The sequence below is a fragment of the Ahaetulla prasina genome, chromosome 6, assembly GCF_028640845.1.
Source record: "Ahaetulla prasina isolate Xishuangbanna chromosome 6, ASM2864084v1, whole genome shotgun sequence".
Classification (NCBI taxonomy): Eukaryota; Metazoa; Chordata; class Lepidosauria; order Squamata; family Colubridae; genus Ahaetulla; species Ahaetulla prasina.
The window spans coordinates 54,875,894-55,020,072 of NC_080544.1; the positions used below are offsets into that span (position 1 = coordinate 54,875,894).

Here is a 144,179-nt window from a genome sequence, read left to right on the forward strand (position 1 = left end):
CTTGTTAATTTATATTTACGAATGAAAACAAAGAGAATTTCTTGAAAAATAACAAAATTTTGGAGAATGAAAGTGTAGGAAAGTAATTGTGGCTGGGGATTTTAATTTAATCAGAGATAAAATAGACAGTACTAACCCCAATCGCTGTGGAGGAGCAAATAAAATGGGGATTTTAAATACGTGGATGCTTCGAAACGGCGTGGTGGGTGTGTGGAGAGAGGTTAAAGGAATTGAAAGAGTATATACTTTTTTCTCTAAGATATATAATACATATTCTAGAATTGATTATATTTTTCTTTCTAAAGGCTTATTGAATTATGTGGATAAGGTAAATGTGGGAATTTAAAGATTCTGATCATGCAGAAGTTATGGTGGACTTAGATTTTAATTTTGAGAAAAAGAAGCTATTGGAGATATGAGGAGAAATTGTATAAAATGAAAAGGATAAAAATGGATACTTAAAAATTGGAGGAAAGTTGGAGATTAAATGATAACGGGGAGGTTAAATTTGAAATTGTTTGGGATACGATGAAAGCGGTGTTTAGAGGGGAGAGTATTAAATTATCAAGTAGGAAATATAAAAATTATAAAATTAAAATGGAAAGAGATAAAATCAGATTAAAGAATTGGAAAATCAATTTTGCTTACTAAAGAAAAAAATTCTTCAGGAGCTTAATATGTTAAGAAATAAAATGATAGAAGAAGATACAGAGTTGGTAAAAGAAATTTGAGATATTTAAATAGGAATTTTTGAATGTAGTAATAGAAATTCTAAGTTATTGCCAAAGATGGCGAAAGATAAAAGAGAGAAGAGAGAAATTGGAGTTTTGATAGATGATAGAGGTATAAGATGTTATAAAAAATTAGAGAAATGTGAAGTGGTTAGAAATTTTTTTCAGAATCTATATTCAAAGAAACCAATTAATCGGGGAAAATTGCAAAGCTATTTAGAAAAATATGTGGTGAAAATTGATCAAACATATAAGGAATTGATGGAAGAAGATATAACACAAGATGAGATTAATGGAATAATACAAAAATTAAAATTAGGGAAAGCTCCAGGTGAGGATGGATTACCTGTTGAGTTTTATAAAGAATTTAAAGAATTAATAATACCAAGATTGCAAAAATTATTCAATGGAATATTACATGGTGGAGAAGTACCTTCGTCATGGAATAGAACGGTGATATCCCTAATTCCTAAACCAGATAAAGATTTAGAAAGGATTGAGTCCTATCGGCCCATTTCTTTAATTAATCAGGATGCAAAGATATTTACTGCTATTATAAGTAATAGATTAAATAGATTTATAGATAGATATATAAGTTACTAAGAAGTAGGTTTTGTGAAGGGCAGATACATGAGTGACTTCGTCAGAAGAGTATTAAATTTTATTGATGTAGCTGAATATAACGGTGATAAAATTGGTATAGTATCATTGGATATTTTAAAGCTTTTGATTCTGTACAATGGGAAACTATTAAAGTAATTGTGGAGGCTTTAGGCTTTGGTAATAAGTTTATACATGTTATTTCAAAATTGTATCAAAAAAGCAGTGCAAGAGTGAAGGTGAATGGAATATTAACTGAAGAGATAAAATTAGAAGCTGGTACGAGACAAGGATGTCCCTTGTCCCCAACATTATTTTTATTGGCTATGGAAATTTTGACAAAAATGATAGAAAAAGATGAAGAATTAGAAGGATATAAGGGGTATAAGATAAATTTGTATGTGGATGATACTTTAATTATTTTGAAAAATGTAGAGAAAGACCTGAAAAAGATATATAAGCATTTGAAAGAATTTGAGGAAATGACAGGTCTGAAAGTAAATTGGTCAAAGTCAGAATTATTGATGGATAGTAATGGAAATGAGTGTGAGAATATGCAAGAGCAATTTGGGATAAGGATTAAAAATACATTGAAATATTTGGGTATAGTGCTTTCACTCAAGGTTAAAGAATTGAAAAAACTTAATTATGATGTGGTGATTAATGAAATTGAGAAGAAGATAGACAAATATAAAATGTTAAAGTTGTCTTGGTTCGGTAGAATTGCAATGTGTAAGATGATGTTGCTGCCCAAGTTTAACTTTTTATTCGAGATGCTTCCGTTAAATCTGACAGAGAAAGATATTGAAGGATATCAGAAAAAATTGGATAAATTTTGTAATGGTGGGAAGAGACCTAGATTAGTGAAGAAAATGTGGTATCAAAATCAAAAGGAAGGTGGATTGGGAATCCCCAAATTATTTAATTATTACTGTGCGTATGGTATCCGGATAGTGGTAAAAATATTTAAAGGTGAAGACAACTATTGGAGAGACTTAGAGTTAAGGGATATAGAGAAATTTGGATCAAGGTGGTTTTTAGATAAAGCAAATTCAAAATGTGTAATTAGAAGTTATTGGTTAAAGGGATTAAGTAAAATGTGGAATAAATTTGTATATAAAGAAGATATTTTCTGGAAGACTTGGAAACCATTTGTGGACTATGCGCTTGGAAAATTGGACGCTTCAGTACCTGTACCTCAAGAACGTGGATTTTGGCAATCATGAGGATATATCCGAAGACCCAAATCTTCCTTTTATGTATAGCACAAGGGTGTAATAATGTATTTTCTTTTTTGTTTGTTGAAATTTTTTTAAAAAAATAATAATAAAAAAAAAAAAAGAATTAATTTTATTGAATGGGTAAGACTGATTTATAATTTGCAGCAGAAGTAATTGTCAATGGAGAGCTAACAAAGCCTTATGAAATATGAAAAGAAATGACAAGGATTTCCACTGTTCCCTTCCTTGTTTATATTGGTTCCTGAAGTACTAAACAGAAATATGAGATAAGACGATTGTAGGGGTAAAGATTAAAAAAGAAAATTAAAAGGTAAGGGCTTTTGGTTTGGTGTTTGTTTTAGAAGATAATTTAAAGGGAATTTGAGCATTAATGGGAAAATTAAAAAGAATTTTATCGTTTTTTTAGGATGAACAAACAGAAGATGAAAACGTTAACCAAAAACACAAGAAAGAGAATTTTTTTTTTATTTGAATTTATATCCCGCCCTTCTCCGAAGTCAGGGCGGCTTACACTGTGTTAAGCAATAGTCTTCATCCATTTGTATATTATATACAAAGTCAACTTAATTGGCCCCAACAATCTGGGTCCTCATTTTACCTACCTTATAAAGGATGGAAGGCTGAGTCAACCTTGGGCCTGGTGGGACTTGAACTTGCAGTAATTGCAAGCAGCTGTGTTAATAACAGACAGACTTAGTCCGTTGAGCCACCAATTGATACATAAAACAAATTTTAAGATAGAGAAGTAAAACAAAGCTGGGTATTACTATGACAAACAGAAATTGTTAAGTTATCTCAAAATAATTACATTGAGACATGAAGTTAAAAAACATATGTTAAGAAGCTACAATTGTCATTGCTGGGAAAAATTTGTGTAATAAAAATATCTTGCCTAGAATTATGTTTTTGTTTCAGACAATACCTATTTTGATAACTGATGCACCACTTAAACAGTGGCAAAAGGATATATTTAAATTTGTGTGGCAGAGAAAAAAACTCATGAGTTGAAAACACTACCAACAATGCTGCTACCCTTCAAAAAGACCTTGACTTTGTGTTGGAATGGTCAAAAAACTGGCAACTCCAAATCTCAACCAACAAATGCTCTGTCTTACACATTGGGAAAAAGAATCAGAACACAAAATACAAGCTAAGTGGACATGACCTCGTAGATGACCCTCACTCTATCAAGGACCTTGGAGTACTCATATCAAATGATCTAAGTGCCAAAGCCCACTGTAACAACATTGCCAAAAAGACACTAAGGGTTGTTAACCTAATCTTACGTAGCTTCTTCTCCGGTAATATTACACTACTAATTAGAGCATACAAAACATTTGCTAGACCAATTCTCGAATACAGCTCATCTGTCTGGAACCCACACTGCATATCGGATATTAATACAATTGAATGCATCCAGAAATATTTTACAAGAAGAGTCCTCCACTCCTCTGCTCGCAACAAAATACCTTATGCCACCAGACTTGAAATTCTGGGTTTAGAAAATTTAGAACTACGCCGCCTTCAGTATGACCTAAGCATAGCTCATAACATCATCTGCTACAATGTCCTACCTGTCAATGACTACTTCAGCCTCAACCACAACAATACACAAACACACAATAGATACAAACTTAAAGTGAACTGCTCCAAACTCGACTGCAAAAAATATGACTTCAGTAACAGAGTTGTTAATGCCTGGAATGTACTACCAGACTCTTTGGTCTCATCTCCAAATCCCAAAAACTTTAACCTAAGACTGTCTACTGTTGATCTCACCCCATTCCTAATAGGTCTGTAAGGGACGTGCATAAGAGCACCAGTGTGCCTACCGTCCCTGTCCTAACGTTCCCTTTAATTGTATTCACTTTATGTATTCAATTCATGCTTATACTTATATATATTATCTAAAATGTACTTGACAAAATAAATAAATAAATAAAAATAAAAATGTAGAGTCATCTGCAACATACAGGGTAAGGACTGTAACAATCACAGTGTAGGATAGACAGGCAGAAAACTAGCAGAGTGCATCTCTGAATACCAACCAGCAGTTAGAAGACATGATGAATAAACTCACAAGACTTGGACAGACACAACAGTTTCATTTGGGAAACCGTATGCATTCTAGACCAAACCAAACCCCAAATGCCAGGGAATTCCTAGACGCTTGGCATTCAGACAAATCAATGATCAATAAATACATAGAAATAAATCATATTTGTACACCATTCAAAAGAAACAATAAAACCCTAAGAAGGAAACAAAAAGACCAGAACACATCCTTTCCAGCAACCAACACCCCAATAAACAGAGATTAACACAGATCAAGCAGTAAAAATATCCAAATCAAGAAACTACCAAGGAGAAAATCACACTACCACCAACATTGGTAGGGGAAGCTACTGTATATAAACAAGCAGCAAACCTCACACTAACTCGCAGATAGTGTTATTTTGTTGGATGATAAAATGTCTGCTTGTATGTTTGTCTTAGCTTTTTAAAATGTTTAATATAATTTAGAGTTCTCTTTTAGGTTATTGCTCAGGATAATGCTAAACAAGCTTTTTAGCTTGAATCCTATTTCAAATATCATAATCTAAAAGGATTCTATGCTCTGCACATTATAGTAAAACAACAGATGTTTTGTCACACTTCAAATATTCCTGAACTATAACTCCCAACCAACATGCTTAATGGTCAGAGATACTGGGAACTGTAATTCGACATGTTTAATATCCAGAGAAAGTCACAGACAACTAAATTAAGGTTTCTTCCAGAAAAATATTCAATATTATTGTATGTTACTGGCCTAAAATATGAATCATCCAAAAACTAAGGGAATTTTCAAATTATGTAATAATGCATAAAATGTACCACTTAAAAGGAGCAAAATGCAGCCTGAACAAAAAAAAATTAAAAATCTTTGAATCAATGTTGACTCTTGGTGACCACTTAGACAAGTCCCTTACAGTTTTCTTGGCAAGATTTCAGAAGTGATTTGCCATTGCCTCCTTCCTAGGGCTGAGAGGAATGACTGGTCTATGGTCATCCAGCTAGTTTTGTGGCAGAAGTAGAATTCACAGCCCTCCAGTTTGTAGCCTGATGCTTTAACCATTATACCAGATTCACTCTAAACTTGGCATTATAACAAATAGTGTGATTTGAATGGTTATTTCTTCCTTTCTATTATTTGGGTATCCATAGGTAGGTGTTTTTTTTTCTAGCTCATCTTTTCTCTACAATCTGGACTTTACTGAAGTAACAAACATGATGAAGTGCTTCTCCATTGTATCTTACAGATCCTTTTAAGGTTTTCTTCACCCAGAAAGAAATGCTTGATCAAAAAATATAGTTTTTATAATTGGTATAAAATCTATATTAAATCTTAGTCAATGTTTGACCCAATTTATCTACGAACTTGATTTCAAAGCTGTTTTTAATTGTATGTGTCAAAGCACACATAAAAATGCTTTTACAAAACATACATAGCAATTTTAACTAATAATTTTGCAGATGTATTTCACAAGTATGTACATGCATTCTGCATTAGAACTGCAATGCATTTTTCAGTTTGTTCCATGCCAGTATTATGAATACAGACCTAAAATGGAGGCTTATTTAGCATGTTAACTATATCAGTTCTATCATCTTATAAGAGGCTAATATTCTATTCAGGTACCTAGTTAGTAAAGTTAGTAAAACCAGCTTAATAATCTTTTTAAAAATCAAGCAAAATATCTCTATGGGTGTAGGAAGAGAGAGAACTCTGAGAAGAACATTCCATTTCTGGGTTCCTAACTGAGTCGACAAACAGAGACATTCAAAAAAAGCCAGCTGTTCTCTTTCATCTATTTGCAGTGTAGCTGGAATGATGCCCACAGAACTTCCCTCAACATACTTTCTTTGAAAGCAGCTTGCTAATTGTCTTTCAAGGGATTAATTCCATATAAATCAAAATTACAAACAGGAACCACTGCCATCCTATGGTCATGGTCTGCATAGCTCTGAATTGTACAACTGCATTTGTGTGATAATAACATCACAATTATTACACTAATAGGGTACTCTGTAATTTACATGAAAGCAGATATGGCAGGGATTGCACTAAAAGTACAAAAAGTATTTTTCCCTTTTTCTGGCTTTAACAAACACAAAAATCCTGTTGTAACTAAAATTCAAAATGTGTAATCTGATAGGTTTATTTATTATATGATTTTATTCTAAAGAAGTTATAATTTATTAATAAATATCTCTATGCATAATAGGGTTGTGAAAGTTTTGCTAGTTATTTGGAATGTTTCTAACTACCTATAAGTATAGCATTTCTCAATTATTCATTAAAGCAGCCTAATCTTTTTCCATATGAGAAACTTTAAAGAATGCACTCATTAACATTAATGCAGTATTTAAAATAACAGGTTTTTTTCAGGCTCACATAGAAAACCTTTTCTGAAATTCAAAAAAGTACTGTACTTGGGCAAGATCTGAAGCAATTCTTCTGAATAATTTTCTAAATTTCCACTTAAAAATAAACTGATTACAATTATATATTTTAAGAGCTGCATACTATATACTTCTCTGTTGAAGAATACCATGAAAAAGATATCATTCACACTCATCTACTTAAAATACTGTTTATTTGTGATTTAACATTAATTAGCATTACATCTATAAGCAATTTCCAACAACATTTATATATCTTTTTCCACAGGACACAGTTGGCTGGCTCATTCATATGCCAAAGCAAGTAAATAGAGGCATTAGCGAAAAAAGGTGCAAATAGTTCACGGTTGCATTTTTAAAAAATATTTATGCACATTGCATTCATTTAGATATAGATTTTAAAGTTATGAAAAGCATAGTTCACAGGTTACTGTTTCTACATATGTTGTAACACAACACAAAAAATGTAGAACATAAAAAATTAAGTAACTTAGATAGTCCCACTATTTTTTAAGAGAACACACCGATTCCAGTATTTTGAGATATTTAAAATATCATTTCCAGATTCACTTCTGCACTGCATTGCCACACTTACACAGTCAAAGCTCACCAGCCCTGTAACATGCTATACTCAGTTTTTGCATGCCAAATCACATCCCGGCCATATTCAACCATCTATATATGGTAATATATTTCAACCGGCAATCTGGAAGTAACATTCACATTTAAGATGTACTTCCGCTTGTGCCTATGGATGTAAAAAGGCTATAGTTCGTTTTCATGTTTAGTGTGTATTTACAGATTTGTTTTCTTTTTCTGTTTAACTCAAAACAAAATAAAACTACCAGCAAGAAGAACAAATGGCAGGATCAGCACTTACAAATCAGCACTAATTTGCTCTAAGATTCATTGAGAAGGCAAAATTTAGATTAAAATGACCCTATCCTCTATTGTAATTTTAAAATATAAAACAGATGTTCCATCAATTTAATAAAAATACCCCCAATTCCATGACATATATTTTATGAAAAATAATCCACAAACTACCCCTCATTTTTTTCTCCATGCCCTTATTCTTTCCATCTCACTTTCCCTTTTCCAGTTTTGTCTCTTTTATTTGGTTATGGTCTTTTCCAGATGATCAGTTTATAGTGCAACATAAATGCAGCTGCATCCAAGTCATTTCATGGGATCCACATATCCTTGTACTCAAATGGCAATACAGCCTCATTCCAGTAACATAAGCTCCTCCCAGTTATTGGGCTTACTGCTTTTCAGAAGGCAATCCAAAAAGTGACTACAGGAGTGTCAGAAGTACTACATATACTAATAGTGACATTTTGCTCGCTAGTGATCTAACTTTTCATCCCTGGTTTTGTCATTCTGTAGCCTTGCCACCTGTACTCTTATCTCATACTTTGAGATTTCAACAGAAATTTCTGCAGAAATAATTCAGAAAGGCTAAAGAAACTAGGACACACTTTGAACTGATCTTCTGGAAGATCATAGGTTATCAAGATTATTTTTCTTCATTCAATAATATTATGAGAAAAAAATATAGTAAGATTTAGAATTGAATCCAGTAAATTTTTACGCTCTTTATATCTGATGTCAGACGTTCTGGATTCATGAATTATATTTAAGTATACTCTACACCAAGCATTGTTGAATACATTCTACTGTTAAATGCTTGGTTTACATGCCTATAATACTTTATATTGAATGGTATACAAAATTTTCAACATATAAAATTCTTTTTCTGTTTTGCCGTAGTTAAACGAAGTTATCAATGTTAAGTGTATAAAATCCCCTTTATTGAAAAATAAGGGCTTTCTCCCTGCCCCCAACTGATAGAATAAAAAAAGTTTTCAAAAATTCTATCTTACTAAAATGAATATTTGGCAAAAGTTATTATTGATGAATGCAACCTTCACAGAGTCTGTAAAATTCCAAATGCAATTCCTTTTACAGTTTCCCCTTCTAAAATTATGTGCCACTATATAATTAAATGACCAAGGTTTGTGAGGGTGTGATTAGAGAGACACCACCCTTTGAGGCAGGGACAAAATCAAGATCATCCAAAAAAACATCACCCAATTACATAATGTGGCAGTAGGTTAAAAACAAACACTATCTGATCATTCAATAGTGAAATTGCTGAAGACATTTTAATCAACAAAAATCTTCATGTGTAACTTGCTAGATAAGGATATCTGAAATTACTGTGGCATTATAGTGGACCAACTGCCAGTGTTAGTTTGTGGTGGAACTACTAAATACTTAAAATTCTCATAATAATTTTATTTGTACTAATTAAGAGATGAATTCTTCATTTAATTAATTAAAACCCAGTTTCTATGTAATTGTTTCCAGTTCTGTACTTAGGTTAAGGCCCAGTTTCTTGCATAACCCTACTTGACCATTTTAACGACTGATTAGATGTATGACTAAAGTGTCAATGAAACCTCAGGCCTCCACCTTTTCCTTCTTTTTGTTTTTTTTCAGGAAGGATGGAGTACGGAATTTCTTCTTCTTCTTTGATGGTGATTTGGAAGGAGAGCCTTCAGGAGAAAGGGTCTCTTCAATCTTCTCAGAAGTCTTAATTGTAATCTCTATATTCTCTACAGTACTAGTAGTTAACTGGCTGACTCTCTGGGCAAGATCTTCTTCCACATCGTGTACATCTTCTTTGCCATTCATGACAACTGGCAGCTCCAAAGAAGTGAGGTTAGAATCCTGTAGGTAACTGTCATTATTTTCTGGAAGGGGGGGAAAAAGTGATATTTTATTCTTTCTTGTTTTGGTGGTTATATAGAACAGATGATTGTGTAACATTCTAAATAGGGCTAAATACAATTTGGATTGGGAATTTTAGAAAATTGGGACTTTGTAAAATTTGATAATCTGGGCTTCAGTTCCTTTTTTATCCCGTGTTACTTTTCTGTTGTATTGTGTTGTATTACTTTCCCCCCCTTAAAGCTTCACTTTAAAGTGACATTAAGTAATATTAATATTCCTTGGGTGTCTGGAATCAGGTTTTTAACCAAGTTCCAGACACAATTGGACATACAGAATATACCTCTAACTAGAAGGTACACCCTGCTAAGCAGCATCATTACCTGTTTGTTATGTTAGACTGGCATTAGTAGACTAAGTTGTACTACATAATGCAGGGAACAAAGCATTAAAAACAAACGAACAAACAAACAAACTGTAATTAAGGGTAGAACACAAATTAACATAATGGCTGAAAATTGTCTTTTTAGGTGGCCTATTTTTGAAAGATGAATGAGATTAGACCAAAATGACATAATTTATATGGATATTGTACCAGGCTTTACATATTAAGAATTTGACTATATTTTCTATGATCGATCTTTGGGATTAAAAAATAGACTGTAAGGAAGGATTTACAGTCTCACAATATTGTGCAATGGCAAATAGCATTTACACCTTCCGGAGTTGTAATATTGCACATGACATTACATTATATACCTTCAAATTTGTCAGGGACATTTTGTGGGGACTGAGTTTGAGAGTTAATTTGGGAAACAGAGGACCCATCATCTGAGAATAATTCCTGATCAGCATCTGTAGGACAAGAGCCTGAGTTAGTAAAAGCCATGCCAAAATAAACACAACACACATAAAAGTCAGTACAGATTAGTACATACAAAAAGGCAAATAGTTTAGCCATATTGACCTGATCATGCAAATGTTATAACACTAATTAGATTATAAACTCATATTATTTCCAAGCTATGATTATTAAATGTAGAGTATATCAAACATGAATCCAAATAGTTAGAAGAAAGTATTCTATGAGAACATAGCTTCTTAAGTAACAATACTGTGATTAAAGTAGTCAAAACAATATATGCAGTGTTAGTGTTGAAAATGCTAGTGAGAGACAACAGTAAATTAGTAATGCCCATATTATTAAAGAGCCTTTATCAGATGCTTTGAATGAAAATGGGTGAACAAAATGCTAAAATACAGGGGTTTTTACCTTTGAATCTTTACGCTTTCAAAAATAAGAAATTGGTAGGTTAGAAGATTGCTTGCTATAACTTCAGGCAACAGAACATACAGCTATCAGACCATTTCGCTCAGGAATGATGTCTTTTAAAGACTAACATACTGGTTCAAGAATATCTAATTATTATTCTGAGTTTTTGTACTTAATTGTACTTATGTGCTTTTATATTAGTAATATACAAAAGCAATACAAGTGTATGAGTACTTTCATTTATCCAGTCTTATACATATATTATATAAATTGTTACATTATCTATGTTTATTCCAGAGTTTTCAGAAAGAGAAAATAATTTTAAATTTATCCTAAGATTACTAGGATAATGTGGAAATGAAAATTAGACAATTAAAAAGGGAAGGCTGGATTAAAGACAATGTTGATTTGGTCAAGCTAAATAGAAGAAATAGTAAAGGGCTTCATTATAATGTGGAAACAGCTAAATGCAAGCATCATCATAATTTAATGAAGACAGAAATGAAATGAAGGGGAAGTTAGCTGCCAAGAGTTGAGAGAAAATAAACTGTAGGTAGCCATCTCACCTAGAAATATTTTACAGTAAAAATAAGGTAAAAGTAAAAAAAACAAACAAGGAATCAGTTGCTTTAATATATAACTGATATAAGCAATGATCTGGATATTAAGTATCGGAGATTTATAGGCTTACCTATATATTTGACTTCATTATCTATATAAACGGGTTTGTAAGTTACTGAAGTTTCAGTTAAAGTTATTATTATGATACAGTTATTTATGATTTTTAACTGCATTGATCAAAAATGAATTTAAATCTCTATAAACAAGATTGCATTGATGACAACATAAAAGGGATAACCCCTTCTTCCAAATCCTGGAAGGGAAGTCTCCTGAAAAAAGGTCCATTTGATACTTGCCTGGAGGAACAAATGAGCAAAGTACTCCCACATAGGAGGAGGAACCCGGTCCCAACAAAGAGGGACATTTATCTTTTATATACATAGAGAAATCAAATGAATATTTGTTAAGAAATGTGATAGTAGGAAGAGCTAAATTGTAAAGCCCACAAATCTTCTATTCATTCAAACATGTCTAGTCCTATTTAATGGCATGTTAGGAAATAAGCAATTGCCAAAACACATTGTGTGATTTATAAGTTCGGTTGCAAATGTATCTTCTATCAATTCACTTTCAAGAGGATATGGTAATTTAACACACATTAGATTATTCTGGAAACCAGGAATTTCCAACTTCTTGATTTATACTATAAATCATGTGGATATTAGTCTATTTATCTACTCATTCACCACTTCTACCCCAAGATAACATATGCCTATATGTCCATTTCACATAAGACTCATCCAAAAATGAGAATTCATTTTAAACATAAATTAAAAAATATATAGGAAAGGTAAAATAATATGTCGATGCATATTATTTAATTTAAAATCTTTAAATTAAATTAGTAATTCTGAATATTGATTTTTGAATTTAAACTAATCCCTTTAAAGCTTAACCTGGAGATAGAAACTTTGAGCCAAAACCCACCCTCAGTGCCCTGCTGTTTGCGTTCGATTGTCTGCTTATACTCTTCCAATTCCTTTTCGGTGAGATGACTGAATGGGTTAGGAGGTGCTGGTGGGGTATGCTCATCTTCTTCAAACTGCATGGGCTGGAAAAAAAAATGTTAAAATGGAGAAGTAAAACTTATTTACATAATTATTTACTTATTGCATTTATATGCTACTGTAATACTTGATACAGTATTTAGATATAAACAATACACATAACATATACACACAAAGGCATACACAAACACACACACAAAAACACACACACACACAACACCCTACTCTCAACTGTTCATTCTGTGGGGATAACATCCCATAAAATAAGAATAAAGAATGAGACAGAATGACGATAAAGAATTTTATCAGTTACTAGGCAGGTTAGAACACAAGGAAAATAATTTAATCAACCTAATAGGCTACGTTTAAGGCAAAACTTATAACACCAAACTGAAAGCTTGCCCAACCTTTTTTAAAAGAAGCCTACACCTTTCTCATAACACCATAAGGGACACATAAATGAATTACCATATTTTTCAGTGTATAAGATGCACTCCTACCCCCAAAAACGTGGGTGGAAATGTCTGTACGTCTTATACACCAAATATTGCCGAAGCCCTGTCCACCCGCTGGCTGGAATGGGCCAAAAATGGGATGCGCAGAGACCAAAAATGGGGTGTGCAGAGGCAGTGATAGGTGGCAGCAGCGATGGGCGGCGGCATTCCCCACAGCTTGGAACATCTGATAGGTGGTATTCCGGGAGGCTGACCCAACCGCCAATCAGCTGCTTGTGCTAAATCAGGTTTTGCTGAAGCTGACCAGGCTGTTTGCTGTTTGCTGCAAGGAGGTAAATTGCTGGGAGGCAGAGGAAATCCCTCCCCCTTGTTTTCCTCCCCAAAAGCTAGGTATGCCTTATAGTTCGGAGCGTCTTATAGTCTGAAAAATATGGTAAATGTATTAAGTGCACTGACTATATTAATCAGTTGACTATAAGAAACAGTCAGATGTAACTGTTAGATAGCTCCTACACTGTTAATTTATGATTGCCAATTCGAACTGACACCACTCCTAGAGATTTACCATTCCCTGTAAATATCCATGCATCACAGTGATCACAGATATAAACTAAGCCACATTTCAAAAAACGGCCAGGGAAAATTACTGAATAATAACTACAAATTAAAGTAATTGTTGTTCAAACAAGATACTCCAATTGATTATATTGGTGATCTAACTCACACAGAACCATACAATGGAAACAGACTTTTCCTTCCCTCCTTCCAGAAAAAAGAAAAAAAAAAGGAAAGGAAAAGCAGGATTGGAGATTGAGAAAGGAAGTTGTTGGCATGAGATATTAAGAAAATTGGGTAGGTAGCAGTGATGGGTTGCTACCGGTTCGCGCTGGAGTGCAGAAGCGTCACTTGAGCGCCCACAAGTGAAACGGTAACAATGGGTTTTGAAACCCGCCCCTGGTAGGTAGGTAGGAAGGAAGGCCTAGTTACGTATTGGAATAAAGGTAAACATTCTCTGCCATATTGCCTTTACAGAAATGTACTTTCAATCTACAGGTTTTGAGAGAGAAAAAACTTGTGTTCCTAGGCAGATGAAATAAATATAATATTTCTTATATCTCTTTTTATATATTATAGCATAAAATTATATGTCATGGATTTATCAGGGACTGGTAGATAGTTTTATAAATTCCCTTTCTGTACCGCAGAAAACACAGCATTAAATCTTATTAAACTTTATTCTTTCATTGTCATAGTCCAGAAACTCAGAAAAGATCCCTTTTCTGAAATTAGAAAAAAATCCAAATAGGAACCAGTGGTGACTGAGAATGAAGTAGAGTGATCCAATGATTGGGTTTTGTGAACTAAAGCCTTTTTCTATGAAAAGTGAATGAATAAATTAGTTAAATATGTAAGTGGATTGCAAGGTTTGTTTTGGTTTGAGCCAGAACCATACAATGACACCAAGTCAAACTAGTCAAAAGTTAAATCCAGATTCTAAGCACTTCTTCCACACTTTTAGGAGAATCCAAGATAGAGTGGAAAAGGGTACTTGTGGCTATTTAAAGAGATTATCAGTCGGAATTAATATTTAGGATTCTATCAAGTAAATGTGATTTTCCTTATTTACAATTTTTTTGAATATTCTTTAATTTGTCTAAAAACCAGGATTAAATTTATCTGATATAAATCCAACAGGACGTATGCAGAGGCATATCTCTGCATGGTATCACCTGTCAAGAAAATGATATTATGCATTGTTACGATTTTTTTTTTTTAAAGTATGAAATCTACTTTTAACAACTGGTAAAAACATAAGTGCACAATCCTATTTTTGATTAAAACACATTGGCCTAAATTAGAAACATGTGTCCCCGAGATCCTTATTTGTACCCCTCAAAACTTCTTGGGTATTAATTGATCCACTTTCTGTTTTGCTTTGTTTTTAATTTTTCCTAAGATATCAAAGAAGTAAGATATCTTGATATACTTACACAAATTAAAGAGCAAAAATAAATAAAATATAGAGTGTTCTTCAAATAAAATGTATAAAACGTCAATATCCATGTCAATATCAATCTGCTGTCTGCTATAAAAATAAAAGAAAATGAAGGCTGGAAAACAATTGCTCCCACCCTGGGACAAATAACTGGTTCTCCAAACAACCTTAAATGTTTGTATATACAGAATTACTTATTCTGCAGAGGAATTGCATGACTGGTATGTATGTTTATTTAAAGTATTTGCACTCTGGCTCTGTTTGTTATTGCAAAATAAAAGAGAAACTTATATAGATATTTGGTATTCTAACTACTGAACACAATTAAACAACATATTTTTAAATCCCAACAATGGACCACTTACAGTTGGCTTTTTATCCACTACAATTCCAGCAAGCAATTGAGATTGTGGACCTGCAGTCTTTAAATCGTATCGATTTTGTTCTCGAATCTGGAGATTAAAAAAAAGTTTTTAAAGTACCCAGTCCCAATAGAAGGCTTTCTGTATTCCTGAGAAATTACTTTATTAATTAGATATCATGAGGAGGCTTTCTTTCCATCTATTTAAATTCCCAATACTTCTGAGATAATGTTTAGGGCAGTGTTGGCGAACCTATGGCATGCGTGCCGAAAGCGACACGTGAAACCATCCCGCGAAGAATGCACGGCCTCACTGGCTCCTCTTCCACGTTCCTGTGATCACCCAGTCAGCTGGCCGTTGCGCGCGTGGGAGTGGTGGTTCCCAGAAGAGTGGTGTTCCAGCACTCATGTGCAGGCCAGCACCCGACCTTCTGGGTTGTTGCGCGCATGCACAATGGCCAGCTGTTCATCGGGTGTGCTTCCATGCCGGTATCTGGGTGTTTGAGTGCTGGCTTGTGCGTGTGCGATGGACCACCACTCTTCCGGGTATCGCTGCTTCTGCGCATGCGATGGCCAGTTGACCGGTACGCGTGTGATCACAGGAATGTGGAAGAGGAGACAGCGAGGCCGCGCATTCTTCGCAGGTTGGTTTCACGTGCCACTTCCGGCACAAAGGCCAGCACGCGGGAACGTCAAAGGTTGGTCATCATGGGTTTAGGGCTTCCACCTAAACATGCTGATGAATGATCATTCCTGAATTTCTTCTGCTCCAGAGTTTCTGCCATCATTAAGCAGATATTTTCAGTTTGACCAAGTTTAGCCACAGTGCTTGCACAGCTGCAAGTTATCATTAACTGTTCTCCTTTGAGAACTGCAGAACTGTCTTCTGTTGGTAACAGAGCATTTGTGAATCTGGACAAAATATTTTAGGCATATAAATACTCTGCTATAACTCCTCTGACCAAAAAAACTAATTCGAACACAGTTTATTTGACAGAGAAACCTGTATATCTAAACTAGATAAAATTCTAAGTTAATATCTGGGTGATATCCTTTCCAAGTATGACAGCAACCTCTTTTGAACCCAGTCAACAATTTTGGAATAGTGGTATAACTCTTTTATTACTAACAGATGTTGAGCAAAACACTCTCAGACCCTCTGCGTGAAACATCATGTTTCTGGCAGAACAATCAAGGGTGGATCTTGAATTTGATGAAATCAAATAAAACATTACAAAAAGCAGCCAGCAATTTGTGCTTATAAAGATTTCTTTAAAGTTATTTCCCACTACTATTCTAAACTATATTAACTATACTGAAGCAAACCAGGATAGACTTTCTCTTGTGCAAACTACTTGGCTTGTCCTTTGAAAACCAAAACAGCATACTGTTAAATCAGAGCAAAAGGAAGTAACATTATAAGACTTCTATATTTTCTTGAAACATAGAAATTCAAAGCAAAAGGGGTTCGCAGAACAGTAATATGGAGTATTCTGCTACCCTCTGAGCTACTTTTGAAGCACTAATAAAACTTAATACCCGGGTTTCCCTGAAAACAAGAATGGGTCTTATTTTCTTTTGGGCTCCAAAATAAGCACTAGGGCTTAATTTCAGGGGGGAGGGGATTTCCATGTACAGGAGGCCCATTTCTTTTGCTTGCTCGCAATGAGGCAGGAGGCTGTGTGGTGTGCCATCCCGCCATGATGGTGGTGGAACTGCCCCCCACACTTGACACTGGATTACCTCAGGGCCTCTGCAGCCAGGCCATCCACATCCTGATAACTGCCTCGCTTGACGGTGGCGGTTCCAGCATACCTATCCAGCAGGACCCTGTGTGGCTGCTGGTCTACTTCTGCTTGCTTGTGGCCACAACAAAGCAGGAGGCTGACTGATGTGCTAGTACCATGGCCAAGAGACGAGGTGAGGAGTGGGTGGAGCTACAACACACACCCTGCAACAGCTTACCTCAGGGCTCCTGTAGCCAAGCTATCAATGCCTGACACCTGTCTCATGGCTAGGGCATCAGCATGCTGCTCAGTCTCTTGCTCTGTTGTGGTTGTGAGCAAGAAGAAGTGGGCCGATGGCCAGGTGGGCTCCCGCTGCACATGGTTGCTGGTGCTGCCACTGTGAAGCAAGTGACAGTGTGTAGATGGCCTGGCTGCGGGGGCCATGAGGTAAACCAGTGCGGAGCGTGTGGGGCGGCCCCACCATGCCACCTCGCCTCATGGCTGACACTGTCCACAATCAGATGGAAAGGGTGGGCAGCTAGCTATGCAGGCTCTTAAGTGGGGGGGAGGGGTTAGGGCTTATATTAGGCACACATATAAAACATGCTAAGGGTTTATATTAGGCACACATATAAAACATGCTAAGTCTTATTTTCAGGGAAACAGGGCATTAGGCAAATAGGATAATTTATCAAGTCTTTTTAGCAACTTATTAAGAAGTAAATGTGGTCATGAAACAAAACACACCTTATTCCTCTTTTCTAACACATCACTTGGATTTGTATTCAGAGGAACAAACTGATTTGGATCTTCGATTTTTATTGGAGTTCCTCCAGTAATTTTAGAGGAATCTTCAGCTTTTATCCACTGGGAAAAGGGGGAAAAAAGAATATTTTAAGAAAATAGGAAAAGGAAATGAATGCAGTTTAATGCCTGGAGAAGGCATGGAGGTTTTTGAGCAATGAACTTGTTATTTAAATATGCCAAAAAAAATAAAAAAATAAAATACACTCCAACACTTAAATGGTTAGGATGATGGCACATATAGTATTATCAATTAGCATTTTCTTAAGTTTCTTAAGCGTTATGGTCCCTAATTTGAATAATTTTGTGTAGTTCTAATCATCTGTAAAATATTTAATTTAGGATATTAAAATAATATGGTTTCTTTGCGTAATATATAAGCCGGAACAGTTCTTTATGAGAGACTAAAATGTACCCTTATTAATTCATTCCTTAGATAGCCGTTTCTTAATTTTTTTGTTTCCTTAAAGCAGTACTTTATTAAGAAATACAAAATACAAAAATATAAATGGATGAATTGTTCAACCACCACCAGGTGGAGCTAATCATACACTTCCATTGTATTACAACTGATCTGTATAAAGCATATTTTTATTTATGCTCTTTGTACAATATTTAGAAAGTACAGAACCAAGACAGTGAGGATAAAAATATCCTTTGTATTACAATACTTTAAATAAAAAATTATGCAGAAACTATCAAATACTTTTTTATCCCTGACCAATCACCTAATTCAGAGGTATTTAGAGATACAGTGGTTTGCACAAAATTCTTTCTTTCTTGCCCATATTCCCCAATTGTTTGTATAGGAGCTCAGTCCTGAGGGGATTTATAGTTGCATTGCATGCCAATAATTGTCTAAGAAGACAAGATAACAAATACAAGAGACTGGTTCCTTGTAATTCAAAACTGTCCAGCTAGCTGGCCGCACCTAGTTGATGTTGGATGAACTCACAATTTTAAACAGGGCCAGATGTAGTTAGTATTCAGACAGGAGACCTTCAGGACATAAAAGGGCTGTTACTTAGAAGGCAACACTGTTGTGGGGAAATTAAGTCCATTAAGTCACCAAGAATCAAGACTTGCCCTATATCTTTCAGCTTAAAATAATCTTTATTACCCAGAGGTACTCTGGGCTTCAGTTAGGAATCTACCTAGACACATCTAGGTAGGAAAACTATTTTAATTCTCTGGATAAGGACTACCTACTGTTGTTTTGGTCCTGGGGCTTGTTTCTCCATTCCGAGATTCTTCAGGAACATCCACTTTCAAATACGTATTTGGTGAGTTTAGCCACCTTGTCTTCTCCCGCTGCTGTTTTTGTGCTAGGAATTTCAGGGGGGAAATTGGGATTGAATCATCATCAAAAGAAAATGCTGTTACGGTGGCTGGGATTTCAACATCACTCTTGTGCCGGGGCTTCTCCCTCACTAAGGGCTGACGATAAGCATAGCCTGTTCTGTAACCCTGTGAGAAGAAAACGCTCTCGTAAAATTGTAGGAAATATACTCTTGTAAGCAATTGAGGCAGTCCAAGCACCAACGTAAGTACTAACATTACCTTTATTATAGTAACAGAATCTTGCAAGACTAAAAGCACTTCTCCTGTCTGTTACTTTCCCTCTCCCAACTAGCGAGAATCCCCACTCATCCCTCCTAGGACATAGTTCATTTATTGTTTATTGCCCATTGTTTAGGCTGTAGTTCTTCTTTCTATTTCCCAAGGTCATTCCCACATGTCATTACAAATTCTGAAGCTGTGCATAAAAAATAACCTAAATAAAGTGAATAAACTAAACACAAAAAATTAAATACAGTTTATCTCATGTTTATATACAGAAATGATACTTCTTTCAGTTACTCAATCTTCCTCTTTCCCCCCCTCCAGGAATGCCATTGGAGTTCATGTAAGCCCTCAACATTATCCAAAAATAAATGGAAAAGACAAAGAATAGTTTGAGCTCCATTCTTTCTTAGCCAACCAATTTTCCCTCTCATATTTGGGTGGTGGGGATAATGAAAAAAAAAATCAAAGCCATTCTTAAGTAAACTGTAAGAACACAATGGTGAACTTAGAAGCGACAAAGGATTGATGAAATGACCTGAAATAGGAGATGAACAGGGAAAAGTAACAGCAAGGAGTTAGGAAAGCTAGTTAGCATAAGTGGAAAGCAACTAAGGAAGAAAATAATTGGAAGATAAATTTTAGAAACTACTTTTTATATGGACCAGCTCTTGAAAGGATGAAATGTAAAAGCCTAACATGGAATATGAAAAGAGCAAATGCTCCTGAAAAAAGAAAATTATTTAATTATTTGACAAACTAAAACAATTTGTTTATAATTTGTTTACAAGAAATACATATTAGAAGAAAAGATAAAAATATTTGATTTACATCAATTTGACAAGTTTTTCTTTCATTGAGAATAAAAGACAAATGGAGCTGTTTCTTATATAAAGTCTCAATTACAAACAGAACTGATATTGACTAATACTATGGTAGGTATGTTGGGGTGGAAGTTAATTTAAATGAGGCTAGGAATTTATGCCTGAAATGAAGATAAAACAGATGTCAGTGTTCCAGAAAAACCCCATGCCAAGTAAAAACTCTGAAGCACGCATCTTTCAAAGTTCTTTTACTAGGATAGGTAACCTGGCATATCTGAGAAAATCCGAACCCCAAAACCACCCCATTAAAAATATAATGGACAATTTACAGGTTGCATATTCATGGAGATAGAAAAATAATAATTGGAAAAAAATTACCTACTTTTATAAAAACAAAAGATATTTTTCAAGAATTGATAAGTTCTTGATTTCTAAAAATTTAGCCACCAGTGTTTACATGTGGAAATATTGCAAAAAAGCTTTTTGGATCATAATCCAGTGAAGTTAGCACTTAAAAGGAAGGCATGGTTATCATCTATAAAATTGTGCCACAGTATTGGGGTCAAATCATTTGAGAAATCATCTATCTTCCATAGTTTCCATCCATTTAGAAACATGGGGCAGAATTGTTATGCTTCGAGTTCCCTGAAGCAGATATTTTTTGATACACAACCTGCACTCTGGAATGATAGCTGCCAACTACCCATCCCTTCTCAGGATTTATGTCGTTTCCGTTCTGACAATGTTCCCAAAGGGTTGGTTTTTTTTAAAGGAAAACTTGGCTATTCTCCTAGGCCTTGGGGTTGAAAGTTTGATGTGTGGTTTGGCTGGATGCACTTATTCCAAGTTTTGAGAACCCAGAATTCAGTCATTTTACACATACCAGGTTATCTAACATCCTCATCAGTGCTTCAAACTCTAGCTCGCCAACTTTCCACTTGAACTGAGAGCCCATACTTAATCCGGCTGCTGCAGCTACCTGATGTGTGAAAGGTTTATATTTCTGTAAGTCTAGGATAAGAAGATTGTCTACGCCACCAGCAGCTAAGGCATGTACCTGTGATACAAATGATATAGTAAATATAGACACTTCATGAATTTTCCATAATCAAAACATGTATTAGCATTCTTCTAGGTATATTAGCATGGAAAAGATATGCTATCCAACTTATACAGAAGGTATCAACTAAATACTTGATTAAGGCTTATGTTATACCTGTTTCTTATTTATTTATTTATTTATTTATTATATTTGTAAACCGCCCATCTCCCGAAAGACTCAGGGCGGTTCACAGCCAAAAAAACAACAGAAAACATATAATACATATAAACAGCTAAAAGAATAGACAGTTAAATTCAATTGATGCCCTAAAACTTTTAAATACAAATTTAAAACCTCAATTAAACCCCTTTTTTAAAAATCCCAATTTAAAAACTACGTTCAAGCTAGTCCTGCTCTTCGAAACAGCAACGTCTTCAGCTCGCAGCGGAAGGACCTGAGATCGGGGAGTTGACGAAGCCCCAGAGGGAGCTCGTTCCAGAGGGTAGGGGCCCCCACAGAGAAGGCCCTCCCCGTAGAGGTCGCCAGCCGACATTGTTTAGCTGACGGTATCTGGAGGAGGCCCTCTCTGTGAGAGCGCACTGGTTGGTGAGAGGTTAATGGTGGCAGTAGGCGGTCCCGTAAATATCCCGGCCCTAGGCCATGGAGCGCTTTAAAGGTGATAACAAGTACCTTGAAGTGAACCCGGAAGACCACCAGGAGCCAGTGCAGACTACGCAGGAGGGGTGTTACACGGGAGCCACAAGGTGCTCCTTCTATCACCCGCGCAGCCACATTCTGGACCAGTTGGAGTCTCCGGGTACCCTTCAAGGGGAGCCCCATGTAGAGAGCATTACAGTATTCCAGGCGGGATGTAACAAGGGCATGAGTGACCGTGCATAAGGAAGCCCGATCCAGAAAGGGGCGTAACTGGCGTATCAGGCGAACCTGATGAAAAGCTCCCCTGGTGACAGCTATCATATGATCTTCTAAAGACAGCCGTGCATCCAGGAGGACGCCCAGATTACGAGCCCTTTCGGTGGGGCCAATAGTTCGCCCCCAATGGTCAGTGATGGAATTAGCTGACTGTACCGGGCCGCCGGCATCCACAGCCACTCGGTCTTGGTGGGATTTAGTCTGAGTCTGTTCCTCCCCATCCAAACCCGTACGGCCCCCAGGCACTGGGACATCACTTCAACAGCCTCGTTGGGGTGGTTAGGGGTGGAAATATAGAGCTGGGTATATTATATATTATTATATTATATTATATTATATTATTATATTATATTATATTCTTAGCAGTAATATAATAACATAGTAGTAATATAATAACATTCCATTATTTAATATACTGTTTATATTTATAAATTACAAATATGATGATAGTACAAATAGGTTTTTCCTTCACTACCACAAATTTCCTAGAAATGATTGGTTCTAATATCAAGAAATCCATTAAAAACACACATTATCTGCTTTTTAAATATAGTATTTTAAACTATTTAAAATATTTCTTAAAGTATTAAACTTTAAGAAATTTAAACTTCTTAAACTATTTAAAATATAGGTTCGCTTCTTACCTGTATTTCACAGGCTAATTGCACATTGTAGATGTAATGAAAGGCCTCCTCTAATGTCTCTCCCAGTGCTACTACTCCATGATTTCTCAAAACCAATACCTATGAAACAAAGATACTTGTAACTGGTAGAAACTGCATAGTAGTAGAAATTTTAAAAAACAAACAAACACACCATTAGAATGAAATACCTTACAGCTTGGTCCAAGAACTTTCTGAAGATCAATTCTTTCTTCCTGGTCTTCCAGAGATCCATGATAATCATAATATGCAACATCCCCTAAAATCAGAGCCTCCTGAGAAATGGGAAGTATTCCACACCTCATGGAAGAAACCTGTTTGAAACATTTGAGATTTCTATGGTGGGGGAAATTTGAAAATATGGACATACAAATATTTATATTTGCTAATATGAGGTATACAATGATATCCTTCAAGTATTATACCTCCTTTAAATCCCAACAAGCAAACAATGAATTAGATTATGGTACTTGTAGTACAGAGCATCTATAGGGGATTTTCTGTCAATGACTACCATACAGAAATAACTCCAATCTTCAATTTCTAAAATATATGAGGATCTAGGGTTATGTTTCATAGTAGTTTTCATCTCTATAGTGTTAGATACATTCTTAGACATATGAATTAAACTGAGGAATATGAAAAACTATTTTTTAGCGTAATTAGCATAATTTTAGCATAATTAAAGTTTAAAACCATATAATTCAATTCCAATATAGTTAAATAATATATGATGATATAGTAAAAAGAGAATTTCAATGGGCACATCGTCCTCAGTGACTAGCACTGATGATGTTACTAGTTTGGGTAATGAAATGTCTGAAAGAAAACGAGCAACCTCAGAGAGCACCAAGGACCCCTCATGTCAACTCTGAGCTACAAATATTCTCCTTTATTAGATAATTTCAAGACTATAAATGAGTAAGTGATGTCCAGTGATGTCTGTTTGTCCAGTCCTGTCCATCCGATCCCATCATACCCCAACCCACGTACCATACTATCTACCTATTCAATCAATTTATATTCTACCACAATGCATTATTTTAATTGAGAGTTTTCAAAGTTTCACCTTTATTATTTTTATAAATAATTCAAAGCAGCAAACATATCTAATTGTGTTTCTTAGGCCCACTTCCTATAATAACAACCCTGTGAGGTGAGTTGGGCTGAGTAAGAGTGACGGGTTCAAGTCTCCCAGCCCACTTTCATGATTACAGTGGGACTAGAACTCATGGTTTCCTGGTTTCTAGTCTGGTACCTTCACCATTAGATTAAACTGGCTCTCTGGTACTATACTTGCAATAACAGTAACAATGAAAGCATACAAAAATACACGATATAAACTGCAAATACTAACAATAGTTAGCAATTAAAAGCTCAGTTAAAGAGGTATATCTTAACTAACCTTTTAAAAGCAAAGGTATTGAGACTTGACTCTAACTTTTACACAACTTCACAGTGCAAGGCAATCCAAGCCTGAACATAATAAAAGAGACTTTTGATGAATAGTGAGTCATCATCATGTTCCTACTAAGTGGTAAGAGACTTACTGCTGCTGTTGCTGGAGTGTGTATGTGGATCACACATCGGACATCCGGGCGCATTGAATAAATGGCTGCATGAGGACTGAATCCTGCAGTGTCAATTCGCAGATTGGTACTTCCTTGGTCAACTACGTCTCCTATGATATTTACTTTTACCTGAACAAAAGTTGAGGGACACGATAGAGTAAAACTCTTTCTAATACATTTCAATTGTCATTGCCAGTCACTAAGGCATAGGCTTTAGAGTATATCAGGCAGGAAAGTGGGAAAGAAGAACAATTTGGAAGATTTCCATTAAGGGTTTACATGAATATAGATGGTAGATTATTTTTAAAAATAAGAAAAACCTGAATAGAATTAAAATCATTACAAAAATATCCATTTGGTCAAATACATACCAAATTGGAAGCAGACGCTTCAGAAAATGAAAGGCCTTCTGGAATGATAAGAATATGATCTTGTTCTTTGCTTACTCTTACCTAAAAACGAAGAGAAAAAGATTATATTGAGTTTGGTTATTTAATATAAAAATACTGTTCATAAAGGTGAGAACTTTGGAACACATTTCAATGTAGCAGAAATGATTGAATATGTTAACTTCTGGATACTCACTGTGATATATGAATTGGCCAAGTGTGCCCATCCAAATAAGTCTGTAATCCTGTACAAACTGGCTAATTTACAACGAATAAGTTTTTCTCCTTTACCAAATGTAGTGGTATCTATCCCAGGTAGATCATTAATAGGTGTTATCAGTCCAGAGCCTAAAATGATATTGACAAAAATGACTGAGAAAATGTTCTTGCTAAAAACATATAGCATCATATGATTACACAAAAACTATAATGGTGGAACTTTCAATTTCTTTCCAACTAAAATTTTGACTGTTCAATATTATGTCTAAATAATGCTACTTTTCTAACTTTGGCAGAAAAAAGGAACTCTGAAGTCAGGAATTGCTTTCAAACATCATTTGAATCTCAAATCCCTAGCTATATATGCCATATGTTTTAAAAAAAAAAGCTAACAGTGATTCATTACAATAAAAAAGTTACCAACATGGAACAAAAAGTTATTCCAACTTTTAAACTAATACCATTAAGTAATAAAACAGCAGTGTTAGGGATATTTGTTATATATAGAACATCAATTCTTTTCATATAATTTATCTCTCTATATTTGCAACGAAATTGCAAAGGGCCAAAGGATCATATGGGCTGTATAGTACCCCTAAATTATTTCACGGAGAAGGAATAACTTGATAGAAGATCTCTAAAATAAGAAAACCAGAGTTTTAGCCATTTAGTTTACTATAACACTTTTACTTACTTAGAGGTGATGAAGAAAATCCTGCAAAAGAACTTGCCATTATGTAGTCTGCAATCTGCTGTAGGGCAAGCAGTCCGGTTGGGTTATTTCCTTTCTTCATCTGTTCTTGAATAAGAGATTCCAGATCCTCCCGAAAAGCCTGCAAGACATAAAATATTATCTATTATAGCACACAATGGCTACATACAATATACAAGACCAAGAGTTTTTGATGAAAAAGACTGGTTTTAAACTTAAGTACATAATATGAATTGCATGTTGTTTCAGAATACCTATGCTAAAGTGTGGAATTAATTATATTAAGAAAGACCTAGAATATAGTTGTAGAACGGGTCTATAACAATTCACTATGGCCAACTTGCTATGGGACAAGAGTTACATTAATATAAAAGAAATAGTGGAAAAGAATCATTAAAGAAAGGATGAAAAAGGAAAATGAAGTTCTTTTTCACAAAATGAAATGTGAATGACAAAAGTTAAAATAATTTATTTACTTTAATAATTAAATTGAATTGTTAAATTGTTCTGCAGTGAGTTGTCCAAGGCAAGTTGACTATAACAATTGGCCACAGCAAGTGGGCTGTGGCGAGCTGTCCCATTTTAAGTGCAAAGGTATCTATGAATTATTGGGTTTTTACATCTATATAGATGTATTGCACTGATGTATGCATACATCATGTATGTATGCATATGATACTGTTACTTTGAAAGACATCAGTTAGTTTGAAAGACATCAGACTGTTTCTTTGAAAGACATACCTTTAGTATGTATGAGTTCTGTGTGTGCTGGTTTCCTTTTGACCAATGAAATGTTTTTAAGGTATCTTAAATCTCAACAAGAAACTACAAGAAACTCAACAAGAAACTACAACAGCATGGCAGGTGAATACACCCCCAAAGCTTAACTAATTACCGGTAATTATATTTTGTTTATTACCCCAATCCAGAGAACTGTGATTGCATACAAAAATAATTCTAGCACCAAACATTAAATTAAAAAGACAGCGCACGCACACACACACCTGCAATCACAAAACATAGAAAACTCAATGAAACTTGCTTAGGGAATATCAGTTAGTTTAGCACTGGTTCTTGTGTCATGTTAATATTAAAATTTCAGAATGTATTTAAAATGCAAATATTGTTTCCTGGGATGATTGTTTGAGCTTTATATGTAGCCTATGTGTTGATATTGAGCTTTAGAATACTTTTAGATCGGGGTGTCAAACTCGTGTCATCATGTGATGTATTGGGACTTTTTCCTTCACTAAACCAGGCGTGGGCGTGGCCAGTGCATGATGCATCTGGCCCGCAGCCCACGAATTTGACAGCCCTGATTTAGGTGGGGGGTTTTCAATTCCCTTATAAACACAATAGGAATATAGTGTAGCAGGGTATATTTTTTGCTGTTGTAATATTAGTTTTATTAATTTAAATGCAGTCTTTGTTTATGGTTTTTATTTAGCCTAGCAATGACAGTAAATGCAGTAGTTTTGTACCACTAATTTGTAATCTGGAGGAAAGGAGGAAAGGAATATTTTTGCACTTTGTGTATCTCTAAGTGCAGACTGCAGTAAACAAGTGTGTGTGTTCAATTACAGGAATTCACATCAAAGTTTTGTTTCTTCTTCCTGTAAAAATCACCAGAACACATTAAACAAGGATCTCAATGTGAGCACTGTCAAAGTTTATTTCTTGCATAGTTTCCTATGCTAAAAGCGTAATTGTTTTGAGTTTTCATCCACTGAAATGTGCTCAGCTCAGAACCTACTGCTAGATTATTTTGGTGGGCTTCTACTCTGATTTTGAAACAAAATGTATTTTCTATTTCATATACCCCTCTATTCTTTACTTCTTATCTAAAAGTTAGTAATAAAGAAGCCAACCTCCTACCCGTCACGATCCTGTTTCAGTGACACATGTATTCATGTGGCATGAATAAAACTGAATTGTTTTATTCTCCTTTAAAATGAGATAATGCAATATGTATAGCTACATGAGCCACATATCTGCTGACATATATACGTTGAGCTTAAGCATACTATAACAGCATTACTTCTCAAGTCTTGGATCAGTGATGTTTTTTTTCTCCTTGTCATCTGCTGTCTTTTCGCTGCATATGCTATCAGGAATTCTGAGAATGTTAGGTCTGACAGGGCACAATTTTTTCACTTGATCAAACTAAGTGATTTAATCTAACTGGACAAACGCATTTGAGTTTTTCCCAACATAGGCCTTAGAGAACAACACATTATTTCACTATCCAGAATGCTGCTAGTTTTGCTCTTCTGTTTAATGTTAGCAATTTTTATTTTTTCTGGACAACAATATGAAAGCATAAACTGCTTTCATGCTCCACTGCTCCACTCCACTGCTATGGAGTGACACACACATACAGAAATAGATGACTAAATTTATAGTGAAACAGATTAGTGAAACAGACAATTATACTTTTTCTTCCCTTCATGGAAAGGTAGCTACCACTTATGCTGGGCTTTTCTGGATTTTCAGATCCCCATAAAGTGCATCTTTACATGAATGACACTATGGTTCAGTTGGTCATATTTTTCTATCTAAAGAATATTTCAGAAAATGTATTCCACTGGCATTAGTTAGAATTAAAAAAGCACCCTATATTATAATCTTTCTATAAGAAATAGAACTATTCTAAAGAGACAGGTTATAAATATTGCATTGTTAACTATACTTACTGAAAAAACTCAAATAATGGAATAATGAATGGAAATGCTGAACAAAATAGTTTAAGATAAAAGTTATCAATACACAGTTTACTAAAATGTTACTTTATTCAAAATTTGGAAAAAGGAGAGGATAAGAAGTTTTGGAGAAACTTCCAGTGAATACTCTGCAAAACAATTATTATATGTCCCAAAGGTGCTTTTTCAAGAGGCAACTGGACTTTCTGGTTTTTCTTTGAAGACGTTTCACTTCTCATCCAAGAAGCTTCTTCAGCTCTGACTGAAGAAGCTTCTTGGCTGAGAAGCGAAACATCTTCGAAGAAAAACCAGAAAGTCCAGCTGCCTCTTGAAAAAGCACCTTTGGGGCAACCATGACCTGGATGTCTGAGAATCTCCATATACTATAATATGGCAGAAGAATTATACCGGAAACCCTTAATTATTTACATTATTATCAGTTCCTAAATGAAATCTCACTAGCAATATACAATCAGCTAACTATTAAAAACTGCTTTACGCAAAATCCAAATGAAAAATATTTATATATAACAATAAGAGTGCTAAGTATCATGGTCCCCATCCCCCTGCTTATGGCAACTTGGGAGCAGGTCAGGAAAGCTTCGTGAGTTGACACTAAGCTGCTAATTACTCTAAACCATTTACAATCCACTAACTTAAAATTTTTGTTAAAATTCAGGGTACCAACATTAAAAATAAACAGTAAAATTGATTTATTTGCTAATTATATACCCTTATAAAATCTGTGTAATCTAGACTTCACATTAAAATGGATTATTTATCTCATTGTTATTTTACTTTTTTCCAACCAGCAATAGTATTGTATTTTTCGGAGTATAAGATGCTCCAGACTATAAGACGCACCTACCTTTTTTGGTAAGGAAAACAAGAAAAAGAAATCTGCCTCTGCCTCCCAGCAATTTTGCCTCCTTGCAGCAAACAGCCTGCTTTACTTTCATTTTTGTTTTCAGCATAGCTTGATTAGCACAAGAAAAAAAAATCTGCTCCTAGCAATTTACCTCCTTGCAGCAAGCAACAGAGGCCCGTGCAGCAAAAAGGCAATGGCAATCCCTGCAGCCTGAGAGTTGAGGGTTGGGAGGCTGATCCAAGGGACAATCAACTTGTACTAATTAGGCTGTGCTGAAGCTGAAATGGGCATTTCTTCTTGCTGCTTGCTGCAAGGAGGTAAATTGCTGGGAGGCAGAAGCCAAAGGGTGGGGGCCAGTGGGTGGGCAGGACTACATTTGGTGTACAAGATGCACCTAAATTTTCACCCCCTTTTAGGGGGGAAAAAGGTGGGTGTTATACTCTGAAAAATACGGTATGTAACAGCAATTCAGGCAGTTTTTGAATATAGAAGTCAAATGAGTGGAATGCCATTCTGCAAGAAAATGTCCCAACAGTTTATATTTGTCTAAAGATTTCCTTCTCTTCCTTGTGACTAAGCAGCAATCAATTGAAACGTAGCTGGAAAGCTACTTTTGTGCAGTGTTAATGAAGCATTGCTTAAGAGGAGGGAGGGAGCAAACCCTGGATAAAGGACTGTTTGTTTGCAGATGAAAACTATGCAAATACTGAACAAATAATCTCCTTGTGAAAAGTTACAATCATGACATAGATTCTCCTATAGTCAATGAGGTCTTCCCTCCTTTGTTCAGTCCACTTTTGCTTTTTATACATTTTTTCATGAACCCTTAAACATGCAGATTTGGAGGGGGGGACTTTCCTCTACCGTGAATCCTACTCACAGGGCTCTGCAGTATCTGGGTGACTCTCTTTCTTTGTTCCATCATGTTGAAGTCTTGCCTGAGGTCAGGAGACATATTTCTTTCACGGATATAGTCAGGGTCATTTTCATTGATGCGGTCAAAATATCTCTCTTTGTGAGGCATGCTGGAGGGCGGAGGGGTTGTGATTACTCCCTGGCTGATCTCAGTACTCATGCTTTAATCTTCACCTAGAATATTAAAAAGCCATGAGAAGTTTAATAGCACATAAGAACAAGTAATCTAATTGACTTTACATGCATGAATAAATATACCGTAATCCCTGGAGCAGAAAATAACATTAGAATATTCTTTAAAAATAGAATTGCTAACATTTGACTTATACCTTTATGATAACATTGCCTAAATTTAGCAACAGCAATAGCAATTTATGTTTGAAATTACAACAGATAGAAACAGTTCAAACTCCCAAAGAAAGGGACTAGATATTAGCAATAGTAAAAACATCATTAATCCTACGTATGGAGAAAAGTTGGATCAGACTAGCTCCAATGGACCAAACAAAGCCAGAAACCCTATTCTATTATAAAACCAGGTATGGTCTTTGTCAGCTGATACTCAAAAGCTACTCCCCAGGACACTAGAAGAAAGAGGGCCTATATAAAATGATGTTATAAATCATAATTCAATCCCGTCTAATTTATCTGTTTCTTTCTCATTTTCTGCTATTTCAACAAACATTTACCGTGTGTCAAATAGTATAGTTACCTTTAGAGTGACATCCTGGCTGGGGATTTATATAAATTATAGTAGAGCACTAAAGAAGGGAGCATTCCCAAAATTAAAAGGGTTTTTTATGTTTGGCTTGGCCCATTGAAGGCTTGATGAGATCACTTACAATATTGATCCCAAAATTCCACTACATGTTGCTGGAAATCCGTAAACCTGGCATCAGTGAAACATTATATGAATATGAATTCATTATATGAATGCTGTAACTTCCAGGAAAGTCAATTTTAAGTAAAAATAGTAAACACAACAATTTCTGTACATATACTCTAGACATTTTACAGATCTGTTCAGTTTAGATTGTTTTTCACCAAATGTCTAAAAAACTAAATTTCAGTGAAAATCATTTGTCTTTCTTTGTGGAGAGCAAAATTTGATATTTCAGGAGCAAAAAATCTTTCTTCTGCCTCCTTTCCCTCCCACATGACTGAATCCTGCAGGTAACAGGCCTTTTTAAAACAAGGCTCTACATTTTTCTTAATCATGGGAGCATGAAGTTGAGGAAATGCAGCTTATTAGGCTTACCTTAACCCCTTCCCTTATTCCTTATCACACATTATAGACAGTATCTTATTCCTAAAAGTTCTCATATGCATTCATGAAATAATTACTGCAGCTTTGGAAACTTGTCAGAATTTTTCTAATTCCCTTGAAATCAATTATTTGAGTCTCCATTATGAGACTGGCTATTATATTATGTACTTACCTTTAATAACAGAATAATGTTCTCTCGTGTGTGTGTGTGTATACATATATATATATATATATGTAGGTCTTTGGTTATTCGGGTTTTCTCCCGTGTAAAATTGGAAGTGTCTTGGCGACGTTTCGACGAAGTTTCATTCGTCATCTTCAGACTTCAGCTTCGTGCTTCTGGGAGCAATTGCATTGCTCCCAGAAGCACGAAGCTGAAGCCTGAAGATGACGAATGAAATTTCGTCGAAACGTCGCCAAGACACTTCCAATTTTACGCGGGAGAAAACCCGAATAACCAAAGACCTACATACAAACACCCGCGAAAACCTCAGAAAACAAATATATATATGGGCATATTTGGCATATTTTGTGCCCCCACCCACCCAAACAGAATATACCACCATCCAATCAGACCACAGCCAAAACCCCCAACCAATCAGAACACACCTGTACCCAATCAGAACACAGCCAAGCTCCCAACCAATCAGTTCAAACCCCGACTAGCAGTTAAAAGGAAGAAACAGCTGCGATCACACATTGCTCCTAGAAGCACGAAGCTGTAAACACCAGCCTGAAGATGACAAGACTTCGTTGAAACGTCGCCAAGACACTTACAATTTTACGCAGAATACCCGAATAACCAAAGACCTACATACAAACACCCGCAAAAACCTCAGAAAACAAATATATATATGTATGTGTTCTGTTTCTCTCCCCCAATACTCCCAACAAAGAGTCAGTCAAAGGCCTCCTCTTCTACTTTATTTACATAGATAAATGTCCTGGCCACGTCTACCCACGGGCCTGCCAAGTTTCTGGAGATAACGAGGAAATTATAGATAAGGCCAGAATTACTCACGAATATATTCTTCCCTCCATTGATACAGTTTGCCCGCGCAAATTCATTGCTTTGTCCAAGACAAAAAACCAGGAAGTCCCGCCTCCTATTTATAGTCTCTGCAGATGTCACTACATGACCATCATTCCTTGGCTTTATCCCAATGCTGCTTCTGCTGCGCGCGCCGGTCACGTCTGCGCAGTCTTGCATCACTCCAAAACTGTTCTTGGGGTGTTGCCAAATCAGAAGAAGGCTCGAGAGAATCAGGCCTTGCCGGCCCCTCCTCCTCCCTTTGAGTGGGTGCCAGGAAGGGAGAGGGCCCAAGAGAAGCAGGGCTTGCCAGGTCTTCTCCCTCACTTTCTGAATCATCCGAGTCCAGGAGTCCGGGTCCAGGAACCTGGGTCACAACAGTATGTATATATGTAGGTAGGTAGGTCTTGGCATATTCGGGTCTTTTTCTGTATAAGGTTGAAAGTATCCTGGTGACGTTTCAACGAGGTCTCACTCATCATCTTCAAGCTGGTGCTTTCGGCTTCGTGCTTCTGTGAGCAAAGCGTGGTCGGAACTGCCATCTCTATAAATACTGGTGGGGAGTTGGGGAGTGCTGGCTTTGTTGCTGTAAGCGGATTGGTTGGCTGTGTTGTTACATCTTGATTGGTTGATGGAGTTGATGTTTGCAGATTGGTCAGCTGTTTTGTAGCATCCTGTGTGGGTGTGATCCTAACTGTGTGCCCATTAGTCTTAACGACCTGGGTAATGGTCCTAAGCAAAAAGTATTTGCCAGCAGACTTTGCATTCTTTGGTAACATCTATTTTCCATGCCTACACTTGGCACAACAGTAAAAGAGATTCTTGATTTTCTACATAATAGAAATTATCTTGCTAATTATGTCAATTTCAACTAATCTCAGCTAAACCAATAGATTTACCAATAGTCTTTGACTTAGGACCATAATTGGAACCTGAATTTCAGTTGTTAAGTGAACTTTGCCCGACTTTGCCTTTTTTGCCATGGTTGTTAAGCGAAGCACTGCAATTTTTAAGTAAATTACATGGTTGTTAAGTGTATCTGGCTTCACCCATTGACTGAGCTTGTCCAAAGGTAGTTGATAACGTAGCAAATGACAATTGCATAGCTCCAGGACACGGCAACTATCACAAATACATTCCGGTTGCAAAGTGTCTGAATTTTGAACAGGTAAACGTGGCTATACCACAAAGGACATAAGTGTGAGGACTGGTCAAGTCATTTTTGACTTCTATACTTATAGAAAAAATGCTTTAAGGCTTGCTTTCAGATATACCTTATAATATTAAATAATATCTAAATATAAAATAAATATCAAGCTTACATTAGCAACATAAATGCCAGGACAGATACAAATTAAGACATAACACACATTAAACAAATAGAAGCTCAGTATAGCAATCTATAGGTTTTTTTTAAAATTGCAGGAGAGATACTCAAGCATTTGGTAATTATGGAATTTGTCCTGTATATTTACAAGAAATTTCAGGAAGAGAATACCTGGGATTGGATAATAGCCATTAAATCTGTACTTTATTTATCTAAATTGGATTGGAGAGTGCAGCAGGAAAACTGAATTGTTTGAGTTTCATTAAAAGTTGCATGAGATTTAATGAAGTTTCATTTTAGTAAAGCAGCTTCCCTGTTTCAGAAATGAATGTTATATGAAACATCACAGTCAGAATTTAAGATTCAATGCTGAAGTAAAATTCTACAATAATTCTTCTTCATCTATTACTTGAAGAATAATCAATGGGACACATCAATTTAGCTTTATTTTAGGCAACAAAATGCCTTGTATTGTGATCATTTTTGTGCAGCTCTTTACATGAAACATTTCGTCCTATCTACTATTGTAGATATATTATATGGATACTTAAATTTATGCATACAACATAGCTATCAATTATATGATGCAGCAGATATACAAAATGTGTAAAGATTCAGATTGTACCTTAAAATACTTATAAATCAAAGAACTGAAAAACTTTCAGAGATGGCATTTTCCTCTCCTTGGATAGGAAGGTTCTACTGCAATGCTGACAGCATAAGCTGCCCTGTGCTGCTGCACTGAAACTGCTGGTTATAGTGTTTTGGTTTTGATGACCTAGCTTATGCTCACTGTTCCTAACTTGGCTTGTTTATAAGTAAACATCAGCAGATGGATAGAGAAAAGATGTCTGAAGTGGAAAGGACCAGCTAGGACTTTGATGTCAACATTCCGCATTAAATACACACACACACACACACACACACACACACACACACACACACACACACGATGCATATATAAATCCTATTGCATTATATGCTGCACTGCTGTACTGAGCATTTAAAAATATTTATGTTTTGTTTTAACTTGGTAGTATTCTGAAATATCTGATTAGTGAAAGCTAGAAAAATGTAGTTATTCTCTGTATTTACATTTAGCTGGCTATTGTAATTGATTGTGTTCATTTTTATATAAATTTGTACTCATGGAACTCTTTAAAAATCTTTTCTTGTGAGCAATAGCCCGTTTCTATGGTTCCATGAGAGAACTATGACACAGTATTTTAAAAAATGCACAATACATTTGGTCTTAGTTAGACAGTTTTGGAGGCCAAGAGTTTGGCAATGTATAAATATTTCCTTTTAGTTCCTAGCCTCTTTTACACAATCAAGATCAGATTGCTTCACTCTCTACAAAGCTTCCCTTTGGAGCAAAAGGAAAAGTTTTCACTTGGAGTTAAGAAACACAAACAATGCATTAGGTGTAAATTTACTGTTTGGGTATATGGGATTCATTAAGAATTATATATTTTTTCATGCCACCTTATATAATATTAAAAAAATTCTCCAACTTTTTCCATTATTTCCAAAAATGTAGAATTACATATGAAGTAATACAATTTTTGAAACTTCTTTGATTTCATGGTAAGTTTATTCTTACTTAAAAATTTAAGAAAAACAACTATTTAGAGCCTAAGTTTAAATATATAAGTTTAAATAATATTTAAAATAAATAACTGAAGTGACAGACACAACAACTGGCAGATTTTACAAACGTTTACACAAACAACTGATCTCAAATGACATTGCTATACTATTTACACAATTCTTTTTATAGTGCAAGTCTTGGAGTTCTTTGTCTTTACTCAGTTCACATAATATTTAACTCAGGTCATCTATGTTAACAGTATTATCAAAACAAAAGTTCCACCAAAATACTGCCACCTAGAGTTCATTTGACAACATCTCATCTTGAAGACCAGTAGAACCAACTCTCAACACAGCTGGAATTATTAGTAGCAGAAAAAAGACTGTCCAAAGTTTCAGACAGGACTGCTGTGAACACAAGGTATATTTTCAATTCTTTTAGGAAAGACCTTCCATATTCAAGGTCAAAATGTTGTAATAAGGACACTGGGAATATTATTTCTTTGTGCCAGTCTGTGTTTTTTTCTCTTGGCTCCTTTTTTTCTTCTTACATTAAAAGTGTTCTAACAACCATACCAAATATTTTTAGTATAAACAATTTCACTAAATATGTATAGTTGTATTAATGCAATTCACTCAGAGTCTGGTGCCTCATAAATATGTGATTTGTTTAAGGTCAGTAAAGACTGAACCACAAATTTAGAGCAGAATTTTGCCCATTACATTAATTGTACAATGCACTGTAAAAAGAAACGAGGCCATTCTCTATTACAATAATACACTGCAATAAGATTGGAATAGTAGTATGGCATAAATATATAATCTAACACAGCACAAGTACTCATTCCTTGAAACCTGTTGAAATGCGTCAACATGTAAATAGGCTTACCAGCACCATTTTGGACAGGTTCTCTTCCTCTATTTACAAAAACTACAAATGTCAGATATATGTCAGGTTCTAGTCCAACCTTAGCTAGAAAAGTTCACTAAATCACAGGAGAAGAGGTGGCATTATCTACATCTCTCTTAGTTTCTGAATGGAGAGGTGGGTGCTAAATAAATCAATATCTTTGGTTTTATATGTAACTGATTATAGATGTATTTATGATCAAACAAACCAAATAATACCACAAATATATTTTTATGAGCAAGACTGTCAAAAGTTATTAAGTCTGTTTTCTATAACTTTGAAATCATAAGTTTCATTCAGTCATATACCATATATGATTGTATGAGATAATATGCAGCAAGACAAGAGTCCACCAAACAACTAAATAATAAAAATGCAGGTGCTGACTAAAACAACTATTTATTTACTTTAAAAAATGATGCAATACATCTGGAAAAGTGGACATTCCTGACATGCCTGACAAAAGTGACATAGATCCACTGCCCAGTCTGAAAGCTGGGAAGCAGAAGGAAGAGGAGGAGCTTCTCAACCGGCAGACTCAGTTGTCATCAGGCAGGAGTCATTCCCCATCCTGACTGCTGTCCCAGCAATCGAAGAGAATTTGTATAAAATTTTTACAGGTGGCATTTACCCCCAACAAGAATTGCCAGAAGGTTCAAGGATAAATCTGAAAAATGTTGGAAGTGTCATCAGATACCTGGATCATATTACCATATGTGGTGGACATGTGTTGAAGCGAAAAGATATTGGACTAAAACACACACGTGGTTGGAGAAAATGATTAAAAAACACATAAGATTTTAAGCCAGAAGTCTTTCTGTTGGGAATTATTCCCGAGATATATACTAGAGGTGTAAAATATTTGATTGTGAATATTATTACAGCAGCCAGGATTGTTTGCTAAAAATTGGAAAAATGAGAAATTACCTTTGCAAGACGAAATAATTAGGAAGATAATGGAATGCGCAGAGATGAGTAAATTGACATTTGAAATTAGAGATCAAGAAGATAAGCAATATTAATATTTTACCACTGGTTAGAAGGAAAGATATGTTAGAAAAGATAATATAAGATATATGTATGAAAGAGATGTTTATTTTGAGATTGCACAAGAAGATATGTAAACACCACTTCAGCACATTATAATTGTTTGATGAGAATTTGTTGTTGTTGTGAAAAATAAAAACTTTTAAAAAACAAAAAGAAATATGTACTATCATTATGCTGTGATCATAGATGAATTAGTTCCCCACTCTCAAAACGTATTTTTTTAGATGTTACCCTTTATCTCTGCCCTTTTGGCCGTTCTGTGCTCTACTGCCTTTGCCAACCATGTGACCCTGTACTGTCTGCCCTGCATTCCACCACCTCCAACTGACCTTTGCCATTTTCTTGCTCCTACCACTGACAATAACATCATTTCATTGCGATTAGGATTGGTCACAGAACAAATATACTAATTATTTATACCACTTAAAGCCATAAAATTTTCATCAAGGAAAACAGTAAGTTTTCTTATTTTTGCATAATTTCTGAAATCTGACTTTCATTTTTGAGAAAGTCATTTGTTTCTTGTTCCACATTTATTTTTCTCTGATATTTGTTTTTTATAAACTTTAAAATATGTAAGAGCTAACATAAAGAATATATGTAGCACAGAGTTAAACTTTTGAGTTCTTGGTTGTTTGCTGGAGGATGTTTTATTACACAACTAGGTAACATCAATAGTGTGAGTGAATGTGAGTTATTACAATAGTTTGTCCTGCCAATGCTGATGGGGGTGTGGTTTTCTCTTTAGTAATTCCTTGATTAGGGTATTGTTTTCTGTTTATTTGCCTGGTGTTAATTCCTGCTTATCATGTACTTCTTAGTTTTTTTATTATCTCTTTTGAGTGGTGTGTAATTATGGTTTATTTCTCTGTGTCTATTGATGGCTAATTTGTCCAAATGCCAAGCTTCCAGGAATTCTCTGGTATTTTTGGATTTGGCTTGGTTTAGGATGCTCACAATTTCTAAGTTGAAACTATGGTTCTGTTTTATCTATGTGTTGTGAGATTAAAGAATTTTCATTGTGTCTTCTGAATGCTGGTTGGTGTGTATGGATGTTCTTTTAAAATCTTTTGCCTGTTTGTCCTACACAACAGCTGTTGCAGAGCTTATACTGTATGTTGTAGATTACTCATGAGTCATTTACATTTAAATATGAGTGAATCAATATTTGAATTACTACAGCTGGATATATTCAGCCTGTGTTTTAAACCTTGCCTTTCACAGCTGCAAAGGAAGTGGCAAGAGAACATCATAGCTAGCACAGATCAGCAATTAATTCCATTTATAATGGACCAAATGATTGCACATAGAAGAATCAGTTTAATTCTGTTAGCGGCAGTTGCAACTGAAAACTGATCTTGTGTTTTCAGAACCACAAGCTGCTTGTAACATGTTAGGAATGTGAACTGATCACATGCAGATGAAGAAATCAAATCCAGATCTGTCTTTGCAATTTTTGGGCTACATATCTCAATTAAGAGATTAAGTTTATTCCCTGTTCACCATTCCCTTGATAAAAATGGATAACTCCCAGGTCAATCAGACTGTGAATCTAGAAAGTAGAAAGGTGTTTTACTGACCAATGAAATATATGACATTCTAAAATAAGATATTAATGCAGTACAAAATCCTGGTCAAAATAAATAAATGACCATGATAGGTTTCATGAAGGAACTTTGAGCATTACAGCATTCATAAATGACATAAAACTAAACCAAGTAAATTTTAATTGAGGTGAACAAGCTTGCAGAAGTGCGTTCCATAGTTCTAGTCCATATCATTAAAACAAAGATATTAAATGGTATCAAAATTTTGGTAAGCAGCAGAGTTTTTTTAAAAAGATACATTTTTCTAGGAACATTTTCAATCTAACATGGCTGCTAATACAGAATTGGCATGCAAAACACTATCCACAGACCTTTTCCTGTTACAGAAGGGCAGTTCAGTGGCTCAGCTGTTAAGACACTGGACTTGTTGGTGGGAAAGCCAGCAGCCCAGCTTCAAGACCCAAGGACCATGTGATGGGATGAGCTCCCATCCTTGCCCCAGCTCCTGCCAACCTAGCAATTGGTTGACAGAGTAGATAAATAGGTACAACTTTGGTGGGAAGATAACAGCACTCTATGACGTCATGCTGGCCACGATTGCGGAAATGTTTTTGGACAGCACTAGCTCAATGGCTTTGAAACAGAGATGAGCACTGCACCCTAGAGCCAGCAACAACTAGTGGAGTAAAATCCGCATGGACTCATTTACTTTTTTACCTCCCTATTACAGAGCCACTGTTGATTTTCTTACCTTCCACAACTGTATGAATAGAATGGTCTATAGTATTGAATTAGATACTGGAAAGATTTTCCTAACATCATATGAGCAAGACATATTTAATGCATTACAAAAAGTAAAACATCAATACATTTGAGAAGGGTCAATATTTCTTTTGAGTAGAAATTTTATATATTTAAAATTGTTATTAATTTTTCTTAAATACAACACAGTAATATTGATGTAAATAATTTATGTTAAGAGTCAATTTTAGTATCTATTTAGAGAAATAGATCTTAAATCTAATTAAATTATATTACAATTTATTGATGCAAATATAGTTTGTATAGTATAAAAGTAGTTCACAACATAAAATGTTTTTTTTAATCTTATATATTTATTATCGACATCTATTCTTGTCCTCTGGACTATTGGTGACATATTTAAGTATTCATGTGAAAATTTAACAGAACCAGCAGGTATAAATAAATAGTTCATAGAAATGTGTATGGCAGAAGTAGAATACATTGCAGCAGTTGCTACTTGTAAAAGTTGAGTGGCCTTTCAGTCCTTATCTGAACAGGGTCTATTTTGAATTAAAAATGGCACTAATCCAGACCTGTAAAGGTAAAGGTATAGGCCGAATGTACAGCTTCCACATGAACATGTCCATGATATATTTATATTATCTTCTTTAGGGATACTTTCCTTATTTCCTGTCTAGTGTATAGCCTGGGATCTTCTGATGCGTTTGATATTCAAGTTCTAACTTGGCCCTGCTTAATTCTTTCAAGATCAGCTAAGATTAGCATAAATTGCAACTAATAATATGAATAAAATCTATATAACTTAAACAAATGCTTTTAGTATATGTAGTTCCCATGTATAGTTTATGTCAGTTTGCGATAAAAATCATTTTCAGAATCAAGAACTATTCAGGGTTATTATTTTATCAATGAGTAACTGAGCTATGATACATATTGGGTATATTTATATTTGAAAAACTACTATCAATGTTTTAGTATAATTATACAATATTTAAGAATACACCTAATGCTTAACTGACAGGTTTAGTAGAACATTAGTATTCTGATGATATAGCACAGTACTGTCATTTCAAAATCACTGAATTAATTAACAAGCTTTAAATATTTTTTATTAACAAATATTAGCATGTCCTAGCTGTATAAACATTTACTTAGGAATAAATGGAAACAATTTGGTCACAAAAAAAGATCAGAACTTTCCAATGAAGAATCAGATGTAGAATAATACTGGTTATTTTTTAAAAAAGAATTTCAATTACCTCACTGAGATCATTATATATGATAATCAAAATCTATTTATATATTGCTAACTTTGTTTCTGGAAACAGTAGCTATAAAGGGAGCCAACATTGGAGGATGCACTTACCTATTAATGATGATTCGTAATAGGGTTTGGCTAGAACACCTTCCTTGAGTTTATATTTCAAACTGCCAAAGTTCACAGAAATTGCCTCAGCTAAGATTTCTGAGTTTGCTACATTATACTAGTACGTGTGATATTTAACCTGTTAAGCATCTTTTAACATCAAGCAATGTGACAAAATTAAAAAAATTGGTTCAAAGGCAAAACATCTAGGCTGAGAAATAATAACAAACACCAGTTAGTGTATTTACAACTTCTAAAATATTTGTCCTTTTTGACAAGTTTATAGATGCAGAATCTAAACTATTACATAATCTGCAAATATATATACTAAAGACATACGTACAATTATTTCCTTTAATTTACCCTTTTTAAAAAGCATTTTAAGCTAAAATTATATTATTAAATATTTAATTCAAATATTATGACTTGACTTGTGCAAGAGAATGTATAGTAAGAAATTTAAGCTGAACATTTGTTTGAAATAGGACAGCCCCTTAGAGATTACATAATTTGGTGCAGGTGAAGCAAAGCTTTCCTCTAGTTTAAGGTTGGCAGCCTGGAGTAGCTAATGGGAACGCAGCATATTATGCCAATAATGCTATTATTAATACAATTAAAGAGATATACAATTATCTAACACCAGTTTTCTGTAGTTATATGTCAGAAAAGTCTGTATTTTTTGAGAGTCTAAATTATTTTCCACAGTGTGTTTTCTATTTGGGCAGCCCTATACTCCCTAAAAAAGATGCTGTCAGTAACAAGTCTGCAATATCTATAATTCCAATATGAAGAAAAACCTTTATTTCTAGATATTAAAACTTGAGATGGGCAAAACTGCGTGCCATGTATGCTGGCCAGCCTCTTGCACGGTCTGGCTCTCAATAAGCCAAGGCTTGGTAATGGGCTGTGGCCTGGTATTAGGGATCCTGATATAGATGATTTTCATTCAGCTGATTTCCCTGTTCTATTTTCTAATACTGGTAAATCAATTTTTCAATCATCCCACTAATGGTATAGGAACAAATTTGTCAGACCATGCTAACTTAATTACATAGTCAAGCTATGGGTGGAATTGATTGTCAGGTTCCTCATCTTACTTTGATAAATATTCCTAAACTTTTAAATTTTTTACCCATATTCTATGTTTTGTTTGTTTTAATCCCCCCAATTTAATTATTTTAGAGTCATGATTTATTTTAACCAGGTATTATAGTTGATCTGAAACTTTATAATCTAAAATGAAGTTATTCCAAATAAACACGGAAATAAACAATTTCTCCATCCCAGTTACCCAATCAAAATAGTCAGTTCTCTTATAAATTACTAGAAGGTTGACATTTAATAAATGTTTTGATGTATTCATAAGAAAAGTGATTAGCAGCTGAAATAATAAAAAACAAACCTATTTTGACATACAAATCAATTGCTAATTGGAATGAAAAACTTAAAGAACTAGACTTCAGTAAAAATATGAATATTTTTTATTCTACAGATAAATAGTGGTTGTTCATCTATATACTTCCCAGTTCGAGCCTACCTTTTAAGCATTTGGATTTTCAAAGCAGCCAAAATATATGCATGTAGAAAAATATCTACCTTATAAAGTATGAAGGACCCCTAGGACACAATATAATTCCCAATTTGAGATGTCTAAATTACAATTACTAAAAATTTGCCAGAATTCAGGTTATTTTCTTTCAACTATTGCTTGTATACATATTAGCTGCTCCTAAAAGTATGGACTTATAAAGCAACAGAATATCATAATGCTGTTCACTTCTATTATCTGCGGATCTAATGCACTGAAAGGTATGCTTTTAAGAATAGGTGACTGATATTCTCCAAAGTTGGGAAGCTATGTCTATGATCTGTTTCTGTGGTCTATTTATTTTCTTTTTTCAAATCTTGATTCTGATAACACAATTGAACTGGGTGAAAACAAAAACAAAACAAAAAAACCCTACAGCTGAATGTCTCTGGAGTTTGTCAGTCATCCAAGAGATGGTTGTCCCAAAGATGTTGCTTTTTCAAAAGGTGGTTGGGCTTTGTTTTTGCTTGAGGACATTTTGCTTCTCATCCAAGAAGCTTCTTAGGTTCTGAAGAACTGAAGAAATTTCTTGGATAAGAAGCAAACTATCTTCAAGAAAAACAAAAAAAAGTCCAGTTGCCTTTTAAAAAAACACCTACAGTTGAGTAAAAGAAAACACTGGCTCTCCCATTACTACTTGATGAAACTTCAATGAACTATATTATTTATTAGATTCGTGTGTACCCATCTCATCTTATTATGGGACTGCCTTTAAAGGCTATTCAGAAATTACAGTTGGCACAAAATGCAGTACTTCAGACGCTGTTGAGATTTGCTTTATCTACGTAACACCTATATTCTGTGTGCTGCATTGGTTGCCAATAAATTTCCTTGGATAATTTAAAGTACTGATTTAAATGGTATCTTAAGGAGTGTTTCTTCAAGGTAGAACTGTCTTGCCTTCTATTGTCCCAGATGATATTTTCTGATATTCATATACAGAATGTGAGTGGGAAAGGTCTCTGATTTTCTTCCATAATAACCGTCTCAAGTTTGTTCTTCAAGGCTGCCAAAACAGATTTTTTTCATAGAGCCTCTGGCTGTTATTGTTACTGGGTTAGATGGGGTTGGCATCAATAATGTCTTACTGATTTTGATTTAAGGTTTTTAATTGAGATTGTTTTTACTTGTTATTTTGTACTTTATGAGTATTACATTGCAAACTGCTGTGAGTCATTTAGATTTGGCACTACATAAACATACCAAATAATTGTGCTATAAAAATTAGATTCAATCCCAACCTCCTGTTTTATATATAAATGGGACAAATAAATGAACAAACAGGCTCTGCTGCACTAATGTGACTTTGAATTAAGACAAAAAATGAACAGATAAGCATTTCCCATGGAAAATGCACCTAAGTGAAATAAATGATGTTCAAATGTTGAGGTTAATTTTAATAATGTGAAAATTATGAGTTAGATATGTAAAAAGGTTTTTTAAAAATATTATGCATGTGAGACATGGATCGCATTCTATTGATTCAATAATCCCATGCAAACTAACAATGAACCAAGAGTGGACTCATAAACAGATGGCTTAATAAAATAATAAACCAGTATGTTTCAAGAAATAAAAAATAGGAAATAACATTCATCCAAATATTTGGTGTAACTCTCAGTTAGAAAACATGGTAACTGTTAAACTTTTTTTATTCCTTTATTTAACATTTGTATCCCAACTCAATCATAACAGATCTAGACGGAGAAAAAGCTAAAAAAAAATCTCTCTCAATGAATATAAGCAACAATATTAATTGCAACTCATGTCCTTTAATTTCTAATGATGACACTCCCAAATCAGTTCAACCCAAAGACATGTTGAAACAGGACTACTTTAATCTACCTTCAAAATACATGCAAATTGTGATTGGAAGTTCCATTAAGTGGAACAGTAGATCTCCCTACAGTGGAGATCTTAAAGTGAAAGAGAGTGAAAGTGAAAGACAGTTCTGGAGTGAATTACTTTGGATTGATAGATTGAGCAGCTACATCACATAAAGTCAATCATGCTGATGTGGAATTTTAAAAATATGACTAAAGCCCAATCTTAGTTTATTTATTTATTTATTTATTTATTAATCAAACTTATATACCGCACCATCTCCTGTAGGACTCAGGCGGTTCACAGGCATATTAAAACAATATAATAAATAAACATTAAGACCCAGTTAAAACTAAATATTATCATGGCCTGGTCACTAAAACAGTAAAAACCAATAAAAACCCCATTAAAATATGCTAAAACATTTTATTCTTAGGCTAGTCGCGTGCGCTGAAATAATAAAGTCTTCAGTTCACGTCTGAAGGTCCGGAGGTCGGGTAGTTGTCGTAATCTTGGAGGAAGCTCGTTCCACAGGGCTGGTGCCGCCACAGAGAAGGCCCTCCCCCTGGGGGCCGCCAACCTACATTGTTTGGTCGACGGCACCCTGAGGAGGCCCACTCTGTGGGAGCGCACAGGTCGTTGGGAGGCAATCGGCGGCAGAAGGCGGTCTCGAAGGTATCCCGGTCCTAAGTCATGCTTAATACTGCAACATCATGAAAGCCAAAACACAACACCCAAGTACAGTATTATATTTATATATGGAGAATAGGCAACCTGTGACTTGTAATTCATACGTTATGTGCTGTTTTTAACTCCTTAAATCTTTTATCCACTTGCCAACATCATACCACTGAATCACAGGAGTATATTTTTGTGTGCATCAACATGATAGTTCAATAGGAGTGGTAGGCTTTGGTAGGTTTAACAGTCTCTTTTATTAATCAACTCATTCCCCAGAAGTATACAGAACTGCCATTTATAGTGACCTCTAGAAAGGCTTACTTTTTCATGTAATCTACACATAGAGAAGTATTTTTTAAAAAATTAATATCTTAAATAATTTGTTTTACTTTTATTATTGGATTTGTCTTCAGGATGCATAATTTTGTTACAAATTCAACACTTCTACAAAAAATGTCCTTTTAATAATGGGTAATTTAAAAATAGTAAACATTTAAATAAATTTGCTGAATAATAAACATTTAAATAAAGTGACCAAATTTTTAAAAAGTATTTAAAAATTGTGGGCTGCAATTACCAAAAAACTATCTGCACTCTTCTACTACATGTAACATTTTCTCTTCAATCAGTGAAAATATCAGATTACCTATAAGTCTACCATAAACATAAGAGGACTTTTTATTCTCTTAGTACAAAAAAATCTTAAAATACTAATCAGCAAAGGATTTCTACTCAATGAATCATACTTATCTGTAACTGTAAGGCAAATTAACTAATTTTTCCCATATGTGAGTGATCTGATTTCCATAAATTTTATTTTTAAGTTAAATTGAAATTAAACCTTTCTTATCATTTCAATATGTTTTCCCTAATGATATAATGTTTAATAGTGTTCTGTGTCTGTTTTTTATATTATTTATAGGATTTATGTCATTTTCTGACTTTTTCTTTATATAAGCCCCCAGGCTTTTGACAATGAAATAAACTATAAATTTTGGCAAATAAAATAAAGAATATAGAAAGTGTATTATAATAAAAAGCTATCAGGTGTACAGGAATGGTAATTTTGGGGAGGGGGGGGGTTAGGAACTGTGAAAGATAGCCAGTAGTAAATTAATCTATTAAACAATAATTACAAAAATTACAACAGTTCTGATGACATAATATTCTAAGTAATACAAATTAATGCTAAGAAATCTGTTAATAAATTGTTTATTTTACTTTTATTGTTTTTAAAATGCTTTTGCACCTAAAACATCTTCATGTTAAAAAAAGGTGTAATGAGATTGCTAAATCAATGATAGATTTTGACAACAGCTTCCACAGTTTAATAGAGCAAAGAATATAAAACTATATTTGTCTCTGTACTACTTGTTTTCCACAGTTACCTAATTATATAATTCATCAAGTTTTTATGAAACTCTTCCCTAACGAACACTATGTTCTTTTTAAAGGCAGGTAAAAAGAGGATTACCTGTATGACCACAATTGAGCCCAAAATTTATGCTGCTAAGTGAGAAATTTGTTAAGTGAATTTTGTTCCATTTTACAACTTTTCTTGCCATATTTATTAAGTGAATCACTGCAGTTGTTAAGTGAACCCATATTGACTTTGCTTGTCAGAAGGTTGCAAAAGGAGATCATATTATCAAGAGACACTGCAACCGTCATAAATATAAACCAGTTTGTCAAGCATGCTAATGTAAATCACATGACCATGGGGATGCTACAATTGTCATAAGTGTAAAAATGGTCACAAGTCACTTTTTTCATTGCTGTTATAACTTCAAACAGTCACTAACGAACTGTTGTTAAGTCAAGGACTACCTGTAACCTATATACATTGAGCATAAGTCATAACAAATTATAAGAAGATTCTATTGATTATTTTAAACTCAAGAAGAAATACTGTGAACAAAACATAATATGTCTCACATATTCCCCTCAAATTACACATAATTAAGTTTCCTAATTTTGAACAGTGTGAATATTAGCAGAAAAAAATAATTTATTTTCCCCAAGCCAGCTTTTGCATTGCAAATATCATTGTCCTTTGAAGAGGTGCAGAAAACTTACATCTCAAAACCTCAATGTAGTTGTTACCAGGAATTACTTTTAATACTTCTTTAAACCACAGCATTTCTGTAAATAAATAAGTAAAGAAAACACAATCGGAGTTTGCTACCTTTAAGAAAAATGAAAAAGAATTCAACTGAAAACCTGTTTCAGAAACCAATAACCTTTTCACCCCTTCCACGTTTAAATTACACCAGTACTCACTTTTACATATTTTTTTAAGTAATAGTTATGTTTTTCTTACCCAAGAGTATAATCTGAAAGTTTACATTAACCTTATCCATCTCTTTTTTCTACTGTATTAAATTGCTTTAAGTTCATGGCCCAGGAATCTGACAAAAAGTGATATAAAAATTTATCTACTGTCAGAAAATTATCTGTATACAAGTACTGGGAGAAAAAAGACAGTTTGTAAGATAAGTGCATCATCCTAATGCACTTATGTATTTTTATACTATACAAACAAATGATTGTAAAAATAACAGCTATTTTGACAAGTTTTAAATGTTTAAGATTTATCTTAAAAGATTATTTTATAAAACACATACGAAATGCTCTCTATTCAGATATAATAAAAATTAATGCATATGTTAAGATCAGAAATAAGAAAACATTTAATAGGTCTCTACACAATGAAAATTTGATTAAAATAGTTTTATTATTCTAATGTTCTTCTTAAGGAAACATTTTATTAAGAAAACTCTTTTCAAAATACATGTTAATCAGAAGGCAAAACCTCCAAAGAGACATCTGCAATCAAACAAGGAAATCTTGTGCCACTGAAGACCACACACACAATAATTCGGTATACGCTATAGCAAAAAAAAAGTGCTGAACAAAAGGCCCAATTGACAGCTTAGCTACAGCTAAGACTGGATGAAATTCATGGCTGAATATGTATGTCTCAAAGATTTTTTAGAAAAAAAATATCTCATGATACTAAGTATTTGTGTTTTAAGAACTAGCTACACTTTTGGCCACAAAAAATATTATACAATTTTGATGGATAACACAGGCTTTAGATTAAAGACCGAAATAACATCAGTTAATATTCGGTTCACCAAATCTTTTCTTTAAACAAGTGTTTCATGTTTTATATCCAATAAAACACTATATCCAATGTTTTATTAAAATGAAACATCAAGTAAGCAGAAAGAATAGCATAACAAAAGATGACTGCAGTGCTAACACAAATTTGGTAAACAAATACAAATTTTGTAAACAATACAGCTAGTGGGGAATCAATGAATCCTGTCAGAGCTGAAGAAGCTTCTTGGATGAGAAGTGAAATGTCTACAAAGTCCAGTTGCCTCTTGAAAGAGCACCTTTGGGATAACCATGACCTGAATGACTGAAAATCTCTACAGGCTTTTAGCTTTAGAGAAAGTCTTCAAAATTTTACAATTAATGTTGCAATAATGTTGTGCTTCAAGGTGTTGGTGAACGTCTTTAAAGCGCTCCATGGCATAGGGCCGGGTTACTTACGGGACCGCCTGCTGCTACCGAATAGCTCTCACCGACCCGTGCGCTCTCACAGAGAGGGACTCCTCAGGGTGCCGTCGGCGCGACAGTGTCGTCTGGCGACACCCAGGGGAAGGGCCTTCTCTGTGGGGGCTCCCGCCCTCTGGAACGAACTCCCCCCAGGACTTCGTCAACTTCCGGACCTCCGAACCTTTCGCCGCAAGCTTAAAACCCACTTATTCATCTGCGCTGGACTGGGTTAGTTTTTTAAGTTTATGGGTTTTAATGGGTTTTAGTCTTAAATTTTAATCGTGGCCAATTTAATAAGTTTTTTAACTGTATTTTAATTGTATTTATAGTGTATTGTGTATTTTTACTTGGCTGTGAACCGCCCTGAGTCCTTCGGGAGAAGGGCGGTATACAAATTTAAATAATAAATAAATAATAAATAAATAATACATTTCATACAATGTAAGTAGAAGGGGTGTTGGTCCTACCTGACATGCTCCTTCTCATGGCGCTGGGAGAGAGAATCCAGGAATGGTGCTTCTCTTCTCTTCTGCATGGAGACTGAGCCTATCTTTTTTCGTGACACCTTCCTTGTCTGGTTGCCTCCCAGTTCAGCGAAGGTGTAACGATGATGAGGCTTGTGACCTGTGAAGTCATTAGCCCCTCCCAGACTGTGGACCAGACAGTTGTCAGGGTGGGGTTGGATTCTCTCTCCCAGCACCATGAGAAGGAAGCTGTCAGGTAAGACCAACGCCCCTTCTCCACTGCGCTGGGGAGAGAGATTCCAGGAATGGGACTTACCAAAGCCGGCGTGGTCGACAGGTGGGAAACAGTCTGGTTCCCAGCACCCTCAGCAATGTGGAACTTCTGGAGGACTTGCCTGCCAAAGGCCACTTGTAGTGTCTGATGATGGCAGATGAAGAGGATCATGTCACTGTTAGACAGACCGCCTCTATAGAGGCCTGTGTTGTCCACGCTGCTGTCATGGCCGCGCTTCTGGTGGAATGGGCCATCACATTCCGAGGAACTGGAAGAGTCTGAAGCTTGTAGGCCTTGGCAATGCACGCCCGAATTTACTGTCCCATGGTTGATGGAGTGACCTTTTTCCCCAGTGTAGAGGGCTGGAAGGAAACAAACAGGGAAACAAACAGTCTCTTAGGAGAGATGTCCTCTTAATATAAATGCGGAGGGCCCTCCTCACGTCCAAAGTGTGCCATCTCTTCTCCAGGATGGGTTTTGGCCTCAGGCAGAAGTTGGGTTATATCAGTTCCTGGGTCCTATGGAACCAGTAATTCACTTGGGGACGAAGGAGGGGTCCAACTGCAAGACTACCTGTCAGGGTGGAATATACATAGGTCTTTCCTCACAGAAAGAGCCACCAGTTCTGAGATCTGTCTGGCCAATGTGAGGAAGCACAGGCTAGCCTATCTTAGTGGCCTGAAGGGCCCCTCGGTGAGGGCATGCAAAACCTTAGTCAGGTCCCAAGTGGGGTATCTGTGAACCACAGAAGTCCTCAAGTTTGTAGCACCCCTGAGGAACCTGCGCACAGTAGGATGTCTAGTAAGAGATTCCAGATTACCACATGACAAAGACCGAAGACAGTGCTCCCACCTGCCTATGGATGGTATTAGATGTTAACCCTCTGTCAAATTCTTCCTGGAGGAACTCCAGGACTTGAGCCACTGACACTGAAGAAGGATCAGTGTTCATCCTGGAGTATCAAGTGCAAAAGGCCTTCCAGGTAGCTTCATATAATCTGTCGATGAATGGTCTCCTAGAGGCCTGTATGAATCATGGATGACCCTGGAGGAAAACTTGTCCTGACCTTCCACTCAAGTGCCAGATGGCCAGTTGGAGCCACTGTGGATCTGGATGGATCAGGGCCCCCTGGCTGAGGGAGATTCTGTCCTGAAGTATCCTCCAGGCCAGGCCACCGACAGGTTGACCAGGTCAGCAAAACATGGTCTTCTGGACCAATGGGGGGGGGGCAAAAGTAATATTTCCACCCTTTCCATCAAAACCCTCCTGATTACCACTGGAATTAGTGGGAAGGAAGGAAAGAAGGTACCCAGGAACCTCAGTGTCCCCAGGGACACGGACTGTAGAGGGCATCGACCCCTTCCACCCCCAGTGATGCAAACCTGCTGAAGAACCTTGATAGTTGTGTGTTGCAAGGTGAAGCAAATAGGTCTATGACTGGAATGCCAAACCAATCTGTCAGTTCCTGAAATAGGGTGGTGTCAGGCACCATTCTGAATGGTCCACTGTCATTCTGCTGAGGCAGTCAGCCTGCACATTCCGCACCCCCAAAATGTGTTCTGCCCTTATGGATAGTGTCTCTCTGCCCAGAGGCCCAGGTATTCAGCCTCTTCCATGAGGGACTTGGAATGGGTACTCCCTTGGTGGTTGATGTGAGTCTTGGTGGCCACGTTGTCCATCAAGAACAGAACATGATGCCCAGACACGGTACTCTGGAATCGCCTGAGAGCCAGGTGTGCCGCCTTGAGCTCCACCCAGTTGATATTGTGGCTCAGATCTGTCTGAGCCCACTGGCCTTAGGCTATCAATGACTGGAGATGGGACCCCCAGCCAAAGAGGCTGGCGTCCGTTGTGATGATCAGATGGTCAGGCTCTTTGAACAGGCATCCCCTGTTGATGGCCTGGGACATCCACCATTGGAAGGACTGCAGTACCTTTTGTGGAACTCGGACCCTGGTTGTTGAGTTGTTCCTGCCGGACCTTTGGTAAGGCAGAAGGAATCATTGTAGGGTTCGGCATGTAGATGTGCCCATGGTACAATGGAAATGTAAGATTCCAATCGTGCCTAGGAGTTGTGAGAGGAGAGCCAGAGATACTGTACCTTTATTCTGGATGCACCTTGCTACGGTCCATAAGCTGTCTTGTCTCTCCGGTGAAAGGGAGACCATGCACAAAGAAGTCTCTATGATCACTCCCAGATGGAGCAATCGGGTGGTCGGAAAGAAATGGCTTTTCTTGGTGTTGATCGAAAAGCCATGGTCCTGGCGTCCCTGGATCATCATCTGTAGGTCCTCCTCTGCCTGGGGCCCAGAGGAGGACTGAATCAGGATTGCAAATAACACTGGACTCAGATTGGCAGTCCCCGTACGTGGGCTGCCAGTGCTGCCAACAGCTTTGTGAATCCTGTATTGACTGGAGGGACTGCATCTTGAAACGTTTGTAGGTTCAGCCTCTTCAGATCTAGAATTGGTCTTTGGACCACAAACAAGTTGGAATAAAATCCCTGTCCCTGTTGGTCCTGAGGGACCGACTGAATGGCCTGGATATCCAGCAGATGTTGAACAGCCGTTCCCATCAGGCCTCTCTTTGTTGTGTCCCTTGATACGGGGCAACGTATAAAGAACTTCGGGGGTGTGAAGAGAAATTCAAGTGCCAAACTGAACCTCACCGTGTTGAGGACCCAATTGTCGATGTTGTGGCCTCCCATAGAGGCTGAGTCAGCTGCCGACTGGAGATCAGCCTTGCAGTCACCTAGAGTGGCAATAGGGAAAATTTCCTGCCCCACGAAAGAGCCGTTTGTTCAGAAATGGTTGATGGCTCCGAAATCCACACTTGTCTGGCTATCCGTCTTGTCTACCAGGGTATGGCCTCTGGGACTGATTGTAATCCTTGGTGTCGACAAGGATGGGGTCCAGAGCCTCCCCGAATAACTTGCTGCCCATGAAAGCAGAAGATGCCAGCTTTGACTTATTCTTGTTGTCAGCTTGCCAATGCCAAAGCCATAGCAGGCAATGGGCTGTTACAGAGGAAGCTATAGATCCTGATGCGAATGTTGCTGCAAGAACTCAGCTGCAGCCACCAATTTACTGATGTCTTGGTGAAACCTAACATCATCAGGAGGAACCCTCGCTTGCATCTGGCTAAGAGCAAGGAGGCCCAATTAAAAAATGAGGCAGAAATAGCAGCCCTTAATGCCCAGGCCGCCGCCTGGTGAGCTCTGTGGAGAGCCAATTCTGCCTTCTTGTAATCTGCCTTGAGGCAGTCAATGGTATCAGTTGGTAGGAGTGCAGTGATGTCACAGCTATCAACAACTGCTGTTTTCAGGGCCTCAGAAAGGTCCGCAGCTACATTTTAGAGTTTCTTTTCAGTTCCAGTCGGGGAAGGTTCCGCCCCTGGATTGGCCCATTGCCTTTGAATTACGTCCAGAAAGAGCTTGGGTGATGGAATTACCTTGTTCTCAATGTTGGCTCTGAAAAGAACATATGACCGGAATCCATTGTACTTAAAGCTGTCTCAGAGACAGGGTCAGGTCCCAGATTGGTTATGTTTTTGGCCTTGTGCAACAAGGACTTCAATAAGTCAGGTCAAAAGAGGCCTGTGAAGGGCAATGGTTCAGGGGTCATCCCCTCATCCTCCAAAAGAGCCATAAGCTCATCCTCCTCTCCACTGAAGTGGCTTGAAGGGAAGGCTGAGATTCCATCCAGGAGTCCTGTGTATGGATGGCCTTGGCTCGTTAGATTGGAGCTGGCTCTGAATTAATCCCCTCCCTGCTGTGTCGTGGGAATGGCAGGGACCTCTGCTCTTAAATAGCCGGAAAGGTGGCTAACCAGCAGACCGATTAGCCAACCTGATCTCTGTCCAGTGATCGTGAAGAATTTATTTTCCCTTTTGTCTCATGGTTTTGAAGAGAATCCAGGAATCAATGTAGCTGTTGAAGCTGTTTTGTTTTGAACATCTCTTCTGGCTGAAGACTGAGTCGATCTGGGAGGCAACCAGACAAGGGAGGCATCACCAAAAAAGATGACAGGCTCAGTATCCAGGCAGAAGAGAAGAGCAACACCATTCCTAGGTTCTCTCTTCCCAGCACAGTGGAGAAAGTGTCATGTTGACCTCTTTTGATGACTTTCCTAGAAACCTGAAATTCCAGGGAACATAGTCTGAATACTGGCGCTTTACAGGCTTCAGCTACATTAAAAGTTTATTTCAATGGAAGAAGTAATGGAAATGCCATATAACAGTGATGGTTAGCCTTTTTGGCACTGAGGGCTGAAACTGGAGCATGCACGTGTACTGGAGTGCCGGAATCCAGAAGAGACCAGCTGGCTGGCGCGAATGTGTGCTGGACCAGCTGGCCAGAGTGCATGTGTGCGACGGAACCCAGAAGAGCAGCTGGCAACAGCATGTGTGCCCACAGAGAAGGTTCTGTGTGCCACCTCTGGCACACGTGCCATAGGTTAGCCATCACGACCCAAAATATGGTCCCAAAATATGAATGTAGCATTATCAATAAAAAGGAAATACAAAGTAAACACAACAATAATAAAAGAATAGTGTGGGTAACACCAATATCCAAATACAGTAAATCAATTAGAAGATACTCAATTAAATTTTAAATATATATTACAACTTTCCTACTTAGATAATTTTGTACATCAGTCCAATGCCAAGAAGAAAGCACATCCTTCTTCAGGCCAGATTAAGGAGATATTTAAACGAGATTAAACAATTTAGAGCAAACATAATTTAATATATTCAACTTAATATGGTCACCCACTCTGAAATATTCCATAAGAAAAGTAAAACAATGACGGTAATTTTCGCCTTATGACCATTAATGATGGTTCAAAGTTATGAAGATCCTAATTGTTCTCATTGTACCATCCCAGCAGACATGTTATCAAGATTTATGCACTTAGCAACTGTTGCCATTAATGAGAGTTGCAGAATTCTGAGTCATCTTATTGTGATTTGTAACCTTCCCAGCTGGCCTTCAACAAACAAGATCAGTGGGAGAAACCAGATTCACTTAATGACTGCAGTAAAAATGGTTGTAACGTTGTGTCTGATCATATGACTTTCCTAATGATTGCATCATTTATCAACCAAAATTCCTGTCTCAATTGTGGTAAGCTGATGCCTACCTGCAAAATCTACATGAATAAGAAGTGCAAACTAAAAAAACTAGAATAACCATAGGCCTAAACTTGAGGTCTGTGCAAGGAAAACATGTGAGTTTTCTGGACTGCCCCATTCAAAGAATACAAATAATTTTGTAATGGAATATTATTAAATTTCCCAAGACAATCATGGATGGCAAAGTATTCAGAACAATCAAAGAAAACATTGTCCCTTATGAGATGGAAACAGTGTTGGTGAAATAATTGGATACAGTGTATCTATCACAGAGTCCACCATTATTATGAAGAAGAATTTTATTCCTATGTCTCTGTAGAACCAAGTCAAGAATTTGATGCTTTATTATTGAAGTGTCTCTCAACAAAGCCCAGCATCATCAAGAATTGGAATAAACAAGCTACAGTAACTTAAATTGAAGCTACCCATTTACTTCTGAAAGTTCCTGACACCTCTCTAGATATTGAGTTGAAGGCCATTTTTAAATCAATGAAAGTAGCATCAAGAGTTCCATGTAGTCGATTAGAACACTTTTCTGCATAATGCATTGATCAAAGGTTAATTTGAAAGCCATGAATTAGCTAATCAACACATTTCCCATGCTATAGGATAACATCACTATTTTTTTCCTTTGTTTTCTATTTTTCTTAAACTTTTTTCTTTTCTTACACATTTTTTACTTTCTTAATTTGTTAGTTTTTATATTGTTCAAAAATTTAATAAAAATTATACATATTAAAAAAAGAAAAACAATGCCCTTAATACCATGTTAAAATATTCTTCTTTAATAAAATCAGACAAAAAAAATATCTTTGTCTCAGAATAATTTCCCTATCAACATAAGGGTTTGTGTCCTGTCCAATAATTATTTTTTACAATTCAAATTCCAAATACGCCCTTTCGTACATTAAAAAACTGCATTATCTGTGACTGACTTTGAAAGAAAAATATTAATAATATAAATAAATATGAAGGTTTTTTTAAAGAAAATTATGTACATAATTATTTCTTCTTCATATTAAAGGTAAAGGTTCCCCTCGCACATATGTGCTAGTTGATCCCGACTCTAGGGGGCGGTACTCATCTCCATTTCAAAGCTGAAGAGCCAGCGCTGTCCAAAGACTTCATTGTGGCCATATGGTCGGCATGACAAAACATCAAAAGTGCATGGAATGCTGTTATCTTCCCATCAAAGGTGGTCCCTATTTTTCTACATTATCTACATTTTTATGTGTTTTCGAACTGCTAGGTTGGCAGAAGCTGAGACAAATTAATGGGAGCTCATCCCATTACACGGCACTAGGGATTCAAACCGCTGAACTTTCGATCGACAAGCTTAGTGTCTTAGCCACTGAGCCACCACGTCCCTCTTGAGCCACTGCGTCCCTCTTCATATTACTTACATTTTAAACCCAATTCTAAATTTGTATACAACTATAGACTATGGAAGTCTCAATGCTATTTGTTCAGCCCAGACTCGCTGAGAGTTTGATAGCAAACAATTAATGGTTACATATTGTAATATTTGTCATACCCAAATTTCTATTATTATTGTTTTCAGTCATTCATGGTGTTCAAAAAGTAGCAAAAGCTCTTACGTCACATTCAAGAGTAATGGTTTAGCTTCATAGTTTTTAATATCTACAAACTATACTGCTTTACTTTGGAAGTAGCTTCATGGATATTTATAATAATCCTTGCAGCAAGACTAGTAAGCATAACGTTTCTACAATACAACAATAAAATTAAGGAAGAATTGGAGCTGAGAAAATGTCTTATTGAAGGGCATTTGATGGATTTATCATAAAGCTTTTAAACTGGGATGTTCTCAGTTCACAGTTCAACCTTACTTTAATTTCTTAATAATATACCCATTTTGTTAAATTCTGCCTCTCCTGCATCATTTTTAAGCAAGAATCGCTAAGACAATAAAAACAGCTATACAGAACTGATTATGATCCAGGACTATGGACTTTTTGCATTGTGAATATGAACATACAGTAATCCTTCCAGTCTCTTTAAAATATCTGAAAACATGCTCTCAATGCCCCCTGTATCATTCTAGAGACTGGCAGAGCTTGGTACAATTCATAAAGGCTGAGTTTGAAATAACATTCAAGATACTATCAATATAGGCAGGTCTATATCCTATTTCTTTCAGACCATCTTATATTTTGGAAGCTTAAAAAGATAGAAAATAGAAAAAGGAAGATCGTGTTACCTGAATATTACACTTCAATGAGAGGATATGGAATTCCAACTTCCCTACTGTGTGTGTATGCATTACTGTTACAAGCTGCCTCAGTAGTATCTATACAGTGTTTTCAGAGAAATAAAACTTAAAAGCATTCTTTAGGAATGCACAAAAATATAAATTGAATGTATCCATTAACTATCTAATTAAAGGACAGATCAAACCACTGTTACAGTCACAATTGATTCATTACAGCACACATCTTATTGTCTGGATTACACTTTCTCTTTCATATGTTATGAAACAACCTCTTACAAACTAGACCCTTTGATGTTAAGTGGGAGACTGAACACACTCTTAAACATAAAAAAAATCTTTATTTTATAGATTAGTCTCTCCAGGGATAGAGAGCAAGAACATTAAAGTAAGCAAGTAAAAAGTAAGGTCTGAGCATCTTTATTTACTCATGATTACTCTTAAGCTGAAGGATTGATGGACATAGTTTTTGTAGACTTATGAAAAAGAAAATATATATTTATAGGTTAAATAAAGTACAAGATCTCTTAAGATTCATTAAGAATTCTATTGTTATTGTGTGTTCTCTTTTCATATGTATTGATAAACTTGAATGTATACAGATCTACCAGCACATGTAGGACAGTTCAAATTTGCAAAGGCACTGAAAAAAGGGAATTATGACCATTTTTCATATTTACAACTGTTACAGCATTCCCATGGTCACATAATTAAAATTATGATGCTTGGCATCAGATGGTTGCAGTGTCCTGGTCATGTCTTGGGGTCCCTTTGGTGACCTTTTGACAAAGTCAATGGGGAAGCCAGGTTCATTTAAAAACCATGTTACAAACTTAACAACTGCAATGATTCTCTTAACAAATGTGGCAAGAAAGATCGTAAAATAGAACAAAACTCTCTTAACAACTGTCTCACTTAGCAAAAGAAATTTTGGGCTCAATTGTGGTCATGACTATCTGTACAAAGTGAGAAAATAGAAAATAATTACCTAAAGCACATATTTAGGCTGTGGACTGAATCCAGTAACATCACCAAAAGAATTACATTCAGAATTAGGATACTTTGTCTTCAACTCTCTGGAGTATTTTTGACAGCCCAGAGTAATCAATAAAAATCCTTCCCCACCCCCTCTCCCCACATCCCCAAATCCATAGGAAAATGATACGACTCTGGAGACATTCTACTCACAAAATAATACATCTGGCTGAAACTATGGTATATTTTATTTTTTTAATACAAGTGTATTGTGTACAAATAATATAATTTGATTTCAGCAAAACATTTGATAAAATTTAACATGACATTCTTTTTTTTTTAAAAATAATTTTTATTAAACAGTTTGTCTTTAAAAAACAACACAAAAAACAACAACCACACATACATAAAAAACTAAAACATATCAAAACGTAACGTATTGAACATTATATACCGTCAATGGTAATTTTATAGCATTCCGTATCAAAATACGTATTTTGCTTTTGTAGTTCTCTATCAGTTCTATTTACTTCTCAATAGTATAATAGCGTTACTCCAATGTATACACACACACATTACAATATTCATTGTTCTTTTTTTTTTATTGAAAAAGTTTTAAAAAAACAAAAACATTTTTCCCCCTTTTTTCCCCCCTCCCTCCCAGAAAACCCCCTTCCCCCCCCCCCCGGCTTCCCGGGTCAATCACAAGGTATTGTTATACATAAACCAAACACAGAATAAAATTTTCCCTTCCAATCCAATTAACCTCATCCAAAGCTTTTCATCTCCCAACCCCCTCCCCATTACATAAAATAACTTCCTAATTATTCAAAGGCAATCTGATATTTCTTAATCTGATATCTGTTTTGTAGATAATCAATCCATTTTTTCCATTCAATTAAATATCTTTCCTGCGTATTGTCTTTTAAAAAAGCTGAGTGTCGTGTCCCACTCCTCCGCTGACGGCCGGGTCAGGGAAATCCGAATCAGGCTTGCCTCTGCAGCTCTGCCCAAAGTCCTAGCAAAGTCCTCAGAGCAGGCAGGAGACCAGTAAGTGACTTCAGCAAGATAAGTTCGACTTTGCCTGACTCAGAGACTGCCAGAAAGCAGATCCTTTATATAGGCCATGGGGTGTGGCTCCATGACTCAGCACTCATTAAGGCCTGCCCCTCCCTTCCTTCTGTTGCCTCCGCCTATCCAATCTTCTGATGCGAGGGTCACTCCAATCAGCTGTTGTTGGAAGTAAACTTTCCTCAGGCTCACATGCTGTGGAGGAGGGGGAGGGGTCTAGCTGCTCCGTTTGCCTGGGCATGGAGCCAGGGCTGGGGCCGGGGGATGCTCCCTCCTCTGCAGCCTGCTTGGGCATGGAGCCAGGACTGGGGTCGGGAGGCATACATTCCTCCGTGTTCGGGAGCAGATAAGCAGACCCCGGCTGCGGTGAGAGCGGACAAGACACCACACTGAGATTTTAGCCATCTCAGCCAAATTAATGACTTTCAGTATCCATTCTTCTATTGTAGGTACCTCTTCTTTCTTCCAGTATTGTCCAATCAACAGTCTTGCTGCTGTTATTAAATTCAGAATCAGTTTAGTCTCAATCCCTGTACAATCCGTTATAATTCCCAAAAGGAAAAATTGTGGCAGGAACTTTATCTTCTTCTTCAGTACATTTTGAATAATCCACCAAATTCTTATCCAAAAGGCCTTAATTTTCTTGCAAGTCCACCAAATATGAAAATATGTAGCGTCATCACAATCACACCTCCAATATTTCGCTTGGATATTAGGATACATACATGATAATTTTTTGGGATCTAAGTGCCATCTATAAAACATCTTAATATTCATTGTTCTTATCTACACATTTATAATTATTTATATTTACAACTCTTTGTTTAATGTTATTCAGTTACTCCAATTTATGTTTCATTAGTATTAAGTTAAACATTTCCTTCTGGTATCAGCCAGGAAAACATTATTTTATTTTTTATTAATTATGTTGTTTGTTTCTCCCTAATTCTCTTTGGTATCTGTTTGAGAGTTATGAGCTGTCTTCCTTTGTAGGTCAACTAGTCGTTCCTCGTTCTTCTATAAACTTCATCACTGAACTCTCTTTTTGCAAACCTTATATGTATCTCCCATGGTGATCTGTGTCTCCTAGCATAGTTTGTATATTTCATCAATGTGGTACCTTAATTCACTTTTATCCATTTGTAATGGGCCAGCTAGAATATCCATCATCAATTTGTATAGATCTTCTCTTGTCTCTGATATTTTGAAACCTCAGGTAGAAGCTAGATCTCTCTAATTCCAAGTGGGTAATTGCCTCTTCCAAATCTTTGTTTGCCATTGTCAATCTCTCTTCAGTTTCTTCTAGTTTCTTTTTGGTTTGTTCTGTTCTTACTTCTATCGCTTTTATTTTCTGTTCGTTTTTAGCTATTGTATCTTGAATTTTTCCCATTCTATTTCTTTTATTTCTATTGTCCAATTTCTTTTACTTTTCCTAATTCACCCTTCATTTCCTCATGATTGTTTGTTATTGATTCCTGCGTTTTTATCATAAACTCCTGAATCATATTTAGTGAAGATTGTAAACTTTGCAGGGTTGGTGTTGGCCCTGGTTTTTCACTGCACGCCATATCTGTAATTAACTTTTGCCCCGCTGGAGGCTGTCATTGACATTGGGTTGTTTTTTTTTTTGCCACTTTAGTTACTGTGGATGTATTTGACATTTTTAAATTTTTGAAAAAAATATTCTACGATGCCATCAATTGTCACCTTTTTTACTCTAAACCTTCTTTACAATAATTATACAGGCTTAACATACAATTTCTTAAAATTTCTTAAAAATATTATATATATGAATCTCAGTTATAGCTTCTTATATTATTCTTATAGTTAACTATATTGAATTTGAAAGAAAACAGTATCTTAAATATAAGGATCTATATATATACAATTATTAGTCGACAATAGGTATTTAATTAATTCGTTTAAATATACTTAAGTCAATACAGTTTGAAATCAGAAGAATCAATATGTTTCTATGAACTATTAAAGTTTAAAGCTAGTACTTCAATGTAAATGTTTCAGTAGTAAGTTTCCTTGGGGTTTATCTAAGTATTTAAAATATACAGTAAAAATTTGAAATATCTAGGGTGATCACAATATACTACTGTTTACAAGTAGGTCTCCTTCAAAGTTGTTTAAATTACCACAGTTCTTAGTCTTCAGTCTCTCTGCTCACTCAGCAACTTCCTTGTTCTCTGCTTTCAGAATGGCAGAATTTGCACTGTCACTGTCCTTCTCTTCACTTTCTTTACTTTCTTCCACTTCTATCAAAACTGTCCCAGAAAGGTAGCATTTCCAACCATTCAAATCCACACTCACAATCACTTTTCCTCCTCGCCAATCTACAATGATTCCGTCTTCTTCCTTCTCTGCTCCCACCGCTAAGGCGCCGCCCACTCCACCTCAGACACTCACTTCTATTCAGTAGTTTTTGCAAATCCCATTCACCAGAGATAGTTTGGCGTCACACCTTTTTCCCCTATCCAACGATATTTCTGCCGCTTCTCATTTTCTGCTTCCTCTCCTATCTTTGTTGGGCCACCACATCTCTGGGCCTCGCCTTGACAGCTGGTCTCTTCTGCAACGGTTTTCAGGGCTCTCACACTTCATAACGGAGGATCGCTCCTCTCCCCATCACCCTGGATGCTCCCCTCACTATAGCTGTCACCTCCAAGAACCCGCTTTGTCATTACTGGCTTTCAAAATGCAGAAAATCCAACAGGGAGAACGGAGTCTAGTTCCCCTGCACTGCACCACTCCGGAAGTCCCCTAACATGACATTCTCATTAACAAGCTAAAGTTTGGTTTGACTAGAACTATAGTAAGGTAGATTACAACTGGCTGGCTAACCATACTTGGCGATCAGAACTAATTAAGTTAGAGAATAATTAGCTGTGATGTGCATGGATCAGTCTTGAGGTCACTATTTTAAACTATTTTAATAATGAACTGGCTGATGAATTGATTGATTTTCAGAATTTCAGGTGACACAAAAAGTAAAAATTATTTCTTTATTTACAGGACTTCTTTCACTGCCTATCTCATATGAGACTCTAGGCAGCTCACAACAATTAATTTAAAAAACCCTCAAAAATAAGAGTAGTAGAGCAATTATCATTGCAGCTCAATCCCCATTCTAGCCCAGTGTTTGGGGGAAGAGCCAGGACCCAGAAGGCTAAAAGGATAGGGAATCCCTCAGATTTGAGGTGGGAGCCTGTTCCAAAGATATTTAGGGATAAAAAATACAGGGCACACATACAAAATAGGCTTTGAAGCACTGGAGAAAATTTGGGTATGCAACCAAAATATGCATCAGCAGTGTTAGGCATTTATTAGAACGGTTAATATAGTTGAGGTGTACATCAGAACACAGATTATCAAAGATGTAGGCAGTTATTATTCCTCTCCTCTTTGAAATAAAATTGTGTACAATTCTGGGGACCCCTTTACCAAAAGATTATTGAGTGGATAGAGAAAGTTCAGAGGAGAAAATGAAGATAATACAAGAATTTGAGGACAGGTTGATGAAACCTTAGTATGTTCACTCTGAAGATGACTTATCAGACACTTTATAACGGGTGAAATCTAAAAAATTTTGCTACCTGTTTGGTGGGTGTGTCCTGTGACTGAGTGGGCGTGGACAATTCAATGTCCCTCACAGCCATGCCCACCCAGTCACAACCCCCCACCAAGCCATGCCCACAGAACCCAGTAGGAAAATTTTTTAAATTTCTATTCTGCCTTTTCCCTTTTTGCAAGATGCCTGCAGCTGCAGCCTCTCCGCCCGCTTGCCACCCACTTGCCACCTGTTCTCCCTTCACCTTGGGTCGGGGCCCGGAGCCCAGGGATGCGCCATTCCCCAAGGCCCCGGAGCCGCCACCTGTCTAAATGGGGTCAGGGAATGCACCATTCCCCAACTCCGGTCTTTCTCCGGAGCTGCCACCCACTCACCGCCCGCTCGCCATCTGCTCACCCTTCGCCTTTGGTCAGGGCTGGAGCCCAGGGATGCCCCATTCCCTGAGGCCCCGGAGTCACCACCTGCTCGCCACCTGCTTCAACAGGGTCGGGGAATGCACCATTCCCTGACATCAGCCTTGCCCTGGAGCCGCCGCCCACTCTTCCTTCGCCACGCGGCATATACTTACTTTCATCCAGCGGCTGGCTGCCAGGAAAGGCAAGCGTCCAAAAGTTACCGAAGTTACTCTCCTTGAATATGCCGCTTGTTCTATGCACCGGCTGTGCAAGCGCACACCCAACATGCCGCTGATAAATGAAATAAACGGTGTGCGCTTGCGTAGCCGGTGCATGGAACAAGCAGCAATGGCGGCGGCATATTCAAGGAGAGGGACTCCAGTAACTTTTGGATGCTTGCCTTTCCTGGCAACCAGCCGCTGGAGGAAAGTAAGTATATGCTGCCCGGTGAAGGAAGAGCGGGCGGCGGCTCCAGGGTAAGACTGGTATCGAGGAATGGTGCATTCCCTGACCCAGTTGAGGCAGGTGGCAAGCAGGTGGTGGCTCCGGGGTCTCAGGGGAATGAGGCATCCCTGGACCCTGGGAGAACGGCGAAAGGCAAACAGGCGGCGAGCGGGTAGCGAGTGGGCAGCAGCTCCAGGGAAAGGCCGGATCGGGGAATGGTGCATTCCCTGACCCGGTTGGGGCAGGCGGCGGCTCCGGGGCCTCAGGGAATGGGCCCCGGCCCCTGTCCGAAGGGCGAGCAGCTTGCGAAGGCTGGACTGCGGGGCATGGACTGGTTCGGGGGCGTGGCCAGCTAGCGATTGCTAACAGATCGGCGAACCAGACCAGACCCAATCTCCGCTACCTACTCGCCCGATCTGGTAGCATTTCACCCCTGCTTTATAACCATGTTCAAGTACATAAGGGAAGCTACAGGAAGATTATCAGAACTATTTTTTGTGGTTCCAGAAACTAGGATCAGAAAGAATAGTTCTAAGCTGTAGAGTACTACAACAGTCTATCTATGAAGTTTGAGGGTTTTTCACCTCTGGAAGTTTCTAAGCAGCTACATAGCGAGCTCTCATAGATAGTTAAATGGTTTCCTGCATCCTGCAGAGCTTTGGATCAGAAGGTTCTTGTGGTCCCTTTCAACACTATCATTCTATTATTCTGTGATAAATGCCACAAAATATAAATGCAGCTTGGATGATGCATCTGCTTCTCAGGGTTTGAATCAATGTCTTTGTTTTGATATTAGACTCAGAACTACAATGACAAATTTTTAAAAAAACAACTAGAAGGTAACTATACAGAACTAAAGCAATGGATGTTGTGCACCAGAAAAACTGAAGGACTCTGAGTCACCAGAGGGATATAATATTAAACATGTCCTAATTTCCAACTTGGTCACACAATATTAAAAGTAATTATAAGCACCAACTACCTTTTAGTCTTCCTTAAGTCAGTGCTTTCCAGATGCATTAAGCTATAAATAGTATCTTATTTAAATACAATGGCCATTGGTTGAGAATAATGAGAGAAGCAGTCTAATTAATGGTATGAGATTTGGAAAGGCTGGACTAGTCACTTGTTCTTATTAATTAAAAAAAAGGATCAGAATGTGTTTATACAATTTGATATTATGCCTTTTGAGAACAAAGTAAATGGCAATTTTAACGCAACAGTAACTTTTGACAATAATGGAGAAACTGAATGAAGCTTTATAAACTAATGACTTAAAAAATGGTACAAAAAAATAAGTGTTTCAGCGATTGCTTTTAGCTTGATCACTTTGAAGCAGTTTTCATAAGTATTTAGAAACATTACATTAAACCTAAAAGTGATTAATGTATAGAATAGAATAGAATTTTATTGGCCAAGTGTGATTGGACACACAAGGAATTTGTCTTGGTGCATATGCTCTCAGTGTACATAAAAGAAAAGATACGTTCATCAAGGTACAACATTTACAACACATTCTCTTGCAAAACACCAGCAATGATGCAGGGCTCCAGAATCATTTTGAATTCTGAATCAAACTTTAGACATGATAGATACATTTTGCTAAGAAAATATTTCCTTTTGAGTGTTTGAAGGAAAATGTGTCACTTTGTACAAATAAAGCAACAAGGTGATTTAAAACAAAACCAGCATACTCTGGCCTTAGAAATGTGAATGAGATAGCAAGAAAAATGACAAGAAACAATATCTTAAAAGCTAAAAAATGGACCAGTTTTAGAGTTGACAAATAGAATATGACCATGCTAGGCTCTAAGAGATAAAGAAAAGAAACTTAAGAATACAAGATTATTTTCATTATTAAGACAGCGTTCAGAATAGAGTATCACAAAAAAAATCTATTAACATAAAAGCCAGTTTCTACATTTTTGATTGACATAAAACTAACAATTGATAGTGTACTATTCATCTAATCGATCCCAAAGACAGAAAATGTTAGTGTACAACTGTTTTTTAACCATATCCTCTTGAATTTGCTGTTCAAATAGTTGCCAGCAGATTTTACACAGATATTTATTGTTGTATGGAAATAATAGCTCCCTTAACCTAACAAATGAAATCACTATGTAACTTTTTAATAAATGGAGGAAACATAAAAACTAGGTTTATACTTCTCTGCAATATTATTTCTGTGTAATTTTAATTCCTTTTATTATCAAGACTTTGCTCTGCTGCCTTTTCTGGACTGGAACAGGCGCCAAGCAAAATTATGCCCAAACCCCAGCATGCACTAAGACCAAACATGCACCAAATTCCAGCATGCCCAAACAATTTTGAAATACAGAATTCTGAAATCAGTTGAACTAAAAGTGATTATCCTACCATCACTGAATGAGCTTATGTACGAAGAATGAACTTGAATCTTGTCTATCTAGCTCTGATTAACTCACATAAGCACTATGTATATTTAGTTCAGGATGGATAAAAATCTATTTTTAAAAAAATTAAAAAATTAAAATTAAATTTTTTAAATTTAAATTGGATTTATTTTTATTTTTATCAAATTTATTTTAATAAATTGCTTTTGGAATAAAATCTATCTAAATATAGTTTTCTATTTAAGATACATTAATAATTTAGTTTTTTCAGCATGAAATGGAACTTAAGTTATATAGCATGAGGCTGTATATTCTGCAATATTGGGATTGTGGTGAGTCAACGGTGGATCAGAGGAGGAGCTGCTGTTTGACAAAGATGACAGTAGCTCTTTAAAAATTATGATTTAAATTGAGTTGATTTAAATCAAATCTTTTTACTAGTGATTTAAATCAACTTGATTTAAATTAAATCCACCCTGATTTTCTTTCTTTTAAGGAACAACTTAATAGCCATAGTGAATACCCTTCCTTTCTGCAAGAGGCAATAGTTTGAGCAACCTCAAAGTTTAAGGATCTTGTAAGTGTATAACTATTACACATATCACTAGAACAGTATTGTAATCAAGAAAAGGGTATACTGACTTCTGGTTGGATCGTGGTGAGAACAACTTGGAAAATAGCGGGCTCCACCGAGCCCTGCAAAATCCAGCCAGTAACTGCTGTCGGAAGACTCTACGGGGTCAAAGCCGCCTTGTAGGGGCAGCAAAGAAAGGAGAGGCTTTTCATGGACATGAGGAACTAGCAATTTTCTCATTAGGTCCAAAGCAAACTCTCCTGAATGGCAGCAGAGACCACAGCCATTGTTGGCAGTCACAAGCTGGGACAACTAGGACCATAAGATTTGTGCAGGAGCGGTCCATGAACAGAGCATAACTTCCAACTCTTACTCCAAATATTTAATTTAAGTACAAGAAGTTTAAAAGATAATCTCCAAGTGTTAAGGAAGTGGTGATTAGACACATGGAGAAGATTAAAGAATGAAAATTAAGAGGCGAAAGAATAGCCCAAGGGAAGCCTTAAAATACAGAAAGCCTGAAATAAAGCTTAAACAATTTGAAAGGCACTTTTTGGGATAAACTGTCATGCTTATTTGTATTTCTAAAACCCCTAGACTTATTGGACAATCAGCTGTTTTTGACATACTGTTTAATGTTGGACTTGGGAGCGGGAGAGCCATCTACTGGAATAAGAGGAGCACTACAGCGTCAGTACTCAGTGAAAGTGAGATCCAATACACATAAAGTCTAATACAAAAAAAAAAAGAAAATAAATAACACCTGGAAGGCGGCCTGAACTTGACTCTATTCTAGAAGATGATTTGGATATTTTGAAAATACTTAATGAATTTCTTTTTCCTCTTGAAGACTTCTAAGCTGAATTAAATTGCAAATAACTAAATTTTATTGAAACTGGCTATTGGATAATGGATTTGAAAGATTGGAGGAATTAGTGGATTGATTTGGATTTGGATTTTTAAGGCTACTTGACAGAATACGAGGCAAAAGAAGAAAGGTGATAGAAGAAAAGAGAAAAGAAGAAAAGCTAAATAAGATTTTAAAATTTGGACAATTGGGAAGATATGTAATTAAAAAAGGCTGAAAACTATTAAAGAATTTTAAAGATTATAAACTTAGGGGATTTGGAGGTATAATTATGGGATTGATTGAATTTTATTAAGTTGGAGTTTTTAAATATTGAGACATTGGAACAAAAGAAGAATACTGAGTAATCTTTATTAAATTGTTACAAAATGGATTTACAGAGGATAATAGAGCCAAATGAAGAAATAATTTTAATGCTTAAAAATATGCATGAAACTTATAAGAACAATAAGGAGACAAGGGGATTGTCTAAAAATAAAGAAATGAGTATAGAAACCACTCAAAAATTGGGGGAGAAAGATGAACATATATTCAAGAAATAGATGAGAAATTGGAAGCAGCAGTGGAAGGAAAAAGTCAAAACAAGATGCAAAAAGATAAAGGTAATGAAGAGAAAGGATTAGTAAGTAGGAATCAATCAGATAATTCCTTAAAAACATATAATAGAACAGAGACAGAAAAAGAAAAATATCTTCAAAAAAAGAGAGAAAGGTTTACAGAAAAAAAGAAAAATATCTTTAAAAGAAAGTCTTATTGATGGATGTTCAAATAAGAGCAGAAAGAGACAAAGAGCAACCCAAAGGGAATGTTCAGTAGGTATAAAAATATCAGAAAGAGTTATAAGACTCCAAGAGAGAGAAATAAAAATGTGATTAAAAAGTCAATAAATGATGGAACTCCAGAAAGGTTGAGATGATGGATAATGATAAAATATATTAATAAAAAGAAAAAGTAGGAAATATGAATAGGAAAAATAGTAGCATACATATTAACAGGTAATAGAATCTATTAGAATTAAAAATAAACTAAGTTTAGTAGGTGGAAGTTTAGGATTGGATAATCTAATTGTATTATTAATATTAATAGTGTGTTAAAGTATATTGTGAACTTAAACTTTTAAGGATTAGAAATTGTGGGATTTTGAGATATATTCCCGGGATTGATTAAATTTTGTTAATATTAGTAGCACTAGACATTTGAGATATTGAAATTATTAGTAGCCCTAAACATCTGGGATATTGAAATTATGGTGGAATAATGAGTAATTTTCAAAATATTAAACATTAGTAATTTAGTAGGGGATAACAAATACATGGCGCAAAGAAATGTTATTTATGTTTAAATGAAATAATGGAAAAATGGTAAAATTATAAACAGAGAATGTTGAAGTTGGAAGATCAGGATTATGCATACTTGTTTGTATTATTACTGTTAGCATTGTTTAAAAAAGGTCTGACCCAGTCAATACACTGTCCAGAAAATATGTATGGTGTGTGTGTGTGTGTGTGTGTGTGTGTGTGTGTGTATGGAAAAGCAGCCGCCACCGCCACCGTCACCATGCATATAAACTATTCTGATAAATGGCAGAGCTGTGACTGTTGCTTTCAGTGTTGCTATGCCATGTTTCATCTGCTTTCTCTGATAAGTAGGAGTGTTTGTTCCAGGATAAGAAAGGCTCAGCTGATAATGGTCAGGATAAAGATGACAACTCTTTCTGAATTCAAGGCAAGGCAAAGAGTCTCTAATTCAGTTTCAGACTGCTTAAAAAGAATCTGCAAATGCTCAAACTTAGTCAGGGCAATGCTGCCTATGTATACTGGTTACTATTATTTTAATACATTCAGTTATAATAATCTAGAAGAGTTTGTGGACCCTTTCTTCCCCCCCAGCCCTCACAAGTTTCCTTGATACTGTTTGCTAATTCCTCTATTAATATCTTATTTTGCTTTATTTCATTTTGTTTCTCAAAATCACCCTGAATATTTTGACCAATAAGTCAAAACATGTTTTCAATAGTAAGTGCTGGTGTTATCGCAATGGTTATCTAAAATGATACACTTCCTGATGTTCTAAAAAAGCTATGACATAATTGATAGATCAACAATATAAGGCATTCCTATAACATCCATACCCAGATAAACTATGTCTATATTCACAAACACATTAATAACTAATCTGATCCAATGACAAAAATATCAGAGGTACAAAATTCTTGCATTAGAATTCACACAGTGTGAATTCCTAATTTGGTAATGCAATGTCTATAAGAAAGCAACCAATCTCAGAAAGCACCAGGAACCCCACAATTCACATTGCTACATCACAGTTGTGAGCTCTGCTTCACAAATCCCCAGAAGAGCAGAATCAACCTAAGCCAGAGATGTTGTATACATCATTCCAAGAAAACACTTTTAATAATTGGCAAAATTTAAAAAAACCCTGTTTATACATGTCTAGAAGTGACAATAATATATTATTATTAACTGTGCAGCTAAAGACAGGGCAGTGATATAGTGTATTTTCCAGAAAACATTGTGATTCTCAGTATAGTTATATGACATGTGGCATAACAAACTAAATGTTGATAATAAAGATCAAAATGACATTTTATATTTAAATCATGCAATATGTTAAAACTACTTTGATTTGCAGAGACTGATCCAAAGTGCTTTTTCCCCAATTTACTGAAAAGTCATTATAGACAGCTCTTGCACAATGCAAGGATTGACCTATATAAACTGGACTTTTAACTAAAGATATGAAAAAATGTTGGTCACCATTTGTATATACACTGATTTAAGAATTTTTTCTTGATATTGGAAACTGTCATGTCCTTGCACAAGTTCAAAAACCAAACATGATGCTAAAAGATATTCCGAAAGCAGTCAAAGGTAACAGTAACAATTAAAACATATCTGTGTGTTGCAAAAAGTTTCAGCATGCAGCAAATATTTAAGTTAATTTTTCAACTATAAACTCATACGTTATGCATTAAATCATTAGTAATACTAAGTATATAAAAAGAGTTCTCCCAGGGCTAGCCATATCTCTGTTTTGTAGTACAGATTTTCCAGCTGGATCAAGTTGCAATTATCTTTAAAAGAGTTATGACTCCCACACAAAAGTACTTAATTGGCCAAATAGCTTATGATGAATTATAATGTATATTAAATAGATCAGATGGAAAAGGATAAACTATTGGCTCAATATCAATTTACTAAAAAATATGAAAAAGCGTTCTAAAATTCTCCCCTTTTTTCTTTTTCCCAATCCTTAAACCCAATTTTAATTGCTGCAATAAAAATATTTGCATATTATGTTTTGGTATCTGCAACTATTATTTATTTCTACTCCGATCACTTTCTTTTTCAAAGTTTTTTTCTTCAAAAACTACTTTCTAAGTGAGCAGAATCAAATTGTAAGCTTGAGAATTATTTATTGCTCACCTAGAATTCTAATAGGTCATACTGAAAAGACAAGTACAAATTTATGCAAATGCATATTAGCACTCACAGTTGTTCTCTCGTCATTTTTACCAAAGGAACATTTGGGGAAATGCAATTTAAAATTACAAAAAAGGAAACTGCTTTTATCTTTATGCTTTTTGAATTTCAATGATATGTTCCTAAAAATGTTTAAATGAATATTTTAGTATTTCAAGAAAAATCCCATGAAGAAAACAATTGGAGAAGGAATAGGAGGAATTTACTCTCTGGCTCATTTATTATTGAATTATACTCTCTTGAAAAGGATTTCTGAAGTAAGAATTGAAACTGGATGGGTTTCTGGACTTCTAGTCTTCAAAAGAAGAGAATATTACTGTTGGCTCCAGGTGTTTCTCTGGTAACACCTAAAATTATCAAATCAAATGCCAGAGAGTAAATCTTCAACTTTGCCCAAAGCAGAAGCCATCAGCAGAAGATGACATGCCTTGATATATACCAAAAATTGCTAGTTTAAAATTGAAATCTGTATCAATGTAATACTCCCACAGCAAAATAGTTTTAGCCTTTGATTTTTGAAATAAATTTTATTTCAACCTCCTCCTCACCAATGTATCTGAAAGCATTTTCTTGTAAATATAACAAAATTTTGGCTTTTGAATAAATTGATTGCTATTATTTTTAATTCTAAAACTAAAAAATCTTTATAAATATAAGCAGTATAGTTGAAGGTTTGTTTAAACAATCATATATTCATAAACAACTTTTAAAACTCTTGAGAAAAAGAATAAAATAGTAAATTGCAAATAATTGCTGAGAAAAATTCTTTATTATCTGAATAAATGAAATCATTCACACTATAAATACCTATTGTATAGTTATTTTTGTTTGTTGCTAAGCAAACAAAATAAGAGAAGCAACATAACACAACAAATCTGTTTCTAGCACCAGGGAAATAAAGATCTCCATTTCAGGTCGATCTGTCTTACACCCTTGCACTAGAATGTAGGTAAAGGTTTTAGTCACCATTATTTTATGGAAATTCAGGATCAAAATTTTCTACCAATATGAAGAGTAAAAAATTCAAAATGTGCCAGTTTTAACGTTTGAATATTTTTATCTTGCTATATCTGTGGGAGTATCAGTTTGAAATCAGCCACAACTGAACCAAACTGGAGAAAGGTTTTGAACAACTTGGAGCAGTATAAACAATGTTTCTTTAACATTATGAAGAGATACTTTATTCAAGGCCATGTGTATGGCAAACAGTTCTTTCATATTCTTTGCACAGCCTAAAATTTATATAGATATAATGAAGCTTCCACTGCTGTTCTAAAGGTTCCTAGAAATAAAGCAGTGTGATTCTGGTGCCTTGAATGTAGGAATGAATGTGATGTACTTTCCAGCTGGTCTCTAGATTAGAGATCCTGTCTTGCTTAAAATACTATATAACCACGTTTAAGCTTTCATTACAAAATTATTAGTCCTATAAAATCTATTAATGCAAGTGTAACTATATCACTATATTGTGATAATGACATTGTCTGATCTAGTGCATAAAATAAAAAGAATTACTATTTTTCAACCATTAAAAATATAATAGAGGAATATAGCCAAACTTTGTTTTTTTTTAAAAAAAATGTAGCAAAACTACAAAAGCACTTTCTAGAATACTGCCAAGCTAACAATGAAAAATCATAAGAAATTTTATAATATACTGAATCACAGCACTTAAATTATTGTCAATACTATGGGATTTACAGTGACATTTATCATTGTCCTACTTGTTATGGAGAAGAGTGAACAAGGCTTAATGCTTGTTATATCAGTGGGAAAAATTCCATTGATACAAGTTTATATTATATGGTACAGAAAGACACATTTTTTCCCAATGGAAGGAAAATCCAATATTGATAAAGGAAACTTAAATTTGGAAAGGCTGGAATCACCGAGAAAAGAAAGAAACTATTTCATAAACCAAGTCATTGAAGAGTACTGGGCCTAAAACAGAGCCTTGGGGTAGTCCACTGCATACTTCCCTCCATGTGGATGTAGTTCCATTGAGGACTACATGTTGAGTGCGGTTGGTCAGCCAGTTGCGAATCCATCTGGTGGTGGTGCTGTCTAACCCACATTTTTCTACTTTATCTAGTAGTAGGTTATGGTCTACTTTATCAAATGCTTTGCTGTAAATCCAAGTAAATTATATCAACAGCATTCCTCTGGTCCACTAATTTTGTCATTTTGTCAAAGAATGCAATGAGATTAGTCTGGCATGAACCAGATTCATTTAACAACTGTGTTACTAATTTTACAACTGCAGTGATTTATTTAACAATTGTGGCAAGAAAGCTTGTAAAATGGGGAAAAATTCACTGAACAACTGTTTCACTTAGCAACAGAAATTTTGAGCTGTCTTGTGCTTTTAAGTCAAGGCCTACCCGTATCAGAAAGAGCCAATCTACTTCTTGGGTCCTTGTTCTAGCCACAATTGTTAGCTCCACATCTTCGGTCTGCCATTTGTTTCCCAATAACTCAATAGAACAGTTATTTTTAAAAGTATTTTAACACTTATTTTCTGTAGAAAGTAAAGAAAATATCATTTTTTCAAAATTCTGAAATTGGAAAAATTTAAAAATTTAAACTAGAAAAAAAGTTTGGTCTAATGATTAAGATGTTGGCCTAGAAACCAGGAGCATGGAGTTCTAGTCCCACCTTAGGCATAAAGGTTGGGTGACTCTGGGCCAGTCACTGTCTCTCAGCCAAATCCACCTCCCAGGGCTGTTGCTGTGTGGAAAATAGGAGAAGGAAGGAGTATTAGATATATTTGCCACCTTGAGTTATTTATAAAAATAATAAAGTAGGAATAAAAACAAATAAATGGGGTGTTGGTCCTACCCGACACGCTCCTTTTCATGGCTCTGGGAGAGAGAATCCAGGAATTGGTGTTGCTCTTCTCTTCTGCATGGAGACTGAGCCTGTCATCTTTTTTGGTGACGCCTCCCTTGTCTGGTTGCCTCCCAGTTTGGCCAAGGGTAAGCGATGATGAAGCTTGTGACCTGTGAAAACATTAGCCCTTCCCAAACTGTGGACCAGTTGGGGCTAGATTCTCTCTCCCAGCGATATGAGAAGGAGCATGTCAGGTAGGACCAACACCCCTTCTCATTGTGCTGGGGAGAGAGAATCCAGGAATGGGACTTACCAAAGCCAGTGTGGTCTACAGGTGGGAAGCAGTCTGCTCCCCAATCACCCTGTCAGTGTGGACCCTCTGGAGGACTCACCTGCCAAAGGCCACTTCAGCCGAAGCGAAGGTGTCCAAATTGTAATGTCTAATGAAGGGGGATGGAGAGGACCATGTTACTGCTTGACAGATCTCCCCTATAGAGGCCTGTGTCACCCATGCTGCTGTCATGCCCATGCTCCTAGTGGAATGGGCCATCACATTCTGAGGCACTGGAAGAGTCTGAAGCTTGTAGGCCTTGGCAATGCACGTCCGAATCCACCGTCCCATGATTGATGGAGTGACCTTGTCCCCCAGCATGAAGGGCTAGAAGGAAACAAATAGGGACTCTGTCCTCCTTAGGGGGTATGTCCTCTTAATATAAATGTGGAGGGCCCTCCTCATGTCCAAAGTGTGCCATCTGTTCTCCAGGATGGGTTTTGGCCTCGAACAGAAGTCGGCAGTATTAGTTCCTGGGTCCTATGTAACCGGTAATTCACCTTGGGGATGATGGAAGGGTCCAAACATAGGACCACCCTCAGGGTAGAATATACCTACGTCTTTCCTCACAGAAAGGACCACCAGTTCTGAGAAACGTCTGGCTGACATGATGGCCACAAGGAAGGCCACCTTACATGTGAGGAAGCACAGGCTAGCCAATCTTAGTGGCTCGAAGGGTACCTCAGTGAGAGCATGAAAAACCTTCATCAGGTTCCAGGTGGGGCACCAAGGAACTACAGGAGACCTCAAGTTTGTAGCACCTCTGAGGAACCTGCACACGGTAGGATGTTTGGTAAGAGACTCCGGACTCCCACATGACAAGACTGAAGACAGTGCTCCCACCTGCCTATGGATGGTATTAGATGTAAATTCCAATCCTTCTTGGAGAAACTCCAGGACTTGAGCCACTGACACTGAAAAAGGCTCAGTGTTTGTCCTAGAGTATCAAGTGTAAAAGGCCTTCCAGGTAGCTTCATATACCCTGTTGGTGAATGGTCTCCTATAGGCCTGTATGAACCATGGATGACCCTGGAGGAAAACTTGTCCTGACCTTCCACTCAAATGCCAGATGGCCAGTTGGAGCCACTGTGGATCCGGATGGATTAGGGTCCCCTGGCTGAGGGAGATTCTATCCTGAGGTATCCTCCAGGCCAGGCCACTGACAGGTTGATCAGGTCGGCAAACCATGGGCCAGTGAGGGACCAATAGTAATATCTCCACCCTTTCCGTAAACACCCTCCTGATTACTGCTGGAATTAGCGGGAGGGGAGGAACGGCATATAGGAGCCCCCAGGGCCACGGACTGTAGAGGGCATCGACCCCCTCCGTCCCTGGTGATGCAAACCTGCTAAAGAACCTTGGCTGTTGGGTGCCATTCTGAATGGTCCACTGTCGCTCTGCTGAGGCAGTCTGCCTGCACATTCCTCACCCCCTAAATATGTTCTGCCCTTATGGACAGGTGTCTCTCTCTGCCCAGAAGCCCAGTTATTCAGCCTCTTCCATGAGGGACCTAGAATGGGTACCCACTTGGAGGTTGATGTGGGTCTTAGTGGCCACATTTTTCAAGACCAGAGCGTGTTGCCTGGCCACAGCACTTTGGAAGCACCGAGAGCCAGGTGTGCCACCCTGAGCTCCAGCCAGTTGATGTTGTGGCTCAGGTCCACCTAAGTTCACTGGCCTTGGGCTATCAATGACTGGAGATGGACCCCCGAGCCGAAGAGGTTGGTCTGTTGATGGTCAGGCTCTTTGAACAGGCATCCCCTGTTGATGACCTGAGATACCCACCGCTGGAAGGACTGCAGTACCTTATGTGGAACTTGGACCCTGGCTGTTGAGTTGCTCCTGCCAGAGCTTTGGTAAGGCAGGAGGAACTACTGTAGGGTCCTGCCATGTAGACATGCCCACGGTACGATGAAAATGCTGGACAACATCTTGCCCAGGAATTGTGACAGGAGAGCCAGAGATACTGATTTATTCTGGATGCATCTTGCTAAGGCCCATAAGCGGTCTTGTCTCTCTGGTGAAAGGGAGATCACACACAAAGAAGTGCCTATAATCACTCACAGGTGGAGCAATAGGGTGATCTGAGAGAAATGGCTTTTCTTGGTGTTGATCGAAAAGCCATGGTCCTAGAGTGCCTGGATCATTGTCTGTAAGTCCTCCTCTGCCTGGGGCCCGGAGGAGGACTGGATCAGGATATCGTCCAGGTAACATGGACTCCAATTGGCAGTGCCCATAGGTGAGCCGCCAATGCTGCCAACTACTTTGTGAATGTCCTTGCTGCTGCTGATAGGCCAAAAGGCAAGGCCTTGTATTAATAGTGTTTGCATAAAAGAATCGGAGTACTGCCTGTGAGAAGGCAGGATAGGTACATGCAGTTATGCCACCAACAAGCCTGTGAAGGTGAGGAAGTCACCCACTCAGATGTTCTCCAGTGCTGCCTGGAGGGACTGCATCTTGAAACGTTTGTAGGTGAGGTATTGTTTAGCCTCTTCAGATCTAGAATCGCTCTCCATCCCCACCCCCCGAGTTCTTTGGGAGCACGAACAAAATTGAATAAATTCTCTCCCCTGTTGGTCCTGAGGGAATGGTTGAATGGCCTAGATATCCAGCAGATGTTGAATAGCCGTTTCCATATGGCTTCTCTTTGTTGTGTCCCTTAACACGGGGCAATGTATAGAGTACTTCGGGAGTGTGGGGAGAAATTTGACTGCCAAACCGAACCTCACTGTGTTGAGGACCCAATTGTCTGATGTTGTGGCCTCCCACTGATGGGCATAAAGGCTAAGTTGGCTGCCGATTGAAGGGTTGGCCTTGCAGTCACCTAGAGAGGCAATAGGGAAGATTTTCTGCCCCACGAAAGGACCGCTTGTTTGGAAAGGGTTGATGGTTCCGAATGCCAGACATGTCTGGCTGGCTGTCTTGCCTGCCAGGGTACAGCCTCTGGGACTGATTGTAATCGAGTCCCATGTCAGGAACTCGAAAGGGCTGCCTCTGAAAATAGAGCAAGGGACATTGGTCTTCCCGTCTGTACAGGGAATGCATGGCCTTGCCCGTCCTTGGTGTTGACAGTGATGGGGTCCAGGGTCTCCCCAAACAACTTGCTGCCCGTGAAGGGAGCAGTTGCCAGCTTCCACTTATTCTTGCTGTCAGCTTACCAATGCCGAAGCCATAGCAGGCAATGGGCTGTTACAGAGGAAGCGACAGAGCTAGATGCAAACTTTGCCACATTTAGGGTGGCATTGGCTAAGAACTCAGCAGCAGCCACCAATTTATTGATGCCTTGGTGAAACCTAACATCCTCAGGAGGAACCCTTGCTTGCATCTGGCGAAGCCAGAGCAAGGAGGCCCGATTGAAAAATGAAGTGGAAAAATGAAGCTTTACTGCCCAGGCCGCCACCTGGTGTGCTCTGCAGAGACCCAATTCTACCTTTTTGTCATCTGCCTTTTGGCAGTCAATGGCATCAGTGGGTAGGAGTGTAGTGATGTCAAGGTTGCCACCGGCTTATCTACTGTTAGCATTTGCAAGGCCTCAGAAAGGTCTGTGGCTATATTATAGAGTTTCTTTTCAGTTCCAGTTGGGGGAGGTCCCGTCCTGGATTGGCCCATTGCCTCTGGACTATGTCCAGGAAAAGACTGAGTGATGGAATTGCCTCGCTCTCAATGGTTGGCTCTGAAAAGAACATATGACCAGAATCCATTGTACGGGGAGCTGTCACGGGGACAGGGTCAGATCCCAGATTGGTTATGTTTTTGGCCTTGTGCAACAAAGACTTGAGTAAGTCAGATCGAAAGAGTCCTGTGAAGGGCGATGGTTCAGGGGTCATCCCTCATCCTCCGAAAGAGTTATAAGCTCATTCTCCCCTCCAGAGGAGTCTCTGCTCCGAATGGAAGGGCTTGAGAGGGAAGGTTCTGAGGTTCCATCCAGGAGCCCGGTAGCATGGGTGGTAATTGCCTGGTAATGAGGAAAACTTTGGGGAGATTGACTCCTTTGCTGCAGCTATTCCCTATGTTATTGCCTGGGAAATAATCATTTTTAAATGGTCAGACAAGTCTGACCCACTGTCTTCCCCTGGATGGAGCCCCTCTGCAGTGGGGGTATAGGTAACCTCAGGAATTGGCCTTGAAAGAGGAATTTGGCCCTCTGTTCCTGCTGCAGACAGGCTGGAAGCTGCATTAGAAAAAGCCTCAGTTCTGTCAAGTGTCTCCATTTGAATTGGAGAAAGCAGCTCTCTATCGCCGTCTGGTGACCAGGCGTGATAGTGTATTGGCTGCAAAAGGCTGGTTCATTAGAAGTTTTTAACGGTCGTTCCTCTGGAGGGTGGGAAATGACAGTTCCTCCCTTGGAAGGGGTTCCCAGGCTCTGGCTTTTTCTAGCCTTTTTGGCTTTGGCCAATTGTTTTTCAATGGCCTTTTGGCATCTTTTTCGGCTGCCTTGCCTTGGAGCCTCTGCTGCTCGCAGTGGCTATCTTGTGGCTCTGATCCGTTGCTCCTTTGCCAGCCATTCTTTGGCTGGAGGAGCCCTGTCTGCAGCTCGGGGAGGCTATAGCGAAAGCCCTACTGGCCCCTTCCTGAGGTTGGTGGCTAGTGGAAAGCTGTGGATTCACCATTTTCCACCATGACGTAAGGCAGAATTGGTGTGCAAGACTGCTGCTGCAGCTTGTATTTGCGCAGATCGCACCAGCCGCTATCAGTTTGCCCAGACGATGCTGGGCAGGGATTGAGTCTCCTCCGCTGATTGCGTGGGAAATGCCAGGGGCTTCGGCTCGTTAGATTGGAGCCGGCTCTGAATTAAGGCCCTCTCCGCTGTGTCATGGGAATGGAATGGACCTCAGCTCTTAATTAGCTGGAAAGGTAGCTAACCAGCGGACTGGTTAGCCAACCTGATCACTGTTCAGCGATCTCGGGAAATATTTTTTCCTTTGTCTCATGGTTTGAAGAGAATCCAGGAATTGATGGTGTTGTGAAGCCATTTCGTTTTGAATCTCTCTTCTGGCTGAAGACTGAGCCGAACTAGGAGGCAACCAGGGAGGCATCACCAAAAAAGATGACAGGCTCAGTCTCCAGACAGAAGAGAAGGGGCATTGGTTCTTACCTGAGATGCACCTTCTCGTTCGGTGAAGACAGCGGCCAGGATGGGTGATGCTCTCCGTTCAGATTGGTGGACTGAGCCTGACAAAGTTGTTAAGTCCCGCCTCTGTTGCCGGGGAACCCAGCTTTTGGCGAAGACGATGAATCAGACTCGACACGTCGAGAAAAAAAGGTAAGTAGGAGAAAGGCAAGAGACAGATCAGACAAGGAAAAGGGTGGGACTGGCCGCTGTCTTCACCGAGCGAAGGTGCATCTCAGGTAAGAACCAATGCCCTTCTCCGTGACAGTGAAGACAGCGGCCAGGATGGGACATACCAAAGTCCCCATGTCCCCACTACGGGTGGGTCTCTGGCTGATCTGATGGCTCTCCCTGATAACCACTTGCTGCAGGACCCTCGGCCAAAGGCCGCCTCCGAAGAAGCAAACTTATCCAGCTTGTAATGCTTGACAAAGGACGAAGGATTAGTCCATGTAGCCGCCCTGCAGATCTCTTGCAATGACGCCTGCTTAGCCCAAGCCAAGTCGCCGCACTACGGGTTGAATGAGCCGTCACATGGTCGGGCCTTGAGTGGGATTGTAAATCATAGGCCTTAGCGATTGTCTGCCGTATCCACCTGCCAATGGTCGAAGACGTCACCTTAGTACCTAAGGAAAGAGGATTAAAGGAGACAAACAAAGACTCCGTCCTACGAATGTCAGCTGTCCGTTTCAGATAGATACGTAGTGCCCGACGAACGTCCAACGAATGCCAGCGCCGCTCAGATGGGTGCGAGGGATGTGGACAAAAATCAGGCAACACCACCTCCTGCATTCTGTGAAAAGATGTGTTTAGCTTAGGTACAAAGGCCGGATCTAGACGCAGGACAACACGGTCCACGTGAAACACGCAAAGGTCGCTCCGGACAGAAAGAGCCGCCAGTTCGAAATTCTGCGCGGACGTGATCGCAACCAAGAAGGCAACTTTACAAGACAACAAGCGTAAACTGGTCTCCATAGCGGCTCATAAGGTGGTCCTGTGGCGAATTCAAAACAACAGCCAGGTCCCAGGTGGGATACCTATGCAATACAGGAGGGCACAGGTTAGTGGCTCCCCTCAAGAAGCGCTGAATGATTCGCTCCTGTGTCAAGGAAGAGAGATTCTTAGGAGTCAACACAGTAGCGAGTGCCGCCACCTGTCTCCGTAGAGTATTAGGGAAAGCCCCGTTCAAACCATCCTGTAAGAAGTTCACAACATGCGACACGAGGCCGAAGAGGTAGGATTCCAACACGGCTACTCCAAGAGCAGAAAGCCCGCCAAGTGGCAGAATAAATCCGTTGAGTGGAAGGTCTATGAGAAGCCTGAATAGTTCGGATTGCGCCTAGTGAGATGTTGTCCCGTCTCAAAGTCGCGCTCAATCGCCAAGCGGTCAGTTGTATCCAGTGTGGATCCGGATGAACCACTGCCCCTGGCTGAGAGAATCGACGGTTGGAGGTATCCGCCAGGAGGAGCTATCGACAGAGACACCAGATCGGCGAACCATGACCTCCGTGGCCAATGAGGTGCTAGAAGGATGATCTCCGCCCGTTCGTCCACCACCTTGCGTACCACCTTCGCTAGGAGAGGGATGGGTGGGAAGGCGTAGAGCAGACCCGTCGGCCACGGGCTGCGAATGGCATCGACGCCTTCTGCTCGGGGAGATGGAAACCGTGTGTAAAAGCGCGGGAGTTGAGCGTTTAAGTGAGTCGCAAAGAGATCCACTGTCGGAATGCCAAAGCGTGCCGTCAGGGTCCGGAAAAGCGCTGGGTGTAGACGCCATTCCGAGGGGTCGATGGTCTGGCGACTCAACCAGTCCGCCTGCACATTGGCAGTTCCAGATATGTGTTCCGCCGTTAGTGACTGAAGGTGGCGTTCTGCCCAAAGACCCAATCTCATGGCTTCCCGCATTAAGGACCGGGACTTGGTGCCCCCTTGGCGATTTATGTGCGCCTTTGTGGCAATGTTGTCTGTGAGCACCAGGACGTGCTCGTTCGATACTGATTGTTGAAACTGACGGAGGGCTAGGTACACGGCTCGAAGTTCTAGCCAATTGATGTTGTGCCGTAGATCGTGGGCCATCCATGTGCCCTGCGCCAAGTCCGACTCGAAGTGGGCTCCCCAGCCGGAGAGACTGGCATCTGTCGTAACCACCAAGCGTTGTGGAGCGTGAAAGAGAACCCCCTTGGTCAGAGCCGGCGACCGCCACCAGTTGAGAGATCTGAGGACGTCCTGTGGAACCCAGACCTTGGTCGAAGATGATCCTCTGTCTGCCTTCTGGAATGGCAAAAGAAACCATTGAAGGTCCCTAGCGTGCAACCTGGCCCAAGGGGTGATAGAAATGGAAGATATCATCTTCCCTAGGAGTTGGGAGAGTAGAAAGAGAGAAACCTTACGCTCCCGTTGTACCTTGCAGGCAAGCTCCCGCAAACTATTCTGACGCTCCTGAGAGATATACCCTGCCCTCAATAGAGTCAATCACCGCCCCCAAATGAAGTATACGGGTTACCGGAGTCAATTGACTCTTTTCTCTATTGACAGTAAACCCGTGATCTGCCAAACAGTGCAGTGTTATACGCAAATCCCTAAGGGCCCCCTGAACCGAGGTTGACAAAATAAGAATGTCATCCAGGTAACACTGAAGACGAATTGCTTGGGATCGGAGGGAAGCCGCCAACGCAGCCAGCAGTTTAGTGAAACACCTCGGAGCTGAAGACAGCCCGAAAGGCAAGGCCGTATACTGGTAATGCACCCCTGCATAACAAAACCGTAAAAACTGTCTATGAGCGGGGCGAATAGGGACATGCAAGTACGCCTCAGTAATATCTATTGAAGTGAGGAAGTCGCCCTTCCTGACGCCGTCTAGAATAGATTGTAAAGACTGCATTTTGAACCTTCTATAGACTATGTATTGGTTCAAACGTTTAAGGTCGAGGATAGGTCTCCACCCACCAGATGATTTGGGAACAAGAAACAGAAGAGAATAGAATCCTAGGCCATGTTGGTCCTGTGGTACCTTCTGAATAGCGTTTATGAGTAGAAGGTGTTGAATAGCAGCCTCCATGAGGATCTTTTTTGTTACGTCTCTAGAAACCGGGCAGCGAATGAAGAATTGTGGGGGAGAAGAAAGAAATTCCAATGATAAACCAGATCTGACCGTATCCCTGACCCAGCAGTCAGATGTAGTCTCGTCCCAATGGTCGGCATAAAGAGTTAATCTGCCGCCAATGGGCGAACTACTATGGCAGTTAACGTCGGCGTCGGATAGGACGGCTTCCTCCCCCTCGAAAGGGCCGTCTATTCATATCGGTCTACCGCGAAAGGACCTGTCGTGTGACCCCGTTGCCTAGAAACATATGATCCTGAAAGCGGAATATCCAGCCCCAGTCGGATCCCGAGCGGAAGGCGATTAGAAAGTGGAGTGAATCGAGACTCCCCTCGACGCTGGACCGATGGCAAAATCTTTCTTTTGTCTTTGGTTTCTATTAGCAGTGGCTCCAAACCATCCCCGAACAACTTTTCCCCCCCAAAGGGGGTGGATGCCAGGCGCCACTTATGGCGGGTGTCCGCTTGCCAATTACGTAGCCAGATCATGCGGCGAGCAGCAACTGCAGACGACATGGTTCGAGAGGCAAACCTGGCGGAATGTAAAGTGGCATCCGCTGAGAATTGTATGGCTGCCACGACCTTGTTGAGGTCCTGTTGGATTCTGATATCGTCCGGTGGCAATTTCTCTTGTAGCTCCTTGAGCCAGAGCAAAGTGGCCCTATTGAAAAAGGATGCAGTGGCCGCAGACCGAATGGCCCAAGCGGCCCCTTGGTGAGCTCGTTGTAACACTTGATCCGTGCGCCGGTCATCAGGACGCAAGGCCTCTTCAGGGTGTCCAGGTATAGCAGAAACTGCGAAAGAGGCCACTATTGGGGCGTCAACCGTAGGTGGTTGCATCAAAGAAGCCAAGTCAGATGCCACGTTGAAGTGACGTCGGTCTGTTGACGAAGGGAGTGGAGCTGAGGTTGGAGACGACCACTGTCTCTTAACAACGTCCACAAAAAGACGAGGGGCCGGAATAGTGTCCAAGGCTCGATCAGGTTCGGAAAATAGAGAAGCAGCGGGCCCCTGCGATGGAATGGATGATACCTCGCCCGCTGGTGCATGAAGTTGAGTCACCTTTATGGCCTTGAAGAGCAGAGATTTAAATAAATTAGGCGGAAAAAGGCCTGTAAATGCCGGCTGGTCAGGGGCCATACCCTCATCGTCAGAGAGGTCCATCGCACGGCGGTCAGTTTCCTCCAATGCAGAAGGCTCAGTAAGAATAGAATCATTGGGGGAATCCGGGTCATCATAGGAGTGAGAGTCATCCTCCCCCTGATCAAGATGTCGGTTAGAAGCTGCAGAGCGGTCTGAGGTAACTCTGGAGGAGTGGCGAAGGCCCGCTTGAATGCCTTGTTGAATAGCTTGGGCAATCATGGCTTGTATGTCGCCAGAGGAGGGAGCAGAAATGCCCACAGTTTGGTTAGTGGTAAGAGCCACTGGATCGAGCTCCCTTCTTACTGCCTCTGGTTCCAGTAAATTGTCGCCACTAATTGGCTGTTCAGCAGGCAAATTAGAGGCTCCACCCCAGAGATTAGCAATAGATATTGGTAAAAGATCACCTTGCAACGACACCTGATCAATAGATACGGTGCTGGGGGAACCAGTTGGAGCGTGACCCTGATTGGAGGAACGAACCTGAGCAGAGGATTTAGATGCTGCCTTATCACAGATTTTGCGCAGGGCAAGATCGCGCTGTTTTTCATGTCTACTGACAGCCCTCGAACCAGATTTACTTGGTCTTGGCTTAATAGTGGAAGCGCTGTATGTACGGTCAGCTGGCAGTGCTGGGTCACGCTCCTGCATAGATGGTATCTCCCTGCTGGGAGAGTCAGAGTCATTAGCTCTCCTAGATTTACTTAAGGCTTTGGGCATGCTTGAACTATAAAGCAGGATGGCCAAATAAAGGGACAATGTAATTAAGGCAGGAAGAGCTTAATATATGGTTAGTCTTGAATGGCAAGTAGGCAAGTTTTCCTCTCCTTATGCTTGAAAGGTTGGAGCTCAGCGCTCCTATTAGCAGGCAGCCCACTCCAGGCAATTAATTAGCTGAAAGTATTTGTAAATTGCAGCTAAGTACTGAAAGGCTGTTGCCACAATAATGGGAGTGCATTTGCGGGCAATAAACAACGTAGCCAACTTGTGAAGTAAAAATGCCTGCTAAGGTCGGAACTCAGCGTTCCTGTGAAATTGGCTCAGCCGATGTGAAAAAAATAGGCGCGAAAATTGCAGCCGTTTGAAAATGGCGCCCGCAGAAAAAGGAAAAAGAGCGCGAAGCTGCAAGGAAAATAGCGCCGCTTGCTGGCCAATTCCGGCGATCACGGCCAGAAAAAGGAGGAAAGTGTTGCCAGTGAAAGGCAACACTAGAAAAAACGAGGAAGCCTAAAATAGCTCTGCTAAACTCCTCCGAGCAGAAACCGTGCTAGCCGCTCTGCGCTGCCAATACACAACTGTCAAAACTTAAAAGAAAGGCAAGCAGCTTCCCTCCGGCCGTGGGGCGTGAAAACTCCACCGCCCCGCGGCTTTAATCCTTGGATCGTTAAGCTTCCCACCAGTTTCTGTCAGGGGAAAACAATGGGAAAAGGTTCTTTAGTAAAAGAACCTTCCTGTCAGCCGCGGGGCCCCAGCCCAGGGCAACAAATATTGTCACCTGCGGGGACTTTGACAAACCAAAAAATAAAAATAAAATAAAAATAAAACTCACAAGTCCAAAGATACAATCACAAGTCCAGAGAATAGATCGAATACAGTCCAAAGTCAAACCGGAATATTGGTGAAAATATTAGTTAGAATGAAGAGAAACTCTCGACGTGTCAGTCCAGACTGACGGACTGAGCCAAAAGCTGGGTTCCCCGGCAACAGAGGCGGGACTTAACAACTTTGTCAGGCTCAGTCCACCAATCTGAACGGAGAGCATCACCCATCCTGGCCGCTGTCTTCACCAATACGGAGAAGAGCAACATCCATTCCTGGATTCTCCATCCCCAGCACAATGAAGATATTGACAGTTTTTTAAAGCTACAAAAACAAGGCATCTAAGAACAGATACAATTCTTCCATATTAATTAGAATAGAATAGAATAGAATAGAATTTTATTGGCCAAGTGTGATTGGACACACAAGGAATTTGTCTTGGTGCCTATGCTCTCAGTGTGCATAAAAGAAAAGATACGTTCATCAAGGTACAACATTTACAACACAATTGATGGTCAATATATCAATATAAATCATAAGGATTGCCAGCAACAAGTTATAGTCATACAATCATAAGTGGAAAGAGATTGGTGATGGGAACTATGAAACGATTAATAGTAGTGCAGATTCAGTAAATAGTCTGACAGTGTTGAGGGAATTATTTGTTTAGCAGAGTGATGGCCTTCGGGAAAAAACTGTTCTTGTGTCTAGTTGTTCTGGTGTGCAGTGCTCTATAGCGTTGTTTTGAGGGTAGGAGTTGAAACAGTTTATGTCCAGGATGTGAGGGATCTGCAAATATTTTCACGGCCCTCTTCTTGATTTGTGCAGTATACAGGTCCTCAATGGAAGGCAGGTTGGTAGCAATTATTTTTTCTGCAGTTCTAATTATCCTCTGAAGTCTGTGTTTTTCTTGTTGGGTTGCAGAACCGAACCAGACAGTTATAGAGGTTAATTATAGAGGTTAATTAGACATTAAGGTTGCATCTACATATTCAGGAATTTATTTAAACGATAGGGCTGTGTAAAAAGTAGCAATTCAGCAATAAAACATTCCATTCTCAAATTAGTTCAATTCAATATGAAAATTGCATTGAAATAATAACAAAAATTAAATATTATGACAGTGGAATCTTAGCAATTATGTTTGTGAAATATCTGTTTAGGCATCTGGCAAAAATGTCAAAACTCATATAATTGCCACCATAATTAGTGCAGGTAATAGAGATCCTGTAATCACTTCTTACAGGTTAGCATAGTTACATTAAGCTTCAGCAGATTTTGATTGCAATCATTTTGGCAAAGACTTAACAAATAAAATAATATTTATTTGCAAACAAGTAATTATTCATGCACCCCAGGCTTATGTAGCTCCAAAGATCCTGATACTTCTTATATAACAGTAGTACTGTATATAGCCATGATGGTGAACCTATGGCATGCGTGCCACAGGTGGCACATGGAGCCCTCTCTGCAGGCATGCGAATCGTTGCCCAGCTCAGCTCCACTGTGCATGCTTGAGCGCTTCCCACTGGCCAGCTGATTTTCAGGTATCTGCCCTGCAAGCGGGAGACAAGCGTGCATGTTGTGGGGGGGGGTACCTTTCTCCTCACTTTTTCTGCCCATTCCTTCCCAGATCTCCGGAGATTCCCTTCCCAGCGCTGTTTTGGAAGGTAAAGCTTTTTCCCCACTCCCAACCCTGTTTTGGGAGGTGAGACTTTTCTCACTCCCAGCTGTTTTGGGACGCAAAGCTTCCCACCCCAGCCATTTTGGGACACAAGGCTTCCCCCCCCCGAAGCCGTTTTGGGAGGTGAGGCTTTTTTTCCTTTCCCAGCCCTGTTTGGGACATGAGGCTTTTTTTTACTCTCCCAGCCATTTTGGGAGGCAAGGCTTCCCCCCCCCCCGAGCACTGTTTTGGGATGTGAGGCCAAAAGGGGGGGTTGCGCATGCATGCATGGGGTAGTGGGGGGCTCACATGCACATGTGTGGGGGTCATGCACACATGTGCAGGGGGCAGGGCATGCGAGAGGGGCATTGCATTATGGGTGTGGGCACATGTGCATGCACAACAGCGCGCGCATACATGCTTTTGACACCTGAAGAAAAAAGGTTAGCCATCACTGGGCTATATCTACTTAGGAAAACTCAAATAGGTACCTTCCTTCTATCTCCTAGTCTAAACACCAGTCTGTGGTGTTTGTTTGTTTTTAATTATTGTGGGTTATACAAAGTTTCTTTGTATGACTGTTTCTAGCCAGACTCCCTGCTCAACTGTCAAGTGCAACTCCTACTTGCCACCCTGCTCTTCCCCCACATTTCCTTCCCCGGACCCACTTATCAACACTTCAAGGCAGAGCTGAAAGAAAATTTCCTTCCTAGGCTCACAAAATCATTGTACCTATTTAAGGGGCTTGCCTTAAATGTTTGGTTCTTTGGAAACTGGCAAAATTAAAGAGGCATTTGCTAACTGGATTGGGCATAACTGAAGTAGACAGTGGCACATTTGGCAATATAGGATTGTTTTAACAGTTTATTTGTATGGGCCTTGTGATGAAATGTCATTTTAAATGTGATGCCCAAAGTCAAGAGCCAAGGGAGCTTTTGCATTTCAGCTGAACGAAGGTTAGTAAGCATTCAATCTGTAAAAAAAGGTAAGAAAAGAAGATAAGAAAGGTGATAAAGAAAGGTAATAGAGGAAAGGCAATAAAGGAAAGTTTACAAACTCTATTAATCTACAAACAAGAAAAGAAAAAATATGGAATGGAAACATATATATATACAACAATACATATCACTGAACCTTCAGTGATATAAAGCTTAACATCTGACCCAAAATGTTTTCTTTTGTCACACTGCAAAAAAACCTTTCCAAGTCTACATAATGTTACACTTCTAAAATTCTATGAACCACAGCATGACATAGAAAATCTTAGTCCTCCACCTAAGCTTGGTACAAGCAAAAACGTTCTTAAGTAATTATCTCATCACATAAATGCAGAACAACTACAAGGATCATTCTTTGCTCTTCTCTGTATTCCCAATCTAATGAAGACTGAGAGGTGGGTAAGTTGTGTATAAACAAGGACTCAGCCTTCAGTTAGAAAATAAATTAAAGCAACTATTTAAAAAAATAAAATTAAAAACACTTGCTAATTTCTGAAGCCATTTTAACTGGCTTCAGAATTTCAAGATTACTATTCCTTAGAATGAAAACTAAATAAACAATATTACATTGTATATTAGCTCAGGTAATATCCCAGTTACAAATAATTTACAAGAAAACTTCATACCTAAGAATTTAAGTATAGACCTTTAAAATTTTTACAGCTAAAGTGCATAATTTTGCCATCACTTTTGTATGGATAATGAAGCAGAAATACGAATAAATGTCCATTATTTTGCTTGATCTTATCAACTGCCAATTTTAACAGCTTCTAGCTTAAAACACTTTATTACAAATATCAATTATTCCTTGATTGCTCATAAATATTCTGTCAAGGCAGTTTGGTATTATATAAAGGTGTGCCAACTTCACACTCCCATCAATAAAGGTTTTTTTTTATTATTTTCCAGAGCAAATACAACATCCGCCCTAGAACTTGGCTTACTCAACATTCCCATGGCTGATTTCAATCGAGTAACCATAGCAAACGCTTGATATCTTAGTAAAGTATCCAGACTTTCAAAAAAGTCTCCAGTTTTAAATAAAAACACAATGAGACTAAGAGCTAAAGTTCTTTTTAAAACATTAGCATAAAAATCACCCTATTTTGCAACTGCATATAATTTAAGGAAGCTTTATAAAATTTGCAATGGAGGGGAAAATATGTACAGAATATATGTTTACTTAACTTCTTTAATTGGTAGAAGGAAGTAGTGTATCATATTTCTCAACTCCCAGATTCCCTAGTTGTGATTATAATTCCCATCAGTATCAGATTAGAAACAAATGGTTTGCTGGATGCAGCTTTATAGATTTGCACATATTTCTAGGGCACAGGCTGGGGAAGCCAGCATCAGAGCCTCAACTGGCAGACACTTGATTAATCTACATTTCAAGCCCATTAGTAATAGCTTTTAAAAGCACCTCCTTCATAAAAATCAATATAGTATCACAGGAGATAACTATATTATTTAAAACCAAACATTTTATTAACAATACAAAATAGTATCTCTCTCTCTCTGTATATTATATTTCAGATTAACTTTGATTTATGGTCCTTTGGTTATTGCTACAAGGACTCCAATCATGAGTAACAGATTTCTTTTTCCATAAGTTTTCAACTTTGATCTGCAAGTCTTGATATTTCATCATTTTTTCCAACTGTTTTTCTTCAATCCTAGCATTACCCTGAATAGTAACATCATTGAACTTTCTTCTTTTCAATAATTTGTTATTATATCAGACAGGCTATGAACAAGATGCCTGTCTGTTTGGAACTCTGGTGAAGTTTCCAATAAATAATTCTGGCAACTTAGTTATGATACCATTTATAATCAGTTTGTGAAATTTTGCAGCAGCCACTGATCAATGATCAGTGGGCCTCTGTGGCTCAGACTGGTAAGACAGTCTGTTATTAACTGCAATTACTGCAGGTTCTAGTCCCATCAGGCCCAAGGTTGACTCAGCCTTTCATCCTTTATAAGGTAGGTAAAATGAGGACCCAGATTGTTGGGGGGCCAATAAGTTGACTTTGTATCCTATATGCAAATAGGATTAAGACTATTGCTAACATAGTGTAAGCCGCCCTGAGTCTTCAGAGAAGGGCGGGATATAAATGCAAATAAAAAAAAATAAAAAAAATAAAAAAATGATCAATTGCTGATTCATTATTATTTTCATTTAATTACATATCACTACACAGGTTCCATCCTAAGGATAAAACACCCAGACACAAACTGAGCAACATGGTATGTGCCAGGGGTCCCCAACCTGTGGGCTGAGGCCCACTACCAGACTGCGGCCTGTTGGCAACAGGTTGCGTGAAGGTCCTGTGAGCCCGCATACATACCTCCGCACTCACACTAGCATTGTGGCACCAAGAGGTTGCTAGCAATGCTGCAAGTGTCATATAAAAGTTAGTGTCGCCATGAGTGCACACTCTCCCGCCCAAGTTAGCATCGCATGGGTGCTAGCATTGCTGTGAATGTCGCTCAGGTGCTAGCATCACTGTGAGCACACAATCAACTCATGGCTCGCTGCCCCGTTCGCGCGCATGCAAAGGCGCCTGCCCTCCCCCCAAGATACCAACCCAGAAAGATTGGAGAACTCTCGTATATGCAGTACAATGCAGTGAGCCTTGTACATTGGGAAAACAAAACAAACGCATTGCACAACATAGGAGAACAAACCCCTCGGGACTAGATTCAGTAGTCCATCTGCATTTAAAAGACAAATCTCACTTTTTTGAAGACAGCAAAGTCCAGATATTGGACAGAGATGATCACTGGTTTGAAAGAGGGATCAAAGAGGCCAAAATTGAACAGCCCACTCTCAACAGTGGGGGAGATGACATCATTTATCTCCAGTCTACAACACAGTCCTTTCAACAGTTCCAAGAGGGCTCCACACCCATTTGAACTACTCGGGTGACCCTGACAACACAAATAAACTTTCATGTGGCCTTAACAACCCACTAAAAGAATGCAAATGGCCAGCTGCCTGCAAGGAGTATAAACCCTTCCATTCCCCTCCATCCAGTTAAAGCTGAAGAAGCTTCTTGGATGAGAAGCAAAACGTCTTCACAGAAAAAACCCAGAAAGTCCAGTTGCCTCTTGAAAAAGCATCTTTGGGTTTTACTATGAAATTGAATTAATTGTTAGAAAGCCTTGCTTTAGTCACTTCTGTTTGATGAGGAACTATTGATGAGGATTCTTTTAGTCCATTGCTAAGCAACAGTTGTTAAGTGAGTTTTGCCCCACTTTACAACCTTCCATGCCACAACTGTCAAGTGAACTGCTACAGTTAAGTTAGTAACACAGCTGTTAAGTGAATTTAGCTTCCCCATTTACTTTGCTTGTCTAAAGTTAATCACATGATCCTGGAACACTGCAACTGACCATCAGGATGCTGCAATGATAGTGTGAAAAATGGTCATAAATCTCTTTTTTCAGTGCTGTTGTAACTTCAAATAGTTACTAAACAAATTGTAAATCTGTTGTAAGTCAAAGACTACCTATGTTTGATTTTATATATAAGACAGATAGTTATGATCACAGATTTTTCTATAGGTTTTTTCTTAGATAGGAGGAAATTTCTCCAGAATTTGAATAGTAGAAGGTATCTCAATAAACAGGTCTTCAATGGAAAATCCTTCAACCTCTAGGTCACAAACTACTGACGTACAAGATCAGATATTATAGAACAATAGCTCCACTTCACTGAAATCAAATTGTCCTTAAAAAGGTAAAAGGTCTCTTAGGAACTGAAATGAGTTGCTTTTTTATTTGTACAGAGAACCAGTCTTCTTGCCCTTTTTCTTTCTTTTATATATGGAAGTTTTTTAAAAAACTCTGCTATTTAGTCTTGAGAAAGGAGTGGGGATAGATGGATAGAAATTACATGGACCAAAATAACCAAAGTCAAGCAACACTGTAATCAGTGCCATGATTTTGTCCTCCTTTGTCTTTCCCTCTAATCTTTTTTTTTAACTTTCACTTATTGTGTTTTGATAAAGCTTTACAAGAGAAAGGAGTCCTTTCAATTCTTTCGCATTAGGCAAAATCAGATGATAAATTTTAAGTAACACTGAAAACATAAAGCAATAAGAGTTTTCTATTTATTACTTCACCTTATTTATTTTCCTACAATTGTATAGCAATTGAATTTGAAATTATACCTATGTTATCTGTATTAATATAAAATTTCAATTACCGTATATACTCGAGTATAAGCCGAGTTTTTCAGCAGGTTTTTTGTGCTGAAAAACGTCCCCTCGGCTTATACTCGAGTATATACGTCTTATACTCGAGTTTGTTTTTTTTTTCTTTTTTTCACATTATACCGGATGGTGCAAACTTGGCGGGCTTTTGCATTAGCGCGGGGAAGCCCTGCCGGTGCAGTGAGAGGGCGGGGCGGGGGAGCCGCCAGCCTTCTCGGCTGAGGGAGGGAGGCTTTCCCTGACCGGTAGCTGCCTCATTTCCCTCCCTCGGCTTATACTCGAGTCCCCAGTTTACCCCAGTTTTTTGGGGTAAAATTGGGGACCTCGGCTTATACTCGGATCGGCTTATATTCGAGTATATACGGTACATCAATTTTTTAAGATTTAGAATGAGTTGCAGCAGTATAATCCATACATGCACAAAGTAACTCATACAGTAGCCATAAAATAACATACAAAATCTACTGATTTCAATGGAAGGAACATGTTTCCACTATACCAGTGGTTCTCAATCTTTTCTTCACCATGAGCCCCTTTTAAATACTTTTTGTGGCAATGGACCATGACAATGGATCCCCAAGACATAACTCAAGATTTAAATCATTAATATTTCTTGAAGCCTTCATGGGCCCTGTGACATCATCCCCTCGGGGTCTGCGGACTATAGGTTGAGAACCACTGCACTATGCTACTGGCCTCCGATTGAAATGTGGTAATTATTAAACAATTCTCCCATCATTCTCAATCAAAAAATACTTGTTTGTTATTAGAAAACCACTTTACTAATATCACAATATATATCAGGTGATCTGGACAGGATTAATTCTAATTTAGTTCCAAACAAATTACAGGGAGAACAAAAAGAAATCTGATGTTTAAAATGGATTCCTGGCTGCAAGTAAATATAGCCTAGGAGGGGCACATGTGTTGTTCATCATACTACTTCTTCATTATGCCAAGAACTTATGAGCAATTGTTTTCATATTTGTCTATTGAATACAAAACCAAATTTTATTAATTCAAAGATTCTTCAAACAGCCACAGCTTGTTTACAAATATGTAAGGCTGACAGAAGGTGGGTAATCAAATGTCATTTCATTCATCATGAGAATAATGCTAACAAATTCCATTTTTTTCAGTTCCAATGTATTTTGAAAAAACAGAAGATTATTTTATCATCAATTATAAAAGCTAATCTGCTAACATACAGAGAATAACACAATTTCCACCTGATGGATTTTACATTTTACCAGCTTTTTATCTATTAATATTGTGACAAATTAAATGTTTCTGATCTGAAATACATTGTTTTCAGTAGCAATTTAAAAAGGGGGGAGGGAAGAAGCTGAATTATACTACTATATTTGCATAAGGTTTGATATTATCAAACCAATATTTTAATGTTAAGTAGTTCAGTATAGTAGTAAAGTGAAGTATTCACTCTGTAATTTAGCTATTTTTATATTTTAGTTATAAAGTTTAAAGTAAGTGAGTGTGTGTGTGTGTGTGTGTGTGTGTAGATAGATACACACACACACACACACAGAGCAGTGGCCAAAATTGTGAAAACCTTTTGGGAAAAGTATATTTTCAAAAACTAGCTAATAACACCACTTTTTGGGGGGAATAGTACCATAACATATATCAATGGAAAGATAATTTAATCGAGAATGTAATACAATAACTTTTATGAAGGATTTACTATTAGAATAGCAATTACAGTATAAAAAAAAATGAAACGTAGAAAAAATGAGATATACAAAAATTATCACCATATCAGTTAATACTTAGTTGGCTAACGTTTATTTATTTATTATTTATTTATTTATTATTTAGATTTTTATACCGCCCTTCTCCCGAAGGACTCAGGGCGGTGTACAGCCAGATTAAAACAATACAATATACAATTTTAAAACAACAGATTAAAATAACATATTCTATAATGGCCGAAAAATTTAAAAACCATCAAATTTGACCCAATAAAACAGAATACCCAATTTAAAATTATTAAAATTCAAAACATTCAAAATTTAAAAATTAAGAATTAAGCCAGTCCTGCTTGGATGAACAAATATGTTTTCAATTCACAGTGAAAGGTCCGAAGGTCAGGTAATTGACGCAAACCAGGGGGAAGTTCGTTCCAGAGGGTAGGTGCTCTTACAGAGAAGGCCCTTCCCCTGGCAGCCGCCAGCTGGCATTGCTTGGCGGACGGTACCCTGAGAAGACCCTCTCTGTGTGAGCGTACGGGTCGGTGGGGGCATAGGGTAACAGCAGGCGGTCCCGTAAGTACCCAGGCCTTAAGCCATGGAGCGCTTTAAAGGTGGTAACCAACACCTTGAAGCGCACCCGAAAGACCACAGGTAGCCAGTGCAAACTGTGCAGGAGCGGTGTTACCCGGGAGCAATGTGTGGCTCCCTCAATCACCCGCGCAGCTGCATTCTGGACTAACTGAAGCCTCCGAGTGCACTTCAGGGGTAGCCCCATGTAGAGAGCATTGCAATAATCCAGACGAGAAGTGACTAGACCGTGCATAAGGCATCCCGGTCAAGGAAGGGGCGCAACTGGCGAACCAGGCGAACCTGGTAAAAAGCTCTCCTGGAGACGGCCGCCAGATGATCTTCAAACGACAGCCGACCATCCAGGAGAACGCCCAAGTTGCGCACCCTTTCTGTTGGGGCCAATGACTCACCCCCAATAGTCAGCCGCGGTTGCAGCTGACTGTACCGGGGTGCCGGCATCCACAGCCACTCCGTCTTGGATGGATTGAGCCTGAGTCTGTTTCTCCCCATCCAGACCCGTATGGCTTCCAAGCACCGGGACAGCACTTCGACAGCTTCGTTGGGGTGGCCCGGGGTGGAAAAGTACAGCTGAGTGTCATCAGCGTACAGCTGGTATCTCACCCCAAAGCCACTGATGACCTCGCCCAACGGCTTCATATAGATGTTGAACAGGAGAGGCGAGAGAATCGACCCCTGAGGTACCCCACAAGTGAGGCGCCTCGTGGACGATCTCTGCCCTCCTATCAATACCGTCTGCGACCGGTCAGAGAGATAGGAGGAGAACCACCGATAAACGGTGCCTCCCACTCCCAAACTCTCCAACCGGTGCAACAGGATACCATGGTCGATGGTATCAAAAGCCGCTGAGAGATCTAACAGGACCAGGACAGAGGAACAACCCCTATCCCTGGCCCTCCAAAGGTCATCCACCAACGTGACCAAAGCTGTCTCCGTGCTATATCCGGACCGGAAGCCGGACTGGAACGGGTCTAGATAGACAGCTTCATCAGGTACCAGGGAAGCTGCCATGCCACCACACTCTCTACAACCTTCGCCAAAAAGCGAAGTTGGAGACTGGACGATAATTACCCAAAATAGCTGGGTCCAGGGAAGGCTTCTTGAGGAAGGGTCACCACCGCCTCTTTCAAGAGTTTACCATGAATTACGGCCTTACAATGTCTTCCCATGGAGTGAACCAAGTCTTTTAGTTCTGCAGCTGTTATAATGTGAAACCAAGACTGAATGATTGCTTCTATTAACTGGGTTTTATTGCTGGGTTGTATCTGACTAACAAATTTCTTTAGTCGGCTCCATAGATTTTCAATTGGGTTAATCCCAGGCCATTCCAGCAGTGGAATATGATTAGCTTGAAACTCCAAAAAAAATAAAAAAAATAATGGTGTTATTAGCCATCAAACCTCAAAAATACACTTTTCCCAAAAGGTTTCCACAATTTTGGCCACTACTGTATAGACACTTTGTATTTAGTATATTTTTATTTGCTTCATTTTGAGTCTCTCAATTTACTTAGAAATTTCTATGTATCTTTATCTATTTTCTATTTAAGAAATACATATAATTCTAACCAATGGCCATAATAAAGGTGTTTATTCATTCATGTTCATACATATTTTCCTGTTGCTTGCAGTCCTTTCACTTCATTATTCCATCAAGCATTCTCTATCACATTCCCATATTATAACTGCATGTACTGCTGGGGTGGCTGGTAACATAAATCTTCTCATTTTGTTTCAAGGAGCTTCAAAAATATTTTTACTGTTTACACATTTGTTCCATAAAATCATTTATCTCCTAATGCTTTTTTCATAAAGGATCCATCCCTTTTTTTCTGTAATATTGTAGAAAGTATTTTTACTTTTACTCTAATTTTTTCCACCTGTCTCCTTTTCTTCTTATTTTTCAAAAATTATTTTAACATTCTATCATAAACTTTCTGTCATAAACAATCAAATTAACTCTGCTTTGCTTTTGTATTAATTCTAGAAAAAAAAAGAATTTATCTCAATTTTGACCATACCAATTTTATATTATTAGGGAACATAATTATGAATTAATGTCCTTTTAGCTGTTGGTCATTCAGCTGTTGGAAAAGCTGAAAAAGTTTACAGCATATCAAAATTATCTATCCAAAATTCACTCAAGTTGTATTCTGGAGCAGCAGTCATCAACTGGTGGTCCATGGATCACTGGTGGTCCGCAAGAAAATTTTGGTGGTCCGCAGAAAAATTATTAGCATTTTTTATATTGCACTAAATCAGGGGCCCTCAAATTACGGCCCCTGTGACAGAAAAGTGCAATGAACGTTTGTGTTGCTGCAGAGAGTCTTCCCCTTCGGGGTTTTTTTGTGTGGGTCAGATAGGGGCAGAAATTCCAACTTGGGATCTGCTTCAGCCTCCTGGTGCGGGGCTTTGGCCGAAAGCTGGAGGGAAGTGCCGCTGGTGGCAAAGAGCCGGAGGATCTTGTTCCAATGGGACTGCATCATGGCCTGGAACTGGCTGATCACCTCAGCCCACTGAGCCTCCAGGCGCCTGTACCTGGCTTTGCAGTCCTGCAGATTTTCCCTCTGCTTGGAAAGCCTATGCTCGTAGTCCTCAGTAAGATGCTTCTACTGAGCCTCCCTCTTAGTCAGATCCAATTTGAACTGATCTGTTTTGCCAACTCTTTCTCAGGGTGGCTGCTTAGCTCTAACTCCTGCTTCCTGTTGGGGACCTAAGGAGTCTGGGTGGGGACCGGAGAATAGAGGCTAGCAAGGTGCCCTTCGACTTCAGTGACACTGAGCTGGCCACACCCACCCAGTCACATGACCTAGCCACGCCCACCCAGCCGGTCATTAGGCAGATCATATTAGTGGTCCATGGGATTTAAAATTATGAATTTAGTGGCTCCTGAGGTCCGAAAGGTTGGTCACCCGTTTTGGAGCACTACATGAATCACCTTATTAAGCACCGTGATGCCAAAAGACTTTCTGCAATGGTTCTTCTCCAAAATCCCAAAAGAAAAATAGACAAGTAGAATGAACGTTGTACTTACCTGAATGTTCTTTCTATGTCTGCTGAGAGTCGAAAGCAGTGGGTGATAACTTGTCTAATTGGCCAGAGACTGAGTTGTAATTGTTTAGACACGTCTTCTCCTTCCTGCTTTGCTCCACTTTGTTAACGATGGTCTGGATCTGGAGAAGACGTAACCTGTAATGATAGAAAACATACTCTCTCAGACCCTGGAACCCGTTATAAAAGTAGGGAGGGGTTGGACTCTCATGCAGCGCACATAGAAAGAATGTTCAGGTACATTTATTCTCCTGTGCACTGCTTAGAGAGTCCAAAGCAATGGGATATGCCCAAGCTAAGTATCCCTAGGGTGGGGAGTAGAAACTTCCAGGGTCCTGTAGACCGGAAGAACTTGCTGCAAGACCCGTCTCCTAAAGGCCACCTCTGCTGAGGCAAACTTGTCAAGTTTATAGTTTCTAATGAAGGGAGAAGGCGATGCCCAAATAGCTACCCTGCAAATCTCTAGTTGCTGTGTCTGCGCCCCCAGAGCCGGGCCTGCTGCCAGAAAGTGACTTGGACAGTGAGGGGGAAGGGCCGTCAGAACTTACTTCCCTGGCTCAGCTCCAGGAGCCAGAAACAGGCCAGGTGGAAGAGATAACAAGGCCTCCATCCCCTGAATCTCCCTCCCCCCCCACACCTGCAGACCCAGCTGACGGCAATCAGGCTTCGTTTTGTAGGCAGGAGAGGAGGGAACAACAGAAGCAAGGGTGGGGCAGGCCTAGGAAGTGCTGAGTCATGGAGCCACACGCCACAGGATATAAAAGGCAGCCAGAGCTGCTGTGTCTCTTTGTAACAGGCAAATCCACTGTTTAAGAGCTGGTTTGTTTCTAGGTGACTCACCAGCGTTGTGGAAGATAACGGAGGCTCTTGGCAGACACTGGCTATTCTGCTGCCAGAGCTGATAGTGACGGCTAATTAAGCCATCATTCGGACGGAGGCGAGGGAGGACAGAACACTAGTATTGAGGTCTAAGTGCCCCAGGCCACTGTTGTAACTACACTTCTAGTAGAATGTGCCGTGATGCGGGATGGAATAGGTCGGGCTTGATGGTCGTAAGCCATAGAAATACAGGCCTTGATCCAGTGATTTATGGTGGATGGAGACACCCAGGCACCTTGGCTGAAAAGAGACAAACAACGCCTCTGTTTTTCAGAACGGTGCCATCCTGGCAATGTATATGTGCAGAGGACATCTAAGGTGTGCCACCGACGTACACTAGGATGTTTGGGATTTGGGGAAAACTCCGGTAAGATAGCCTCCTGAGCCCGGTGGAACCAGGAGTTGACTTTTGGCATGAATATCAGGTTTGGTTGAAGAATGACTCTGTCAGGATGCATAATACAGAAGTCCTTCCGTACTGAGAGCGCCGCCAGTTCCAAGATCCTTCGAGCAGAAGTGATGGAGATGAGAAAGGTGACCTTGAAAGTCAAAAGCCTGAGAGTGGCGGCCTGAGGTTGCAGATTGGAAGCTCCTTTTAGAAAGCTAAAACCCTTGGATGATGAGAGAGAATGGAAACTCCCTTACAGGACAGCATAGTTGCTAAGGCTGCTAGTTGTCTACAGAGGATATTAACTGCTAGTTCTGCCTCTAACTCTTCAGCAGGAAGTCCAACACCTGTGGTAGATGCCGACACTGGAACAAGTGCTTTCTTGGTGCACCAGCAGCAAAAAGAGGTCCACGTAGCACTGTATATGCGGGCTGTCGACGGACGTCAGGAAGCAAGGATAGTAGAGATTACCTTCCTTGAGAAGTGGTCCCTTTCATGATCTCCCTTTCAAGTGCCAGATGACAAGCTGAAGCCATTGAGGGTCTGGGTAGAGCACAGCCCCCTTGGCTGAGGGAGATCCTGTCTGGAGGAATCTTCCAGAGAGGAGATATTGATAGAGTCAATAGGTCCACAAACCAGTTCTGTCTGGGCCAGTAAGGGGCTACGAGAAGAACCTCTGTGCCTTCCTCCAGGAGCTTCCTGATGACCCTCTGTATTAGAGGTATTGGTGGAAATGTGTACAATAGGCCATGGGGCTATGGACAACAGAGGGCATCTGTCCCTTCGGCCCCTGGTGATTCGAATCTGGTTTAGAACCAAGGAAGTTGTGCATTCCTGAGCTGGCAAAAAGCTCTACATGAGGAGGGCCGAATTTGGTTGACATCTGGCGGAACAGATCTGGATGAAGTTTCTATTCTGCCTGATTGATGGTCTGTCTGCTTAACCAATCTGCTTGGATGTTGGAGGTTCTGGAAATGTGCTCCGCCTGCAGGGAGAACAGGTGTTTCTCTGCCTATAGATCTATCGAAGCAGCCTCGCTCATCAGCGCCCTAGATGGGATGCCACCCTGATGGTTCACATGTGCTTTGACCTTCTTTTTATCCTTATCCTCCACCAATATAGGGTCTAAGGCTTCCCCAAAGAGAGGAAAGGGCCGCTGCTAGGCGCCACTTTGTTTTCATGTCTGCCTGCCAGTGCCTCAGCCATAAGAGATGTCTGGAGGTGATGTTCTCATGCTTGAGAAGCAAACTTAGCAGAGGTGAGGGTAGCATCTTCTGAATATTCTGCGGCAGCAATTAGCTTATTTAAATCCTGATGTAAATGGGTGTTCTCAGTTAATGCCCAGGATTGCATTTGACACAGCCAAATTAGAGAGGTCCGAGAAAAGAAGGATGCCGCTGTGGTGGAATGAATGGCCCAGGCGGCTGCTTGGTGGGTCTTACGAGCAGCAAGCTCCACCCTTCGGTCCTCTCTTTTCAGGCCCTCAGCTGAATCGGAAGGATGTTAGGTGATGCCAAACTGGCCATCGGAACATCAACAGTTGGAAGTTTGAGAAGATCCTCAAGTTCCTGTTCCACCATGTACATTTTCTATCCATGCCACTAGGGGCAGAGATGGACCCAGGCTGTTCCTGGGTCCTGATTCCTGGTTGTATGACACCTCTTGTATGGAACCACCTCTTGCTCTGTAATAGGCTCAGTAAAAAGAAGAGCCATGGGATCTTGAGGGCTTGAGGATCCTTCAGGTTGCCCAATAAGCGTTCCCATATTGGCTATTGTCTTTGCCTTGTACAATAGTGTTTTAAAAAGGTCATGATGAAACAGACCTGTGACAGGGGGTTTATCAGGAATGACCCTTTAATCATCAGAAAAATTATAATCCAACAACTCCTCTCCATCATGAAAGGACATGTCACTTTGCTGAGAAGGTGATGAAAAACGGGAGTCCAGAATATACTCTCTGTCAGAATGACATACTGGAGGAATGGCTCTTGAATGGGTCTGTTCCTGACAGTGGGGCTAAAAAACCCCGTTGCATAAGAGCAGCGTCAATGCCCCTCGTAATAGTTCGGCAATCATGTTGCACAAGTCTTGTGGCATTGCAGTGCCCTGGCCTTTCTCCGGGTGGAGTCCCACTGTGGTAGGTGTAAAGATAGGAGAGGCACAGTAACACCCCTGTGCTGCTGAGAGGATCCTGGTTCAGGAATGGCTAAGCCCAAAGGACCCTCTATATCTGCAGCCTGCAAAGGCTGTATGCTAGTGGAGGCAGTGAGAGACCAACCAAACTGACCTGATTGAGAATCCAGAGTCAGAGGTTCCTTGTTTAATGCATCAGTTGTTTCCCTGCTGCAAACAGGAGAGGAATGTGGCTTGCTAGCCTCTGCCTTTTTTTGGGCCTTATCAAATTGTTTATCTAAGGCATGATGTCACCTCATGGCATCCTTATCAGCTGCAGCTGAGGTTGAGGCCTGAACAGAGGACTGTGATCTAGTAACTGGTACTTTGTATCTATATTTTCCCTTTTTTGTGATTGGAGCCTCCAAGGCTTGTTGCCTAATGGAGGGGGAGGGAGAGGCATGAGAAGATCTGCTGCGAGACACCATTTTGAAAGCCATGAGGTAACTGTGAAACAGCCAAATAGATTTCCTCTTTGTAAACTCTCAGATAATTGTAGACAATTTCCTTGTAATCACCTCCCTGGTGTACACAAATCCCAGTATGGAGGGCAATTAAAGGCTTAATCATGCCAAGCTGACACCACGGCTTGTAAGCGGAAAGAATAAAGGCTGCAGCCGGGAGGGGGGATTCCAAAATGGCGCTGAGCCTATACCAAGGCTTTTAAGCGTGAATTACCACACAGCCTGCCCAGGGAGCTGGAATCCGATACCTCGGGTCCTTGCCCAGCTAACAGAGGCATAGAGCCGACACCATGACCCTCCCCATGCCGATCCAACGCCAAAAATTCACAAAACGGTTCCAGAACGATTGAAGAAGAAGCTGGAGGCTCCCAATGCTGCACAGGTCTTTCTGCAGTAAAAAAACGCCACCATGAAGCCCCACAGCTCAGCTGTTTGTCGCTTGGCTGTTCATGGTGCCAGAAACCGCTGAAGCAAATGGAAGAGAAATTCTTCTCCTGTGTGCTTTTAAAGCAGTCCAAGCAATGGAGATTGTTAGAATATGTCTTTCTCTATTCCAAAAAAAAAAAAAAAAGCATCCATGTATCTAGTCACAAGTTATGCTTGACATTATTTTACTTTTATAACAAGCAATACAGTGTCATGTTACCAAATAGTAAGTTACACATTAAATATGTCAAAGGACATTCATTCCAATACACCTATTTGCAGGTTTGACTATCACATTTTTACTTTTCATGTTTTGGTATGGCAACGAACAAAGTTTTTTTGTTAAAAGACAATTATCTTTTGAGCAAGCACAGAATGTAGCGTTTTTTAAATCATTGATTCCCAAGGTTGAGCAACTCATGCTGTTCACAAACTCTTCAATGAATTCTAAATGAAATGAATTACCAATGATATTCACTCAGATCTATTTACATCTATTAGTACAATACTTTTGAACTAGCTCAATATCAGTGTTCTCTAAAAGAAAATAATATTTACACAACTAGCATTTTGCAGCACAATACTGCAATGGTTAAATGCTTCTGATTAAGAGTTTTACAACTACCAGAGGCTGTTAACAAAGGACCTACTCGGATTATACATTTTTAACATTATACCTCAATATTGTTAAGGAAGTTGTTTGGCTATAACAACACATTTTAATTTCAATGTCTTTATATAATGTATTCAAGATGCTAACTGCAGTCCCCTGATTGAGCATATGCCGAGAAATCAGAGCAAGGGTGATTTAAATTCTTATTTTGCATAGAACTAAGGATCTACCTATGTCATGGCTGCTAGCGAATATGAAGAAAGAGAGAGAGAGAGAGAGAGAGAGAGAGAGAGAGAGAGAGAGAATGAGAATGAGAATGAGAATTATCTGTATTTTGGAATATACAAGATCCCAGACTGAAACATGAACAGCTTCAAACAACCTCACTTGTTTTTTGACTGATTTGCACTACACTTGAATTAAGTATACAAATTCTCTCCAGAGGCAGCAGTGAATAGATTCAGTAACAACTATAATAAAAGGATTACCAAGTTAAAGAAGGTATTAGTTCCTAGTCAATTCCTAGCGACCACATTGTTCAGTTTTCCTGGATGTGCTATATACAGCCAGGATTTGTTGCTGCTTGCTTCCAGGATATTTATTTACAATTCCCAGTCTAACCCACTGTTCTGCAATTTTTAGGTGGTCCCCTATACAATTACCAATCAAGTCCGACCCTGCTTATCTTCCAACATCACCAATCAAAAAGGTGCTGCCACCTGTTGAGGCTATATAAAAAAAATACATAGTAGTATTTTAAGCACAAGGAAGTTAATGTTAAAAATAAACATTATGACATGTAAAAGTATTACAGCTAGTAATCTTTTCCCCGAAGATTCAAAATGTAAATCAATTATTAACAGTTATGACAATTATATACTATTAGCAAGCCAATTTAAATTGAAAAATAAAACATTAACAAAATTATGAGATTTATTTTACAATATCCCAATGTTATAGGTTAACCGATGATAGTAAAATTTGGAAGAAATTCATGAAAAGTTGTACACTTTGAATTTGAAAATTTATTTCATAACTTTCAACTTGTTCTTTTTGATTAACATATCTTTATAAACTAACTTTCTCTCCTTTCCCCTGGTCATGTCCCAGCATGACATACTTTCCTATACCTTTTCTTCTTTCTCTTTTTTCAACCATTCCTATCAATATTCTAGCAAGGCATATCCTACTGCTTCATATCCCCACTGTTTCCAGTATCATCCCTCCATTTCCTCTTGCAATGATGGTGGCCATTTTCTTGAATTCATTTTCCAAACTCAACAGACTCAGCCATATCCCACATAAATTAAAAGTTTGATATATTTTAGTCAAGACAATAATGGACAGTAGTAGTGTCCATTAGTAGAAGTGCCATAAATTCTGGCATCAATAAAACTTTTGTTGTTGTTGCCCCAAACAGAAAAATGCAAAATTTCTTATTGTGACTGTGCACAAATTCACACAATGAACAATTTTTCTTCCTGAAAATTTTACTTTTTTGCAATTGAAATTCCTATTCCCTATAAGACAAAGAACTACCCCAAAACCTAATTAAGATTGGAATAATTAACTTATCCAAGTCATTGAGGTCAATTGCCTAAATGACTCTAATTGTGTGATTCTAACATAACAATGGAAATACAAACCTATCGTAATACAAAATCCCCAATATTTTATTTATTCAAGAGATGCACAGACATGATAAATACTATAATAAGTACATTTTTATTTGCAAATGGCAATGTTTGTGGAATAATTTCCATCTAGGGAAATAAACTGCCTTTAGAAAATAACCATTATTCACACAAATAATTAAGAATAATTCAGAAAGAAAGAGGGAGGGAGGGAGAGACAAAGAGATTCCTAGAGAAAAATCTGTTATACCAAAAGTTGATTTTGATAAAAAAATAAACTATTAAAATTAAACTATTAATTTTACAAAAATTAAACACGAATGAACATAAATTTTATAAAGACAACATAGTTTACAAATTGTTTCTTCTCCAATATTGGTTGGGCTGATTATTAAATTAACATACTGTTATCATGGGCTTGCTACCTCTCTGTTTTTAATGTTAATTCAAAATTAAAGTAAAGTACAAAATGTGCCTCTTTTCTCTCTTCTTGGGGAGGGAGGGAGGTGGCTCAAAAGAATGAGGTGGCTCAAGAAAATAAGTCAGTTTGACATACATTAAACACTACCCTTTTCCCATTTCTGATTTTAGCTTATGATATGATGGAAGTTACAACTATCCCAGAAAAAAGAAACTGCCTGTTTTTAAGACTACACTTCCCTCTATCAATTAAAACATGAAAACACTGGAACTCAGTTTGAAAAATATTTTTATAAGAAATCTGTTTTAAGATCATCCACTATGTAATTATTCACAGACATGTATCTTTATATGAATATGTATATCTTAGAAGTTTGTCTATACTAACAAGTGTCATGATTTCCAAATATTCCCTCAAGATCTTGGCTAACCATGAAATTGTCAGACAGCATCACGGAACTCACACTTTCCCTAGAATTTATTTGGAAAGTTGACTAGACCTCTGGCTTCAATTTAGTTTTTCTCTACCACCATCAACAAGTATTTTCATTTTAGAAATATCTGCAAGATATACATTCCTTCAAATTAAACAATAAGAAAATTATATCTGGATTTATTTTTATTGTGCACTTACAGTATCACCCTTGATGTGTATTAGTAAAAGGTATGTATCAGATACCTACACTATGAATGAATAGAATGCACAAGTATAAAACTTTGAAAGGATAGATTATTTCCATATACAACTTTAATATCTAAGGCAAGAATATCTTATTTTCTACTTCAATTATACCCTTACAATTAATCACTATTTTATTATATGCAGGTGACATTGTTAACCAATATTTTGTACAACAGGTTCTTGTGAAACCTGAAGCTAAAATATATTCAGAGGTTGCCTTGTATAAGAGAGGGACTTATTTTCTCTAGTAAAATCTCAGCTCATGTAGCATGGTTTCAATATATACCTTTATTCAGTACTGTTATATTTCAGTATACTAGATACTGGAAGCAGCATATAATTTATATTACAAGGGTAGAAAATAAGATTATCTATTCTTGTATGTTTAATGCCAGAATTCTACGTGATGGCAAAGCTTCATTATTTGTCTTTATCTTAAAAAAGGTAATGCAAACAAATGCTACCAAAAAAACTTCAAGAAGTCCTCAAATGCTGAACTATGTGGGCTTAAAAAAGCATTTAGCATTTTAACTTTACAGAAGTCAATCATTCTTTATTCTAATACTGGTGCAAACATGTTAATAATCTAAATGTTTATTCAAGGCATCTAACAACAATAAAAATTGCTTATTCAAGATAGCAAACAACAATAAAAAGTTTTATAATTTTTTTCTTCATACATACACAAATGGTATTTAAAATCTCAAAGATGACTATCACTTAGGGCAGTGTTGGCAAATCTTTGTAACACCAAACGACGAAACAGGAGCGTGTGCACATGTGAGAGAGTGCTGGAAACTGGAAGAGCAGTTCCCTGGCATGCACATGCACACCGGGTAGCTGAGCTTCCAGTTTCCGGTGGGCGCCTGCGCGCCGATCACCTGGTTTTCTGGCGCACATGTGCACTCAAGAACAACTGGCAAGCACCCCAGGGAGCTGTTCTTCCAGTTTCCAGCGCTCCCATGTGCATGAAGACCAACTGTGACTCCGGAACTGCCCGATGGGGGAGCTGTAGGCAGTGCCAGTTGTGCTGGCGGACCAGGAAACCAGCTCACATGCTGGAGGCAATATAGCTAGGAATCTAGCTGTCCAAAGGTGCCGTGAAAACGGACAACTCTTTGGTCGCTGTTTACAGAAGTCCTGGGCAGGGGAAGTCGACCTGGAGCCCCAGGGACAACTAGTCCCCCGCCAGCAGCAAACAGGATCAGCTGCAGCTGCAGGCTCTCCTTCAGAAATATTCGGCAAAAAAACACGTGTTCAGCTCCCAAACCAGTCCAATAAATCAGATCAAAGGTGGATAATCCAAGTTGGTATTAAAATTCAATCTAACTGCCAGAACAATGAAACACCCATCTCTATAGCTAGACTGAGTGAAACGAACTGAATCTCAGCCAAGCAGAGGAGGCGTGGCCAAGAGGAAAATTGAAAAAAATTAACTCAGTCTCTGGCAGATAGATGAGAAATAACCCAACGGATGGATTATCCGAGCAGCGCACTGGAAAATAAAATATTTAAGATAGTTATGAGTGAATTATTAGTGAAGAAGCAGTGAAAGTTTTTCTTTCTCTCCTTGAATTCTTGCTTTGAAGTCCTTCATCACTATGCTATACATTTTTTAAGGACTCTTGATAATGACTGGCTGTCCACACCAAAACCAACTGCATACCATCTAGTGAGATTGAGACATTGTGGCTGTCCAGTTTAGAAGTCTGAGAAGCAGATACATAACCTGTTCTGCATATGGCCACAACTGAATCAAAGCAAGTGTACAGCTTAGCAGTGCTGTCAACACCTCTTTAACTGATGAACATATTTTCCAGGGACCATGTAGCTACTGGGATAGCACAGGAAAAATGCGATTTCTCTTAAGAGCCACTAATTAGCAATTCACTCACCCACGCAGAAGCCAAGGCATTTTTCTCCCTTCAGATTAAAAAAAAGTGCACATCCTTCTCATGACCCGCTGAGTTTGAAGTGTTGTTCATCATTTTCCGTCTTTCTTGGATAAATATAGCCTGACTGAAGTAATCTAGACCCTGATAAACTTCATGTTACATCACTATAATGTAATTCTTTTGTCCTATTGGTTTTCACGAATGAACTCAGGGAAAAACATGCACTCTACCAGAGGAACCACTGCTTTTTTTGTTGGTTTTAACTGTTCATTGGTGATATGGGATATGTTTAGGAAAAGATGGAAGAGTATGGAATATGGTTTGGCCTGTGACAAGGGAGATACAATGCGAAGGTGTATGCCAATGTATTAATTCTCCATTACACATTTTTTATAAAAAATGTAAGAAGTCATATGCGGCAGTATAGCAGAAGTTAAGGGAACTATCCACTTGCAAACAACGGTAACAGGTAAAACTGGCACAGTATTGCCTATATATTAAAAAAATCAAGACCTTGACATTTGAATTTGGTACCATCTAACACACAGTATACCTTTAAGTCTAAAGATGCTTCAAGTTTTACATTTTATATTTGAAAATATATCATTTTCTAAAGACTACCCAACCGATAAAGATGAAAAATTTCAGATATTACATTACAAATAAGATTCTCAGCATCATGAAAAAATATATAATCCATGAAATATAACTTTAACTATCTTCGAAAGTTCAAAGATATACATTACAGAGCCTGCCACTTATGCCTGCTCAGCTGCTTAACTGTTATTTTTTCTTATGCTAGTGAAGTAACAAATACTAGTGAGAAACCTGTCAGGAACAGGAACAATCACAGAACGATTCATCCTTTGCCATTCCCTCCCAATTTCCATCAAACAATAGTGGACACCTGCAGAGAAAAGATGAATGCCATATTTTGGCCAGCAGCCAATGTCATGGGGTTTGAACATCTGCAGGATTGCATCTGCAACATAAATAAAAGAATCTGGATTCACCACAGTACAAAAATTGGCAGCTTGAAACTATGACAATCACAGATTCTTTTAAAAAGCAGTTTAAAACAGCAGTTTAAGCTGTAAAAAATTACTTATTTGAAGATGTGCTATTGGCTGGCAAGATTTCATGTCATGATGGAAAACCCAACTGCATGATAGATATTAATGTTTTCTTTAGAAACAAATTCTTCATACCATGATAGTAAATGTATTGTAACCCAGTATACGTAGGGTATTTTTAGGATACTCTCACTTTTATTCCAAGGGTTCCCAAAACTATCCTTATGTGATGGAGATCTATTAATATTTCCAACCACTAAAACATAGGGAAGACACTGTTATGAAGGAATCCAAAAAGTAGGGCATGCAATGGAATTAAATATAAGCTAAACATCTCATATTTAACATCCTAAATTTCTATTTAAATAAATGTTTTCAGCTAGGTCGTATTTATTTTTTTAAATTAAAAGCATGTTATCAAAATGTAGAAAATAAAGGCAATAAAGGAATGTGATTTATAGGCTGTAGCCTATAAATGAAAAAATTGTATTTTTTTAAAGCAAAGTTCAGGCTGTAAAACCATGTGTCTCAAACTTAATTCATTTCTCTACAATAGAGAAAACAAAAAAAGTAGTTCATACAACACTTTTTCTGGACAAAATTTTACTTTCCACAGCCTGAGGGAGGTGGGGGAGATCTTTCTTTCAACCTACAGACATATTTGACCTAGCTTAGGACAATTGTAATTTCTGAATTATTGTTTAAATATATCCTGCTTGCCAATAGCGATAATGTATATCATGGTCCAAAAGACAGCATTTGCAAACAGAAAATAAATCACAGTTAAGATGTATATTGTAAGTACAGCACATCAGTCTACTGCAGGCTTTAATAACTTATGACCTAAAACAACCAGAGGCCTAAAACAACCATTAGCCAAGTATAGGATGAACATTCTGTATATTTTCATGTTAATTTGGTAAACTAAGCTACATTATTTGACAATGTTTTTATAATGTTGAAAAATGATACGGCTACTTGATACTTTCTCATTCTCAATTTAATAATGATTAAACTTTTTGTTTTTGCCTAGGGTTGCAGAAAAGTAATATTTCAAATACTTCACAAGATGAAGTATATGAAAAGTATTGCATAAGTCTGTAGCTTTAACTAGTGTAACTGTTAAATAACAAAGAAAAGAAACTAAGGAGTTTTGGTTCTTTGAAACAGTGATTTTTAATTAAAATCCTCAACAAAACGTAGGAATCAGCTTTATTTGGTGTTAGTTTTGCAGAATAAAATGCTCTTTTATCATGTAATTTAAGTCCCTATATTTATTTTCAATTCTGTATGCAATATTACACTATATTCCAGAATTTTCTTTTGGGAGCAGGCAACAGAATTTTATTTTTAATGTGTCCCAGTGTACTTACAATAAAAAAATGACAACAGGTTATTTTATCTATCATATCTTACCTCTTATCTCCGTAATACTGAGAAATACCTTTTAAGGGGGCAAGGAATAAATAAAAACCAGGTACCCTTTCTCGCAAAAAAAACCAAACACTTTATTAAAATACAATCCTTACAAGCTCTGGCATATATAAAAAGCTGAATATTTTTGAAAAGTCACAAAAGGCAGCCTCTTATGAAATTTCACCCAATGTAAGATGTTAGCAAATACAGTACTGTACAATATGTTAAAAGGTACTGATAGATCTGTTGTACAGAATGCTACGTTTGTGTGAATGCTCCATTAGATACAACAGGGCCTACTTTCAAGGAAAGGGGGGGGGGAACAAGGCTACAAATGATTGCTACAAAAATGTGCTAGCTTTCACTTGGCAATTAGTGCATCTATCTTTGCTTTTCTAAAAAGGGCTTCAGCACCTCACCTATGTATGTGAAGACTATGTTGGCCAATTATATATTCCACAGAAATGAAGCATGAACATTACCAAGCATCCTCTTTTCCATTATTTAAGAGTACATTTCAAAAACAAAAGTGCAGGACAGAACCTAAAAGGACGTAAACAGTGCATTATGCACAAATAAGAAGCATCAATTGCCACTGTATTCCAGTTTCCTGCAGCAGGACAAAAGAATATCAACAGGAAAGGTAGAAAAAAATCCACCTCACAGGTAAACATAAAGGCACTGGGTTCTTTAGAGCATATGGGCAACAGTGAATAATCCAATGCTACCGTACTTATTTATAAGACACAACACTAATTTATATTGGCTACACTGGCATCGACTAAATGAAACATTGTAGCCCAGTTACAAAATAAAGACTTTATGAAGGTGACTTCAAGTGTAATTAGCACATAAAGCCTAAATTACAGTGATCAAAGCAGCAGTAGCAATATCCCCAAATCTAAATAGCAACCCAGATCTTAAAAGCTCTGCATGTTCTTTCACATAATTACTGAATAGAAACGACCTAAAATTGAACTCTCCCAAGCTCTGCAAAACAATATTAAGAATTATCATGAATCAGAAGAGTCTACTAGTCACACCATCTTAAAAACTGTGACAAACTTCGTAGCAAAACCCAAGCGAAGGTGACTTCATAGTTAGTTAAGCCACTGGTTCTTATTCTGCCGATGGTTTATGAACTTTTGTCTCCCATCCTTTAAAAACACGAATTTATCTCAGGAAGAAATATTCAGCCAGTTCCGCGTATATTCGGCTCCTTCTATTTGCAAATAAGCCTCCCAGCAGCTCCTACTCTTTGCCATGGAAACTCCTGCATTCGTTTTAGTATTCCCGACTCTCTCTGCCTTTTGCATTATCTGCTATCCTTCCTCATGTCTTATTTTTTTGGTCAAAGCCCTTCCGATGCTTTCCGAGAATCTGTCCCACCCTAAAGATACCTTTCCCTCCAAAAACCACAAACAAAACGCAGTGCAAAAAAAAACCAAAAAACACCAGCAACAGTACCGTCACGTTCAAACTCTCATTCGCGGTTACTGGCGAGAACTATGGCAGCAGAACCCAAACTAAACACACACACACACCCCGCCCTCTCCTGCTCCGAAGGCCTCACCTATCTTTTCCCTCCGCCGAAAGGGGTGCAGAGGCTGCTTCGTGTTTCCCTCTTGCTGCCTCTGCCGCTCTGGCTGGTTCGCCGGGGAGCAGCACCTCCTACGAAGGGAGGGAGGGCCGGGCCTGGTCAAAGCCACGAGGGGGCGGAGTGGGCCGCTCAGTGGCTGGCAGGAAGGGGCTCGCGGGCTGTTCTGAATGGCAGCGCCCCTTCCGCCCACACCGGTTCCCGGCCTGGGGTCCTCTTTGCAAACTCGGCTCTATAGAAGGGCGGGCGGGAGAGCGGGGCGGGCTGAGGAGGGAGGCGGCCCTCCAAGGAGATGAAAGGTTTGGGGCTTCAAGACATTCTCCCGCTCCGCAGCCGGAGGAGGGAATCGGCCCCAAGCGGCGGCTTCTTATCTCCCCGCAGCCGCGGACGACGCCTGAAGGCGGAGACTCCGAGACCAGCGAACCGGAGGGTGGTCCTCTTGGGGCGCGCCGGCCAGCGGAACGTCTTGCTTTTCCCCGCCGCGTCCCTCATTCGCTCATTTCGCCAGGATGTGGAGCCAAGTTCCACGCCCTCTTTCGCCAGATACTCTCTGGGCTTCAGCTACATCGACCAGGGGCGGGGAAAATATGTTCGCACATCTTTAAGGCGGGGTGGCTGTCGCAGGTTGGGCATCTCTGCGCCGAACGTTAACCCTCCAGAGGTGGAACGTGCGTTAAAAAAAACAGCCGTTATACTTTCGATCGTTCAAGCTCACGTGGCCCTCGCGGTCTATGTTCTTGCTCCACCGCTCCGATACCGACTATAACAAAATGGCTAGAGTAATGGCGGGTTCACACATGCAGTTTGGGTCTTTTTCTCTTTTTGGCATTGCACTGCCTAGCCTGCACTCCGAAATTTGCCAGCCTCCATCCTGCCCCAGTCTAGCAGGCGAGCACCGTGCCTCCAAACAATCCCATTCCAAAGCAAAGGAACCCATAAAATGGGGATTTTTCTGTTTACTCCCGGTAAGTATCTTAAGAACTCTCAATATTCACCACGCAGCTCTCCGCATCTGTCCGATTCCCTTTTTCTTTCAGCAGCCATGCCTCAGTGCCCTTTTAGTTCAATAACTACCAATGTTTTTGCGTTCCTTTGATAGTAAACTATCCAAATGTGGATTAAAATCATTTTTTATCAAGTACTATGCATGATCTTAGCCATCTCCATATCCATTAAGTAATTTAAACAAATAGGCTTCAAAAGGACAACTTCAATATGTGGCTTGGGAAATCAATCAGTTTAAGTTCGTATTAACTTTTGTCCCTACTTTCAGAATCAAGCTCCGCTTGAATTAGCCAATCCGCATATCTGCAATCACCTGCTTCATCTATTCAAGCCACACCAAAGGTGTTTACTCAAAAGTAAATCATACTATGGTAAGGGTTACTTCCATGCATTCAGGGGAAAGAACTGCAGCCTTAAAAAAACTACATCTATGCTGTAGAACCTAATTAAAATCATGTTATTCAGCAGTAATTTCCACATTGCAATACAACTTTAGCGACCAGTATATACAATATCTAATAATAATTTATGCTTATCTGAATGGGAATTACTTACAAGTAAATATAGTTTTGTGACATAATTGTAAATATTGTTCTCTATATCGTAAGAGCTTTTTTCTATTTTCCAGGTTTTTCAGCATGTACATATACACTTAAGATGCTTTCCATTTCTTTCAAGCTGCCACTCACCTAATCAGGCACACCCACATCACGTTTGAGTACAGTTTATTTATACATGTATTTTCCTTCTCCAATATGTAATTTTTTTTTAATTCTAAGTTTTTCCCCCCCATGACTAAGGTGAACCTTTAGAAAAATATCTCCACAGTTGCAGTCTCATTCCCTCAACCCTGTCACATTAATTTATCATCTTCATAAGCTTTTACATTCAGAACTTGTGTTACTGTTTTAGAATGTGGGGATTTTGCCAACTTCATTATGGCAGTAAATCATCTGTTATTTGCCGTGATTGAATCTCCCTGGAAAGGAAGAGGTTGCATACTTCTCTATCATTAAAAGGGAATACACAGTTATAATTACTTCCTCCTTGCATGAAAGTTTGCATTAATTAACTCTACAAAAGCACTCTTGAGGGCAGGGAAAGGGGAGGTGTCTCTTACCATCAGATAATTATCCAAGTCTGCAACCTTTACATAAAAGCATGCAGCAGATAATGATTCCTGTCGAACTAATCCTGCTTTTTTCCCCATTCTTATTTTAGAAACTGATAGAAATTCCTTACCAGCTTTCCCAGATTTCCTGTACGGTGCCTTTTCCTTTTTGTAGGAGTGTTAAATCTTACAATGCTGCAGAGAGTGGAGAGAGAGAAGGAGGGAGGGAGAGACTGCAGCAGTTCTAAAGCCAAAGGATAGGAAAGTATGTTGCTTCCTAGAGAGGCTCTATATTGCCCCTACGTGCTGGAAGAAGCAAAAGGCATTTTTGCTAAAACTGATAGAGTCATTCCCACTGTTTCCTTCCATATACAGTCCAAGAAGGCTTTTGAGAAGTACTATATGGGCAGAATGGTATAATAAAATTAAAATTAAAAAGAAATTAATTAAATTGTGAATCAAGGATACTGTATTTGATGCATGACTACTCAGATTACAAGTTTCACTTCATTCAGGGAAAATGATTTTCTAATAGTTTAGAACTCTACCAGAACTGTACCTCAAAAACTGTTCAAGTCTGCATGAGTCATTGTTATCCTAATTAAATGTGCATTATTCTAAAATGTGGCAGTACATAGGGAATACTGTAATATCAAATGTATATTTATTTATTTGTATTTCACCTTTATTATTTTACAAGTTATTCAAGACACAACATATCCAATACATATAAGTAGTTTTCACACATTTCAGTACAAATACATAATTCGTGAATTCTACTGTATATAGAAAGAAAGAATAATAATAAACAGTAGTTATTTCATCCCACTCATTGCAAGATTTCCATTACTTAATAATCAACTGCAATCTATCACTGAACTCCTAATCTTGTAGAAACGGGGACTCAACAACAGGTTTTTCCTGGGATATGGTGAGATGAGTCAATTTTACTTAATTGAGGTAAGTAAAAAAAGGTACTTCAAGTACCTTGGTGCCAAATTATGTGGGGCCTTAAAGGTTACAAGCAACATTTTAAACTGAACTTGGAAGCTAATAGGAAGCCAGTGCATAGGCCAGATGCCATTTGCCCATGTTTTCAAACGCCAGATGATTGTCCAGGCTTCTGTGTTCTTGATTATGTGAAACTTCAAAGTCAGAAATTCCCAAAATATACTTCTCTTGTAGAGACCCAATATGTGAAGAGCCTTTTAGTTGTGCATTGTTACAATAAATCCATCTTCCCAAAGTACAGTTCTAAGTGAGGTGTTTGTTTTAATATTTGGATTTTTAGTGGAAGTATGTACATTAGAATTACCCTAAGCAGAAAGTTTAGAAACCCTTGTTCTAAGTGGTCCAGGTAAGTATGGGGCATGAGTTGTTGTTGCAAGAACCTCTCATTCTATTAGGATGATAACTGGTGCCCAACTAGAGCCGTAATGACTAACCTATGGCACGTGTGCCAGAGGTGACACGCAAAGCCCTCTCTGTGGGCACGCGCGCCATTGCCAGCCGCTCTTCTGGTTTCCGGTGCGCGCATGCATGCAGGCTAGCCGGTCTTCAGGATTCCGGGGCTCTGGTGCGCGCATTCTGGTTTGGACACTCAGTACCGAAAAAGTTCACCATAACTGAACTAAAGTTTGGCAAAGACGCTCCATTGGTCCATCTCAGAAATAGCTATGAGTCCAGGATGTCCATGACGCTGCCCCATCAAAGATGAAACTAGGTCACTTAAAACAACCCCAGTAAACAAACAGAAACTGTGTCTTGCAGGGATTCATCTCAATTTGTTTCATATCCAGATCCTGACAGCCTCCAGACACTGCCATTAGATATTGACAGCATCTCCTGTCTGACTGAAGCTGGCAGTGTGCAACTAGGTATCATCAGCAACTAACAGATGATCTCTCCCAGCAGTTTCATGTATAGGTTAAAGAACAGAAATACACCAAACGCAGTGGCATAGCTTAATAGAACCACTGCCTTACTGATCTCTCCATCCGTGCCTTCATTGCTTGGAATTACCCACAAAACAGTGTCCTTAATTGTCAAAGGGCCTCTGATGGCTCAGCAGATTAAGTCTGTTATTAACACAGTTGCTTGCAATTACTGCAAATTCAAGTCCCACCAGGCCCAAGGTTGACTCAGCCTTCAATCCTTTATAAGGTAGGTAAAATGAGGACCCAGATTGTTGGGGGCAATAAAGTTGACTTTGTATATAATATACAAATGGATGAAGACTATTGTTTAACACAGTGTAAGCTGCCCTGAGTCTTCGGAGAAGGGCGGGATATAAATTCAAATAAAAAAAAAGCCAGTTCAAAAGAATACCAGTCACATTTCAAAGGCCACTGAAAGATCTAAAACTGGTTCTGAACGTGGGGCCCATGCCCCACAGGGGGGCAATTTGATTTTTAATGGGGGCAATTGGAACCTTGTTTAAACTTGGTTAATGGCCTTTTAGGCTTCCTCTGTGTGAGTATACAGTATACACAGTGCAAATTAATTCTGATGCTAAAACAAAAGATTTGTTCCTAAAAGTTATGTTATTTAAAATATTTATATTCCCATTTGAATAGACACTAGCAGCACAGACAGAGATTGCTAAATTTGTGTAGTTTATCTAATGCTGCTAAACTACCTTTTATAATACTATATACAAATTAGCTTTATATTATTGAAGTTATGCTTTCAATTAATAAATGATTAAATTTTCCCTGGTGTGGTAAAATAGTACGTTAGATACTTTTATTATTCATTTGTTTACTACTAAACCACAAATCCACCCAGCTCATGGGATTCTAGGCAGTTTTCAGTCATATTTAAAATATGCCATAAAACCTTAAAACAATAAATGAAAACCAAACATTTAAAATTCAGTTAAAATTTAACTGGAAGAAGGAGCAAAAGGGACTGGGGTTTGTCTAATCCATTAACCAAGATGCCATTCCCTTATTAGGGCTTGCAGATGGGGCCAGGCCTTCAAGCCCTGTTAGAAGGCCAGAAGGGTGGATGTGGATCTCACCTCCTGGTGGGGAAGGATATTCCAGGGGTTGGGTACCATGGCAGAAAAAACTCTTCTGGCCTTCAGCAACCAAATTCCTTGACTGACAGGGTCTGCACCATGCCTCTTCTGCTGGCATGGGTGGAAGGGGCTAATCCTATAAGGATGAGTTGGTTTCTCTCATATCCTGGACTCAAGGCTTTAGATGATAACCAACAGCTTGAATTGGACCTGAAGCAAATGAAACCAGTGCAGAGTTCGGAACAGCAGTGTAACATGGGCCATTCTAGAGGCCTCAAGAACTTCCCATGCAGTTCTGCAGTAGCTGAAACTTCTGGATACTTTTCAAGAATATGTTGCACTAATGAGATGACAAGGGCTTGAGTTCCTGAGTGCAGGAACTGTTGAGCCAGGAATGGGCACAACTGGTGCACAAGATGAAGTTGTACAAAGGCACTCCTAGCCACAACTGCCACGCTTACTGAGCAGGAGTTGTGAGTCCAAGAGAACATCCAGATTATGCACCAGGTCCATTTGGGATACTGCAACCCCATCCAGAATAGATCTGATTTTTTTTTATTGGCTAAGTGTGATTAGACACACAAGGAATTTGTTTTGGTGCATATGCTCTCAGTGTACATAAAAGAAAATATACCTTCATCAAGGTACAACACTTACAGCATTTAATGTTAGTCATAGGGTACAAATAAGTAATCAGGAAACAATATCAATATAAATCGTAAGGATACAAGCAACAAAGTTACAGTCATGCAGTCATAAGTGGAAGGAGATGGCTGATGGGAACGATGAGAAGATTAATAGAAGTGCAGATTTAGTAAATAGTTTGACAGTATTGAGGGAATTATTTGTTTAACATTCTATGTAAAAATATAATATGCAGCATATTAAGGGCCTTTTAAGCACCAAATCTACCACATGAGTTATCTATGGCGATTTTCAATCATCCATAGGTTCATGTTTCCCCAAAAGTGTTTTTACAAAGGGCAACTGGACTTTTGGTTTTTTTCTTGAAATGTTTCACTTCTCATCCAAGCTTTTTGGGACTACCACATGATTTGCATACCTAGATTAATATGTTTGACCAATATCCTACCATAACTACACCAATTCTTAGGACAAAATCTAACCTATGCGTTGTTTTTGAAATAAATGTTATTGCTGCACGCCTAAACTTTTCCTAATGGATAGTTTTCAGCTAGTAGTAAGCTTGGCTCTGATTGAAAGCTTAGCATGCCACTTCTCTTCCAGTGGATGGGAAGAGGCTCTCTTCCTGCATAGCTGTTTCAACAAGGACTACAGAGCTGCTATGTTCTCCATATTTTAAATAACCTTGCAGGTGATTCAATGATAACCTCTTAAATCCAACGTTTACACTATCCAATAGATGTTCTTTCTGTTTCTGGGTGAAGCATGCTCCCCTTATTTTTCATTCCTTGTTCATAATACTTGAAATCTTTCCTTCCTTTGCCTTTATAGTTTCAGTACCTTTAAAGTTGCAATATAGAAGTGTTGTTAGTTTGCCCCTATGAAGTTGAACTACCAGTTCTTCTTTTTTATAGTTTCCATGGACCAAGAGAGGAAGGTTAGAACTAAAAGAACAGTTTGTTCCATTGTTGAATTGATTTCAGGTAGCAACCTAGTAACAATGCTACAGTAAGGAGAGAAGGGAAGACAAGAAGTTCAGTGTCAAAGGAGAATATGTGAGAAAGGAATTTGAAGGGATGTATACTGTATGTTGAAATGTCTAAGAAAGCTAAGAAATACCATGGAAAAACCAGGAAACAATTCCTAAATGAAAAGAAGAGGCCATTCCACACAGCAGTCAACCAGTAGACTTGTTTTGCCTGCAAATGGGAAAAGTCAGAAGCAGGGAAATGACCAAACAAGTCTAGCTGAGAACCAGCCTTGTCTGGTTGCCAACCCACTACCATGTGGATTAAAATTTCTAAAATTCTCAAGAAGCAGAATTCAGTGCTCATTGGCCCCTGGTTGTTGTTGTTTTTTTTGCAGTAGAGGTCTTTTAAAATATATCCTTAAAATATATCTTTTAAAATATATTTATTGATATATTTAAAATATATCAATCAATCTTCTTGACCTTGGGTATAATGAAGTCTTATTCCTTTCTCTTTTATTGACTGTGTTTCCTTGGCAAGTTTTGTATGTAGACCGTTTGCCAGGCCGTTATTGGAATATTATGTTTATTTCTGCTGGTGCCTTGTCCATAAGACAATACTGAATTTGAAGAGCAGAATAGAATAATAACAGAGTTGGAAGGGACCTTGTAGGTCATCTAGTCCAACCCCCGGCCCAAGCAGGAGACCCTATATTATTTCTGACAGATGGGAGCCCAGTCTCTTCTTGAAAGGTTCCAAAGGTGAAGCTCTCAAATTCTGAAGGCAGAATCTTCTTGTTCTTTTTTGAATTCTTTTTTTTTAAAGATTTTTTTTCTTTTTTTCTTTTTTGAGCATTCAATACTATTGGCTGTTAGTCTCTAATATTAATGTTTTGACCCCCACATGAAATGTCCAAAATTTTAGCAGCAATTATGAAAACAATCCATTGTCTTTCTCCATATTATTAATGTGTACACATAGGTCAAAATGAAATAAAAACGAGGAAGAGGAGGAGGAGGAAGAGGGAAACAAGAATACTGCAGAGTGATTTTTGGTAGAGTTAGGATCCCTCTGTTCAGAAACAGCTAGGTTGATATGGAATAAAACCTGATGAAAATTTTTCTCCTTCCCTTACATGTCTGGGAGAAATGCTGTGTTTTGGATCAGCTAGTAATATGAATGAGGCAGCATTTTGCTGCTTATGAGAGATATGATATATTGTTGGAAAAGGGAAGAAAGTAGCGTAACATAGCTGAGACAAAAGACAGACAAAATTAAAACGGAAAGCAAATATTGCTGTAATTAAGCTATGCTTTGTGTTTATATTCTGTGTAAAGGAAAGCCAGTTTGATGTAATGGTTAAGCCACTGGAGAACCAGGAGTTCTAGCTCTGCCTTGGCGCTAGCTGGGTGACCTTGATCCAGTCTCTCTCTCTTAGCCTTAGGAAGGAGGCAATGGCAAACCACTTCTAAAATACTTTGTCAAGAAAACTGCAGGTATTTATCCAAACAGTCTCCGAGAATAGGACATGACTGAACAGAAGAGAAAATGTGTAAAGACAATCATGATTTGCAAACTTCAGTTTATTACTCTATATATGGACAACAAATGGTCCCAGAGTCATACATAGTCATATGCTCCTGAAATCTTTTTTTTCTGCTGTTCCTTTAGTTATTACCAAAACATGGTAATACAATATTAGGTCCTGTATGTGAGGCAAGAAATCTTTACAAGCTAGACTATATGACTTAAAACATAGTCTTAATTTAAAAACAGAATGACTAAATTCCTTCCAAATAGATAAAAAATGAACATTCCTTTTATATAATCAATGTAACCCAACCTATAATTCAAAAATATTATTTATTAAATTTATATATATACCCATATCATGAATGTTACTCTGGGTAATATACAATAAAAACAAAACGCCAAAAGACACATCTTAACTATTAAGAACATAACATATACATGTAATAAATTATGGGAGGGTCTTAATAAAAAAATCCCATATTCAATAAATTCATTGCAGGCTCCCTGTTTGGCTTTAAAAAAATACATCTTGAGGGGTTTCTGAAAGACTAGTAAGGTAGGCCAGCTTCACCCGGGAGGGATGATGTAACGGTGGATAGTAAAGTAATGTAAATTCAGTCAAAATTCATTACATATAGTTTGGCATGTAATCATTAAAACTGTCCGTGGTTTAGTATGATGATTAACTTCATCCACAGTTGAATGAAGAAGGCTGGGATATAATAGAAATCTTCCTATCCTAGCTTGTCATATTTTAAGACAGCTATTGAATGAGTATTTATACATGAAGGCAAGTTGTTACGTTTTAAAGGATTTAGGAATCTCTGAACTATTGAGAAGAGGTGCAATTTTCAAATTATATACATTCATAAACTTTATCTGGAAAAAGCTGTTTTTGCTTTGGCAAGAGTGAAATACTGCAGAGTTTGTGGGTATTCTCTTGCCCCATTGGAGGAAACTCTTGCCTCATTGTAAAGTGTTCTTCAGTTTCTGATTGCTTCATGTCCATGGCCTTGTAGTTTCATTGGCAACAATACACCAATTGCCGCCTTCTGTGTTTTATAAACTCCCCAGTTTAGCCTTCATTCCCAAGTAATTTCTGTGCTCTTGCAACAAGTGCTCACCAGATCAGACTTTGCTTAGCTTTTTTTAAAGATTTTTTTTCTTTTTTTCTTTTTTGAGCATTCAATACTATTGGCTGTTAGTCTCTAATATTAATGTTTTGACCCCCACATGAAATGTCCAAAATTTTAGCAGCAATTATGAAAACAATCCATTGTCTTTCTCCATATTATTAATGTGTACACATAGGTCAAAATGAAATAAAAACGAGGAAGAGGAGGAGGAGGAAGAGGGAAACAAGAATACTGCAGAGTGATTTTTGGTAGAGTTAGGATCCCTCTGTTCAGAAACAGCTAGGTTGATATGGAATAAAACCTGATGAAAATTTTTCTCCTTCCCTTACATGTCTGGGAGAAATGCTGTGTTTTGGATCAGCTAGTAATATGAATGAGGCAGCATTTTGCTGCTTATGAGAGATATGATATATTGTTGGAAAAGGGAAGAAAGTAGCGTAACATAGCTGAGACAAAGACAGACAAAATTAAAGCGGAAAGCAAATATTGCTGTAATTAAGCTATGCTTTGTGTTTTATATTCTGTGTAAAGGAAAGCCAGTTTGATGTAATGGTTAAGCCACTGGAGAACCAGGAGTTCTAGCTCTGCCTTGGCGCTAGCTGGGTGACCTTGATCCAGTCTCTCTCTCTTAGCCTTAGGAAGGAGGCAATGGCAAACCACTTCTGAAATACTTTGTCAAGAAAACTGCAGGTATTTATCCAAACAGTCTCCGAGAATAGGACATGACTGAACAGAGAAAATGTGTAAAGACAATCATGATTTGCAAACTTCAGTTTATTACTCTATATATGGACAACAAATGGTCCCAGAGTCATACATAGTCATATGCTCCTGAAATCTTTTTTTTCTGCTGTTCCTTTAGTTATTACCAAAACATGGTAATACAATATTAGGTCCTGTATGTGAGGCAAGAAATCTTTACAAGCTAGACTATATGACTTAAAACATAGTCTTAATTTAAAAACAGAATGACTAAATTCCTTCCAAATAGATAAAAAATGAACATTCCTTTTATATAATCAATGTAACCCAACCTATAATTCAAAAATATTATTTATTAAATTTATATATATACCCATATCATGAATGTTACTCTGGGTAATATACAATAAAAACAAAACGCCAAAAGACACATCTTAACTATTAAGAACATAACATATACATGTAATAAATTATGGGAGGGTCTTAATAAAAAAATCCCATATTCAATAAATTCATTGCAGGCTCCCTGTTTGGCTTTAAAAAAATACATCTTGAGGGGTTTCTGAAAGACTAGTAAGGTAGGCCAGCTTCACCCGGGAGGGATGATGTAACGGTGGATAGTAAAGTAATGTAAATTCAGTCAAAATTCATTACATATAGTTTGGCATGTAATCATTAAAACTGTCCGTGGTTTAGTATGATGATTAACTTCATCCACAGTTGAATGAAGAAGGCTGGGATATAATAGAAATCTTCCTATCCTAGCTTGTCATATTTTAAGACAGCTATTGAATGAGTATTTATACATGAAGGCAAGTTGTTACGTTTTAAAGGATTTAGGAATCTCTGAACTATTGAGAAGAGGTGCAATTTTCAAATTATATACATTCATAAACTTTATCTGGAAAAAGCTGTTTTTGCTTTGGCAAGAGTGAAATACTGCAGAGTTTGTGGGTATTCTCTTGCCCCATTGGAGGAAACTCTTGCCTCATTGTAAAGTGTTCTTCAGTTTCTGATTGCTTCATGTCCATGGCCTTGTAGTTTCATTGGCAACAATACACCAATTGCCGCCTTCTGTGTTTTATAAACTCCCCAGTTTAGCCTTCATTCCCAAGTAATTTCTGTGCTCTTGCAACAAGTGCTCACCAGATCAGACTTTGCTTAGCTTTTTTTTTAAATTAGCCACTGGAAATTTCTTTAAAGGAAATGTTGGATTGAATTAATGAATTGTGAACTTGAGAACAATTCTGTATTTTTTTCTTTTCACAAAGGAAGAACATATATGTAAAATTCTACCTCAGTTTAGTGTTTTATTTTCTTTCTTTTTTTCCTTTTGCATGGATTGAGGAGTGAATTAATTGGATTATTCCAGGAGAGTGAAAATGATAGATATATGAAGTGGAATACACTTCACAGTATATTCCAGTTGCTGCAATCTAAAAATATGTATTTTAACCATTTTAAGTAGTAGCTAAAGTAATGGAGGAGGACAATACTTGTAAGTAAAAACTTATTGCTCCTTTCCATCACCTTAACTACTGCTGCAGCTTATAAACATGATTAGAGCCATTCAAAAAGATGTTTGGTTGAAAATTAATATGATAACATGTCACCTTCACAGTTCTCAACAGACTTTTCATTACATTATGAATGATGGTGAAGTAATCAAGTACTCTCATTCTATTGCAACCATTCAGATAATATAATGTTTGACTAGACAAAACACTATTTATGAACATATTGTATGCATGTGGGTTAGAAATTATTTCATTTTCTTTCTGTATAGAGTTGAGGTAAAATAATTTTTCAGGCTTAAGGAATAGGAATAGCAGGGTGTTGACTGATTTATGTTATGCAGATTACTATTAATTAAACTGAACAGGGCACTAAATGGCTTATTGTATTCTCCGCATAGTAATTCAAGGTCAGAAGGACCAAAGATGATTGGTAACACTGCTTCAGATAGCTTTGAAGGAATTGAAGAATAAGGATAGATCTATGACTTTGTGTAAGTTAAGTGTCTTACTGTAAGTTTCTATATGACTTTTAGACACCAAGTATTTGGAGCAAGTCCCTTGATCGATAGTTTTCCTTAATAGAATTTCCCTGGGTGAGATGAATAGAATAGAATAGAATAGAATAGAATAGAATAGAATAGAATAGAATAGAATAGAATAGAATTCTTTATTGGCCAAATGTGATTGGACACACAAGGAATTTGTCTTTGGTTCACATGCTCTTAATTACATTTAAAAAAATACATTGATCAAGAATCATAAGATACAACACTTAGTGATAGTCATACATTACTAATAAGCAATCAAATCATACTAGGAAACAAATAAAACAATATAAATCATAAAGGTACAATCAACATGGTTATATTCATAAGTGGGAAGAAATAGGTACTAGGAATGATAAGGAAAATAATAGTAATGCAGTCTTAGTAAATAATTTGACAGTATTGTGGGAATTAGTTGTTTAGCAGAGTGCTGGCATTTGGGGGAAAACTCCTTGTGTCTAGTTGTTCCGGTGTGCAATGCCCTATACTGTCGTTTTGAGGGTAGAAGTTGAAACAATTTATGTCCAGGATGTGAGGGGTCTGTAGATATTTTCACAGCCCTCTTTTTGACTCATACAGGTCCTTGATGGAAGGCAGGTTGGCAGCAATTGTTTTTTTCCCCCTGCAGTTCTAATTATCCATTGAAGTCTGTGTCTGTTTTGTGTGGTTACAGAGCCAAACCAGACAGTTATAGAGGTGCAGATGACAGATTCAGTAATTCCTCTGTAGAACTGAATCAGCAGCTCTTTGGGCAGTTTGAGATTTCTGAGTTGGTGCAGAAAGAACATTTTTTGTTGTGCTTTCTTTATGAAACCAAACAATGTCGGTTGGCGGCCCCCAGGGGGAGAGCCTTCTCTGTGGCAGCACCGGCCCTTTGGAATGAATTGCCTCCGGGTTTACGCCAACTTCCTGACCTCCGGACCTTCAAGCGGGAATTGAAGACGTTATTATTTCATCGGGCGGGACTAGCCTAAGTATGTTTTAAATGTGTATTTTAATTGTTTTAAACTGTATTTTAAGGGGTTTTAAGCTGGTCTTTGACCGTTTTAGTTGATGGCCTTGTTAATATTTGTTCTTAAATTCTTTTAAATTTGCTATTTATTTGTTGGGTTTTAAGATGGCTGTACACCGCCCTGAGTCCTTCGGGAGAAGGGCGGTATAAAAATTTAATTATAAATAAATAAGTAAGTAAGTAAGTAAGTAAGTAAATAAATAAATAAATAAATAAATGATGTTTATGATATTAAGTGTCCCTTTTAAGTCTTGAGATATGAAAGAACCTAGAAATTTGAAGGTCTCTACTGTTGATACTGTATTGTCTAGTATTGTAAGAGGTGGTAGTATAGGAGGGTTTCTCCTAAAATCTACCACCATTTCTACGGTTTTGAGTGTATTTAGTTCAAAATTGTTCTGGTTGCACCACAAGGCTAGTTGTTCAACCTCCCATCTGTTTGCAGATTCATCGTTGTCTTGAATGAGACCAATCACTGTTGTATCATCTGCAAACTTCAGTACTTTAACAGAGGGATCTTTTGAGATGCTGTCATTGGTGTATATATAGAGAAGTAAAGAGTGCACACTGCCTTGTGGGGCCCCTGTGCTAACTGTACAGGTATCTGATGTGATTCTACTTAGCTTCACCTGCTGCTTCCTGTGTGTTAGGAAGCTTATGATCCATTTACAAGTGTGTTCAGGTACCACTAGCTGGTTCAGCTTAGTTAGAAGAGTGTCTGGAATGATGGTATTGAATGCTGAACTAAAGTTTACAAAGAAGACCCTTGTGTAGGTTTTTGGAGATTCAAGATGTTATTTATTTATTTATTTATTTATTTATTTATTTATTTATTTATTTATTTATTTATTTATTTATTTATTTATTTATTATTTTAATTTATATACCACCTTCTCCCGAAGGACTCAGGGCGGTTTACAGCCAAATAAAACAACAAACACAAAAATTAAAAACATTTAAAAAAAACTAATTCAGTTTGGCTAAGAAGAACTAAAACTCTAATAAAAACCCCCATTAAAACTATTAGGCCAGCCCTGCACGATGGAACAAAAATGTCTTCAGCTCGCGTCGGAAGGTCCGGAGGTCAGGGAGTTAACGTATCCCTGGAGGCAGCTTGTTCCAGAGGGCAGGGGCCCCCACGGAGAAGGCCCTCCCCCTGGGGGTCGCCAGTCGACATTGTCTGACCGACGGCACCCTGAGACCCTCCCTATGGGAGCGCACTGGTTGATGGGAGGCAATTGGTAGCAGCAGGCGGTCCCGTAAATAACCCGGTTCTATGCCATGGAGCGCTTTGAAGGTGGTAACCAGCACCTTGAATTGCACCCAGAAGACTATGGAAGCCAGTGCAGCTTGCGCAGGAGAGGTGTTACATGGGAGCCTCCCTCTATCACCCGTGCAGCCTCATTCTGGACCAGTTGGATATTGTAGGATGTAGTGCAGACTCATATTAACAGCATCATCTGTTGATCTATTTGTTTGGTAAGCAAATTGCAAGGGGTCTAACAGTGGATCTGTGATGGTTTTCAGGTGGGCCAGCACTAGCCTTTCAAAGGTTTTCATAACTACAGATGTTAGAACAACCGGTCTGAAGTCATTCAGTTCCTTGATGGAAGGTTTCTTCAGCACTGGGATGATAGTAAAGCATTTGAAGCAAGAAGGAACATCGCATAGCTCTAGTGATTTATTAAAGATGCAGGTGAAGAAGGGGGCCAGTTGCTCAGCACAAGCTTTTAAGCAAGAAGGAGTTACCTTGTCTGGGCCTGGTGCTTTTCTGGCTTTTGTCTATGAAATAGACCTTGCACCTCATTCTATGTAATCACCAGAGGTGGTGGGCCCAATGAGATGGGATAGGTTGTGGGAGGCTTGGCTGATGTTGGTGTGTCTGAGATGGGCATTGTGGAGATGGGTGGCAGTAGTTTTCTCTCAAACCTACAGTAAAACACATCCAGGTCATCTGCCAGTTGTTGATTTCCTTCAGCGTGTGATGGAGGTTTGCTGTAACCTGGGATATTTTTAAGAGTTTTCCACATGTTTGCTGGTTGATTTGTTGAGAACTGATTCCTTACCTTTTCAGAGTAGCTTCTTTTTGCTACTCTTGTTAATAGATTTCTGGCCTAATTGTAAAGCATTCTATCGTCTTTTCTGTAAGATTTCTCTTTGGTATGATGTAGCTGCTTAAGTTTAGCTGTGAACCAAGGTTTATTGTTACTGTATATTTGCGGGTTTCTGCTCAGCACACATAGGTCTTCACAAAAACTGACATATGATGTTACATATGTATCTGTGAGTATCTGTGAGATCATCTATACACATTCATACACACATATGTGTGTATACAGCTGAGGTAGAGAAACAGTTTCCAACTTACATCTAAATAGAATTCTCAAAGTGTGTTAATTGTTCTACTTATTCTTCCCTTACCATAATTTTAGATAGGCAGTGATTCAGGACAGTGCCAATAAGGATTTAAGAGACAGGATCTCCTCTCCTCACACAAAAAAATGGGTTCTGCCTGTTGAACATTTGAGGTACAAGCAGTTGATTATTAAGCTTATTCTGCAAAAAAAAATGCCTTGCATATTCTCTGAGAATAGTCTTCTCTTTGTCCCTCTTTTTGATCTGGGAAAAGCAATGGTAAGAAGAATAGTTAGCTTCTTGGCAGGCTTGTGAATGGAGCATAGTTGCTTGGTATTTCGTTTAAGTTGCACTTGTTATTTTTATTTATTTATTTATTTATTATTCATATTTATATACCGCCCTATCTCCCAAAGGACTCAGGGCGGTTTACAGGCATTTAAAAACAGATAAATACAGTCTAAAAACAATTTAAAAACTTATTCTAAAAGCCTAATAATTAAAAATATAAGAATAAAACCCAATTTAAAACCCGTAAATTAAAATCTAGCTCAGTCCTGCGCAAGTAAATAAGTATGTTTTAAGCTCGCGGCGGAAGGTCCGAAGGTCCGGAAGCTGACGAAGTCCTGGGGGGAGTTCGTTCCAGAGGTGGGAGCCCCACAGAAGGCCCTTCCTGGGCGTCGCCAGGCGACATTGCCTCGCTGACGGCACCCTGAAGAGTCCCTCTCTGTGAGGCGCACGGGTCGGTGAGAGGTATTCGGTAGCAGTAGGCGGTCCGTAGATAACCCGGCCCTATGCCATGGGCGCTTTAAAGGTGGTCACCAAAACCTTGAAGCGCACCGGAAGGCCACAGGTAGCCAGTGCAGTCTGCGCAGGATGGGTGTTATCGGGAGCCACAAGGGCTCCTCTATCACCCGCGCAGCCGCATTCTGGACTAACTGTAGCCTCCGGATGCCCTTCAAGGAGCCCCATGTGAGAGCATTGCAGTAATCCAGGCGAGACGTCACGAGTGCGTGAGTGACCGTGCATAGGCATCCCGGTCCAGAAAGGCGCAACTGGCGCACCAGGCGAACCTGGTAGAACGCTCTCCTGGAGACGGCCGTCAAATGATCTTCTAGAGACAGCCGTTCGTCCAGGAGGACGCCTAAGTTGCGCACCCTCCATCGGGGCCAATGACTCGCCACCGATGGTCAGCCGCTGATTTAGCTGACTGTGCGGGATGCGGCATCCACAGCCACTCTGTCTTGGAGGATTGAGCTTGAGCCTGTTTCTCCCCATCCAGACCCGTCGGCCTCCAGACACCGGGACAGCACTTGATAACCGTTGGGGTGGTCCGGCGTGGAAAAAATACAGCTGGGTGTCATCCGCATACAGCTGGTACCTTACGCGAAACCACTGATGATCTCACCCAGCGGCTTCATGTAGATGTTGAACAGAAGGCGAGAGGATCGACCCCGCGGCACCCACAAGTGAGGCGCCTCGGGCCGACCTCTGCCCCCCTGTCAACACCGACTGCGACCGGTCGGAGAGATAGGAGGAGAACCACCGATAGACGGTGCCTCCCACTCCCAATCCCTCCAGCCAGCGCAGCAGGATACCATGGTCGATGGTATCGAAAGCCGCTGAGAGGTCTAATAGGACCAGGGCAGAGGAACAACCCCTATCCCTGGCCCTCCAGAGATCATCCACCAACGCAACCAAAGCCGTCTCCGTGCTGTAGCCGGGCCGAAAACCGGACTGGAACGGGTCTAGATAGACGGTTTCATCCAGGTGTAGGGGAAACTGATATGCCACCATACTCTCTACAACCTTCGCCGCGAAGCGAAGGTTGGAGACTGGACGATAATTACCTAAAACAGCCGGGTCCAGGGAAGGCTTCTTAAGGAGGGGCCTCACCACCGCCTCTTTCAAGGCGGCCGGAAAGACACCGTCCACCAAAGAAGCGATCGTAATCACCTGGAGCCAGCCTCGTGTCACCCCCTGAGTGGCCAGCACCAGCCAGGAGGGGCACGGGTCCAGTAAACATGTGGTGGCATTCAGCCTACCCAACAACCTGTCCATGTCCTCGGGAGCCACAGGGTCAAACTCATCCCAGACAATGTCACTAAGACCACCCTCGGGCGCCTCACCTGAGTCACCGCAATTTTGGTCCAACCCGTCCCGAAGCTGAACGATTTTATCGTATAGATAACCGTTAAACTCCTCAGCACGTCCCTGCAGCGGGTCATCCCGCTCCCCCTGGTGAAGGAGGGAACGAGTCACCCGAAACAGGGCGGCTGGGCGGTTATCTGCCGACGCAATGAGGGAGGAGGCGTAGCAACCTTTCCGTTATGTTCCTTTCCTTTAACATGTCTTGTATTTGTAGGACCTATGGAGTGTACTCCATAGGAGAGTACAGCAATCTCTGAAGAGGAATTACTATAGAAGGCCTTGTGTCTATCCCTCGTAGATTAGTTCATTTGTTTGGTGAACTGAGCCCCAACAAATATTAGGTTTGGTTGAAGATATGAATCTAGCCTTTGAGCTTTATTGCTGTTTAATAAAACAGGATTATAAACAGTGGTGGGATTCAAATTTTTTTACTACAGGTTCTGTGGGCGTGGCTTGGTGGGCGTGGCATGGCTTGGTGGGCATGGCTTGGTGGGCATGGAGGGCGAAGGATACTTTAAAATCTCCATTCCCTCCCCACTCAGGGGAAGGTTACTGCATAATCCCCATTTCCTCCCAATCAGCTGGGACTCGGGAGGCAGAGAATAGATGGGGGTGGGGCCAGTCAGAGGTGGTATTTATCGGTTCTCTGAACTTCTCAAAATTTCCACTACCAGTTCTCCAGAACTGGTCAGAACCTGCTGAATACCACCTCTGATTATAAATAATTATTCAGAAATAAATCCCAAGATTTAGCATTAGGAGAAGACTGCTGCTTAAGATTTCATCATGGCTAAGGGAAGCTTCTTTTTGTACAATGGAACATACAGATAGAAAGGTGCAGAAGGAAACTGAATGGGAAGGTGTTCTGTGTGAAATGTAAGAGCATCCTAGTGCTTGGGGAAATCTTTACAAGCCTTTCCTAAATGCTGGTTCTTTTTCATGGAAAGGAAAAAAATGGTTAAGATTTTTCTAAGCTCATTGTACTCTGGAAAGCATAATTCCTGCCACTATATCAGGCACTGCAGATTTGTCGTGCATGGTGCCTACAACCCAGCTGGATGTTCACTCTCCACTTTCCTGTTAATGGTAAAAAGGAACAGTGATATATGGAAGGAAAAAATCCCAGGGAAAAAATCCCTGGCAAGATCTTTATTAAAATCCTTTTCATCTGTACAATTTATAAATTACAATTTCAGCTCAATAAGTTTACATTTAGATTGTGTACGTAAAACTCTGATAACTCAGGAAGAAGTAGAAAGGTCTAAAAATTCCATGTGTTTTTGGCAGCTCAAAGTACTGGAGCAGCAGGCTTTACTTGTTTAGTGCAATTTCTTTCTGTATAAAACACCAACTCCTTCACTGTTGTACATTTTAAGAAATAAATCTTATCTGCGTACCCAGCCCTTGGGTAAAGCAGAGATTGGGGGCAGATTTATTGTGAGTGCTTTGCCTATTCCATAAGCAATTTCATGACCATATCTTATCTGTAAATATTAGTCAATTTTTGTAACGCCTTAGTTAGTTTCACAATGCCAAATGAAAAACACCTAGCTTGATTTCCCTGCTTATGCAAATAGCATTTGTGTTCCTTTACCATTGTCCCATAAATTAATCTGCTTGTACCACAGTTTTGAAACACAGTGTTTTGCCCTCAGAATTCTTCAAATACCTACTGTAACAACAATCATGGAGACAATATTATAAGAATATATTAAGAACAAATTACAAGATTATTATCTTCTGTGAACAAAAAGCTTAAGATTCCATTATGGCCAGACAGCTGAGTGAAACATCTTTTTTTAAAAGTACATTTAGAATAAAATCCAGTAAGAGATTCTACTAAAAGAAAAGCCTTCTGTGTCAGAAAGACTGACAGGTTATTGTTTGGTTCCTAGAGTAAGGATGCAATTGATAAGATGCAACACCAGTGAAGTTCTGTTTCGCATCTTTATTTCCCTAAGTTCTGATCTGCCTCTTTCATCTTTATCTTAATTCCAGTTCTCTGCACTGTTGTTTTGTAGAATGGGAAATCAACTGTGGCAAAGGCTAGCAATATATCCCATGAATTCAAGGTGAGAGGGTTAGGATCCTAAGTAACTCTGAGGTTAAGGAGTGGTGTGTGTATGTGTAAGAAAACAGTAACAGAATGGATCATCACTAGCCCAGTAGCGCCTGTGCCCCAGAATCATTCTAATGTAAGTGCATGGAAGAATTCCAGAGTACCTTCTGACCAACGTTTTCTAAAAGTCAGTAATATAGAGTAATACTTTGAACATGAAATTATTTTATAAGCCTTAAAATTGTTGGATGCCCCTTTATAATGCAGAATAGAGGAGGATGACTTGAAGTTATCTTTTCCATCTCTGCTCTCCTATTTTTATGTACATAAAAGGGCTAAGGTTGGGATGACCAAAGAACACTCCTTTGGCACCTCCATGCTAATTCTTTGCAGTATTGTTTCTAGTAGCTCTGGAAAATTCTGTGCTTTTGTTATAGAGATATATATACATAATCTAGATTGTTATTGTTAACTTCTATGCCCTTTTATCTTTTCCCTGACATTTATGTTTCCCTCTCTACTTTTGCCTGCCTTTTGTTTTGTTTTGCCAGTTAACCATTTTGATGTTTGCTGATATTTAATAAATATAGAGTTATATTTTTGCCACCTGAACTAAGTGGCATTCATGTTTGTTCTGGTTTGCACATATAGATTGACTAGCAATGTATTGAGTACAAAGTAATTTGGAAATTCCCCATAATAATTTCCTAACAATTTCCTGGTTCAAGACAGTTTTAGATTATATTTCCAACTTTTGATAAAAAGGGAAACATTCCACCCCCTTTCTCAAGTATGACACTTCTTCCTATTTTTTCATCATGGCCCCATGTATTGTGATCCCAAAGTCCTCCATAAGTGTTAAGTGAGGTCTTAGCCACCAAAATTTGCCCACCACTAAGCTACATGCAATAATTAAAGATCTTTCCTTCTTCTTTATATTCTTATCATCATCTTGTGGGCTGGAAAAGCATCTGCTACACATTTTGAAATCTAAAGATGGCAATATGCAATTGAAAAGCCAAACTCACTGGTGTAATGTTGAATATTTTTCAGAGTTATCAGGTTCAGTTTGCAATTTATACCCTGTTGAGACTGTACTATTCATTTTCCACAGGAGAAATGCAGGCAGCAAAAATGGTTGAAAATAAAGCTTTGGAATGATGAAAATAATAAAGCATATACCATCCTTTATGTAGTACAGTTATTCTCCAAATAGTATTACATTTTATATTTTGCCAGAAAAACTAGTTCTCATTTCCTGCTAGCCCCCTTAGGATAGGAAAGAACATCCTGTTCTTTTAAAAAAAATATAAGTTGAATAACAACTACGGAGGGGGGGGGGCTTTTATTAATCTAAGAGGATATGAAAAGAAAAGACAATTCTAATCATGGATTTGAATTACATAAATGTAATAAGAAGAAAATAGATCTCTTTGAATTTGTTTATAACCCATCACAGATGCTTAGTAAGGAGTTCATATGAGTTCAGCAATGAAAACAGTTCGGTGTTATCTCTGGTAGTGAAAAAAGACAACACCCACAGTTTAGGGTGTGTTTTATACAATATTTCATCTGAGATTTAATGAGTGAAAAATGCAACTATAGTATGAAAGTGAACGCATCAACTGTAGTGAAATACTAGGATGGACAGTCAAACTCTAATTGTGTAACTTCCTAGAACAGTGGTTCTTAAAATGTTTGACCCAATTACCCCTTACCAGGCTCAAATAATGTCATTACCCCACCAAAATACAGACTTGTTCTACATCAGCATCTTAGCAGTGGCAGTCCCAAACTGCACCCTCAATTCACAAACGATGAATTACAATGTGCTTCATTACCCCTAGGATGTGCCCAAATTACCTCCAATTTAGGAACTACTGTCTTAGAGGAAAATCCAGTTTTCTGATTTTTATGTTTACAAAAAAAGAAGGGATACATTGTCCAAGCTTACCCATACAAAGTGAATCTAACTAACTAAACAGAATAATGAATTTGTAGGTATAGAAGGAAAAAACAATTTAGGTTCATCAGAAGCTTTTAGTTAATGCATACGCTGTTGTAGCTACAGAAGGTGGGAGAGGTTTAGCTGTTGGGAAAAATGCACTTTTAAGATTGCTTGTTGGGATACCACTTTCTGAAACAAATAGTTACATTAAATGTGAGATAAAGAATAGGTGAAACTTTTAGTAGCAGCAATTGCAATTATAAAATTTAATTTCAAATTTTAAGAGCTAGAAATGTAACTCTGGAATAGAAACCTAATTACTTGTATGGACTATCTAGTACCTTAAATTGACTAATCCTTATCTGTCCTTATAATCCATCCTTATTGTTCAAATTTGTCCCGTATTAAGTAAAACATAGTTGGTATTTTCTATCAATTATTCTGTACCTTAAACTACAATATTATGTTTGTACAACAATTTTCAGGATAAAGTTGTTTTCCCCAACCCACTCCTCGAAATCAGTTTTCTTTCCAATACACAGATCTTCTCTCAAATATAAAAAATTGCTACATTTCAAATAAATGTAGAATTCTGTATAAGATATTCTTTTCAATAAATGGATTTGTTTCTGCTAATTTTCCTCCTTCCCCCACTACATCATTTTTTTGGTAATTTTTTTGGTAATTTTTTTGACAAACATACATAAAAACATCTTCAATACAAATACAAACAGTGTGTCGGTTGGTTGGTTACAAATCTTTTGTGCAATTTTACCATATTCATAACGTATGATTTATCTAATTTTGCATTTTACCAATCTAACATATATCCAAGTATTTTGGTCAATTAATCATTTATTTAACTATAGGAGTTTCTTCCCTCATTTTGTATAAAATGTTCTAAATTTTATGTTAATTGTATTGCATCATTCATTTCATCATCTTGAATCAATATGTATTTTGACAGTTCTTACTTTATAGAAACCTCTATCAAATTTAATTAACATATTTTTTTATCTAACCATTGATAAAATAAATCCCATATCTTATAATAAAGTTGTTTTCCCCACCCCACTCCTCGAAATCTTTCCAATACCCAGATCTTCTCTCAAATGTAAAAAATTGCTACATTTCAAATAAATGTAGAATTCTGTATAAGACATTCTTTTCAATGAATGGATTTGTTTCTGCTAATTCTCCTCATCCCTCCCACTACATCATTTGACACTGAAAACACAAAATATTATCAGCAAAATATGAAGCCAATCATTTGATACTAGGTTATATGCTCTGTTTTGTCTTAAAATATTTCACCTGATTTTCACTCCAAAGTCTATCAGTGCTTCCTTTAGTTCACCACTTCTCTGAACACATATTTTTTTCAACTGGTACGTGACTGTACTGTCATGCGCCATCTGTGGTATTCATTTCAGGTCTAGCTTTCTGTGCATTGCCTTGGCAACAAGATTTTACAGCAAGGCACCCGCTTTGAACTTGTCCAGGTTTCTAACAATGTGCACCCAGCATGTTTTACTCACTAAAACATATCAGGTTGCTGTGACAACTGCTCACAATATACAGTATAATCTCACCTCCTTTGCTTTCTATGCTGTATCTTCTATTGTTAGCTTTGAGATGATTTCAAGCTGCAGAATGTCAGTTCTTGGTTCATTAATCTTTTCTAAATGAGATCAGTCTTAAATAGTGAAATGCCTAAAGAATTTGAAAGGAGATAACTACATTGTGTGGTCATAAGTTCAGTTGATGGGAAGGGAAAGTTCTCTCCAGAGGAATGAGAAGAACCAGAGCTAAAAGAATAAATATTTGGAATCTAATAATGGAATGTAGTATTTTATATTTTTGATATACTTTTCATGCATACTTTTCATTTAACATATGCATTTAAGGCATTTAAAAACTTTTATATCTTGAATGTACACCAGTGTTGGTTTTTCATGGGATTGTTAATGGATTAGCAATTGAAATCTGTGAATACAGAAAGAAGAACACTAATTTCTTTCCTTAATTTTGATTTGAAAGTTACTGTCTCTAATTGCCTTAATGAATTGTCTATATTGGACAGAAGATCTAACTTTTCCAGTCACAATGCTTACTTTTAAATCCTTTCTCCAATGTAAACATACTTTTATTAACTTTTTTTTTATTGAAAAAGTTTTACAAAGAACAAATTCCCCCCCTTCCCCACTCCTCCCTCCTCCTTCCCCCCCCCAGAACAGAATGCAAGGTATAACATTTATCAATCATAATCTAAAATAAAACAAAAATCTAAGTCATATCCACACTCTTCCAACACCCCTTTAACTCCCCTTTCCCATTTAAACATATACATTAATATATGCCATTCATAACATTATTCATAGACTATTTGGTACTTTTTAGTCCGATACTTGTTTTGAGCATAATCAATCCACCTTCTCCACTCCAATACATATTTTTCTTGTGAATATTCTTTCAAATATGCAGAGATTTTTGCCATTTCTGCTAAGTTTGATACTTTAAGTGTTCATTCTTCAATCGTAGGTAAATCTTCTCTCTTCCAGTATTGTGCAATCAAAAGTCTCGCTGCTGTTATTAAATTTAGAATCAACTTAGTCTCTATAACTGTACAGTCTGTAATTATATCCAATAAGAGCAACTGTGGAGTAAATTTTATCTTCTTTTTCAAAATATTCTGCATAATCCACCATATTTTAATCCAAAATGCTTTGATTTTTTTACGTCCACCATATATGAAAATAAGTAGCATCCTCACATTCACATCGCCAATATTTGGCTTGCATATTTGGATATATACATGCCAATTTTTTAGGGTCTAGATGCCATTTATAAAACATTTTATAAAAATTCTCTCTTAAACTTTGTGCTTGTGTAAATTTGACATTTCTAACCCATATTTTTTCCCATGTTTCCATCATTATAGGTTGTTGAATATTTTGTGCCCATTTTATCATACAATCCTTAACTAGTTCTGTTTCAAAGTCTATTTCTATCAATACATTGTACAACCTCTTAATATGCATTGGACCTTGATCTCTAATTTGTTTTACCAAATTTTCCTCATTTTGCGTAATATCAATTTTCTCATCTAATCTCCATCTAGCTTGCAACTGTCCATACTGAAACCAAGTATAATTCATGCCTTCATCTCTGAGTTTGTTTAAAGATTTTAGTTGCAACTTACCCTTTTCTACAAAAAGTTCTTTATAAGTAACCACCTCTTGTTTTTGTTCTATATTTATGTTCTCTATCATATGTCTAGGAATTACTCATATTGGTATTTTATAATCTAGCTTGTATTGATATTTCTTCCACACCCTTAACAAAGCATTTCTAAGAATATGACTTTTAAAAATCTTATCCACTTTCTTATCATAGAATAAATAGGCATGCCATCCATACAACAAATCATAACCTTCTATGTTCGAAGTTCTTTCCTCTGTTGAATTAAACCAATCACTGATCAATGAAAGAACAACTGCGTATTAATACAATTTCACATTCGGCATTTTTAGACCCCCTCTTTCACATGTATCTTGCATTATCTTTAATTTTATTCTCGGTTTTTTACACATCCAAATAAAATTACTAATCCCTTTTTGCCATTCCTGCAAATACTTTTATTAACTTAAAATCTGTCATTTTCTCCTCTTTATGCTTTTCTGTAATAGAGTAAGTAGTCAAGTCAGGTGTCAAGGTTCCAGAAAAACCTCCTCTGCATAAAAAAAACTCAGAAGCCATTGTCTTTCAGAGTTCTTTACTAGCAAAAGGAAACTGGCACATGATGAGTGAAATTCCAAAACTGAACTTCCGGATTCTTTTCCCAGTTATACAAACCCCAAGAGTCCCACCCCCATAACCCCTTTGGTGGTCACATGGTCCAACATTCTTCCACTTTTTTTGAAACCTCCTCATGCCACTCCTTTTGCAGATGTGAACACAATCCGACCTTGACCGCTTGAAGAATGTTACCATACCCCTCAACCCCCCCTTCTTCCCCTCAGGGGAAAAATGTGGCAGCGTCTGGAAACCTAAGGCCTAGTATGGTTTCCAGGCCTGACATCAGGAGTTACTCAAAACACCTGATACAAAATTTCTTCCATGTATCTAAAGTATTAAATATGAAAAATAATCCAACCCTAACCCTAACCCTAGTTGAACTTTATGAATCAACCTAAATTTTTAGATCCATGACCAATAGTAAAATATCTATGCTAGTTTGTTTCTTGTAATTTTTTTTAAAATTTCCCTTTATTTTCTTAAAAATCTCTCTTTGTGTGTTTTATAAATGATCCAAAGAATTTAGGATAAATAGTTTTTTTAAAAAGCTTTCTATTTTTTTTTAGGAACTTCAAAAGGAATTGAGAAATACCAGAAACACATTTTGAAACAAATTGAATGGTTTTACCATATGCACTTTTTTTCAGCCTAAGCAACCTTAAGCTGTATGGACTTCAGCTCTCAGAATTCCCTAGCCAACATACTGGGTGCTACCTGTGTCATACTTCCTTGTAGATTATTCCATTCAGTTCTTTGTGATGTATTCTATTTCTCCTTCCATCAACAAAGTTTCTGATTGACTACCAGCATTCTGTGTATATGGGCTTTCTCCGTGTAAGGTTAAGAGTATCTTGGCAACATTTCGATGAGGTCTCACTCGTCATCTTCAGGCTGGTGCTTATGGCTTCGTGCTTGTGCGAGCAAAGATGACAAGTGAGACCTCATCGAAATGTCGCCAAGATACTCTCAACCTTATTTATTTTATTTATTTATTTTATTAAATTTTTATACCGCCCTTCTCCCGAAGGACTCAGGGCGGTGTACAGCCAGAATAAAATACAGGATATATACAATTAAAACGAATTAAAATATAACAATTACTAAACGGCTGATAGTTAAAAATAAATTTAAAATTTAAAATATTAATAAAACCCCAATTTAAAATCAAACTATTTATGCCTTACACAGTAAAAGATCCGAATACGCCAAGACCTACATACCTATACCTGTGAAAACCTATGAATAGGTCTTTGGTTATTCGGGTTTTCTCCCACGTAAAATTGGAAGTGTCTTGGCGACGTTTCGATGAAGTCTCATTCGTCATCTTCAGGCTTCAGCTTCGTGCTTCTGGGAGCAATGTGTGACACACCCCCAGCCAATCAGAGCACAAAAAACCCCCCCATCCAATCAGAGCACAGCCAAACTCCCACCCAATCAGTTCAAACCCCCACTAGCAGTTAAAAGGAAGAAACAGCTGCGATCACACACTGCTCCCAGAAGCACGAAGCTGAAGCCTGAAGATGACGAATGAGACTTCGTCGAAACGTCGCCAAGACACTTCCAATTTTACACGGGACAAAACCCGAACAACCAAAGACCTACATATATATATATAGTCAATCATATATATATATATATATGATTGACCCCCCCCCATCCAATCAGAGCACAGCCAAGCTCCCACCCAATCAGTTCAAATCCCCACTAGCAGTTAAAAGGAAGAAACAGCTGCGATCACACATTGCTCCCAGAAGCACGAAGCTGAAGCCTGAAGATGACGAATGAGACTTCGTCGAAACGTCGCCAAGACACTTCCAATTTTACACGGGAGAAAACCCGAACAACCAAATATATATATATATATATATATATAAAATTTAGAATGCTGCTCAATTCAATAGCATATAAATTTTTAAAAAAATAGAGACCAAAATAATGAAGTAAACACAATGTATGTCTGAAAGAAAGTATTCAGTAATATAAAATCCTGAAAGGAACTTGCCACCCACCGTAGCCCAAGATCTAAGAAAAGCATCTTTCTTTCTTCTAGAGAGAAATAAAGATACATGTATGGTTTCAATCTTTCTACAACAAAGCCTGGACAATAATTTTGAGGTTTATATTTTCTGTTCTCTTTTCCTAGTCTTCCTGTGGTTTTATTTACAATAGATTGTACAAAATAAACGTGTTTATATGGCTTTCCACTGTGGTCAGTTCTTGTACTTTTTTCCGTCCTCCTTCTAATGGTCCCATTACAGTCAAACATTTATTCAAGGGAACATAATTTTAAAGCCAAAATACTGAACAATGGGGAAGTTTGTTTCAAAATGTAACTCAGCAATAAGACAGGATGCAGCATATTTCAAGTGTTGCTTGCGTGTGCAAACAGGAACAGGAAAGAAGCTACAGCTTTTCCTTCTTGCTGAACAAAATTTTCATTATTCTCAGGCAGGAAACATTCATGGCAATGGTATATTTCATGTAGATTTAAGAGAGTAAATCTGTTTTAAACAGATTTGCAATATTCTTAATGTCTTGATCTTAATATGCATGTACTTAAAAGTCAATACAAGGAACACTGAGACCTTTGAAACAATGCAATCTGTGTTTGATGCTAGGAAAGCCATAGGTTTTCTAAACATGGTTTTGAATATGATATAGAAAATATATATACCATGGGATCAAACAAAATATGATAGTCCTTGGAATGTAATGTTGCCTGGCTTGAATAAAAGGGGTTAATTTTTTAATTATGAAATCTAATTCTTTAGAAACCTGAATATATGAACTAGTAGTTATGAACATTGTTTTAAGCTATGGTACTGTGGCAGGGAATAGCTGCATCTGTGATAACTACCTGACAGATAAAAAGTTGTTGCCATCACTATCTCTCATGCATATATATCTCATACACAGAGAGGTGATCCCTAGAGTTTGATTAGTTCTTCCTGTACAATTTTTCCCATAACTAGAACTTAAATGGCCGGTCCTGACCTAATATTTTCCTGGCATGAATGAATAAAGTTCAAAGCCATATGGCTTTTGCAAGAACAATCTACGGGTAAAAATGGAAAAACATGAATAAATAACAGTGTGACATTGGTTTCTCTGCTATTCTTTAGATATGTTTGGTCTACAATTCCCCTAAAGCTGGTTGGAAAAACTCTAGTGTAGTGCACTGAAATAACTCTGCTCAATGGCAGTATGGCTGTGTTGTTTCAAGACTTTGAAAGAGGAAAAGAATGAATGTAAGAAAAATGTAAGAAAGCTGGCATAAAGGCAGTACTTTAGTTCTGTGAAATGCTAAAAACAAACCAAAAAGATGAACACACCCATGTGAAACTTAAAATATGTAGCTAAGAAAGGATTATCCTGAGAATGTTCAAGCTGTTCTATATTTGATATTTCTGATGAATACATATTTAGCACCAAGAGTACTGAACAGCTGTTTAGCTATCAGTGCTAATCAGCTATTCACATGTCAGAATTAACAAGTTAATAGAGATAATTGGTCTGAAATCACTAAACAGGCTATTATTAGCAGCATTACAGATGTGCTGTTTCTTATGCAAAATTCCTGTCTCATATCATGCTAATATCATGCTAATATAACTGAGCAAAATATAACTAAGTTTGAATTATACTATCTATTCTAGTGAGGTGGACAGCTTGTTAGACAAAGAAAATAAAGCTGATATTAAAAGCTTGGCTCTAGATTAAGAAATCGTGAGAATTACATTTTTGGAATATTGATATTTCTTTTGAATTTAACAGCATTGTCTATAATTCTCTTAATACATAAGCAATACAGTATTTTTATTCAAAATGATACACCAGAGCCATTGATCTGTGAAAAAGCATGCCACATGAATAGATAAAACTAACTAAAGATAGAAAAATTTGGGTAATTTATTATTATTATTATTATTATTATTTATCAAATTTTTATACCACCCTTCTCCTGAAGGACTCAGGGCGGTGTACAGCCAGAAGTAAAAACACAAAATATATACAATTAAAACCACAGTTAAAACATAGCAGAATTATAAAGGCTGATAATTAAAATTAAAATTTTAAATTTTAAAATATTAACAAAACCCCGAAATTAAAATTCCACACTATTATGCCAGTCCCGCTTGAAGGAATAAATGTGTTTTAAGCTCACGACGGAAGGTCCGAAGATCAGGCACTTGACGTAGGCCAAGGGGAAGTTCGTTCCAGAGCGTCGCCGCCCCCACAGAGAAGGCCCTACTCCTGGGGGCCGCCAGCCGACACTGTTTGGCGGATGGCACCCTGAGGAGACCCTCTGTGAGAGTGTACGGGTCGGTGGGAGGCAAAGGGTAACAGCACGCGGTCTCGTAAGTACCCGGGTCCTAAGCCATGGAGCGCTTTAAAGGTGGTAACCAAAATCTTGAAGCGCACCCGAAAAACCACAGGAAGCCAGTGTAGACTACGGAGCAGTGGTGTTACATGGGAGCCACAAACGGCTCCCGTTACTACTCGCGCAGCCTCATTCTGGACTAACTGTAGCCTCCGGGTGCACCTCAAGGGCAGCCCCATGTAGAGAGCATTGCAGTAATCCAACCTAGACGTAACCAGAGCGTGAGTGACCGTGCATAAGGCATCCCAGTCAAGGAAGGGACGCAACTGGCGGACCAAGCGAACTTGGTAAAAGGCCCTCCTGGAGACGGCCGCCAGATGTTCATCAAAAGACAGCCGTCCATCCAAGAGGACACCCAAGTTGCGAACCACCTCCTTTGGGGCCACTAACTTGCCCCCAACAGTCAGCTGCGGATGCAGCTGACTGTACCGGGGTGCCGGCATCCACAGCCACTCCGTCTTGGAGGGATTGAGCTTGAGTCTGTTTCTCCCCATCCAGACCCATCCAGCTTCCAAACACCGGGACAGCACTTTGACCGCTTCATTGGGGTGGTCCGGGGTGGAAAAGTACAGCTGAGTATCATCAGCATACAGATGATAACTCACACCGAAACCACTGATGACCTCACCCAGCGGCTTCATATAGATGTTGAACAAGGTGGGCGAGAGAATCAACCCCTGAGGCACCCCACAAGTGAGGCGCCTCGAGGACGACCTCTGCCCCCCTGTCAACACCGTCTGCGACCGGTCAGAGAGATAGGAGGAGAACCACCGATAAACGGTGCCCCCCACTCCCAATCCCTCCAACCGGCACAGCAGGATACCATGGTCGATGGTATCAAAAGCCACTGAGAGATCTAATAGGACCAAGGCAGAGGAGCAACCCCTGTCCCTGGCCCTCCAGAGGTCATCCACCAATGCGACCAAAGCCGTCTCTGTGATATAACCGGGTCGGAAGCCGGACTGGAACGGGTCTAGATAGACTGCTTCCTCCAGGTGCCGGGGGAGCTGCCATGCAACCACACTTTCTACAACTTTCGCCACAAAGCGAAGATGGCAGTATGGGTTTCCTAGGGTTCCAGCTTGTTGCATCCAAATAAAGATTTCACAACCAACAATGGTTTATTTCTGGCATATGAGTGGTTAAAGACACTAAGTTTGTTAGTTGGAAAATTGACCGCCTGGGTTCAAGACCCAATATAGCTCCCGTCCTTGTTCTAGTTACTGCCCACCTAGCAGTAGCAGGCAAATTTGAGTAGATAAATAGGTACCACTTCAATAGAAAGGTAACAGCATTCTATGTGCTCGGAATATAATCAAGCTAGTCAACTGACCATGTAAATGCCTGTGGACAATGCTGACTCCTATGGCTAAGAAAAAGAGATGAGCACCATCTTCTAGAGTTGGACACAAATGGATAGGGGAAATCTTTATGTTTGATAAACTAGCCTCATGCAAATTTTCCATTTATATTTTGATGTGCTCAGGTGAACTGGGAACATTAAGCATACTGATGTGCTCAGGTGAACTGGGAACATTAAGCATACTGTATATGCAGTATGTTGCTTATTCATTGTGAAATCCAATGTGAATTAGCCTATATTTCATGGAATAGTTTATTTCAAAGATATGTACAACATAGAGTAGATGCTAAAAAGTCAAGGATGGCTTCAGAATCTTACTGCTTTGCAAAGAGAAACTAAGAAATGCTGCTGAATCTAATATATTTAATAATATATAATATTTTGTATATATTATATAATGCCCTTCAGGTAGAAAGGTAGGCTATATATTACCAAATAAAACTGAATAAATCTCTATTAAAGAAATGAATAGATAACTTTTTAGTCCAGGTAGTAGGAATAGGCAACCTTTTATTACGTTTATTGAAAGGAATAGAAGAGGGACCAACATTTTGGTGTGTATGCCTTCTCCTATACCAGTTGCCCAGGGGTGAAATCTAAAATTTTTCTCTACCGGTTCTGTGGGTGTAGCTTAATTGGTGGGCGTGACTTAGTGGTCAGATGACTGGGTGGGTGTGGCCAATAACAAATAATAAAAATAATAAAGTATACAAAACAATAAGAGGTACCAAAAACCAACTTTCACACTTTACACACACACACAACACAACACAACTGACTCACACACACAATGTAAAAGCAGCTGCACTTCACCCAAAATGGCCTCTGCAACAAGCAGGAACCTCACACAGCCACAAAAAACTCAAAAATCAACTTTCACACTTTATACAACACACACACCACAACTGACTCACACTCAATGTAAAAGCAGCTGCACTTCACCCAAAATGGCCCCTGCAACAAGCAGGAACCTCACACAGCCACAAAAAGCTCAAAAATCAACTTTCACACTTTACATACACACAACACAACTGACTCACACACAATGTAAAAGCAGCTGCACTTCACCCAAAATGGCCCCTGCAACAAGCAGGAACCTCACAACCACAAAAAGCTCAAAAACCAACTTTCACACTTTACACACACACAACACAACACAACTGACTCACACACACACACACACACACACAAAATGCCATATACAGCTTTGTGTGATTTTGTGTGTTTGTGTAGTTAGAGTGAAACACTACAGAAACATACCAAATCTCAGAAAGCTGCATAAATATTTTATTATTTTATTTTATTTATATTTTTTAGATCAGGGGTCTCCAACGTTAGTAACTTTAAGGTTTGTGGACTTCCTCCCACAAGCTTTGCTGGCTGAGGAACTCTGGGATTTGAAGTCCACAAGCCTTAAAGTTATTAAGGTTGGAGACTCCTGTTTTAGATAAAAGTAGCTAAATTTAAAACTTCCTTAACTTTAAATTGCTGTCTAAAAAAAAAAACCTCATTAAAAAAACCCAATTAACTATTTTTTAAAGCTCCCCCCTCCATTTACTTACCCAATTGGATGGAGGCAGATTGAGTTGCTCACCAATGAGATGGATTGCAGGTAGGCAGATTCAGTTGCTAGCTGATGCAACTGATTGTAGCAGTCGAAGCAAAACAAGGCTTTGCGAGCCTGAAAGGAGCAGCAATTAGGCAAGTGGGAACGGGGCGATTGGGTGGGCATGGGGGCTGCTGTAAGAGCTTGTAAAAACATGTTTTTTAAAGGTTCTGGTGATCAGGCAACTCAGCTGGAATCGCCAGAGGAGCCTTTTAAAAGCTTTTTTTTTAACAACCTCTTTGGCCGAAGAGGTTGTTAAAAAAAACTTTTAAAGGGTTCTGATGATCCCAGCTGAGCTACGTGATCATCAAAGGCTTTTTTTTTTACTTTTAAAAGCATTTTTTGGCTGAAGAAAAAATGCTTTTAAAAGTTAAAAAAAAAACCTCTGATGATGGTGCAGCTCAGCAGGGGGCGGGGCCAGGGATTTTTGCTACAGGTTCTCTGAACCACCCACCACCATTGCTACCGGATCAGGCGATCCGGTCCGAACCAGGAGCATTTCACCTCTGCAGTTGCATCTTATTGATCAAACTATTGGATACCTCTACTTGGTTAATTACGGTATGGTATATTTATTTTGTTTTATCATAAAAGA

General features: G+C 38.4%; 1 protein-coding gene across 8 annotated transcripts; it reads right to left on the bottom strand.

Annotated features, from left to right (window-relative positions):
- Positions 1-7,193: 7,193 nt before the first annotated feature.
- Positions 7,194-113,090, bottom strand: ADD3 (adducin 3). 8 transcript variants are annotated; one of them, XM_058187815.1, is made up of 17 exons: positions 110,701-111,223; positions 107,546-107,620; positions 97,047-97,201; positions 30,361-30,569; positions 25,896-26,034; positions 25,179-25,330; positions 24,965-25,045; positions 24,573-24,722; positions 23,193-23,336; positions 23,005-23,103; positions 21,269-21,442; positions 19,208-19,465; positions 17,942-18,061; positions 15,472-15,558; positions 12,576-12,699; positions 10,514-10,609; positions 7,194-9,777 (listed from the first exon to the last, which is right to left on the bottom strand). In XM_058187815.1, exons 4-17 carry the CDS (start codon positions 30,553-30,555, stop codon positions 9,485-9,487), a joined length of 2,112 nt encoding a protein of 703 aa, XP_058043798.1. In that variant the 5' UTR covers positions 30,556-30,569; positions 97,047-97,201; positions 107,546-107,620; positions 110,701-111,223; the 3' UTR covers positions 7,194-9,484. The 8 variants fall into 8 exon arrangements, with proteins under 8 accessions (XP_058043798.1, XP_058043799.1, XP_058043796.1 ...); XM_058187816.1 differs by lacking the exons at positions 107,546-107,620; positions 110,701-111,223 and adding an exon at positions 112,972-113,090; XM_058187813.1 differs by lacking the exon at positions 107,546-107,620.
- Positions 113,091-144,179: the final 31,089 nt, after the last annotated feature.

Coding starts and splice junctions, on each gene's coding strand:
- ADD3 (XM_058187816.1), bottom strand. CDS start 30,555: ATGAGTACTGAGATCAGCCAGGGAGTAATCACAACCCCTCCGCCCTCC. Junction 23,104..23,192: donor TTCTTGGACCAAGCTGTAAG/GTATTTCATTCT, acceptor TTTGTTTCATAG/GTATTGGTTTTGAGAAATCA. Junction 19,466..21,268: donor TGAGGATGTTAGATAACCTG/GTATGTGTAAAA, acceptor TTCTTCTCACAG/GGTTACAGAACAGGCTATGC.